This window comes from Argopecten irradians, chromosome 1 (genome assembly GCF_041381155.1).
Source record: "Argopecten irradians isolate NY chromosome 1, Ai_NY, whole genome shotgun sequence".
In the NCBI taxonomy this organism is placed as follows: domain Eukaryota; kingdom Metazoa; phylum Mollusca; class Bivalvia; order Pectinida; family Pectinidae; genus Argopecten; species Argopecten irradians.
The window spans coordinates 8,225,012-8,369,190 of record NC_091134.1 but is presented as its reverse complement, the minus strand read 5'-3'; the positions used below and the strand labels follow the sequence as shown (position 1 = coordinate 8,369,190).

General features: G+C 37.4%; 2 protein-coding genes across 3 annotated transcripts; both read left to right on the top strand.

Annotated features, from left to right (window-relative positions):
* Positions 1 to 39,137: 39,137 nt before the first annotated feature.
* Positions 39,138 to 39,914, top strand: LOC138314841 (uncharacterized). Its single transcript, XM_069255830.1, has one exon. It carries the CDS (start codon positions 39,138 to 39,140, stop codon positions 39,912 to 39,914), a length of 777 nt encoding a protein of 258 aa, XP_069111931.1.
* An 8,755-nt stretch (positions 39,915 to 48,669) lies between these two features.
* On the top strand, positions 48,670 to 132,480 carry LOC138316577 (signal recognition particle receptor subunit beta-like). Of its 2 annotated transcripts, XM_069258260.1 has the most exons (7): positions 48,670 to 48,808; positions 68,911 to 69,005; positions 78,546 to 78,626; positions 79,067 to 79,149; positions 89,542 to 89,601; positions 91,789 to 91,920; positions 130,007 to 132,480. In XM_069258260.1, the coding sequence occupies exons 1-7, from the start codon at positions 48,688 to 48,690 to the stop codon at positions 130,206 to 130,208; spliced, it is 774 nt and encodes a 257-aa protein (XP_069114361.1). In that variant the 5' UTR covers positions 48,670 to 48,687; the 3' UTR covers positions 130,209 to 132,480. The 2 variants fall into 2 exon arrangements, with proteins under 2 accessions (XP_069114361.1, XP_069114368.1); XM_069258267.1 differs by lacking the exon at positions 89,542 to 89,601.
* The last annotated feature ends 11,699 nt before the right edge of the window (positions 132,481 to 144,179 follow it).

Genomic DNA, 144,179 nt, shown 5'->3' with positions numbered 1-144,179 from the left:
AGATTTGATGATGATCAGAGCAATGGAGATGATGGCCCAGTGACTTATAGGAAAGGTGATACACGTCAACAACGAAGGAGCATCAACTCAGACAGATCTCCTAAATATGTATCGGTTAAAGCCTCGACCTATGATGGTACTACAGCATTGATTGATTATAAATCCCACTTTGAAGCATGTGCTAGAATCAACCAAATTGGTCGGACTATGAGAAGGGTTTGTACCTGGCTGTTGCTTTACGAGGACAAGCTCAAGGTATACTTGGGGATCTCGATGTCTCTCAGCAGCAGGATTACGACTCTTTGATGACTGCATTGGAGGAGCGCTTCTCTCCGCCTGACCAGACAGAGCTATACCGCGTACAGCTAATGAAAAGAAAGCAAAAGGCTTCAGAAACACTGCCTGAGCTAGGACAAGCAATTAGGAGGCTGGTAAAGCTGGCATACCCCACAGTGCCCAGTGATGTACGGGAGACTCTTGCTAAGCAGCAGTTTAAAGTGGCATTGAGCGATTCTGACATGAGAATTCGCATCAAACAAGCTCGTCCCCGCAATTTGACCGATGCAACCCGGTTAGCAGTGGAACTCGAGGCATACAACCGTTGTGAGAAACAACATAGAGATGGACGTAATTTCCTACGTGCCACCACCACTGAGACAGGTGCTAGCGTGTGTGAGGTCAAAGGGGCTGGTGCCGGCGATGGTAGTGCTATTACCAAACAATCTGAGTCCAGTGAGATGGTCAAACTGTTGGAAAATATTCAGAAGAAACTCGCTACACTGGAGACAGATTTTCAGAAAATGAAAGAGAGGAGGCGCAGACCGAGGGGAAATAACTGCTACAATTGTAAGAAAGAAGGACATTTCCAGCGGGATTGCCCACAGCTTAAGAAAAAGGATAGCCGACCAACAGCCCAGCGAGTTGGAGTGAGGCGTAGGAAGAAGCTATCAAAAGCTTCAATTGGTGCCTCTGCAGCAGCTCATGAAGCTGGTATGTACATAGAAGCAGATGTACATGGATCCAAGGTAAAACTCTTGGTAGACACCGGGGCAACTGTTAGTATAATCTCAGAACGAGTGTTTGATAGCATCACACCATCAGCCAGACCGAGACTTACCAAGGTACACCAAGATATTTCCACGACAGGGGGTGACAAGCTACACGTTGTCGGGCGTGGTAGTTTCATGGTGCGACTCGAAGCCTGCAAGAATATGAATATAGAGGCAGTCGTAGCCAGAATCAGTACAGATGGCATATTAGGGCTTGATGTCATGAAGGAGAGGCATGGGTCTCTAGACTTTGAGAAAGGTCGTTTAGTATTGGATGGTATTGAAATCGCCACCCAGTACGAGGGTGCAATGGGTTGCTTTCTAGTTTACTCTACAGAGCAAGTTTTGTTGCCGGCAAATAGTGAGGTTATTGTGCCTGGGAAAGTGTGCACCCCACCAGGTGATCATATCCGAGGAGAAATGCTTTTAGTAGAAGGTGCTGAAACCTTTTTACGACGAGACACAGCATTAGTCGGAAGGTCACTAGTTCAGAACATGCCTACTGTACCTGTGCGTATGATGAATCTCGGAGCAAACAGCGAACAAAAGCCATATCTACAGGGACAGCAAGAAGCAGATGAGGACATTAAAGCTGTCATCAAGTGGGTACAGGACGGGAAGAAACCTCCATTCAAGTGTATTGAGAGCCCCGACATGACTGTGAAATCGCTTTGGTCTCAATTTGAGGCATTATCCCTAGAAGATAACCTGCTGTATAGGAAAAGTCCTAATGGGACCTTGCAAGTTGTCCTTCCCAAATCGGAAAGACGAACTGCATTAGAGCATACCCATGACAATAAGGCTGCAGGACACCTGGGGTTGAGAAAAACACTTGCAAAGATCAGGCAGTCCTATTACTGGCCGGGGATTCAGGCTGATGTGAAGCGCTATGTTGTCGGGTGCCTTCAGTGTTGTAGAGGCAAAACTCCTAAACAGGCAAAGAGAGCTCCGATGCAGGTAGTTGAAACTGGACTTCCTATGGAGCACATAGCAATAGACATCTTGTGTGAGCTGCCTAAAACTAATCATGGCAACAAACTGTCCTGGGATAAGTTTAAACCAGGTGATTAAGTCTTTGTGTTCTTTCCCAATATGAAATCAGGACGGAGTCCGAAATTGGCATGCAGATGGCGTTGACCATTTAGAGTACTATCAAAGCTGACTGATGTAACATACAGGGTACGTTGTGGTCGGAAAGGGAAGTCCCAAGTGTTACACGCGGATCGGCTGAAGCGACGACAGCCGCAAATTCTCCAAGGGGAGAGTGCCAGTGATCCTAGAGGACTGAAGGATGCAAAGGTCCAGGTCGACGAGAGTTGTTTCATAGAAGATGCTACAACATCACAGGAGACAATGCAGAACTCTTCAGGGGAGTTGGCAGACAGCACCTCATCAGATAGTGAGAAGGATGAGGACACGCTAGTAACCTCAAGGCGGACTGGGCGAGCGAGACGCCCACCAGCGTGGCACTCTGACTTTGCAAAAACATATTAGCTTATGAGCAAGGGGTTCTTTACTTCCGTTTCCTCGAACACAGTCCAGGAAATACATATCGGAGGTACATGTTGTGGTGAAGGCGGTTGTAAATAGTTGTACAAAGTTTGTCGGTTTCATGCTTAATGAATGTTGGTTTGCAAGCGAGGTCGCTTGTTTTTCGGAGGCGTGGGTAATGTGGCGAAAGTAGGCCTCACCTTTGCGTCGCATGTGTAATGTATGTGTTTCCCCGTACGAGTGTTTTGGTGATCGATGTCGATCAGGTGCTTCATTAAGAACGGTATCAGTAAAGCGTTTTAGTGACTCGTTTTTCTGATAAACAATAGATGGCGTTGTTTCCCTCGCAGAGTATAAATACAGCCGGCACACGAGAGTTTTTTCTTTCTGGGAACTGGTCGTCCGTTTGGTAAGATCTCTTGCATATACTCTATTGGTTAACGGCACTGAAAGACAGAAGTTGCTGAATAAGCATTGCCTTGATCGGTGTCGTGGCCAGGGACTTCCATTAATATAAGTAGCTATCGTGTTCTGAGCATTGTGGTTCATAGCTATTATATTGTAACCTCATTAAGTGCGTTGAGGCACATAGGTCGTGAGTTACTCGCAACATCGTCTCACGACTACTGTAGATAGTCGTGAACACTCACGACTCACGACATAGGTAGGTCGTGAGTAGGACTGTCAACACTGGTGTTAGCGACACGCTTGCAGTCAGCAGACTCCGAGTTGTAGTGACCACATTTTGGGTCGGTGTGTAGTGTTAGTACTGTCCGGTACTCTTAGGGTCGTAGCATCAGTCTCGTTTGTCCAGTATGTGTGTTATAGAGGGCCGTGATCAGCACTAGGTGTGTTGCGCCCTGTGTACCTATAGTGGTTGTATAAGCATACAGGGATTGTCTCCCTTCACATAGTGTACTTTAGTTCAGAGAGGTACTCTGTCGTATTGTGCTTATTGATAACGTGTATTGTACATAGAACATTGACTAGTGTTGCTGGTTGTAACCTAACTTATCTGTATATATTGGCTGCTGTAGTATAGTTGGTAATTCATAATAGGGACCCAAGCATATCTTGGTAACAACCCCCGCCGGTACGTTACAGTTTCAACAGATCAAAGACATTTTGACGAAAGCTCCAGTACTGCAATATTTTGATGTAGCTAGTCCAGTAACCATTAGCTGCGATGCTTCAAAGTCAGGCTTAGGAGCAGTGATATCACAAGGAGACAAACCAGTAGCCTATGCCTCTCCTGCACTCACAGAAACGGAAAAAGGTATGCACAAATTGAGAAGGAGCTACTTGCTGTGGTATTTGCCTTAGAACGGTTCAATCAGTACACATATGGACAGACGGTTACAGTGGAATCGGACCACAAACCCTTAGAAGCCATTATATTGAAGCCATTGAACCAAACACTTCCAAGATTACAGAGAATGTTACTGCGCATTCAGAAGTATGACATAAAGATAAGATACAAGCCTGGAAAAGAACTTGTCGTAGCGGACACACTATCTCGTGCATATCTACAAGGCTGTGGTAATGATCATTTTGATGAAGAAGTATCTCTGCATGTGAACTCAGTTGTGGAGAAGTTACCTGTCACCAAAGACAAATTAGAGACAATACAGAGTCACACAGCAAATGATCCAGTACTTCAAGAGTTAGTCACTATGATCAACACAGGATGACCAGAGCATAGAGCCAATACCCCAACAGAGATTCATGATTTTTGGCCTCATAAGGAGGAGTTGACCATCATAAATGGCATAATATTCAAAGGAACGAGGATTGTAATACCCAAGTCGCTGCAAGCGGAAATGTTTCAGAAAATACACACGGGCCATATGGAGATGGAAAAGAGTAAAAAAACGTGCCCGAAAATTGTTATTTTGGCCAGGAATGTCCAAACAAATAGAGGACATGGTGTCATCATGTAGGACATGTCTTGATTATCAAAACGCCAATAGGAGAGAACCACTCATACCTACAGCCATACCAAACAGACCCTGGGAAGTTGTAGCTACAGATCTATTCACGTGGAACCACAATGACTATGTGGTAGTTACAGATTACTATTCGAGATTCTTTGAAGTTGGGAAACTCGACAACACGCGAAGTATCACAGTGATAAATCAGCTAAAATCCTAATTTGCAAGACATAGGATTCCCACAGAGGTCAGGAGTGATAATGGACCACAATACTCATCTACAGACTTTAAAAACTTTGCTAGAGAATGAGGTTTTGAACACAAGACCTCTAGTCCACATTTCCCTCAAGGGAATGGTCTCGCCGAGAGAACAGTTCAAACTGTAAAACGTATCCTCGAGAAGTCACAACAAGATGGTAAGGATCCATATCTGAGCTTATTAGAGTACAGAAATACTCCTACAGACACTGAGTCACCAGCTAAATTACTCATGAGTAGAGAACTCCGATCAATACTTCCGGTCACCAAGGAGAAACTGGAACCACAAGTGGTGGACTCAAGAAAAACCAGAGAGAAAAGGGAGACAACTCAGGAAAGACAGAAGTGTTTCCACGACAGAATGTGTAAATCACTACCCAAACTATCTCCAGGAGAACAAGTTAGATTCAGACATCGTGATCAATGGAAACCTGGAAATGGAAACCTGGAAATATAGCGAACTATCATTCTACCAGATCTTACAATGTCAGAAGTTTAGATGGTTCCCAGTACAGGAGAAACCGAAAACACATCATTAAAGCTAAGGATGAGAAACAAGTCCACAGCGATATGAACATGGATGACGTCATGGATGAGATATTGGACAATGTCGCGAGTGATGAAAATTCCAAAGTTATCCGTCCACTGTTGCCAGAAAGTACAGGCAAAGATAACAGTCCAGTTCTACCAACCATGACGAGGAGAGGTAGAGTTATCCAAAAACCTGCAAAATATCGCGATTACGTGTGAAGGGGCAGAATAATCCCCTATATATTTGTGTGTTATAGGTGGGGCAGTCTACCCTTTCCTAGTCATTATTTTGGTTTGATTCACAATGTATTGTAAATTATGTTTGGCATTTAATGGGAAATATTTTTCCAATTTCAAAATTTAATACAGTGTAAATGCAATCAATATGATAACAGAAAATAAAAAAGGAAAATTCGAGGATGAAGAATTTGAATTTTTATTAATAGTTTTGTTCATGAACAGTTAAAGTAAAAGTCAAATAGACTGTGAATTTATAAAATCATCATTTTAATTCTAAAGTTAAAAGTGAGTTGAGCAGATCAATCAGATATTTTCTCTTATTTCAACATTGAGAATATATATTTCTTTAAGTATATAAAGTAATATGAGCATTTAAAGTAAAATGTTAAATGTAAAGGAAAAAAAAAATGTACATCAATTTTAAATCTGGTTCTATGTACTACATGTGTACATATTATCGACTAGTTCAGCCTGCCCAACTACACGTACAAAAAGCGTAAAATACATATGTGTACCAGGGCCTCGCTCTGAGTTTAGTGTAGAGCACATGGCGAATAAAGGATGCCGCTCACAGACAGCTCTTCTGTTGTTTTTCTTTAAAACACGACACACCACAGTGGTGTTACTTTACATCAAAGCCTAATTTGAAAGTGTAACCTTACACCTCACCGATGTTACTTTACACCATATCTTCGTTTGAAGTGTTACCTTACATCACAATGGTGTTGCTTTACACCAAACCATCGCATGAAGTGTTACACTACATCATAGGCCTATGGGACTTTATTTAGGGCATGTTCTGTACAAAATGACGGCCAGCGCAAAGATCATTTGATAGAGAGGGGAATAACAACATCTAACGGGGGGCACTTAAGGGGCACTTTTGAGATTAGCCGAAGTTACCGACCTGTTAAATATATCGTCTCTCGAGACAGACGATAGCGAAGAAACATCTCGAAATAGGAGGATGATGGTTGTTGATGCCGGATGTTTTTACGATATCAAGTTGCCAGTCGCAGCTATTCGATATCGGGTTTGGATTGTGGATGGAGTCAAGATCGGATCAGGCATTATAAAGATTAGTCCGCTAAACCTGCCTATATTATTAGGCGTTTTTTAAAAAAAATTGCCTAATATATAGTCAGCTCGCGGTACCTCTTAAAAATGTGAAATCGTAGGCCAGATTTGGCCTACGCTACGTCAACGGCATATTTCTAATTTTGTTTATCTTTCAACTACACGTGGTTTTTAAAAATATAACCGGAAGCGAAGTTGATTGGCTGCCGTTTGCTCTACTGAATGTGTATACGGCGGCCATTACAAATGTGTGAAATAGAAGGGTCTCGGAAGTATTTCATTGTACACAGTTGTTTAATTTCATAAATGGGATGTACATGTAACATGATGGCAGTGGAGTACATAAGATCCCAAAATATAGGTATGTGTACGTTTTCCCGGCATTGCATGGACGATATATTAGAAATATGCCGCTGACGTAGCGTAGGCCAAATCTGGCCTACGATTTCACATTTTTAAGAGGTACCGCGAGCTGACTATATATTAGGCAAAAAAAATAAATTAAAAAAGCCTAATAATATAGGCAGGTTTAGCGGACTATATAAAGATTAGTCCGCTCAACCTGCCTATATTATTAGGCTTTTTTTTTTTAAAAAAATGCCTAATATATAGTCAGCTCGCGGTACCTCTTAAAAATGTGAAATCGTAGGCCAGATTTGGCCTACGCTACGTCAACGGCATATTTCTAATTTTGTTTATCTTTCAACTACACGTGGTTTTTAAAAATATAACCGGAAGCGAAGTTGATTGGCTGCCGTTTGCTCTACTGAATGTGTATACGGCGGCCATTACAAATGTGCGAAATAGAAGGGTCTCGGAAGTATTTCATTGTACACAGTTGTTTAATTTCATAAATGGGATGTACATGTAACATGATGGCAGTGGAGTACATAAGATCCCAATATATAGGTATGTGTACGTTTTCCCGGCATTGCATGGACGATATATTAGAAATATGCCGCTGACGTAGCGTAGGCCAAATCTGGCCTACGATTTCACATTTTTAAGAGGTACCGCGAGCTGACTATATATTAGGCAAAAAAATAAATTAAAAAAGCCTAATAAAGATGACAACGCATATAAACTTTTCAAACAGAACCACATCAGTAATGTCGTGTATCACCAACAGCACGGTCATATTAAGCTAAGTGTATACCTGAGACACGACAGAATGGGGAGCCATTGCTGGATACTTATGGGAACTAAAGGCTTTATCAAGTGTGGTGGTTGTACATGTGTTGCGTAAGTAATTAGAACCCTTTTTAAAGGTATCTACATGTACAATTTATCTCCCCACATACAATATTAATGTACATGTTACGTACAACGTAGTCAGTGGCCATAATAATTTAATAAAGTACGCAAGTTAATTTTTACTATATATTATAAGTAATTTTACATTTTTTTAATTGTTATTCCTAAAGTAATTTTCCATTCAATCGTAACAAGATTTTATGTACTGACTAAGGACATTTTTTGCATCCTATGTATATTATCTAAAATATATTCCGTGCCATATCTATCGATAAATCGATCTAAAGTGCAGACAATTTTTATATAAATTGCACATATTGCAACGAAAGAACATGTACATTATTTCAAAATAAGCGTTAAATAAGTAGTTTTATGGTTGCAATAGATTTCTGGAGAGGAGTTTTAAAAAATGTAAAATTACTAATAAAATATAGTATTTAGAATCGCTTGCGTACTGTACTATGGTCACTGAAAAAGACAGTGATTTAGGGTTTGGTGTTTAATACATATGCAGCAATTAAATGTACAAACATGAAAACCGTTAACTGTATACTATACAAACCCATTCTAATCTGTACATGTGTTAGAATGTATAAAAGTATAAATGTACAGTACACATAATGAACAAATCAATTAAATGCAGGTACATTGTACTATGACTCTCTAATGAATTTACATTTTTTAATCTACTCAATCAATTAATAACAACAATTTCGGAACCATATATAAACTTGACAAACAAGAATATACAATGTATTTCATACCTAGAAATTTGCAACGACATACTGATATAAATAAATTTAACTCTTTTGTTGTTTCATAGTTATACGTATACCCTGAATAGAGATTTATAGACTCTTTAAAGATGCTCCACCGCTGACAAATGGTATTTTTTCACTATCAAAAACAGGAGCAGACGATTTTGTATTTTTCTTCAGTTGCAAAAGTTACTTAATTTACACCATTACCACCATTGAAAAGTTTGAGCTTCTAATTTTACTTTAAGTTAAAAATATGAAAAATAATTAATTGCATCCCGAAAAAATTCCGTGTCACTATATCCTATATGGAATGAAGTACTAATGGCGCATGCACCAATGGCGAAATAAATTATTATATATTTAATTTTTGTGTTAATTAGACATATATATACAAGCTAAAACACCAATTATTGTTCAAATGATGAATATCATTTATGCTTTGTCGGCGGTGGAGCATCTTTAATTTTAACACATACAATTATATGAAGTTAGTCCCTTAAATTTGTTACATTAAATTACTTAGTGGTAAATTTTAAGAAGAACAAGATACTTTGTGGTTTGTTTTGTATTTTTTTCAGGATGTAGATGGTGCTATAAACAAACGTGTACATGAACCACCAATTTGGGAAGACGGTTACACTGATCTTGGATGAAGGTTACACCAATGTGGGAAGAAGCTTACACCGATCATGGATGAAGATAACATCAATTTGGGAAGAAAGTTACACCGATCTTGGATGAAGATTACACTGATTTGGGATGAAGGTTACACCTATTTTGGATGAAGGTTACACCAACTTCGGATGAAGGTTACACCTATTTTGGGTGAAGGTTACACCAATTTAGGAAAAAGGTCACACCTATTTTGGGTGAAGGTTATACCTTTCTTGGATTAAGTTTACACCAAAAAAGGTGGCACCACAGCTGCCTCCTTTTTTGGTGTAACGTTACACCAAATGTTTAGGATTAAGGTTACACCAAAAAAGGTGGCTGTGTTGCCACCTTTTTTGGTGTAACTTAACACTCAAAAGTTTACAGTATAGTTCATGGAATATAATACATTACTCCATTGTTGCCCTTATATATGTTATTACAAAAATTACCAAAACAAAAGGTTTTAAAAATTGCTTAGTATTTTGATTCATTTAATTACGTCGTATGGGTGATTGGTTCGGTTCGGTTTATTAGATATAACGTACTATTGTCAATTCAGGACGGCCTCCCCGGTATGCAGTATTTTTTGAGGTTGCGGTATATTGCATTGAAATATATTTGTATGAAATAAATATTTACAAAGTAACAATATTTTCATACAGCTTTTTAATATGTAATTTCTGTAAAATAGTTTGATAATTTTCATTAGAGATAACTCTGTATAGCTTCTTATCTTCTGCGAATCCCAGAGGTTCAAACAGTGTCGGACATATTACAGAGCCTTGAGGACCTCCAGACGTGAGAGGTCCTCGCTCCATTCTGATTTATAACTGTATTTCCACTTCAACAATTCACGGCTTCAGGTCGCCTATTTATATAATGAAAACTTTTATCACATCTGTTTTATCTTATTTACTCTCTTATAACTAATCTGTCGTGTGGTACAGATACATGATATCAAACGACTTATGAAAATCGGTAATACTTTTTTTGATTGATTGATTAATTAACGTCCTATTAACAGCCAGGGTCATGTAAGGACGGCTTTCCATGTATGCGGTGTGTAGTATGTGTGTAGTGCGAGGTGCGTGTTTTGGGAGACTGTGGTATTTTCGTGTTGTGTCTTCTTGTATAGTGGAACTATTGCCCTTTTTATAGTGCTATATCACTGAAGCTTGTTGCCAAAGACACCAAGCAACACATCCCACCCGGTCACATTATAATGAAAACAGGCGAACCAGTCGTCCCACTCTCTGTATGCTGAGCGCTAAGCAGGAGCAGAAACTACTACTTTTACAGACTTTGGTGTGTCTCGGCCAGGGGACAGAACCAAAAGCCTACCTCACAGGGGCGCACACTCAACAACAATTAACGGGATAGATTTCTATTAGAACGGTGAGGAGTTGGAGAGTTGTGGATCTACACAATATAAATAAACTGTTTACTTAATAGTGAGTTGATTTTTACGTTTTAATTAAATTGTCCGAAACAATTAGGAGTGTTTCAATTGTTTCGCCTACAGCTAGCTTAAGACTGACAGGTTTGTAATTTCCAGCAATTATTTGTTTCTTTTTTTTTGTATTTAGCTCCTCTCAGTCTGTTTGCACATGTGCATTATGTACCTTTCCCATCATAGTAAATGAAAAGAAAGAGTTATAACGAGTTATCGTTCTTGAACGAAATGTTAACACGGCTAATTAAACCTACCAACACGTTTATAACTGCGATTTGGGTAATAAGGAAACGGTATGAACAAAATTGCTGAAATTTTGCATGCTGATTAATCTTGGCGTGATCTATCGATTGACATAATTTTGATCATTACGAACAATCTTTAAAAGGTCGAAATTTCGGGTCCAACAGGCAAAAAGTTAAAACCGACATTTCCATCGATAGTTTCTGCGTAATTCATCCTAGCGAACAAACGCTCAAAGTTTGCAAACTGAGATTCTACACATTGAAAGTTGAAGTAATTCTGAACAAAACGGGTGTTGTTTTTTTGTGTGTTTTTTTTTTGAGATATCATAAAAAACGACCACAAGACGGTTTTTTTATAATTCTTTTATTTTTAAATCATATTGATATTACAATTAATCATCTTTATTATTATTTAATATAATTTCATTCAATTTTTTTATGCGTTCACCTTTTCACACATATATCTACGCATACACGATCATACATTCCCTCCGTAAAAAACATAATTCACGTCCATCCTATCTATTTCTCCTTGGTGACCGGAAAACTAATATCTTGCACTGCAGACTAAGAAATAAATCAAGTATCCTAAAATATGACCCGTTCAGAGTAAATCTTTCTGACGACCAAAGCTGTGCATGTGGATTTGAACGTGAAGACGCATATCATCATTTTTTTAATTGCAACTTATATGCTCGGCAACGTATAGAGCTTTACAGAAATTTAAACGATTATATACCACTCAGCCTACAAACCTTGTTGTTCGGTGCTTCTAACTTAACATATAACGAAAATGAATTTATTATTAATGAAACTCAAAAATACATTATTGATACAAAAAGATTTTAATCTCCCCCTCTCTCTCTCCTTCTCTCTCTCTCTCTCTCTCTCTCTCTCCCTTCTCTCTCTCTCTATCCGTCATGGAGTCTGTAAGAAAAAATGGAAATGTACTTTGTATGTTTAAAACTACTACGTTAATTCTATGTTTATATTGATTTTGAGTATGCATGAGATTTCGTTTCTGAAAAATGTTTTAAGTCTGCCATCTTCAAATATTGATTATGGATATATGTAATATTGTTGGAGAGGGCTTGATATAAGTTGAAATAACTTGTGCCCAATCCTTTTGTTTCAATAAAATATGTTTCAACTAAACATACATACATACATACACACACACGCACACACACATACACACACCCACACACACACAACTACCCTCACACCCCACCCTCACGTACTCATTTAAATGAGGACATGCACGTCAAAATACCAATGATTAGCACCACAATGTGTAAACGATTTGATTTACCATAACCGAAAAAACTTTCGATAATGATTTATCAATTCATATTTATATTTGCATTTATCAAGTACAATATTTACTACTTGTCGAATCATTGTTATATCACAATGACTGTTGTAGTTCGATTTTTTATGATATTGAGGGATACAGACGAAATTAATATTTCATTTAAATTACGCAGTCAAATATTATCAAACATAATTATCCCCCACGAAACGCGTTCGTGGAGGATATTAATTTGGGCTCCGTCCGTCCGTTCTTCCGTTCGTCCGAGATTCTTTTCCGGGCTGTAACTCAAAAACCGTTCAACGCAGCTCATTGAAACTTTCTGTAAATCATACATGTGCCCTAGTGATGCCTTTTGCTATTGTCGACCTTCCATGTTCGGTGTTTTTCTTTTACCATAGAAACTTAGTAAAAGATATCAAATTACTGTTTCCTTTTGTTTCTCGACTATATTTCAAAAAGTTTTCAACGTACATGTAGCTCTTTGAAACTTGCAGACAAGTGACCTAGTGGTGCCTTTCGCTATTGTGGACCTTCCATGTTCGGTATTTCTTTCTGTTACCATGGAAACTTAGTCAAAAATACCAAATTACTGTTTGTTTTTGTCACCTGCTGTTGTTTTTCTTCTTCAGTTTTACAATACATTTTTAGTCATACTTTAATACTTTGAGCTTGAGATATACCTGTATTTGTGTTTTCATACCAACAGCGTGGCGCGGGGGATAATGCCACGCTTTGCGGCTCCTTGTTGATGTTTTGAATACAGAATTACTAAATGACGGTCATTTTTATCATTTTGTAAATGATACGTACTATCTTTAGAAGGTCAATTAATTATAAAGCTGAACGTATTTTTCTTAAAGTGATCAATAGTGACATATGCAGAAATATTACACGGAGAAACCACTGAATATCAGCCGAATTACTATTTTATGTGATAAATATTGATGTTATTTCAACATATATACATACATACTGTACATATTCTACGCACATATAAATGAATCACTTAAAATAACTACCTGTACAAGAGCCATAATGCAGAACTGCAACAGATTTTTATCCAAGAAGTTACTTCCCTTCTTCTTCAAGGGACTTGAAGATCTCAATCCAGTACTGGATACATTCTTTCCTCAAAAATCCCCACCAACTTTCAATTCTTTGATTTGCAGAGCTTGTCCCAGCAATGTATGGTGTCCTTCCTTGTCTGATTGTTAGGATGGAAAAAATACTGGAAATCGCGCAACTTTCCATTTTCAGTACCATGATAAGTTCTGATTATACAAGGAGTACCAGAATATTCTTTTACTGCCTCCAAAAAGTATCCTCCAATTTTTGGATCGTTGTTAGAATGATACACGTTCATCCAGATAATCTGCCTCGAATACCTATCTATGCACCCAAGAAGCACATACCGAAAGGTAAAGGTTTTATCATAGCCGTCTATATGCCAAATATAATTAGGCCCCTTTCCAAAATAGGCCCTACGAGTTAGACGGCGAGAGAGTCTTGTTTCGGCACCAACAGGGTCGATTTCTCTCAGAACTAGACGTATGTCTTCTTTTCGAACTCTTAGTCCCATTTGTTTGCATTTTTCATACATTATTCTATAACCATGAAGTTGTCCTGAATTCCGAAGCTCGGTACTCACCTTCGAAACAATTTCAGCCAAATTAGTAGACATTTCTAACATTGACAGAGACACAGACTTCGGAGTACGACTTCGACGGTTTGAGGGGTCATCTCACAATGCATAACAATGTATTATTAACATATCTTTATACCTTTCTCTTACACTATAGTTACATATTCGCTAATTGCGGCGAATTTATAGTATCTACATTTAAAACTTGTAATTTTACAGAGTCATGGAAACTACGATAAAACTCAAAGATCCCCCGGAGTACATAATCGTGTACACTTATTCCGGTTGAGATGCGTATTCTTTAGCTGGATATATATGTACTATTATATGAAACATCATACCTATGCTGTTAGGGAGGAATGACTATACATATACAAAAAGATTATGTTAGCTCTGGACGATATTTCATTTTACCTTTATGATTGGCCAATCCGAGAGGTCGCGGGAACTTGAGATCTTATGGCAACTTAGTGCTACGTGAAACAAAATGTCTATTCCTTAATGTTCAATTCGCACTTCAATTCGATCCAGACATCGTGCGTATATCGTGCGAGAAGCTCAGATGTCGCCTACCCGATCAATTGGGTTTTCTCCGTGCACTCTGGTTTCTTTCCACTCTAAGACCCCTCACGCTCTTTAATCGAAAGTGATTTGCATAAGTTGTATAATTTTTTTTCGCAATCGATGTAAAATAAAGTTCATATATCGTACAGTCATGGTTTTAAGATTGTACAACCCCAAAACGTGGCATTAAAAGTTAGCATATGATGGAAGAAGTAAAACCGAAAGAAACAGGGAAAACAATAAACCAAATCAAATAGCGCTTTTTAAAAAGAATGAAACTTTGAAAACTCATTCCCAATCAAAATATTTATGGTAAATGTGTCCAATGGCATTGATTCCATTAACCATTTATACAAATGTAATAAATATATGAGTGCATAATGATAGTACAGCGAGAAAATTGATACTGTTGGTGGAATTAATGCAAACGTCACTCTCTGCAATCGGAACACTTCATGAAAAGAAAATGGAATCCGATTGAATAGGCTGTTATAGAAGCTGACAATGACTTGATGCAGGGATGACAAAAATTATGAGGAATATGAATAGAATATTTGTTTGACAAATGGGTGCATTTTTAATTACAGCTACAATATAATAACCATAAGGAATACGTTTTTTTTTAATTTTGTAGAGATTATTGATAGTGAGAAGGTGTTTTTGTACGGTACGGTAATCTCAGATAAATATATCAGAAATATACTATGTTAATTAAGAGTGAAATCTCTGCTGATATTACTGTGAATAACATGCCATATTTGGTAAACATTTCCAGAGATAAGCATACATACCAACTTTTCGGGTTGATGAATGGATGGGGTAGTAGTATTCTATAATTGTAAACATTGATTGTAATGGTTTTTTAGGTTTTGTGATTTCAATATTGTGATTTGTGACTTTGTAATATATTATGGAATTGTATGATTTTGAGGAACGCGTATATAAAGCTACGGTGAGGCTGATAAGGATAGATATAAAGCTGGCAGGTTAATAATATTGTGTATTGTTGATATATTGTAAGTTTTATTATGGTCATTTACTCTATAACTTTAAAATCACATGGTCATATGACGCAACATGTTGATACTGTTATGATAAACAGTTAGTTGAGTATTGTCAGAACAAACAAAATGGATGCCAGTTAATAATAAATATGTACTACCTTTGCTATTGATGTCTTAAAAATTTTGAGCTTGATAAAACGTCCCTCTGGTTTAACTAGATATCTTGGAATTGGTTGACTATATATTCTGTGTATCTTAAATATCTTCCATCCTTGCTATTTTATCTGTATGGTGTATGTATGATCCATCTTGAGCTCAATGGAAAGTGTAAGTGTGAGTGTTTGATATATAGAATTGCATTGTATGAAAATGGTTTTTTCTACAACAAAAAGTAAACATAAATTCTCTTGTAATTAAGTTCAATATTTCTTCATATCACTTCATTTTCTATTGTAAATTGTATTCTACTACACCCATGGTAAAATTGTGTAAGCCCAATTTTATTTTGTGGGCGGGGATGTTGTGTATATGGTTATATTGATGTAGCTAGTTTACACGTTGTACGGTCTAAGAGAGATAATCATAACCCTTACTGTACATGGGTTATTCCCCTTTGCTGAATCGACTTGAAACAACAAAGACGTGTTATCGTTTATCTGACGAAGATGTAGCGAGTTTCCCCAATACAGTATTTACCAGCCTCTCAGCCACACAACAACGTGATGATTTGACGTCTCTAATTTTGTCAGTAAAGAATGTAAATGTTGCCTCATTCAAAGTCGCATATCTCTTAAACGCTTTATCCTACGGTTTTAATGTTTTGTGAACGTGATCTACACACCATAAAGTAAATAAAAATGTGAAAAAACGAAAATGTGATTTTTCCTTATCTGGGTCCATTTTGTCAGTCGCCGTCACATATATGCAATACTTTGACACAGTATTACTGTATATTGTATATATATAAAGAGAGAGGGAGAGAGAGAGAAATATCGCTGCACCCTTCGCTCGTTCCGCTCATCATTTATTTACCGAAAGGATATATCTCGGTGGTTGACCGTCTGTTTTGCCAATACTTTCTTAGTTTCTGATACATTTTAGAGTCATACAAATGAGCGAATACGGTATGTTCAAGGAATTTCCGTAAAGTGCATGTAAGACACATGTATACATGTACAGATGACGTCAAGAAGAATTTTCTGTTTGGAATAAAATGTCATTTGAGACGATACATTTTTTTTTTATTTCAACGATTCATATCATTCTATTTAAAAACCTTCTGTTAAAATATCTGAAACTAGACATAAAGCACATGACCTTAAACGCTACATCAACAGTTTCGGGTCAAAAAATTTTTGCATTGTTAAATTTTTCTATATCTTTGTTTTATTTTCATTTTATCTATGAATTTTTCTGATTTCTTTATTAGTGGATTTTTAACAAATTCATAGTTATGTTCAGCTCATAATATTTGCATAGTTTTCCCATATTTAATTTTTTAGATATTATTTTTAATGCACAGCTCAAAGCTGACACCTCCCTTTCCTTGTTATCAACATGGCGATGAAGATGTTTTCTTGTTTATAAAACATGTTTTCCTCAAAAGAATAAGTTACGAGAAACTATTAAAGTTGAAAGAGCTGAAAGAGTAGAAAATTTCCCATTAGTATGCCAAATTTGGTAAAAATCCATTTGACTAAGAACTGTAAACAAACATGTAGTTTTATTAGTTGTGCACAATAATATCCATTTTGTGACGAGAGGAATTCCAGGCTTGTCGTGATAATGACGTGACGTCATCGCTGGGACTATTGTTCTATTGTTCTACGTCATATTTTTTCAAATCACATTTTGACCGAAACACGGCTTGGCACTCTCTAAGAGGATTCCTGTGGCACTCAAAGGGTTAAATTAAATTTTCATGGAAATACGGTCCATATGTGAGTTTGTTTTGCTATTTTTAGGCATTTGATAGGTCTGTATAAAATATGAAATAATTGAATTATTAATAAAAAAAAGCTGTTTTAGGACTTAGGGAAATTATTTGTATTAAAACACCAAAGTAGCATTATCTCCCTTTACATCATTAAAACAAATGACGAAAACATTCTATCCCCAATAATTTTGTCAATTTTTTTATGCAGAATTAAGAGAGTTGTAACAGAACTAATTCTGGAAGGCAGTGTAGTATATAGGGGGGATTTTTTTTTATATATTTACACTTGCTAGGCTTGGTCACTATACGCTAATACTAGCCGATTTTGTTTACCATAACTGCATGGTAACATTGAACTTTGAACTTGCGTATGAAAATGTTCTGTGCAACGTAAAAGGACTACTTTTTTTAAAAGAAACACATGGCTATATTTACATATGCCTCTATATAGTCAACGGAAGGGGAGTTGCGTTGAAATTAGCGTAAACGCAACGACGTATGAATACAAACCCAAAGTAGGATCGGACTATTTCTAGTTCACGCTTCGGTAAGATTTTGCGTCATATGATAATCTAAATAAACTATAATTACTTAATTTACATTTTACCTTTTCACAGATGACAGATTTGCTTTGAATTAATGATAAACTAAAAACGATTTCGGTCTTCTATTTGTCTCAAGACTGATCCTTAGGCGGCACAGACAATAACTTGCTCGTCATTAGCCTACTCGGTTGGCCTACTGTATGAAATGTAAACAAAGTTTCATCGTTATCGGATTCAAAATAATAATAAAGAGTTGTTATTAGATCCAATTAAAATATATTTGACATCAAAACAGAATAGGTGTTCAAGCATTGTAACGGTAATAAACAACAAAAAGAATCGCTGGTCGGGTCTACAACCGAGGGCTTTCCTCAGGAAAGTTCAAGGAATTCCATAGTTAAGTCAGTCACACACCATGCAAACACTTGTCTATCATCCGTACAATAAAATAAAAGTCGTGACTATGAAGAATTTAGTCTATATCGCGTACGTAGACCGATACATACATTAGAAACATTCAGCAGCTCAACAGTCATACCATTTGATCAACAGACTATTTCACAGTTACTTTCCTCGGTTGAAAATCAAATATGGCGGCTCGCTCCACTTCGGACCGCATCACTACCCTGGCAAAGATACCGGTAGACGCTCCGCCTCGGTTATCTCAGTTTTTATTTGAAATGGACATAATTGATACATTATCAAATTGGAAAAAAATATAATCTAAAAATAATTAAAGGTGGCATTGTTATATTTCAAATCAAACTGTAGCTATAACATTCAACAATCGGAACTATATCTTCGGTCATCCTGATTACCGTAGTTACCGAACTTAGCAACCATCACCGTTTTAAATTTGACGTAAAAGTAGACTTTTTTATGTAAATATAAAGATTGAACAGTGTTTTGATTGCGTTAAAGGTGGTATGAACGCAATGGGATACAGACATATTCTACATGTTGCGCTAACGCGCTACATTGAATATGTCTGTATCCCATTGCGTTCATACCACCTTTAACGCAATCAAAACACTGTTCAATTTCTATGTGTTTATGCTATAATAAAGGCCATTATTGACAGAACGAGTAATATGATTTATAAATAATCTGGGCAGTTTTGTTAGTTCTTTCTACCTTTCCACCTCTTTTGACATTCTTGCAGTTTATAAATCCTTAACTTGACTTAAAGATGCTCCATCGCTGACGGAGCATACATGATATTAATTATTTGAACAATAATTGGTGTTTAATCGTGTGACGTCGCGCACAATGTTCGGTCACTTTCATGTAACGTCATTGAATGTAAAAGACGTCATTATGTTATAACATGACGAGCGCAATTGACGTCATTTCCGACATTCGGCAAACCTGCAAGACAAAGAAAAAACGCAATTTTTCGAATACTTTTTTGAATTTTCAGTAAAGATTTCGCACATGTATATTTGAGCAAAAACGTATTTTTTATTATGAATAGAAAACATAATTTCTAATATAAAGTCATTTTTAAATGACGTGAACTTGCGTGACAGAACATTCAATCTAAAAATTTCATTTTGTGTCATTTCTGCAAGACAAAGGTTTTGTTCGATAAAAAGTAGAACGACGTCGCAGTCTATATTTTCTGACATGTTATTAAAATAGAAGAAAAATGTATTTTTATATTAACAATTCATGTCTCTATGTCATGAATTAGTACCGTTTTGTACTGTGTGTATTTGTGGTTTTTCACTTTTTTATCTTTTCTCTTCGGATCTGTCGATCGGCAAGTCTACAAACAAAGTCCACCATTTTGAAGTATGACGTCACAATTCATTATAACGAAATGACGTCATGATAGTGCGTTTTCGGGGAATCACTGTGTCAAATTTTACAGCCATTTGGTGTTCAGTATGACCACAGTGACACTTTAACTGAAACCGCATACAAATGCGTGTTACATTTGTCGCGCCAAAAAACGTCATTTTCTCAACAAAAGCGCATCAATAGAAAAAAAAATATTGCAGACATTTTGATAAAAGTCCTCCCGTAATTGAATAAATATGTCCTTTCTGTTTTCAAATTAAAAAAAATAGTATTGGGCTTATATTATTTTACTGTTCAACGCTTTTTCCAAAGAAATTCCTGCTTGACGTAAAAGTGACCGAACATTGTGCGTTATATATGTATATATATGCCTAATTAACACAAAAAATAATATGAAATAATTTATTTCGCCTTTGGTGCATTTCATTCCATATAGGATATAGTGTCACGGAAGTTTTTCGGGATGCAATTAATTATTTTTCATATTTTTAACTTGAAGTAAAATTAGAATTTACAATTTGTCAGCGGTGGAGCATCTTTAATTAAATGATCACATAGATGTTTTCAGTTAACAAGACCACGAATAACTCATACTATTAAAAGTTATTCATATGTATGTTAAAATTGAATTAAATGTGTAAATTGTAAGACATGACACCCAAATGATTTATTACTATTGTTGCGCAGGACTGAATGTGCAAAGTACACATGTACATATGTGTAGCTAGGCCAAACTCAGTGACGTTTATCGTGTTTATAAAAATATCTATCACTCACCTGTATGATTTTATGCTGTTCTGTAATTAATCTAGAGAATATCAAATGAAAATAATGTTTACCGCACACTAATGGACAAAATCAACGACGAAATTGAGCACATTTACATCGTTTTACTACTGTGTCAATGGTACACGTGGGTTTGTTTGTATCGAGCGCGTGCACCCAAAGTGACACCATTACGAGACTTATTATGCAAAAGATGAGTTAGCTCCCCTGACATTTTCATGATTATCTTTATTATTGTTTATATTTTATTATATTCAAATAATAAATGTGTTAAATGTTAACACATAATTAAAAACTAAAAATTTGTATCGCTTTTAATGATAAAAATGTAAACAAAGAATATAAATTTTATTATGTTTGTGATGTAATTTACATAGAATCTTTTTCAGCATCCGCGTATAGTTAAAGTCATCAGATAACCAATTCTTGATAGCGAATATTTATAGCGGTAACAATATCATCTAGAAATTGTCATAGACGATTTGGCGGGCTTTTCACTATATTTAGTTTACAATACCGTTATTGCCAGGTAAGTTAAGAATTGTAACCAATAAATGACCTTGACTTTCAGCCCTGAATAAAAGTGTTTTAGTGAAGATCTGCATGAAGTTTGATCAGCCGAAGAGAACACTCATCTTAATCCAGTCCAGATTTACAAATTCGTTCGAGCAAATGATAACGAGATCGAATGCGCCTTAACGTCATCTGACTTGCGGTGTTGTTAAGTATATATACCCCGGTATGTATATTTAAACTCTGGACCCTGTAGATTATCTTCAAATAACATAATTGCATTAAAGCTGTACAACCAACGATCAGTTAGTTATGACTTTTTAAACAATTTATTTATGATTTGTGTATTTGACCCCTGTGAACTTGAATATGGGTCAAGGTCATTCCTAGTATCTGACTTTATAGACATGTACTGGACATCCTATACATGAAATATGAAGATCCTAGACCATACAGAACTTTAGGAGAAAAGTTTTCAAGTTTATTGTTAAAAACAGGACCTTTAACATTTGACCCTTACCGAAAACCGGAAGTTGCCAAAGATCAAAGAATTGCTTGTCAAAATGACATACAGCATTAACCGGAAGTGCTACCGAAAAATAAAAGACACCAAATTCATCAGAATGACATTCTGCATCGATATGTAAAAAGAAATTTCGCAAAATCAAGAAAATAAAAATTCGTGAACTTTGACACCATATCGAACTTTTTTGTTTGACCTTTGACCTAATTGCTGTAATTGAATATCTTAAACGGTTTTTGAGTTATGGCTGTTTTAAACTTTTTAGGTATGACGTCATGGCGGCCATCTTGGATTTTTGACCTACTTAAAATGTTGCGGTCACCCCTTCAACTCATGCCATACAATATAACAATAAGGCCATTGGCATACCTCTTACCATTTTGAAGATCTTTTGGACACAAAAAAGTGTAGAATAATAATAATTATAAAAAACAGAACAAAAACAATAGGTCTTTTCACCACATGGTGAAAAGCCCTAAAAACAGAACAAAAATAATAGGTCTTTTCACCACATGATGGTGAAAAGCCCTAATAAACAGTTTTTGCGAAGGTAGCTCGTTAAATATTACCCTAAAATTGTATATAATAAGAGAAAAGATACAATAAAACAGTAACACACTATAAATCACCGACAGTCCGTTCTGATTAAAACTACACACGTCACACGACCACTAGGCCTAACGTTAGACTATAAATGACGCTGCGGAGATCTATAATGTAGTTACTTCGCTAGTCAAGACCAGTAGGCCTACTGTAACAGTACATCCTGGTGTAATGAAATCAGAAGACTTGAAACATTTAATTTAGGCCTATTAGATATGTTTCTGATAGCGATGTTTGTACTAGTTCTATACTTAATCACATAGCAAAATTATTTTAAATGTTTTCGCTCTGACAGAAGATCAGAATCAACTCTCGCATTCACATTGTTATGTTCATATCAAAAAGTAAACAAATATAAGTTATTCATGAATCAAAACGCTTTCTTAATTTTACATGCGCATTCGACAAGAAATTTTGTTGTACACTGAACACTATGAGATCGATTACCTCCCCTGACAATAAAATTAGTATTTCATTATTTTTAATATTTGCTGCATTTATGCATATAATTACATAAATGTTTTTATATAAGTATTCTAAAGATGTACTTGTTTCTTGAAATTTAATAAAATATCGGAAGTTTTATCTAAATCTAGACTGTAATTATGATATGTTTATAAACAAAGTTATTTTAAACTGATTTAAGAACTATATAAATAGTATAGAATGCTCTTACGTTAATGACAACAACAACGCTTACCTAAGAAGATATTGCCGATTTTAACTTGAACAAGTTTTTGGAGAGGTGATGTTATGCCTCAATAATAACAAAATTGTAAGATGCAAATATTACTTATCATATTTTGGATTCTGTGTGATGGAACTCGTAAAGAGTGATATTTTAAAAGCCTATATCACTTCTTAGGTGTACTTGAACATAGGCCTAACCATATAGGTATTGCTTTTGAGTCGTAGATTGTCGTATTGCTTGCAATTTTTGGCAAAATATGCAAAAAAAGTACATTTCAGTTCATTAAATCCACATGGTTCGGTACATATTCTTCATATATAGCATATGTACAAGGGGAACTTGTTTGGACAGATAAGACTTTACAAAAGCATACAGCTATAACTCCAAAACCTTTCAAGTTTGTCCCACGAAACTCTCATACGCAAGTGCCATAGTTCTTTCATATTCCATATAGTAAAATAAGCAAAACAAATCAAAATCTTATTTTGTATTTGTAAAATTCAATTTGTGATAATTACCTGCAATCAAAATATAATAACAAAACAACTTCATAGAAAGATATAATAATAAAACATCGCATATATTTTCTGTCAACAATATTTGCAATCAGCTAACTGAAATCACTGCTCAATACAATTATGTCCTCTTTGGCACTGCCGATGTAATCCCCTAAAACATCGAATGCAGTGTGTACGGCTCCTACGAAAAAAATATGTCGTCGAAAAGATGTGAAGATTACTTTCTTTTTTTTTTTAAGTTGTGTCCCCCATTTTCCTCGACTGAAATGTTCGCAAAATGCGCATTAAAAATAAAAGAGGTCCTTCTGCACATTTTTCATACTTCATTTTAGGGATTTTCATATTTATTTTGGGTTACACAACAATGTGCCGGTGGTGTGAAACAGGTATGTTCAGATCTAGTCCGCTAAACCTGCTCATATCATTAGGCTTTTTTAATTATTTTTTTTTTGCCTAATATATAGGGGGGAAAAGCCTAATAATATAGGCAGGTTTAGCGGACTAGTTCAGATCGAGCAGGGTTGCATAATGATATGACGACATTCACAGTTATCATTATTTAATTGCAGGAATTTAAATTCGAAAAATTACCATGTTAAGAACGCTCTAAAGTCATCAAAATACATCGTAAAACTCATCTCAGCAATCATAAATACATTTAGTTATATTTTTCCTTCTCGAGGGGAGACCTTAGGACCCCCCAAAAACAAAATATCTCGCCTTAAGCCCTCGCAAAATCATCAAAATACATCGTGAAACTCCTATCTCAGTCATTCTAAATTGTAATATCTTTATCAGGGTCTCGCCCGAACCCCCAAAACACCACAATGCTCGCAAATTTGGCCAATTTTAGTACTCATTAATTTCCTGTTATATTCTACATAGTACACTTGCGTATATATATGTAGAATGCGAATTTTACCGATTTTTTTATTTAGACCCCTAGATCGTCTCATAATGGTCAATAGGCTATCTAGTGTGCTGTGGTCTGTGCGTATACTTTTAAAATTTACTAAGGTCGACAGGTTTCTTATTTCCAAAACTCCGCACGGTTAGAAAATATAATGAAGCGGTCTTGTAAATGATTTGTGTTTTATAAGAAATATATGTTGTTTCATGGTCCTGTGTTAGTTGAACTATTACATGTGTATCTTGTCCACGAGTACATGTCATCCATATTAGGTCATTGTATCTAGTTTCTGTGTTTTGTGTCCCGTCTTTTTTATCGGCCGTGCGTGTATTGTTACTACTGTACATGTTATTCTATTTCGTACACATCCGTAAAACTCATTATAGAACTTTAAGAAAATAAATAAGTCTAGCCCTTTCTGTGCGGTATTCTGAAAGATTAAGCTTCAAATAGGAAATATAGAGGTGTGCAGTACGTACATAAGGCGGGATAGGGGCACGTTTATCGCGGTATGATAGGGTTTTGGATAGGGTATGAGGGATGGCGGTTTTTTTTTATAAATATGTAGCATGTAGTCTCATTGTAATTTGGGTCCATTTTCTTGTAAAGTTATATTTCTTCTTGTTGGTTTAACTTTAAAGTCAATGTTTTGAGTTTTAAAGAATTTGTGCAGTCAAAAATGATAATTTCAGTTTATGTTGGAAATGGCTTTATTAGACCATGTAGAAACCTCTCCGTGCCGCGCGCGACCGGAATAACCTGTAAACCGCCGATATCGAGGTCAAATTTTCTGACCACCCGATTATGCATATTTTCTAGCTCTAAACCGTGTGACGTCACAATAGTCCGTGGCTTATAGCTGTACTATAACTGATGTGCTATCACTTACATCGACGGACACAGGAAAAGCCGATCAAAGATTTTTTATGATTACTTTTGAGTGAAGTTAATCGTACAATAACTTTGGCTCGAATATAAATAACTAAAAGAGTGAAATTCGATGTTTCAAATACACTAATTTATGCTCTAATAGCAGGTATCTTCGTGTAATTATGAAAGAAAATCCACACAGAAATAAAAGTTTCAGATTTTTTGTCGAGGAGTTCAGCAACGAATAAGCTTAAATTAGATAATATTTTCCTGTAGGCTGTATCTTTGATACATTGTGAATAGCAAAGTTTGTGACTGTAAAATGAAATTTTACGTAACAATTTAAGAAATCCTTGATTAAAGCATCAAGGATATGTTGCTTGACATACGTACACATCGATGATTGATAATTACAAACATTGTGTTGTGTGTTGCTAACCGAATAAATCGAGATACATTTATTACAATACCGTAAAACGTTTCAACATGTGGTAGAAAGAATTTACTTTTGATATTATAAAAGATCAAATAATTGAGATATTAAGCAAAACAAACTATTTTTCAGACCGTGCGGTCGCTTTCAATTTAATTTTTAATTATACGAGTTGATACACCGATATTATTCAACGATTTCAACGATTTTATTTTTACACCCAGACACATTATAATGTGTAACATGAGGGATAAAACAAATACAAGTGTATAAGCATGACAGGATGGACAAGTATATGTACATAACATTAAGACATTATTATATAGCAATTACTCTCAACATTTTTACATTTCACATGTACGAAACACAAAGTATAAATATTTCATTCATGGTGCAATAAGAAAAAAAAAAAAACCTAAATCATAAATGTAGAATATTTTGATTTCATAGTAGCATCATCATTACGATAATAGTAGAGGATTAAGTTTTTTAAGAAAAAGGGAGAGTCCATTTAGGACACTCTTATTACAAACTGATATTAAACCTTTCATCTTATTATCATTTGGGTTAATTCGGAAGTAGTTTGGAATATACTTTCTTTGCAAATTTTCGACAACCGCATTATTACAAACAAACAAATAATGAAACTCATTTCCAACATGTTCCAAGCACATATTACAAAGTCTATCTTCTTTAGGAATATTTCGCCATCTGCCTGTTTCAATGGGAAACTTTAAGTTACAGGTACGTATTTTGGTTATTTGCAATCTGTTATTTTCGGACAATATTGTCAAATACTTCTCAAATTTAAATTCAGTTTTAAAAATCAAATAGAATTGTCCTCTCGATGAGTTGTGGGCATCAGAAAACCAGTTTTGGATAAACTGGTCTTGGAGCCTTTGTTTTAAATAGTGTTTGAAAAACATCTTAGGCATGATAATTTTATTATCAAATATATATGAAAAACCAGTTTCATCAAATATACTCTTAATTTTGTTAATCCACTTGAAGGAATGAGTTCCATTTTCTTGTAGACAAAGAGCTAACTTCATTAAAATACTACTTAATTTTTCATCATTACTTAACAATTTATTCCAAAACCGAGCCATTCGAAGTTTGATATTTAATTCCAATGGAAACCGACCAAGTTCTCCATATACCATGAAATTAGGAGTGCTAGATCTCACTCTCAATATCCTTTTACAAAATTTCAAATGCACTTCTTCTAGTTTCTTTAAGTTTTCAAACCCCCAAACTTCCGAGCCGTACAAGAGAATTGGCTCAACTACCGAATAAAAAATCTTTAATTGTAAGTCAATTGGAATAGCCTGGTTACGAATTTTTTTTATATAATGCAAAAAGGGATTTTTGCGCTTGATCCATAAGTCGAACTTTTGCTTTTAAAAAGTTTCCATTGTAATTAAATATTACACCAAGATATATAAAATTATCCACAATTTCAAGTGTTGCATCTCGCAAATAAAACTCAAGATTTTGTGTTGACTTCCGCTTACAGAAAATCATAACTTTAGTTTTGTCGACATTTACCTTCAGTTTCCAAATATCACAATAATGTTGGAAAATATCTAACGCTTTTTGAAGTCCTTCGGGGGTTTCTGCAAACAGAAGTGTATCATCGGCATATAACAAGACGAAGATTTCAACAAAAAGTTGTAACTCAGATGATATATCTTCAGTTATCTTTGAGAGAGGAACGCTTTTCATAGACTTAAAAAAAGTTTCTAAATCATTTAAGAATAATGAAAATAGTATAGGGGAAAGATTTTCGCCTTGTCTTACACCAATTAAACACGGGAAAAAAATCTGATACTTTTCCATTATGTTTAACACATGACTTGATATTATTATACATATTCTTGATAACAGTAAAACATTTGCCTTTAATATGTGATTTTTGAAGTTTCATCCATAGTCCAGCTCGCCAAACCGTATCGAAAGCTTTTCTAAAATCTATGAATGTACAGTAGAGTTTTTTCCCACTATTCAGGTAAAAAGATATCAACATATGTAAAATAAAAATATTATCGACTGTTGAATGATCTTTACGGAATCTTGCTTGATTAATAGAAAGAATTTGCTTTTGCTTTACATAAAGATTTAGGCGGTTATTTATTATAGATGTAAAAAGCTTTCCTAAACAGCTTATAAGGGTGATTGCCCTGTAGTTATCGGGATCCTGTGGGTCTCCTTTATTTTTATATATGGGATTAATTACTCCAATTGTCCAATCTTCCGGTATGATACAAGAGTTAAGAACAATATTAAAAAGTTTACAATAAATAGTAGCCATTTCTGGAGGTGAATGTTTTAAATATTCATTCAATATTTTGTCATAACCAGGGGCTTTACCATTTTTTAACTGCCCGATCGCTTTTTTAACTTCATCTTCCGTTATTTCATTATTCAATATATCATCATCATCTTCATCCTCATCATCGTTCAAATCATCATCATCATCATCATCATCATCATCATCATCATCATCATCATCATCATCATCATCATCATCATCATCATCATCATCATCATCATTGTCATCATCATCATCATCATCATCATCATCATCATCATCATCATCATCATCATCATCATCATCATCATCATCATCATCATCATCATCATCATCATCATCATCATCATCATTGTCATCATCATCATCATCATATTTCAATAAAACATCATCATCGTCATCTTTCATTTCATCATCATCATCATCATCATCATCATCGGTCAATACCTCATCATCGTCGCCATCGTTCGATACATCGTCATCATTGTCATCATCATCATCATCATCATTATCATTATCATCATCGTTATCATCATCATCATCATCATCATCATCATCATCGTCATCATCATTATCATCATCATCATCATCATCATCATCATCATCATCATCATCATCATTCAGGGTCTTGAAATACTGGTACAGTGAATCTAGTGGTATATCAATTGTCTTTTTTTTCACTGACGAAAATTTATTAATAGTTTTCCAAAATTCTTTAGAATTGTTTTTAGACAAAGATCGAAGTTTCTTACAACACTTTTCTTGGAATTTCCTGTAGCTTATTCGAAGCTGTTTTCTATACTCGCTAGCTTTTTTATTCATATCAGTTTTATTAAGGACTGTTTTGTTAAACTTGTATTTAATCCTACTTTTGTTAAAAGCATTTCGTGTTAAACCACATTCTTTATCAAACCATGGTTTACTCATGTTTGTTTTTTGTTTATGTCTTACCGTCGGAGACACAGATACTTTGCTGGCCGCCCCTTTAAGAACTTGACAAATGCCTGTGACTACATCATTGATTTGGTCAATATCAACCTCATCATTACCGACCAGCTGGTCTAAAGAGTTTCGAACAGCACGCAAATTCATATTTTCAGTCAGATTTAAGGCTTCTACAAATTCGTCCTTTTTAGAAGAATTCCATTTTACATTTGCAACAGTATACATATCAGTTTCATTTACTACGGCATTGGTTAAGTTTGACATATTCAAAATACAATGGATTTGGTTATGAACATCTGAAAATAAAGGATTGAAGTCACATATTTCAAATTCAGAGACTAGTCTGAAAGCTCGACTACTTAATATGAGATAATCTACTACACTAATACCTTTACATGTCACTCGGCCAACTTGTTTATCTTTACTTATTCGACCATTAGCTATATACAGAGAAGATCTTTTACAGAGTTCAAGTAAAAGATTACCATATCTATTTGGCCTGGCCTTGTCTTCACTATATCTTTGTAAGGGAATATTCTGTTCAATCAATTCATGTGCAGAGTACAAATTTTCTACATCGTCATTACTTTCCATCACATTCAAAATATCAAATAATCTTTCATCAGGTAATATATAATCAGGAGTTGTGGAAGTTCTAGCATTGAAATCTCCAATCAACATTACATTATTTATTCCATTACCATAAATAAGTAGCTCTTCTTCTATTTCTGTAAAAGCATTTTCTGATGAATAAACAGTATTTTCCGGGGGAATGTATGTACAACCAATTAAAATGTTTGAAGCAGCGTTTGTTATCTGACATTCAACCCATTGAACAAATTCAGAATTAGATTGATGAAATTGTAAAATATTTGACAAGCTGGTTTTGTATAATATAACAATACCACCTGACTTTTTCTTACATTTCTGTCTGTGTTTAGCATGGAACGTATAACCCTCTGGTAAGTTAATATCATCTAATAGGTCAGTTTTAGATTCAACACATAATATTAAATCATATTCAGTAATTAAGTTGTAAAAGTCTGGATTAAGTAATTTTGATTTTAAACCACACACATTTAAGAAACATAAGCTTAATTGTTTTCCATTAGATGGTCTATTAAGAGCAGTGTCTGAGTGACTGTCCTATTCACGATTTACTGGGGGTCGGGGTTCGTGGTAAGGACGAGGCGCGTAGTGGGGGACATTGTTTATATATAGCGTATCGTAGACCAGTCTCGCGTTTTCACCCCTACGTTTGGCTTCCCTTAGCTGTGGAGTCAACGCGGTTCGTCTCTGGACTATCTCAGGGGGGAATTGCTGAAACACCGAGAGATGTCGTTTGTCGCGGAGTTTCTCAGGTACGGCCCTCAACACGCGCCCGCGATCAGAATACTTGGCAAACCTGGCGATGATTCCCGGAGGTTTACCGTCGTTTCTCCTCCTCAACCTGTGCACGTTTTGAAGTGGAATGGTTCCTGCATCTTCTATCCCCAGTTCCTGATCGATGAAATGTTTCAATACCTGCTCGGTGTTTTCTTGTTCATTGCACGCAATTCCATTAAAAATCAAATTATATTTCATCGAGTGCGTTTTCAATTTAAGAAAGTCTTCCTTCAACTGATCATTCTCTTCCAGTAGTTCTCTGTTTCTATGCTCAATGGTAGCAACTCTGTTTTCAATTTCATAATGATGACTTTCTTCCTTTTCCAACACACCATCATGTTTTTTTACAGTTTCTTTTATTAATTCCACTTCAGACATAATAGTTTCGATTTTTTTTTCAAAATTCACAAATTTGTCGTTTATGGACTCCAAAAGGTCAAGCTTTGGTAATTTTTCTCCTATAAATGAATCCATTTTGGAAATTTTGTCACTTAGAATATTTATATGTGTCGTCATCATCTGAAAAGCCATGTTTGGGATTTGAACTGGGATGGGAGAAGCAGTTACCGCCGCTAAAGCCGACTGTGGAGGGGGTGGAGACGGGAAAGGTGGGGGAGCGGGGAGCCCCGGTATCATGTTCCCTGGTACTGGTGGCGGGCCACACATTCCATTTGGAGTACTATGGTGTAATGCACGTGATGTCTCGCGCGCGCTTACCTGTGTGACAGGTTGACCAGGTACACCTGTGATTGATGGCGTATTGTGATAACCATACATATGGGAAAAGTTCTGGTCAAAAGTTGAACACCCAGGAGAAATAGGCATGTCTCCAAACAGTGATCCATGAGCATTTGTAATTACCTGTGAGGTTTGCATTTGCGTACCTGTGCTTGTACAAGTACTAGTAGTATTCACCTGTGTCGTACATGTATCACTAGAGGTCACACGTGTAGTGAGCTGATTTTTATTCGGTGGGGTATCACCTGAGTTTTTACTTCTCCTTCTTTTTTGACTTTTCCCCATATTGTTCGTAGATGAAAAATACACTGTTTTCACACATACCTTGTACTTGACCGTTGCGACGAAATAAATTCAGGAAAAAAAGTCAATATGACCGCATATTTGTTCATTTTTGTCGGAGCTGTTTAGAACACCAACCTGCCACCCTGTCATGCGCACTCCAGTTCTATAGATATATAATTAGCCGGTGTCTTCCCACTCAGCCAACATATCCTATTTTAACATTAGGCGGAGGAACAATAGAGAACAATAGGGGCTAATTACAGGTAAGTTATAGTCTGTTTTAGAAAATGACTTACCTGTATTTACCTGTACATTCGGTTCTTTCCGTTGTAAACAGTCAATGCCGACAGATACAATTTCTTGTTGTGTTTGGCGATATTTTAACGTTGATAAACATTGCCAATAGTTCAAATTAAATGTTGTTATTTTGAAAACTTTCTAATTTCAGGTATAAGAACGTTTGTAGGAAATCAAAAACCCTAAGAAATCTATGTAAATCTAATGATTTAGTAACTATAAAGAGGATATTAGATTTACCGAGCAATTAGAAGAAGAAATATTGCAAGTTTTATAAATGACGTTGTACACTTGAAAGAAGTTATGAATAACCTAAAAATAGACAAATTCAGTATTTCAGATTCTCAAGGGAGATCGGTTAAAACGGCCCAATTCAATAATATAACGACCCCAGTAAAAACGCCTCCAGTCAAAACGGCCCCACTTTTATATAGGGATATATATATAGGCAAAGCTTATGACGGAACACATTGCTCAGATTAATTTAAAGAAATTAATAGAAAGTGTTTATTGTTTTATATTGATTATTTTAGAGAGGGTTGGTTACAGTAGGTTAATAACTTACACCTACTAATTAACTTACATAATATATAATAATAATAATAAAAATAATGTTAGAGGTATCTTCATAATTCCAAGTGTTCCGAAATCAGAATGATTTATTAGTGTTCCAGCAAAATTAATGTTTTTTTTTTTTTTTTTTTTTTTAAATTTTTCTTACTTTTTGAGAAAATCAACTTTTTATGTCCCTGTTCCCCCCATGCAAATATTCACTTGGAAGGTCTTTATCACTACGGCGTTGATTCCGGTTGAAAACAAGCGTTCTGACGCCCTTCAAATTTGCAAATTCAAACTTAACAAAAGTAGCGGAACAATATCAATAAACTAGATATTTTCAGCACTAATATCGAGATTAATCAGGCACAGAACTCGATACCAGGTAATAAGAATTTCCTGTAACAGTTGCGATAGGAAAATATTGCTGTAACGTTAATACTGGCAGAGATTTAAATAGTAGGGAAAAGAAGGTTGCTCATAGTCTTACTTAACGACGCCCGCAGCTATCCCAGAGTGCATCGCGTGTCTAAATTACAGTCGAGTACAGTCTAACGACGCCATATTGAAACTACGCTTCGTCCGATTAAGCTATCTAGGCTATAACTCAGGAGATGAACAGAAAAAAAACCAAATAGCTTAAAGTTTGCTTTTTATTGAAAATGTAATTTATTTGAATAATCCATCACATTTTCATACTTGTAGAGCTGTTATACTAAATAAACGTAATGTTAATAGTGAATGTCCTCATCCCGGCATGATTACATCTACTTCCTCGGGGGTATACGTGTAGGACAAAAGCCCCCCTGGACAAAAGCCCCCCCGGACATAAGCCCCTAGGACAAAAGCCCCTCCGGACAAAAGCCCCTTAGGATAAAAGCCCCTCCGGACAAAAGCCCCTTCTTTATAAAATAATGTATTTTTTTCTTATTTCTATTTTTTTTAGATATTTATTGTTTTTTGATACATTTGGGTATTATCAGTGAAGAGTGTCAAACATAATAAAAAAGCATAAATATGATGTGATCATTTGAATTCTTTTAATTTTTGAGTTATTGATACCAAAGAAAGAATAAAAAAACATGTATACATAGACATTAGAATGTTATATATACAAGAAACCATTAATGTTTACTTTATCATAACACACCTACCAGGCTAACAGCTTGATGTTTGCATTGATTATATATAGATAGTTAGGAAAGTATGTTTAATTACAAAATATTTCTATCATATAGTGTCATAATTAGATTAACATCAATATAATTTTTTACATTTTTTTTCTATAAATCATGAAATCAATTTATCAAATTTTTAGTAAATCCCAATAATCCTGTAAATTATTACATTGTGTCTTATTTTGAACTACATGTAAATTAGAAGAAAAAAAAACTGATATAAGAAAATATTTTATGTTTTTTTTTTTACTATATTTTTGAATTTAATTTTTTTGAAAAATGAAGGGGCTTTTGTCCTCTTTTCCATTAGTATGGAGGGGCTTTTGTCCAAGGGGCTTTTGTCCTAGGGGCTTATGTCCTAAGGGGCTTTTGTCCGGGGGGGCTTTTTTCCGTACCCCGTATAGAGTGTCACTTCCTCGATCGGTACAATCGATCGCCCCGTGAAATATTAATGTAATAAAACCCACGTACTCTGATTTCAATAATTGACCGATTTCCATTTAGTTTTCAAATATTTGTTGCATGGTAAATTTTAAATGTTAATATATTAAATTGATCCAATTTGAACATATTGAACCTTTTGAATTTTCGGTAGTAAAACTGTACACAAATCATAGAAGCTACCCTAAATTTATAATGGCGACGATACTGTTCCGATAGGGTCGTAAAAGATAGCACAATTTAAACCACGTACTCTGATTACAATAATTGACTGATTTCCATTAAGTTTTCAAATATTCGTTGCTTGGTAAATTTTACATGATAAAATATTACATTGATTGAATTTGAACATATTGAACCTTTTGAATTTTTGGTGGTAAAACTGTACACAAATCATCGAAGTTACCCTAAATTTATAATGACGACGATACTGTTCAGATAGGGTAGCGAAAGATAGCACAATTTAAACCACGTACTCTGATTTAAATAATTGACTGACTTCCATTTAGTTTTTAAATATTAATTTTCTATCAATTGAGTTTGTTCATATGGAAACTTTTAAAGCTCAAGTACGAGTGTTTATCGAAGGTACCCAATATATCATGGCGAAGAGATACAGTGCCGATCGAGCTGTGATAGATAGCATAATTTGATATCTAATTAACGGAAAGCGATTTGCAACTGCTATAATCACAGGTGTCATACTGTCATCAGGTGAACCGTCGGCCAGGCCACCGCCCCAGGTGATCGCCTCACTTAACTAAACGGGGGTCCATTTACCTGTGTTTGAGTCCCGAAGGCTATACAGTAAGTTCGTAAATTATAAGATAATATTTTTCTAATCTTAATTTTCCAAAACAGCTTTAATTATAAAGCATAGAACCATATTGAAATAAAAGTCAATTCTAAGTAAAAAGTAAACATTCCAGAGATTTGAATATAATTTATTTAAATATCTTGCTTTACCAAGCATTTTTTTTACCAAAGCCGAATTAAATGTCCAGGGTTTAACTCATTAAATTTATATATGTGTCGTATTTTTCATTCTAACGAATCAAGAAAAGCTTTTTTAATATGTCATTAATCACCAACATTTTGATCATTACTTACAGAGTTTTCAATGCATAGGCTTTAATTTTACAATTTTTCATGAAAAAACAACACAGAAATATATATACAGTCAAAATTGCCTTAGCGACCTTCTGAATTCAGCGATCTTCTGTCTTAAACGACCTAAATTATTCCTCCCAGCGAAAATTACTATATAATCTATCTGCATTAAACGACCGTCTGTCTTATGCGACAAGAGACCATACTTTTAGGATCCAACGACACTCGATGTTCTGTATTTAACGACCCAAATCACACATGCATTTGTCTTCTATTCATATATAAAGCCAAGCCAGTTAACTATCCTGTAGGGCTTCCAACCCAGCCCGATTAAGGCAAGACAAAAGAGCTATCCATATGGCTTGGTTATATACACGAGGTGTTCACTTTGACATAAATTTGCACTTATTCATGCATGAAGTCTCTCGGCTTCGGTACCGATGGCCGAAGCCGTCTGCATGAGATGAACGTCTCTAATGCAACAGTAACAAAGCTATGAGATACTTTTCGATGTTTATTGGTTTGTATATAGTCAAATATTCCCAAGGATTTATAAACTCATATACGTCCTTGAATATTCCGTACACAGCTTCATGGGCTAACACTATGATAACTCGCCTCCAGCTGTTAGTGCGCAGACGCACGGCTTGGTCTCGCGGTAACCGTTCATTCGTTTACGATAACAATAGGTGGGTACGTGATATCGCGAGAACAGCCCTTGTTACTTATCCCAATTATATTTAAATCTCTGATACTGACTGGTTAATGTGTTAAAGATAATGATTACTCAGCTCCCCAATGCAAATAATGAGTATTCCCTGAACCGGATGTAGTAAACCGGATGTAGTTATTACACGTGGTCAATACACAGTGTAGTTAAACAAGTTGCTGTTTGTTCTATCTAATGATACCTAAGGCAAGAACGCTACATGGTGTCAGAAGTGGGATGGAAAACACACAAACATTGTAAGGTATCATTTGACTGTATGTTTATGTGACAATTTCGTAAGGAAAAAATACAAATGCAAATTCCGTCAACGTCATAAGGCGTCCGCGCTTCAGCCCCAGCTAACCCAGTTCATGTTAACATACCAGCTTTCAATTTACCATTCCCCCGAAATTAGATCTGAAATCTAATCTTACTCAGTCATGGAAGCGTTTTAAACGTGTATGGGATAATTATGAAATGGCTACGGGTTTGTCAACAAAATATAAAAGCCTAAGAACTTCTACATTTCTCACATGTATAGGCCCTGACGCCCTGGAGATATTTCAAGGGTTTGAATTTGAAACTGAAGATCAATCAAAGGACATTGAAGTTGTTGTACAGAAATTTGACATTTTTTGTGTGGGGAAAACAAATGAAACATATGAGAGATATTGTTTTAACAAGAGAGACCAAGAACAAGGTGAAAGCATTGATACATATGTCTCTGCCTTACGCAATTTAGCGAAAACCTGTAATTATGGTACCCTAGAGGACAATCTCATCAGGGATAGAATGGTCATTGGAATCCGAGATAACAACTCGAGGAAAAACTCCTTCAGGATGCCAAATTAACATTATCTTCATGTATTGATGTGTGCAGAGCTAGTGAAAAAACGTCAAAACAACTACGAGAGATCACTCAAGAGGAGGAACAGGTTGTAAGGCGACAACAATTGAAAGGGAAAAACGTGAAAAAACTTTCGGTAGCTCAAAGCAAAAACCTAGTGAATGTAAATTCTGTGGACGCATCCATGCACACAAAAAGGAAGCATGCCCAGCATGGGGCCAAAAATGTCACAAATGTGGGAAAACAAACCATTTTGAGGTCAAATGCCCATCACAGAAGTATCAACAAAAGAGAAAGCAAAAAAAGGTCCATTATGTAGATCAAGAGGAAAATCAAACTACTGACTCCGAGTCTGAAGATTACATGTATAGTATAGAAGAAGTAAATGCCTGTGGTACTAGGCACAAAAAGAGGATAAACGCATTGGTAACTATGGCAGGGAAAGATGTCGAGTTTCAACTAGACTGTGGAGCAACAGTGAATGTTCTACCTTCAGAGTTATACTCGTGCATATATAGAGATAAACCTTGAAATATCTCAAGCCGTCCAAAGGAACCTTGGTAATGTTCAACAAAACACAGGTAAAGCCTGTTGGTAAGAGGAAATGTCTTGTCAAGAATCCAAAAAACAAGAGGAAATATATCTTCGAGTTTGTAGTGGTACAAGGGGAAGTTAACCCTATACTTGGGTCACAAGCAATCTAGGAAACGAACTTTATCAAGGTTAACAACAATGTTATCAAAGAAGGACCAGGACAAATAAATCAGATAGACAGCATAATGGCCAAAAATACAGAAAATGACCTAGCTAAAGCCTTTCCAAAGGTATTCCAAGGAGAAGGAAAGTTAGATGGCAAACTACATTTGGAAATTGACGAAAATGTTCAGCCAGTCAAAAAACCTGCAAGGAAACTACCCATAGCATTGAAGGAAAAGGTCAAAAGGGAACTAGACACCCTAGTTCTCGCACGTGCAAGTACCGACTGATTGGATATCATCCTTGGTCGTCGTATCAAAACCGTCCGGAAAGATACGCCTTTGCATTGATCCACAGCCCTTAAAAGGAACAACTATCCTACACCTACTATAGAAGACATCTTGCCGGATCTACAGAATGCGAGACTTTTTACAGTTGTAGACGCCAAAAATGGTTTCTGTCATTTAGAGCTAGATGAAGAAAGTAGCTTGTTAACTACTTTTGGAACACCGTGGGGACGCTATAAGTGAAACAGAATGCCATTTGGTATAGCCCCTGCACCACAGGAATTCCAACGAAGAATGGACCATTTCCATTCATGATGACATTATTGTTTACGGATGTGGCAATAGTGACGATCAAGCTAGACTTGATCACGACAACAAACTGTTGGCGCTAATGCAAAGATGTGAAGAAAGAAGTGTTTGTCTAAACAAGGACAAAACCAAATTAAGACTCAACGAGGTCACCTATATGGGACACATCACCGCGTCAGATGGACTACGCGCTGACCCAGACAAAGTAAAGGGCATTGCCGAAATGCCAACACCTAGAGACAAGAAAGAAGTCCAGAGGTTACTAGGCATGGTAAATTACGTACAATAGTTTGCCCCGTGTCTCTCAGAGACAACAGCACCACTAAGAAAACTCCTAAAGGACGACAGCGAGTTTGTGTGGGATGCTAACGTACATGGACGAGCATTTGAGGACATTAAAGCAATACTTTCAAGTGCTCCAGTGTTGAAGTATTTTGACCCAACAAAGGAAACTGTCCTACAGTGTGATGCGTCCCAGTCAGGTATGGGAGCATGTTTACTACAAGAGGGTCATCCGATCTGTTACGCATCAAGGGCGTTAACTCCTACAGAGGAAAACTATGCTCAAATTGAAAAAGAACTCTAAGCTGTTGTTTTTGGCATGGAACGATTTGAAAATTACACATATGGAAGGAAAATCCTTGTCGAATCAGACCACAAAACTCTAGAAATCATCTGTAAGAAGAGTCTAGTAAGTGAGCCTAAACGACTTCAGCGCATGCTGCTGAGGCTGCAGCGTTTCAGCTTCATGGTTGTATACAAACCAGGCCCAGAGATGCACATGGCCGACGCATTAAGCCGAGCTTTTGCGCCATACGAAAAACGCAGGAACAGAGATCACGATCGGAACGAGACATTGAAACTGTCAACCTGGTGCAACATCTTCCGATATCACCTGAGAGATTTAAGCAACTACAGACTGCTACAGAGGAAGATGTTGAACTTACTCAGTTAAAATCTGTGATTCGGAGAGGTTGGCCAGACATAAAAGACTCACTTCCTGAATGCCTAGCATTTTATTTCCCCTTCAGGGAAGAATTGACCATTCAAAATGGTATTGTCTTCAAAGGAGATCGAGTCGTAATACCACAGAAGGTACGAAGAAAAATGATTGAACGTGTTCAATCATCACATATAGGCCTACAGGCATGTCTCAGACGTCTCAGAGAATGTTTATACTGGCCGAGGATGAACAGCGACGTTACAGTACATTGAGAGATGTGACATTTGCAACTCTTACAATGATGCACAAGGGAAAGAACCGTTAATGAGTCACGAACTACCGTCACGACCCTGGGAGAAAGTAGCAGTGATTTTTCGAGTTCAACCAGAAGAACTATCTGATAACAGTAGATTACTATTCAGACTTCTTCGAAGTAGACCGTTTACACAATAAAACGGCTAAAGAAGTAATCACAAAGCTGAAACGAAACTTTGCGCGCCATGGAATGCCAGATACGCTCATTACTGATAACGGCCCTCCGTTTCAAAGTACAAAATTTTGTAAGGACATATGAGATACAACACACCACAAGGTCACCGTATCATCCAAAATCTAGCGGGAAGGCTGAAAACGCAGTCAAGACAATGAAGCGACTGATGAGAAAGGCATTGGAGGATAAATCAGATCCCTACTTGGCATTACTTGAATGGAGAAACACTCCAACAGAAACACTAGGTGTGTCACCTAATCAACGGATCTTTGGCCGAAGGACAAAGACACTATTACCAATGTCGACCACATTGCTGAAGCCTCAAGCTTCCAATGATGTCTCTGAACGCTTACAAAAACGGAAGGAAACTCAAGCGAAGTATTACAACCGAACAGCGAAAGAGCTGTCAAACCTGAAAGATGGCGAAACTGTCCGTATCCAACCAGTTTTAGATCGCAAAGGAGAATGGACAAAAGGAATGGTTGTGAGAGAGCCGGTTAATATCCGCTCATACAAAGTTGAAACGGAAGATGGTAGAACATATCGACGTAATCGAACATTCTTACGCAGGACAAAAGAAGCTTTTCAAACATCTGAGGTTGAACTACCTAACACACTACAACAACAAACCCAACAACCACCAAGGGAGCCCAAGGAAATGTCTTCGCGAGAATCTGTGCCAGATCCAATTCCGTCTCCAGCTGCTGAACCAACCAGAGTGTCGACGCGAGTGTCCAAGAAGCCAGCATACCTGAGTGAATACGTGACAGCTGTTTACTGGGTGTGATTTCGCGTTCAAAACAGTGCCTTTATTAATAATTTTTAGCTCAGTTTAGTTATCGTTACTAGTTCAATGTGTTACAAACTAGCCATTGTGTTAAATCTAGTCATAAATAATGGACACAGTTAAATTGGTTATGACGAAGAATGGACAATTTCCACTCATATACGGCATAAAATAGTTGAAAAATAGTGTAAGTTTATCTTGAAACATTTGATTATTTAAACGTCACTTTGACAAAAAGAAAGAGAAACAGTAGGCCTAGGCTATCTTACAGCGTTTGTGGATAAAATGCTTCGTTTAGTAGATGAAATTCATGAAATATTGCACAAAAACATCATTAACATGCTTCTGAAACATATAATTAATTATTTGAATTGAATATGTTTGACATTGTGTGTAAAAAATCTAAATCTATTTTGGTTTATCGCCGTCGAAAACCGATGAAACCGCGGTACTGGGTCGTGAGCAGTTATCGTGATATTTTCGTGTTTTTTTTTCTTCTTCATTAAAAAAGAAGCGATCTTTGAAGACTTAAACATTCACATGAACTATCTTAGTCCAAAAAGTTTCGGAAATAGCATTCATTTTTTTATACTTGAGTTGAATGCATCAAATCGGACCTGTTCCCGACATCTACTGTAGGTCTATACGATGTAGTTGTCGTGATTTTTCATGCAACTTTGTAGAATTTTACGATGCATACGCAGTAGGCTCGATCGAAAGATATAATCTAAAAAGGATAGTATTGTACAATTTCTCACTGCATATAACTTTGATATTCCATGGTAACGTTATAAAATGAAATATGTTGTTTTCTCCGTGAAATGTAATATTGGTCACCTCAGCCCAAGCACAGGGGCACGCAAATTATTCATCATGTAAATGATTGCTATGTACATGTACGTCATATCCACATGACTGAAAATTGCGAAATATGAATTACATATTATGTAATTATCGGTTAACTTGTTAACTTACATAATATATACTAATAATAATAAAAATACTGTTAGAGGTATCTTCATAATTCCAGCTGTTCCGAAATCAGAATGATTTTTGTAGTGTTCCAGCAAAATTAATGTATTTTATTTTTCTTACGTTTTGAGAAAATCAACTTTTTATGTCCCTGTTCTCCCGATGCAAAAATTCACTTGGAAGGTCTTGATCACTACGGTGTTGATTCCGGTTGAAAACAAGCGTTCTGAAGCTCTTCGAATTTGCTAATTCAAACTCAACAAAAGTAGCGGAACAATATCAATACACCAGATATTTTCTGCACTAAATATCGAGATTAATCAGGCTTAAAACTCGATACCAGGTAATAAGAATTTCCTGAAACAGTTGCGATAGGAAAATATTGCAATGAGAGTAAATAAATGTTTAATTTCTTTATTCTGATTACCATTTCTAAATTTGACGATTTGATCCCGAACATTCCAATGACGTCAATTTTTAGTCCTCTATGAGCCCAGATGATTCGACCTTTCAAGCTGCCGTTTTGAAGGAATAAGCATTTATTTGTGGTATTATGGTGGAAATTTGCACTCTTATACGTGTATACAGCATAACATAGTTTGAAATATCTTGAAACATTGCATTATCTAAACGTCACTTTGACAAAAAGAAACAGTAGGCCTAGGTTACAATGTAAATCTTACAGCGTTTGTGGATACAATGCTTCGTTAAGTAGATGAAATTTATGAAATATTGCACAAAAACATCATTAACATGCTTTTTCGCCGTCGAAAACCGATGAAACCGCGGTACTGAGTCGCGAGCCGTTATCGTTATTTTTCCGTGTTTTTTTTTCTTATTCATTAAAAAAGAAGCGATCTTTGAAGACTTAAACATTCACATGGACTATCTTTAGTCCAAAAAGTTTCGGAAATAGCATTTATTGTTTTATACTTGAATTGAATGCATCAAATCGGTGCTGTTCCCGACATCGACTGTAGGCCTACAATTGTACCATGCAGTTATCGTGATTTTTCATGCAACTTAGTAGAATTTTACGATGCATACGCAGTAGGTTCGATCAAAAGGTATAATCTAAAAAAATAGTATTGTACAATTTCTCATTGCATATAACTTTGATATTCCATGGTAATGTTATAAAATGAAAACTGTCGTTTTCTCCGTATCAACGTAACACGAGCCTGTGCTTCGTCTCGGCGAAATCTAACTCATTCCTCTCAGGGGGTGTCTTCACTACGCTTCACCGACATCCGAGCATTTCAGAAAAAAAAATCAATACAATAATATAAGACTCTTTCATATGTGGATATGAAGGATAGGGATATTCTACCCGAGGGTCACAAAATATAGTAAAACCCGAGGCTTGCCGAGGGTTTTGCAACATTTTGTGATCCCGAGGGTAGAATTTCCCTATCCTTCATATCCACTTATGAAAGAGTATTTTTCTTTCATTCCTCGACGTTTTATTGCAATTTTACAACTACATGTGTATAATATGCCGCCATTTTGATATAAATTGGAAGAAATCCACGGCTGACAGTCAATTTTTCATACATGAAAAATCACTTGATATTTTCAACAGAAATTCTGTTGTTTGCATCTTTTATAGTAAAACCAGTCAAGTTTGTGGAAATATTTTTACCGAAATTTTACCGTGGAAATAGTTTTGTTGACGCCGTGACGTCACGAGAATTTATTGCATGGGTATCCATACAATACAGCCTCAGGCGGCATGAGTGTATTACCCTAGACCAGCCAGTATTACACCCGTAGGTATGAAAGAACAAAGGTTATCGTATACCAGGTATATAAGAATAACAAAAAACTTTGTGATTTGTGATCAATGTTTTATCATCATTTTTTCACTTTTCTTCATGCTGAAACAACAGCTACATGCACATTACATTTACAATTTTTTTAATTTTTTTTCCATTAGGAAATACTAAATCATACATCATCAAAAAATAACAATGTTATCTGCTTCTTATGAAAAAAAATCACCGTATATAAAAAAGCAGAAATCTGGCTTAGTGTTACCGTGCAGATCTTCTGATCCTTCACCGGCAGCATTTTTTTTAATATATCATGCAAACATGCCTATTCAAACTATTCACGATATCTAGTGAGGGCTACATGTACATGTAGCTCTATTACTACAAAATAAATAATTATATATCTGAGGATTCACATTGGATATATACACAGTCAGTATCTTACAGTAGCTAGGCCAAGGACGTATCCTTGAATAGGCCTGTTAGTTTTGTTTTGGTATTGACACAGAAAGACCAGATGACTACTGTCTCCTGGACATTAAAACAAATCATTTATTTCATCTAGGCAAATAATAATTTGAAAATTCCATATAACGCCTGCAAGGAGACATCCTAGGCCTATCGCTAACCACAATGCACTCGATCATGGTCTTATACATATGTATTATGTAAATTTTCATTGATTATTTGATCCAAATATATCTGTCTTCGACACTTATATTTAGAATTATGAATATGTGGAAGGAACGTGTGTACAAGATAAAAACAAACTATCTCAACTGCTATTTTGGGACCGTGAAATGTAATATTGGTCACCTCAGCCCAAGCACAGGGGCACGCAAATTATTCATCATGTATAATAATTGCTATGTACGTCATGTCCACATGTCTGAAAACTGCGAAAAATGAATTACATATTATGTAAGTATCGGTTAGCTTGTTAACTTACATTATATATAATTAACTTACATTATATATAATAATAATAATAATAATACTGTAAGTGGTATCTTCATAATTCCAATTGTTCTGAAATCAGAACGATTTTTTAAGTGTTCCAGCAAAATTAATGTAGTGTAACTTACTTACTTTAGGAGAAAATCTACTTTTCGTGTCCCTATTTCCCTGATGCAAATATTCACTTTTGCCTTACTTGGAAGGTCTTTATCACTACGGTGTTTATCCCCGTTGAAAACAAGCGTTCTGACGCCCTTCGCGGGTTAAGTTCATTTTACGAATTTAAAGTCAACAATAGAAGCGGAAAAATATCAAGAAACAATGCATTTTCAGCTCTAATATCGACATTAGGTCGGGCACAGAACTCGATACCGGATAATAAGAATTTCTTGTAATGGTTGCAATAGGAAAATATTACGATGTCAGTAAATAAATGTTTAATTTCTTTCGTTTGATTCAATTTCTAAATTTGATGATTTGATCCCGAACATTCCAGTGAAATCAGAACGATTTTTAAGTAAAAAGGAGTACACACTCATTTGGTTAAGTAAATGCATCTCATCTTGATCATCAAAGAAGCGTTTCGCTTTGAGGGAAATCGTGTAAATAACAGGCAATTTGCTTTCGTTTTGAATGCCACCTTCTGTATGTATAATGAAAAAGTTGCAGGATAAACAGAATACACGGTCAATATCTTACAAGTTTTATTTTGGTGTCGACAGGGAAAACCGAGATGACTCGGCAAAACCTCCTCATCTCATCGCACAAACGATAGCAGTATCGCTATTAATTATAGCAAAACAAAAAAAGTCCAACGTTGAAAATATTGCAAGTACATTCATTATTTACATAAACCAGTAATAAGAATAATCATTTATTTCATCTAGACTAAACAATTTGCAAATCCCATACAGCGCCCACAAGGAGTTGTCCTTGGCCTATCGCTACCCACGATGCTCTCGATCGTGGTCTTATATTATGTAACTTTTCATGGGATATTAAATCTAGATATATCTGTTTTCGACAGTTAAATTTCTATGAACATGTGTAAAACAAGCAGTCTCAACTGCTATTCCGAGACTGTAAAATGCAATCTTGGTCACCTCAGCTGAAACACAGGGGCACGCAAATTATGACAGAAACGTTTACTAGCAATTTGATACGTATGTCATTAAAAGTATTGGAGACCTTTTGATATGCACGTGTATATCATGACGTTTCAAGTGGCTGCCCGTATTATTTTTTGTGAAAAATGAATTATACATATATGTTATAAAATTAGATTAGCTCTTTGATTGTCATTATTGTTATGTACACTGTATGTGCAATCTCATTAAATTAGAACTTCTATGTCGCTCTCCGTACCGTCCGCTCGTAGAAGCAGACGGTACGGAGAGCGACATAGAAGTTCTAATTTTAATTAGATTGACACTATGTGATATTTAAACGAAAACACGTATTTTTCCTAAGAAGCCCATGATATATATAATGTAAGTATCGGTTAGCTTGTAATAATAATAATAATAATAATAATACTGGACGCAGGCATAATGCCTATATATCCAGATCGCTAATCATACTATACATCCCGACTATTAATAAGTTCAGTATTATCTATCTCATGATTAAAGTAGCATTCGGGCTGCCCCCAATGCTTTTCCAAGCGAGATTCAAATATTTTTATTGATGGTGACGTAACCACGGCTTCGGGAAGAGAGTTCCAGTGATTGATGATCCGCTCCTTGAATTAATACTTTCTCAAATTTAGACGACTTCGTCGTTTTAACAATGTCAAAGAGTGGCCTCTTGTTCTTTTGTTGTTATTTTGAATTCAAAATCCCTCTACGACGACTCGATCATATATTCCATGTATCAATTTATATACTTGGATCATGTCTCCTTTAAGCCTTCTGTGTTTTAGTGTAGGTAACATCAGGGTCCTCAGCCTGTTTTCAATGGTTAAATCTTTCATTCCCCGTATTTGTTTTGTTGCTCTTCTTTGTACATTTTCTATCTCGTTTATTTGTGTTTGTAAGTACGGGTTCCATATGCAGGCGCCATATTCCAAATGTGGTCTGACAAGTGCTTTATATAATAGACAGAATGTTTGATTATCTAAATAATTATAGGTTCTTTGGATAGTTCCCATTATCCTACTTGCTTAATTGACGGCATCATGAATATGTTCACTGAAGCTTAGGCTGTTGTCTGTTGTTATCCTAAGATCCTTTTCTTTCGAGACCTCCTCTTATGTTACCTGTATTCTTCCTTCCAAAGTGTCTTTATATAAATGTAGGGCCGTTTTATTTGGGTTCTTCCCTAGATATAGCACCCTACATTTATCAGGATGAAATTTCAAAAGCCATCGATCAGACCATTTTTGGAGTTGATTAAGATCATCTTGTATATTTGTGTTTTCGTTATATTTAAAAAGTTTAGTATCCTCTGCAAACAAGTAAGTGGCTGATCTAATAGTTTCGGGAAGATCGTTAATATAGATTACAAACAGAATCGGTCCTAAAACACTTCCCTGGGGGATACCACTTGTCACCTCCATCCATTCTGACAGTTCTCCGTTTACCGATACTTGCTGTTTCCGGTTAGTTAAAAAACTTTCTATCCACTTGATGATCCGTATGATTTTAATTTGGCGATGAGCCGTAGGTGTGGGACTGTGTCAAAGGCTTTTATGAAGTCTAAATATATGGTTTAGATTGATCCTCCTTGGTCGATAACTTCTGTCCACTAATCAATAACTTTAAGTAACTGTAAAATAGTTGATCTTCCCTTGATGAATTCATACTTATCTAGATGCTCCATTATTCTTTTCCTCACATTTTTTCCATAGTTTACACAAACAACTCTTGTCAAACTTACTGGCCTGTAATTCCCTGGATTTTTCTTGTCTCCTTTTTTGTGGATCGCAGTTATCTGACTTTCCTTCCAGGTATTGGGGAGTTCTCCTGTTTTCAGTGACCAGTTAAATATTTCACACAAAGGAGTCTTTAGTATGTCCGCTGTTTCTTTTACTACTTTCGGGTGAATATTATCTGCTCCTGGTGATTTGGTTGGATTTAATGCCTTCAAGATATGTAATACTTCCAGTTCTGATATGTCAGTGTCAATAAATGGATTTTCTATGCTACGTTTCTTCAATACGAGAATATCATCTTGTGGTTCCACGGTGAAAATACTTGAAAATAGTCCGCTAATGCGTTTGCTTTATCTTGATCAGAGTGGGCGATGGTCAGTTCGTTTCCACATTTAATGTGCAGCTCTGTGATTCCGGATTTCAATTTAGTTTTTGAATTTGCATATCTCCAAAACTTTTTCGGGTTCGTCTTGACATCTTTAGCGATATCCTTTTCCAAATACTTTTTAAAGGACTAGATATGGTAAGGGTCATCTATGGCCCCCAAATCCGCTATTTTTCAAAGTCTGTTATTTTAAGATGTTATTCTTGCATTTCAAATATTAACTACATACCGGACATATTTGATAGTGCTATAAGGTAATATAGCAGTTCTATTTTATGCATAAATTATGCAAAATGTGAAAATTTCATCAAAATTGGCATTTTTTATGCAGTTTTTCATCTAGTTAACATAGAGCGCATTCTAGAACAAACTTTATATTTCTCAAAATGATGTATTTTTGGAGTCTGCTAATTCTCTTAAAATATAAAGTTTGTTCTAGAATGCGCTCTATTGCTTTTAAAAGAAAAACTATCAAAATATATGCCAAAATTGACAAAATTTTCAAATTTGCATAATTTATGCAAAGTTACCATGGTTATATAGCAAAAACATACTTTCTGTCAACAAAAACATCATTAAGTTTTTATCTGGGGTGTATTCAATATTTCAAACGCGGCAACTTAATTTCTAAATACTTAATTTAAAATTTGGTAGATTTAGGGGCCAAAAAGAGCCATTATCATATCTAGTCCTTCCTTTCCTTACTATTGTTTTAAATTTGTTTCTTGCTTTCACGTATTCGTTATATTTCCGCACTTCCCTGGTTTCAAGATATCTCTGCCAGCTCCTATGTTTCCGTTTTATAGCCTGTACAGAGTAATTTGTGAAATGATTATTTTTTTTTACGTTCACGATCTCAAGCAGCGTTTAATACGTGTAGATACTATTATTCAACCAAGAAATAAATTTGAAATGTCTTCAATATCCGTTTAGTATTAATTTCTCATCGATTCATGTATGTTTGCTATGACGATATTGTGGGAAAGGGAAGTGCTAGCATTTAATTCCGGCGGAAAAATGCATGTACTTGTTTAGTATGAGATAGTGATATATTTTGACAAACGGAAAATATTGAGAATGCAGTTTGAGTAATAAAAAATAATCAAATCTATGATTATTTCAATATTTTGTGTAAATGATAATATGCGAAACATTTTTTAACTATTAGTCATGTATAATTTTTTAGTGAATTTGAGTAAATTTTGGTGAAAGAAATACAAAAATTGTATATGCAAATTTAAGACATCGATGTAGCCATTTAATTTCGACTAATTTCGTGAATGGCACAATTACGAATCCATTTTATTATATCACTTAAGAAACTTGAATGTTGAACGACAGAGCATAAATTATATTCATCATTTGAACAATAATTGGTGTTTTATCGTGTATGAATGTATCTAAATAGTACAAAACAAAATAAAAAAATAATTTATTTTGCCTTTGGTGCATGCGTAATCAGTCCTTCATTCCATATAGGATATAGCATCACGGAATTTTTCGGGATGCAATTAATTACTTTTAGGTGTAAACTGTGGGAGAAATAACTTTATTTCGTCGAAAAATAACTCTTCCGAAACTACATAAAAGTACCGAAACGACTTTTCTATGTGTCCCGAAACGACCGTACAATGTACCGAAACGACTTTAGAATAGTTATGTTACCGAAACGACCTGAAACCGTCCAAATCTACTGTTTTTCTGCTGCCCCTACTACCGTACATCCTCGATGATTCGTTTCGCTTTATATTAGAATTCGCTCGTTTCGTTTCGTTACCTTGCGCGCAGTTTGAAAAATACACAGTTGGACTCAATATGGCAGCCGTACAGCAACAATTCTCCGAGTTCGCAAATTATATTAAAATAGGCGTCGAAAGACAGGATGCAACTGTTTTGGGAGTCTTAATCGCTACAGTTGCCGTGTTTCTTACTATAGGTAAAGTATTTTGAGGGATTCAATAGAAATTAAATTCAGAAAAGCTCTCATTGTCACGAATGGTGCCACGTTCTGTAAAGTACTCAGTAGTGCACACGTGAAACATATGGTAGACTTCATGCATTATAAGTGATTTTCAGGGTATTTTGCGTTAAAATGTTTTAGTAACTAATTGGGAATTTTTAATCGCAAAAAGAACAATTTTTGCGAAAAAGTTACACATTACTAAACGTAAAAATACAAAAAGATATTATTCTTCACATATATCAACACTAACCTTAGTCCGCTAAACCTGCCTATATTATTAGGCTTTTTTTTTTTTTTTGCCTAATATATAGTCAGCTCGCGGTACCTCTTAAAAATGTGAAATCGTAGGCCAGATTTGGCCTACGCTACGTCAGCGGCATATTTCTAATATATTGTCCATGCAATGCCGGGAAAACGTACACATACCTTTATATTGGGATCTTATGTACTCCTTTGCCCCCATGTTACATCCCATTTATGAAATTAAACAACTGTGTACAATGAAATACTTCCGAGACCCTTCTATTTCACACATTTGTAATGGCCGCCGTATACACATTTAGTAGAGCAAACGGCAGCCAATCAACTTCGCTTCCGGTTTTATTTTTAAATATCCACGTGTAGTTGAAAGATAAACAAAATTCTACCGTGTATATGCTACATGTATATGCAACGTGAATATCGCGAAAGTTATGCGGTACCAGCAATAGTCGTGTTCAATTTGAATATTTGACAACATGTCGTGTATGTCGACCATGATTTTACTTTAAAAACTCTAACTGGCTAGCATTTTGTTTATCTTTCAACTACACATGGATATTTAGAAATAAAACCGGAAGCGAAGTTGATTGGCTGCCGTTTGCTCTACTAAATGTGTATACAGCGGCCATTACAAATGTGTGAAATAGAAGGGTCTCGGAAGTATTTCATTGTACACAGTAGTTTAATTTCATAAATGGGATGTAACATGGGGGCAAAGGAGTACATAAGATCCCAATATAAAGGTATGTGTACGTTTTCCCGGCATTGCATGGACGATATATTAGAAATATGCCGCTGACGTAGCGTAGGCCAAATCTGGCCTACGATTTCACATTTTTAAGAGGTACCGCGAGCTGACTATATATTAGGCAAAAAAAAAAAAAAATAATTAAAAAAAAGCCTAATAATATAGGCAGGTTTAGCGGACTACACTAACCTGTTCACAACCTCATCACAATAAGTTTAATCCCATGTGATGTCATTTTGAAAGTTTGCAGATTTCGCAGGGTATATAGGGGTATTTTTTTTAATTTATGTATACTATATATTATTGACAGAACGTCAAACTCCTGTGGTCAATTTATCAAAAGATGACCATCACAGCAGTTTCAGAGTAGTTTGTTCTTAATTAAACAACGGGGAAAGATATCCAGGGTTTATTTGGTTTTCAGCGATTTGATTTGGGAATTTTCATTGTAATTGGGAAAAAATAGGAGGGTTTGGCATTGGGAATGGGGTCCTTTTACTGACCCCGGTTATATAAGGAGAAAAATCACTGATTATGCTAGCCGTATATTAGGTTTTCTATGTATCAACAATGTTAGAGAACGGGAACACTTATTGTGAAACATTTTGTCTTGTCTAACTACAGTTAGAAAAATAAATTGGCTAACCCAGCTAAATAATTTGATAAAATAAGCACTGCCGCCTCCACAAATTTATGAACCTCCTGAGGCTTCTCCAACCATAACAGTTATACATAGAGATTGGAAACTCCTTCTTTGTCTATGTTGACATGCAGAGGGACTTCCAGTTGTACAAATGTATGTATTATAAAACTATAAATTAAAGGGACAATTCAATGAGGCTGAATTCTGTTACATAACCACGAAGCAAAATATGACATAAATGTATTGTTCAACATTCCTTATGAAACATATATATAACAAGAAGTAATGACGAATTTCACAACATTGTTAAGTATTTTGTTACAGTTAGAATTCCAAATGGTTGCATGAGGCCAAAAAAAAAAAAAAAATCTTGCTTCTGGTAACAACCTTTGAAATATGAAGGGTTGGTATAGGTTAGATTTTTATGGAGGTGTGTATACAGTGCACCTTCCATTATAAAATCACTCAGGTTCTCATGATAACCGGAACACTATACCTTGGTAATCATATCGGCAATCTCCGTAACTACGGGAGATAACTTTTACACTGTGTATTTTAATGTTGAGTATTGCACTGAGGTCAAGATCTCTGTCAGTGATTGCCGGTTCTCACATGCTTCACATTTTCTACACATACTTTAATTGATTTGGTTTATTTAGTTTTTGGTCCTATCAACAGCAAGGGTCATCATGATCGACTGACTTTTAACCAGACATCGCCAAAGTTGAAAAAATGGTCGGATTTTCGGACCGGCCAGGACTGTGAGGTGGACCGAACAAGATTTTGCTGGACCAGACAATTTTTGAAGTTAATATAAGTTCCTGTTATAAGTATCCAGACAGCTGTTTTCATGATTATCTAATTTATCTGATGCAGTTTTCATACATATATGTATTTGCCAGGTTTGGCACCTGCGTAATACTTCAGAGACACCATTTCTACTGACTTCCAGTACTCAATAATTGTCGGATGGTTGGTCCGGACAGGATTTTAAAATAGGCGGTCCGAGTCAAATTTTGCCTGACATGTCCGTTAGTGCTAGATCTAGTATTGTATTTGCTTTTAAACTTCGAGTCTGATTGAAAATAATAAAGTTGATTGTTAGCAAAATCAATCAGATCATCTTCATCAGTACCCTAAATGTTTTTATATTGCCAGTATTCCTTCTACTTGACGCATGCACGGCGGCAGTTTTTCAGTTTTACAAAAGCTAGAGGCTATGCTAGGCCTTTCTTCAGCTGAAGTACGAGATGAAGTAAACAAAATCCTAAATTCCGCAGTCTGTATCCTTGCCATAAGAAAACCAAAACATATATCTGACTTAATATGATACACGATAGTCACCTAGCTTATTGTAAATAGATATCATAGCTTCCATAGTTTCCATATGCCTACTAGAACAAATTTTGAGGGGAAATGGCCACGATCTTTTTACAGTGTACCAAGGATTTGTTACTACGTCCTTGGTCAAGCACACATGTTTTATACATCAAACTTTCCATTACAATGATTATAATACATAAATGGTCAACTTACGATTAATCAGTGATTTAGATCTTTTATATATATCTAAATCTTATCAAGAGTACATTGGGACAGAAAATTGAGTGTTCTGTCTCTAACGCATGCAGTATTGTAAGGGAGATAAATCTAAGTACAGATGGTCAATACAAAAAGGTTAAATACAGTACTATTGATCAATGTAAAACAGAAAAGATATCTGTATTAATAATTTGGGCATTAAAAATTAAAAATCAAATAAAATATGGAATAAAGTGAAACATAAAATACAATGTAGGCTAGCTTATATGAAATAATATCTTTTTTCCATGAATTCTTTTAAAGTGAATAGTCGGGCAAAGAAAACCAGTCTAAATGCGTTCATTGGCCTTCCAAAAGTTCTCACATATTAATACGACGGCCAAGTTCTACTTAGTTTCCCAGATCTGACCATTAAAGTAAAGAAAAGTTGAAAGCATTGAAAGCGAGGCTGCGTGGAAATGTAACCACGGACATAGTGAGCCGGGAGGACGTTTTAGAATTTCCATACTTTAAATTAATTTCTTTGTATGCAGACAGATTTTGACAAGAGTTTTTATTTTTTCATTTCATAAGAAATTATACTGGATACATTCACACCATTTTTACCGACTTTAGCCATCCTTGCCCGACTGTTCACTTTAAATGTTAATGACATTGCTTTTACTAGATTAAAGATATCCATGATTTGTATTTTAATGAGAGTCAGTCAGTAAAAGGTAAATTATTAGCCCACCATCATCAGATGGTGGGCTATTCAAATCGCCTTTCGTCCGTGGTCTGTCGTCTGTCCATCCTTCCGTCCGTCCGTTAACAATTCTTGTCACGCTATTTCTCAGAAAGTGCTGAAGGGATCTTTTTTAATTTCACATGTAAGTTCCCCTAGGGCCCTAGTTGTGCATATTGCATTTTGGAACCAATCGGTCAACAAGATGGCCGATTGATGGCCATCTTGGATTTTGATAGTTAAAAATTGTTACCGCTATTTCTCAGAAAGTATCGAAGGGATCTTTCTCAAATTTCATCTGTATGTACCCCTTGGACCCTAGTTGTGCATATTGCATTTTGGGACCAATCAGTCAACAAGATGGCCGACCGGCTAGCTTTTATCTTGTCATTATTGCTATATACACTGTATGTGATATTTAAACGGAAAAAACATATTTTACCAACATGTAAGAAGCCAATTATATATATATAATGTAAGTATCGGTTAGCTTGTTAACTTACATTATATATGATAATAATAATAATAAAAATACTGTAAGAGGTTTCTTTATAATTCCAATTGTTCTGAAATCAGAACCATTTTTTAAGTGTTCCAGCAAAATTAATGTAGTGTAACTTACTTACTTTTGGAGAAAATCGACTTTTTGTGTCCCTATTTCCCTGATGCAGATATTCACTTTTGCCGTACTTGGAAGGTCTTTATCACTACGGTGTTTATTCCCGTTGAAAACTAGCGTTCTGACGCACTTCGCGGGTTAAGTTCATTTTACGAATTTAAAGTCAACAATAGAAGCGGAACAATATCAAGAAACAATGCATTTTCAGCTCTAATATCGACATTAGGTTGGGCACAGAACTCGATGCCGGATAATAAGAATTTCCTGTAATGGTTGCAATAGGAAAATATTACGATGTCAGTAAATAAATGTTTAATTTCTTTCGTTTGATTCAATTTCTAAATTTGATGATTTGATCCCGAACATTCCAGTGACGTCACTTTTAGTAGGAGTGAATGAAATGGCAGTCAGTCCCGCCAAACAGTGACGTCACAATCACCGGAATGACGTCGCTTACATATTTCCCATGGTAGTAAAAAGGAGTACACACTCATTTGGTTTAGTGAATGCATCTTTTCTTGATCATCAAAAAAGCGTTTCGCTTTGAGCGAAATCATGTAAATAACAGGCAATTTGCTTTCGTTTTGAATGCCATCTTCTGTATGTATATTGAAAAAGTTGCAGGATAAACAGAATACACGGTCAATATCTTAATATACAAGTTTTATTTTGGTGTCGACAGAGAAAACCGAGATGACTCGGCAAAACCTTCTTAACTCACCTCATCGCACAAACGATAGCAGTATCGCTAGTATTAATTATAGCAAAACAAAATGTCCAACGTTGAAAATATTTCAAGTACATTTATTAGCTCACCTGGTCCAAAGGACCGAGGTGAGCTTATGGGATACCGCAGCGTCCGGCGTCCGTCGTCCGGCGTCCGTCGTCCAAAAGGGGTCAATTTGGCTATTTCCATTTAAACGACTTCTTCTCTGAAACTAAGCATGAGATAGCACTCATAATGCAATTGTAGTATCGTTATAGGGTGGGGATTCAAAATTGTACAAATGATGGGGCTGACCCCTGGGGGGCCTGAGGGGCGGGGTCAAAAGGGGTCAATTTGGCTATTTCCATATAAATGACTTCTTCTCTGAAACCAAGCATGGGATAGCACCCATAATGCAATGGTAGCATCCTTATAGGTTGGGGATTCAAAATTGTACAAATAATGGGGCTGACCCCCCGGGGGCCTGAGGGGCGGGGTCAAAAGGGGCCAATTTGGCTATTTCCGTATAAACAACTTCTTCTCTGAAACTAAGCATGGTATAGCACCCATAATGCAATGGTAGCATCTTTATAGGGTGGGGATTCAAAATTGTACAAATGATGGGGCTGACCCCCGGGGGCCTGAGGGGCGGGGTCAAAAGGGGTTAATTTGGCTATTTTCATATAAATGACTTCTTCTCTGCAACTAAGCATGGTATAGCACCCATTGTGCAATGGTAGCATCCTTATAGGGTGGGGATTCAAAATTGTACAAATAATGGGGCTGACCCCCCAGGGGCCCTGAGGGGCGGGGTCAAAAGGGGTCAATTTGGCTATTTCCATATAAACGACTTCTTCTCTGAAACTAAGCATGGTATAGCACCCATAATGCACTGGTAGCATCCATGTAGGCTGGGGATTCAAAATTTTGCAAATGATAGGGCTGACCCCCCGGGGGCCTGAGGGGCGGGGTCAAAAGGGATCATTTTGGCTATTTCCATATAAATGACTTCTTCTCTGCAACTAAGCATGGTATAGCACCCATAATGCAATGGTAGCATCCTTGTAGGCTGGGGATTCCAAATTGAGCAAATGATAGGGCTGACCCCCGGGGGCCTGAGGGGCGGGGTCAAAAGTGGTCAATTTCCATATAAATGACTTTTTCTCTGCAACTTAACATGGGATTGCGCTCATAATGCAATGGTTACATCCTTATAGGGTTTGGATTCAAAATTTTGCAAATGATGGGGCTGACCCCCCGGGGGCCTGAAGGATGGGGTCAAAAGGGGTCAATTTGGCTATTTCCATATAAACGACTTCTTCTCTGCAACTAAGAATGGAAGAGCACTTATAATGCAATGGTAGCATCCTAATAGGGTTGGGATTTGAAATTGTACAAATGATAGGGCTGACCCCGGGGACCTTAAACGGCAATAGATGCGAAGTCAAAAAGGTCAACTAGACTACTATTTTCATATAAATTACTTTGTCTCTGATATTGGATAGCATATTTGTATGGTATCAATAGCATCATTGTATGGTTGTGATTCAAAATTAAACTTTGGGAGTCAATTTTGCTTATTTTTCTAATTGTCAGAGTATTGTGATAATTACTAACAAAAAACCAGGTGAGCGATACAGGCCCTCTGGGCCTCTTGTTATTTACATAAACCAGCAATTAGAATAATCATTTATTTCATCTAGACTAAATAATTTGCAAATCCCATACACCGTCTGCAAGGAGACGTCCTTGGCCTATTGCTACCCACGATGCTCTCTTGATCGTAGTCTTATATTATGTAACATTTCATGGGATATTCAATCTAGATATATCTGTTTTCGACAGTTAAATTTTTATGAACATGTGTAAAACAAGCAGTCTCAACTGCTATTCCGAGACCGTAATATGCAATTTTTTATATGCAAGCGTATATCATGACGTTTCAAGTGGCTGCCTGTATTATTTTTTGTGAAAATGAATTATGCATATATGTTATAAAATTAGGTTAGCTTTTTGATTGTCATTATTGTTATATACACTGTATGTGATATTTAAATGAAAACAAATATTTTACCTTAGAAGCCAATGATATATATATAATGTAAGTATCGGTTAGCTTGTAATAATAATAATAATAATACTTTATTTATTGAGGGTGGCATATTTAGCATGGAGCTAATCTTCCATATGGCCCTCATTATATAAACACAAACAAAATTGACATAAATCATCAAAATATACATCACATGCATATGATAACAATCTATATACAATACAATGGAAAAACACAAGTGAAATGAAACACATACATTACTGTTTCATTTATACTGTATAGTACATTCCTTAAACCAAATAATAGGAACTGTTTTGATATAGGTAACATATATTTTTTTAATTAAGTTAATGTAAGTTAATAATGCATTTATATTATCAAGTTTGATAGAAAATAATTTCTTAACTTTAGCTTAAAAGTTACAAGGGATGTGGAGTCTGTTATATATCAAGTGGAAGATTATTCCAAGATACAACTCCAGAGTAGCTGAAGGACTTTCTCATTGTCTCTAATTGTAACTTAGGTAAAAGGAGTTTATTTTCTGTAGCTGATCTGAGTTTGTACAAGCAAGAATTTTGACAAGTTTCAATTAGTACAAACAAAAATTACAGTATGATATTTTATTCTGAGTTCGAACGTACTGAAGGGATCTGTCTCAAATTTCATATGTAGGTTCCCCTAGGGCCCTAGTTGTGCATATTGCATTTTGGGACCAATCGGTTCACAAGATGGCTGCCAGGCAGCTATCTTGGATTTTGATACTGAAAGTTTGTTATCGCTATTTCTCAGAAAGTACTCTTTCTCAAATTTCATATGTAGGTTCTCCTAGGGCTGTAGTTGTGCATATTGCGTTTTGGATCGATCGGTCAACAAAATGGCTGCCAGGCTGCCATCTTGGAATTTGATAGTTGAAGTTTATTATCGCTATTTCTCAGAAAGTATTGAATGAATCTGTCTCAAATTTCATATATAAGTTCCCCTAGGGCCCTAGCTAGTTGTGAAAAGCAGAGAAAAGATCCCTCTTTCCATTGTCAGACATAGATCATTCTTTGGTGGGCGCCAAGATCCCACTGGGATTTCTTGTTTACCAATTAAATCTTTGTGTTGATTTAATAAGTTCAGATGACCTTTTACATTATTAGAACCATGGTATAAATTTAATACAAAGTATAGGGCTTCAAAGTATGTCCAAATAATTTAATCAATTGCATTGAACTCTATTCAAAGTCACAGGGTTCAAATAAGCTATTTGTAACAACTTTCTGTAAATATTACAGCTAAGAGTACTGATATTTAACCAGTGTTATGTTTGTATTTTAAGTGAATCCAAGTTTGTCCTGGTAGCAATTCAAGTGACCAATGTGTTCTATTGGACCCTTGTTTTTTCTTTCAATCACAATAAAGTTTTGTTATGTATATTTAAAATAACAAAGGTATAAAATATCCAAGGAGTTTAACAAAAGACTTAAAAGGGCGTGGTTATGAGGTTTTTTCGAGGAGGACAGATGGCAGAAAAGGTCAGTCTATATGTCTGGTGACAGTTAACTTAAGAAACCTGATGTGCTGTTTGCCATAATTTGCATGCGTTAACACTTCCTTTCGGAAGATCATTGGAGAAAAGCGGTATGTGAATGAACTTTGAGGAAGCTGTTCTATGGTTTATCTTAATTAACAAAATACCATATAGCTTTGAAATTGGGAACATTACATGTCTTTTTCATGATTTCGAATAACACCTCTTTAGTGTTTCCCACAGGAAAAAAAAGGGCATGGTCCTGGGTTTTGAAAAGGGCACTTTGACCGCGATAATTAACCTTTAGAGCGGGGCACAAAGTTTATATCGACGACTTCCAATACAAGGGAAAATCTTTAAAACTGACTTGTTTATGTAATTCTGGTTCAACTTAATATCATTTAAATGCTTTAAACTCTCTGAGTTGCTAAGTAATATCAGGACATCTATTTAATTATTCTGAGTGAACAAAATGATTTTGGAAATTGTTATCTGCCGATCATATGATCATGACTAAAAATGATTCACAAGAAAGATCTAAATTTCATTTATATTAATTAAAAGAATGGGAAAAATGCAAAATGTATTCCTTCAGATATAGATGGCCTATTTAACATTAAAAACGTGTGTAAATAATTTACAGTTGTAAGCAGTATTTGTTTTTGAAGTAATGCTCACTATCTGTAGTCATAAAACTTATTGAAAGGCCAGCTGATTGTTTTCTAGGCTGCCGATGGGCTGCTCTGATTCAGCTTACGTAATACACAGACCTGAAAGTGACACCACAAGCCAAGGTGGAAATAGCCCAAGGGCTGCTAATTAGGGCCACTGGGGTGTTGGTCAGGGGGTCAGGGAGTGGTCACACCTCTTTTGTTTACTTAATTATCAAGCCACTGCCTGGTGTTTTGGTAGTTTAGTAAAAGTGTACTGGGGACAAACGGGGCACAGGGCGTTAGGTTATAGGGGCATGGCATCGGGTAAAAAGGGCACGGCGCCGCGTCATGCTAATCGGGTCTGTGGGAAACACTACTCTTTCAGTACTTTCAGTACTTTGATTTTAATGTTTTTTTCCCCTCATCATCCCAGTTTCTTGCAATGAAAAACTCAAATAAACTTTATTCAACCTTATCTTTAAACTATGGATTTGCGTTCTAGGGTATTATTGATATTTTAAAGGAGGTGTTGCATATAGGGTGAAAATCCGCCAACGATAAAATTTTGATTTTTAGCTCACCTGGCCCGAAGGGCCGGTGAGCTTATGTCATGGCGCGGCGTCCGTCGTCCGTCGTCCGTCCGTCCGTCGTCCGTCGTCCGTCCGTCAACATTTCCTTTAAATCGCTACTAGTCATAGAGTTCTGCATAGATTGTAACCAAATTGGCCACAAACATCCTTGGTGGAAAGGGGAACAGAACTTGTATAAATTTTGGCTCTGACTCCCCGGGGGCAGGAGGGGCGGGGCCCAATAGGGAAAATAAAGGTAAATCCTATAAAACGCTACTTGTCCTAGAGTTCTGCATGAATTGTAACCACATTTGGGCCACAAACATCCTTGGGGGAAGGGGAACAGAACTTGTATAAATTTATGCTCTGACCCCCTGGGGCAGGAGGGGCGGGGCCCAATAGGGGAAATAGAGGTAAATCCTATAAATCGCTACTTGTCCTTGAGTTCTGCATGGATTGTAAACCATATTTGGCCACAAACATCCTTGGCGGAAGGGGAACAGAACTTGTGTAAATTTAGGCTCTGACCCCCTGGGGGCAAGAGGGGCGGGGCCCAATAGGGGAAATAGTCCCTGGGCAAGAGGGATGGGGCCCAATAGGGGAAATAGAGTAAATCCTATAAATCGCTACTTGTCCTAGAGTTCTGCATGGATTGTAACCAAATTTGGCTAGAAATGCATCCTTGGGCTAAGGAGAACAGAAAATTGTATAAATTTTGGCTCTGACCCCTGGGGGCAGGAGGGTGGGGCCCAATAGGGGAAATAGAGGTAAATCCGATATCGCTAATAGCTATAGTTCTGCTTGGATTTTAACAAATTTGGCCCAGAAATATCCTTGGGGTTACAGAATTTGTATAAATTTTGGCTTTGACACCCTTGAGCAGAAAGAGTGGGGCCCAATAGGGGAATTAGAGGTAAATATTCAAATTCCTTCGAAAAGAAACAATGAACTTGTATTCAGAACATTCCTAGGCATTACAAACAGTGTGAGCGATACAGGCCCTCTGGGCCTCTTGTTGAATTTAATAGTTAATTGCATTAATACACATGTTTAAATACTTAGAACCCGATTGGACCATTATTATGACTACAGGGCCCCCTACATTAACATTGGTAAATTTAATGTCCATTGGGCCTTTTACCGGGCATAAGTCATAGTAAAAACAATTAAATCACGTTTTTCTTGTGATTAAAAATACCACACAAAATTGCCTTTTTAACGACATACCACACTTGGCTGTATCCAATATCATTTGATCACAAATCGAAGGTAAATATCAAATTTGACAGAAAATACGACTTTTTGAAGTTTTTCAATTTTTCGTTCGAGCACCAGAATAAGTAAGGCACTACTCGAGTACCCTAAAATTTTGATGTTTAAAATTATATTTAAGTTATCATCATTTCACCATAAACAGCTCAAGTTGATGAATCATTGGATATGCCACGTTTTTTTTAGGTTTATTTCGTCTACCCCCTGGTTTTTTAGCGGGCCGGTGAGCTTATGTCATGGCGCGGCGTCCGTCGTCCGTCCGTCCGTCCGTCGTCCGTCCGTCGTCCGTCCGTCCGTCCGTCCGTCCGTCAACATTTCCTTTAAATCGCTACTAGTCATAGAGTTCTGCATGGATTGTAACCAAATTTGGCCACAAACATCCTTGGGGGAAGGGAAACAGAACTTGTATAAATTTTGGCTCTGACACCCTGGGGGCAGGAGGGGCGGGGCCCAATAAGGGAAATAGAGGTAAATCCTATAAATCGCTACTTGTCCTAGAGTTCTGCATGGATTGTAACCAAATTTGGCCACAAACATCCATGGGGGAAGGGGAACAGAACTTGTATAAATTTTGCCTCTGGTCCCCCGGGGGCAGGAAGGGTGGGGCCCAATAGGGGAAATAGAGGTAAATCCTTTAAATCGCTACTAGTCATAGAGTTCTACATGGATTGTAACCAAATTTGGCCACAAACATCCTTGGGGGAAGGGGAACAGAACTTGTATAAATTTTGGCTCTGGCCCCCACGGGGGCAGGAGGGGTGGGGCCCAATAGGGGAAATAGAGGTAAATCCTTTAAATCGCTACTAGTCATAGAGTTCTACATGGATTGTAACCAAATTTGGCCACAAACATCCTTGGGGGAAGGGGAACAGAACTTGTATAAATTTTGGCTCTGGCCCCCCCGGGGGCAGGAGGGGTGGGGCCCAATAGGGGAAATAGAGGTAAATCCTTTAAATCGCTACTAGTCATAGAGTTCTACATGGATTGTAACCAAATTTGGCCACACGCATTCTTGGTGGAAGGGGAACAAAACTTGTATAAATTTTGGCTCTGGTCCCCCGCGGGCAGGAGGGGCGGGGCCCAATAGGGGAAATAGAGGTAAATCCTTTAAATGGCTACTAGTCATAGAGTTCTGAATGGAATGTAACCAAATTTGGCCACAGACATCCTTGGGGGAAGGGGAACAGAACTTGTATAAATTTTGGCTCTGGTCCCCCGGGGGCAGGAGGGGCGGGGCCCAATAGGGGAAATAGAGGTAAATCCTATAAATCACTACTTGTCCTAGAGTTCTGCATGGATTGTAACCAAATTTGGCCACAAACATCCTTGGGGGAAGGGGAACAGAACTTGTATAAATTTTGGCTCTGACCCCCTGGGGGCAGGAGGGGCGGGGCCCAATAGGGGAAATAGAGGTAAATCCTATAAATGGCTACTTGTCCTAGAGTTCTGCATGGATTGTAACCAAATTTGGCCACAAACATCCTTGGATGAAGGGGAACAGAACTTGTATAAATTTTGGCTCTGGCCACTCGGGGGCAGGAGGGGTGGGGCCCAATAGGGGAAATAGAGGTAAATCCTTTAAATCGCTACTAGTCATAGAGTTCTACATGGATTATAACCAAATTTGGCCACAAACATCCTTGGGGAAAGGGGAACAGAACTTGTATAAATTTTGGCTCTGGCCACCCGGGGGCAGGAGGGGTGGGGCCCAATAGGGGAAATAGAGGTAAATCCTTTAAATCGCTACTAGTCATAGAGTTCTGAATGGAATGTAACCAAATTTGGCCACAAACATCCTTGGGGGATGGGGAATAGAACTTGTATAAATTTTGGCTCTGGTCCCCCGGGGGCAGAAGGGGTGGGGCCCAATAGGGGAAATAGAGGTAAATCCTTTAAATCGCTACTAGTCATAGAGTTCTGCATGGATTGTAACCAAATTTGGCCACAAACATCCTTTGGGGAAGGGGGACAGAACTTGTATAATGCTCTGACCCTCAGGGGGCAGGAGGGGTGGGGCCCAATAGGGGGTTTAGAGGTTAATATTAGAATTCCTTCAGAAAAGAAACAATGAACCTGTATTCAGAACATTACTTGGCATTACAAACCAGGTGAGCGATACAGGCCCTCTGGGCCTCTTGTTCCATGATATCAAAGTACTGAGAGTACACTGATATTACCGACTTTACTGTTAGATTAGAATGTGATGATGAGGTGCGTATTTCGACCAAACCCTGAAATTATCATCATAAACTCATGTTTAGATTATATTTTTCAGAAATTCTACTTATCTGTTTCGAAACAGTGGGACACATAAAACTGACAGTTATGATTTAACATATACACAATGCCATGTTGCATTCCAGAAACTGTATAAGCATTTAGGTTATAATATGACCGTATGTGTCCTTTGCCCATTGTTATTTAAAGGGAACCATCAATGTTGCCATCGTCTCGGGTAGGGCGTTAGAATTGCACCTGCTATACCCATTGCATGATGGTAAAAGGCGACTAAATTTGGTACCTTTTTTGCTGGCGTCAATCAGATGTCTCATTTTACCTTTAGTAACCTATAGGTATCACAAATAAAATCACCAAAAGTTTACCAGGTACTGATTACAAGTTATAAGTTTTTTTCTCATCCAACACTCTTCATGAAAGTGCATGCTTTGTAGCAGCTTCATTTTGCTAGAAATTTTAAATTTTCGTCTAACTTCTTAGAACAAAAGGAGACCGAAGTACCTATATCAATTAGTTTATATTATAATTGGTCGGTCAATGTTTATATCAGATTCACTATTTAAAAAAAAATACTATTGTTACTAAATTAATTTTAGGAAAAAATCTTTGATGAAATATCTTGGTTCGGTCCTTTGGTGGGGCAACACCATAGAATATATGAAAGGACATACACAGGATGCCGTCCTCAAATGACTATAGCTGTAGTAGTACGTCAGTGAAAATCAGCGAATCAACCAGTTTAATTTTGCGGTAGACCGATTCCTGCATTTTTGATTCTATAAAATTGTTTTCATTGTTTGTTTGATTAAATCAACGTCCTATTAACAGCCAGGATCATGTAAGGACAGCATCCTATGTATGCAGTGTCCTGAGTGTATGAAGTGCGTAGTGTGCGATATGGAAGACTGCGTGTATATTTATAATGTTGTGTCTACTATAGTGGAACTCTTGCCCTTTTCATAGTACTATATCACTGAAACATGCCGCCGAAGATACCAAGCAACACATGTACATTCCCACCAAGTCACATTATATTGACAACAGGCGAACCAGTCGTCCTACTCTCTTAATGCTGAGCGCTAAGCAGGGTGTGTCTCGGCCAGGTGACAGAACCCAGAGCTTACCTCACAGGGGCGAGCTCTCAACCGAAAGCCAAATGTAAGGCGGTGTCAAGGAAGACGTTAGGAAGTATATTTAAGTTAGGAAGAAGAGATGCTATGATACGATCCTAAATTTAGTCGCCTTTTATGATCATGCAATAGGGGCAGTAGGTACAATTCTAATGCCCTACCTGCAGGACCGCGTTTCATTTTAATGTCATAAGGTCATCTAACCCAAAGGGTCAGGATGACCTATAGTCACCATGCTTTGTCCATTGTCGTGCGCTGTTCGCATTTCATCGTTCATATAAATTTTTCATTCAAATGACTTCTTCTCAATATCCGAAAGGCCCAAGAAACTGATATTCGGCATGTAGAATGCTGGAATGATGAGCCACCATGTTTGTGGAAATAAATTACCTTGACCTTCATTCAAGGTCACAGAATTCAAAAAGGCGAAATCTTTAAAAGATTTCTTGTGAATAACTAAGATGCCTAGATACCTGATATGAGGCCTGTGGTATGCTGGCATGAAAGACTACCAAGTTCATTTAGATTACAAGGGTCAAATAGGCTAAAAACTTTAAACAACTTATTGTGAATAACTAATAGGCATTGGAATCTGATATTGGGACTGTAGAATGATAGCTTAAACAACTACCAAGTTTGTTTAAATGAATGACCCTGACCTACCTTCATGGTCACATGAGTCAAATAGACTAAAATCTTTAAACGACTTCTTGTGAATAACTAAGGGGACAAGAGACCTGGTATTGTACATGTAGCATGTTTGGATGAAGGGCAAATTTCCTAAATCATCTTGCCCGATAGGTCAGGGTGACCTTTAGTGATCGTACTTCGTGCGCCTTCGTTCATAAACTTTCATTCAAACGAACTCTTCTCAATAATTGAAAGGCATCGAAACATGATTTTAGACCTAACATATTCTTAAATAAAGGGCTACAAAGTTGTTTGTCAAATTAATGACATTGACGTTAACTAAAGGTCACAGGGTTCTAATTGGCAAACATAAACAACTTCTTGACAATAACTAAGATGCCTTGCAGTATGCTGGAATAAAGGGCTTCAGACAGGTCAAATATATGAAAATCTTCAAACAGCTTTTCAATATGTGAAAGGCCTAAAGAACTCAGATAGTGGGCCTGTAATATTCCGCATGATTTTTTACTTTACCTACTTTCATGGTAACATTTTTAGCCCACCATCATCAGATGGTGGGCTATTCAAATCGCTTTTTGTCCGTGGTCCGTCCGTCCTTCCGTCCGTCCTTCCGTCCGTCCGTCCGTTAACAATTCTTGTTATCGCTATTTCTCAGAAAGCACTGAAGGGATCTTTCTCAAATTTCATATGTAGGTTCCCCTAGGGCCCTAGTTGTGCATATTGCATTTTGGGACCAATCGGTTAACAAGATGGCCGCCAGGCAGCCATCTTGGATTTTGATACTTAAAGTTTATTATCGCTATTTATCACAAAGTACTGAAGGGATCTTTCTCAAATTTCATATGTAGGTTCCCCTAGGGCCCTAGTTGTGCATATTGCATTTTGGGACCAATCGGTCAACAAGATGGCCGCCAGGCAGCCATCTTGGATTTTGATACTTAAAGTTTGTTATCGCTATTTCTCAGAAAGTACTGAAGGGATCTTTCTCAAATTTCATATGTAGGTTGCCCTAGGGCCCTAGTTGTGCATATTGCATTTTGGGACCAATCGGTTAACAAGATGGCCGCCAGGCAGCCATCTTGGATTTTAATACTTAAAGTTTGTTATCGCTATTTCTCAGAAAGTACTAAAGGGATCTTTCTCAAATTTCATATGTAGGTTGCCCTAGGGCCCTAGTTGTGCATATTGCATTTTTGGGACCAATCGGTTAACAAGATGGCCGCCAGGCAGCCATCTTGGATTTTAATACTTAAAGTTTGTTATCGCTATTTCTCAGAAAGTACTGAAGGGATCTTTCTCAAATTTCATATGTAGGTTCCCCTAGGGCCCTAGTTGTGCATAATGCGTTTTTGGATCGATCGGTCAACAAAAATGGCCACCAGGCAGCCATCTTGGATTTTGATAGTTAAAGATTAATATCGCTATTTCTCACAAAGTACTGAAGGGATCTTTCTCATATTTCATATGTAGGTTTCCCTAGGGCTCTTGTTGTGCATAATGCGTTTTTGGATCGATCGGTCAACAAAATGGCCGCCAGGCTGCCATCTTGGAATTTGATAGTTAAAGTTTGTTATCGCTATTTCTCACAAAGTACTGAAGGGATCTTTCTCATATTTCATATGTAGGTTTCCCTAGGGCTCTTGTTGTGCATAATGCGTTTTTGGATCGATCGGTCAACAAAATGGCCGCCAGGCTGCCATCTTGGAATTTGATAGTTAAAGTTTGTTATCACTATTTCTCAGAAAGTATTGAATGAATCTGTCTCAAATTTCATATATAGGTTCCTCTATGGCCCTAGTTGTGCATATTTCGATTTGGGACCGATCAATTTACAAGATGGCCGCCAAGGAGCCATCTTGGATTTTGATAGTTGAAGTTTGTTACTGCTATTTCTCAGAAAGTACTGAAGCGATCTGTCTCAAATTTTATATGTAGTATGTTTGCAAAAGTTTGAAAAGCAGAGAAAAGATCCCTCTTTCCATTGTCAGACATAGATCATTCTTTGGTGGGCGCCAAGATCCCTCATGGTAACATTTTTTAAATATACCAGACACCAAGACGTCAATTGAAAAGTTCCTAGAGAGCAATATCTTATTTGGTGCCCCAAAAATTTAAGCAATTTCAGTCCACTGGATTCTTTTTTCCATTACTGTATAGTTTGACCATGTTTTATTGTGTGAATAATAGTCTGACATGGGCTGTTTGGCTGAAGAATAAAATCCTAGTTATCCATGACATGTCAACATATAAGTTACACCTGTTGTATATTCATGCCAAGGTTAGCTTAACTAGTTAGCTTCCTTTTAGCTATAGTGTAATATGTCACGTGATACACAGTACTGTATGACGTATTGAATAAATGACGTCACCGGCATTCTTCTAAGATCCAACATGGAGTCCTGGTCGTAAATGTAACAACACCGATATACCATAATACGTTTCTCTAAACGGAACATTTGCTTATTAATAAGCAAAATAAACCCATGAAGACAGAAATACTTCTGACGATTGGTGTAGGAAATATAGATCATGTTGACCTTATTTAACATATTGTCTAGTTCAATATATGACCCTAAAATTAACATTTTGTGATATATATGCAAAACAAGTTTTTTTATTAGATGTAGGTCAAATGTCAATACTGTATACATGTCAGTTTGACCGAACTTTGGTACACCAACTTACATGGGATACGTTTTACTCAAGTATGACGTCGCTAAAGCGGCTTTTGATACATAATAGAGCCGACATAAGGACAGCTTTCATTTTAACATTTTTAACTATCAGTACTATCAGTACTTTGATATTGGGTAAGAAATAAAGGGGGTAGACGTACAAAAGTGCAAAAAAGTCGGCATACCCAGTAATTCATCGACACAATATTTTCACGAGTCAATAAAAGATATACGAAGATATTTTTGATTGCTAAAATTTTAGGGTACTCAGGGTTTGTCATTGTTATATGAGGAATTTATCAAAAACTAATGAAATGAAATTCCTCTATTTTCATGAAAAATTAAGAGCAAAACTGGAAATTGCAAGAAAACCCCAACAGATCTAATGAAGTATTGTATATCGTTAAAAAGACAATACGAAATGCTATATGTTATTACACCAAAATAATTTATCTTTTGGTTTTGTATGCCTTAATATCATACATTAAAGGCGCATAAGTAGGAATCGGACGTAAAACTTACAAAAGGTGGCGCAGTAGTCGCATGAATAATCTATTCATGGAATTAGTACTGTTCCGATACGTATTATGTGCCGATTGATGTATTTGCACCAAAAAATTAAAAATCGATCGTGGCGGCCATGCAACACCTCCTTTACAGAATTGTCAGATTGTATATAAAAAAAATGATTTTGTGCCAAACTGCCGAAAATGAGGTTGTTATTTGTTTGCTGGAAGGCAAAACTGATAAAAAGTTTTTGAGCAGGCACTGATTTTATAGGGTCTGTGGGGTTATCGGAAACACAAATATTTTTTTGTGTGGCCTGATCAATATGATTAAGCAGGTACAACATGTACATTGTACACATACCCGAGTTAAAGTCATGCATGTTAAACAAATGCATTTACATAACCACTGAGGAATTGATGAAATATATTTTTAGACAAGAACATGCATCATGTAAACACACTACTGTAAGAGCGATTTGAGTAGTTCTAGACAAAAAAATGCTTTACTACACTCAGTACACTGGCAATGATCACGGTTCAGCATACAAATCATCCGACCACTAATTATATGTCTCTGCTATTAAATGTGTAATGGCAGACAGTAAGCGACTTTGAAAATTTCACAAACATTTCACTACAGTGGGCTTTTCTGGCATATCAGTCACAGTAAAACCAACTAATCTAATTTATATTACAGTAGGAGTGGTTTGTTTCCGAAAAATGTGCAAATTCTAATGTACTCTTAGAATAAATTGTCCCTTTAAGATACTTTCTATGACAATCTTTGAAACTGTTCTATCATTTCTTTCTATTAATTGTAGATTAATGATATATGAATTCTTAACATACTAGACAGGTTACTTCCTTGTGCATGGAGTGCACTACGTTTATATAATATAATTAGACTACAGGTAGCTATATACATAGATTGCACAAGATTAAGACTACAGGTAGAAAAGGAATGCAAATGTGTGCCCATGCATGTCCACTATAGGTAACTCAAACTGTGCATCCTGAGTAAAAATGTACACCTGTACATATCCTTGTTTGTCTACATCTGAATGTACCTGGACACCATGTCCACCTATAATAATAGGAATATATATGTGTCCTGGTATATTCAGACGTATACTGACAAGGATGTCATGTACTGGTGTACACATTTACTCAGGACTGGACACACAGTTACCTGAATAATATTGAATGCCGATATCAACATTCCTTTGAAAATGTTATTGTGAAAAGAATCTAAGATCATTTCCTTTTAAATGCATATACAATGTATTTATAATGTTGTACGTATTAAGCATCAATGCTGTAGTCTATGAATTAATTAACTGAACATCAATTGTTCACATTAATTAAGACACAAATATTTGACGTTATATATGTTTTGATATTTTAATATAAGTTTGATAAAGCTGTTCTCTGTGTTTATAACTTGAAATTTTGCTGTCAGTTAATATAAGCGGCATGTACGGTTGGAGAGTATTTTAAAATACCTGGTATGCACTTACCTTAGATAGGCATTTGTGAATAAGATTTTATAATAAGATTTTTTAATTTCAGGGATTTTACTCTCTGTGTCAAGGAAAGGTAACATTCGCCGCACTATCCTGTTGTTAGGAACTTGTGATGCTGGGAAAACTCTACTTTTTTCTAGGGTAATACACTTCGAGTACTACAAATATAGAATGCAAAATAAAAAAAAAGTAAAATATGGTGTAAACATTTTACAAGTTTTGACAAATTATTGCACAAAATTTAGACTGCATTTAGATTTAGTTATTCAAATAAAAAATGATGAAAAAAGTAAAATCGAGTTATATTTCATATTATGTATATGTATTATTAGCTCACCTGGTCTGAAGGACCAAGGTGAGCTTATGCCATGCCGTGGCGTCCGTCGTCCGTCCATCAACAATCGACTTCTTCTCCATAACCACTGGTCAGATTTCAACAAAATTTTACCGGTAGCATCCTTATAGGTTACTGACTGAAAATTGTAAAAATGATGGGGCTGACCCCCCTGGGGGCCTGAGGGGCGGGGTCAAAATGGGTCAATTTGACTTTTTCCATATAAGCGACTTGTATAATTCTTCTCTGGAACTAAGCATGGGATAGCATCCATAATGCAATAGTAGCATCCTAATAGGGTGGGGATTCAAAATTGTAAAAATGATAGGACTGACTCTCTGGGGTCTTGCTCTCTGAAACTATGATTGGATAACATATTTGTATGGAATATTAAATCTAAGCATCATTATATGGTTGGGATTCAAAATTAAACAAAAAGTTGGGTCAATTTGTCTTTGTGATTTTACTAAATTGCAGAATTAAAAAAAAAAAAAACAACAGGTGAGCGATACAGGCCCTCTGGGCCTCTTGTTTTAATTAGTTTAGATTGATATTGAAACCTCGAGCACGTTTTATTTGTTTAAATGGTTTAGTTAAGTTAGGTTAACAAAATATTGTATTATTTTATCCCAATTATATCATTTCTTAATTACTAGTATATACCCGGTAATCAAAATGTAAAAAAAAATGTGTTAATTTATAATGTACTACATGTGCAAAAATAACATTATACGGAAATAATTCATGTTTGAGTAGTATTTTCTTTTAAAGATTGTGAGCTGATAGACATATATATATATACTGTATATATATATATATATACTATATATATATATATATATATAAATTGAATGAAATACATTTCTCTATTTTCTCTTTTTAAAAGAGAAAATAAAGAAATGTATTTCATTCAACTTATGAAACCTGTGTTAAATTCAGAACGGGACAAAGGAACTTCATATTAGTTTTTATTTTGTCCTCATGGTTTTAGCTCACCTGGCCCGAAGGGCCGGTGAACTTATGTCATGGCGCGGCGTCCGTCGTCCGTCCGTCCGTCCGTCCTTCCTTCCATCCTTCCGTCCGTTAACAATTCTTGTTACCGCTATTTCTCAGAAAGTACAGAAGGGATGTTTCTCAAATTTCATATGTAGGTTCCCCTAGGGCCCTAGTTGTGCATATTATATTTTGGGACCAATCCGTCAACAAAATGGCCGCAAGGCAGCCATCTTGGATTTTGATAATTAAATTTGTTACCGCTATTTCTCAGAATGTACAGAAGGGATCTTTCTCAAATTTCACATGTAAGTTCCCCTAGGGTCCTAGTTGTGCATATTGCATTTTGGGACCAATTGGTTAACAAGATGGCCGACAGGCTGCCATCTTGGATTTTGATAGTTTAAAGTTTGTTATCGCTATTTCTCAAAAAGTACCAAAAGAATTCTTCTCAAATTTCATGTACAGGTCCCCTTAAAGCCCTGGTTGTGCATATTACATTTTGGGACCGTTCGATGAACAAGATGGCCGACAGGTAGCCGTCTTGGATTTTGATAGTTAAAGTTTGTTACCACTATTTCTCAGAAAGTACTCCAGGGATCTGTATCAAATTGCATGTGCAGGTTCCCCTAGGGGTCTAGTTGTGCATATTGCATTTTGGTACTGATCGGTGAACAAGATTGCCAATAGGACGCCATCTTGGATTTTGACAATTGAAGTTTTTTCCGCTATGTCTAAGAATTTACTGAAGGGATCTGTCTCCAATTGTATGTGCAGGTTCTTCTAGAGTCTAGTTGTGCATATTGCATATTAGGACCGACCGGTGAACAAGATGGCCAACAGATAGCCTACAGGACGCCATCTTGGATTTTGACAATTGAAGTTTTTTTCCGCTATTTCTCAGAATGTACTGAAGGGATCTTTCTCAAATTTCACATGTAAGTTCCCCTAGGGGCCTAGTTGTGCATATTGGATTTTGGGACCAATCGGTTAACAAGATGGCCGACAGGCTGCCATCTTGGATTTTGATAGTTTAAAGTTTGTTACCGCTATTTCTCAAAAAATACCAAAAGAATTCTTCTCAAATATCATGTACAGGTTCCCTAAGGGCCCTAGTTGTGCATATTGCATTTTAGTACCGATCGATGAACAAGATGGCCGACAGGTAGCCATCTTGGATTTTGATAATTGAAGTTTGTTACTACAGTTTTATATCTCAGAAAGTAGTCAAGGGATTTTTCTCAAATTTCATGTGTAGTAATATGTAGTAAAAGCTTGAAAAGCAGAGAAAAGATCCCTCTTTCCTTGTGCAGACAAAGATCATTCTTAGGTGGGCGCCAAGATCCCTCTGGGATCTCTTGTTTGTAGGTTTCAAATTATTTTATGCGTACCGTACCGCTCACAAGACGTCAAATTCACAATTTGTGGACTTGCCGTATAAATTCCCTTCAGAAAGACCTTCATATGTATTATGTAAAAAAAATAATGCCTTGATGAGAATTTGATATTTTATGTGGTTCAGTTTTATTGCCTAGTAGGTCAGCAATATCAAACTAGTACGATAAAAATGCAAACAAACGTTTTATAATTGTTTGCATAATCATAACTTTGCTCCATTAGCAGTAATAGACACCAATTGTAGCTCTAAAGACGACACCATTTTCTGTCAAAGTCTTTTGAGCTACAATATTGCAGCTAGCGGGATGCAAGATTCTAAAGTCTTTGAGACTTTCCAAGTCTCGTTTTGGCGAGACTTTTGCTATGCAGGGCTTGATATTTAGCATGATGGCGTAAATGCATAATTATATCTTATTGAAGTTTGCGATATGAAATTCATAATTACACAAATGATGGGGCTGACTCCCGGGGGCCTGAGGGGCAGGGTCAAAAGGGGTCAAATTGAATAGAGTTAGGCCTAAAATTTCCCCTCGTTTAATTTTCTTTAAAATTTGCTCACTGAAAGATTATTTGGTAAACTTTTTATTAATTTAAGGCTTTTATTTGAAATTGAACGAGCGGGTTTGGATATACTGTACTCTCAATAATCCTACTTTACAGTCTGTGTTTCTCAAAATACAATTTTACACACATATTTTCAAAGCTTGGTAATTGCCAAAATTATTACAATTGCAAACAACAACAAATTTTTATCTTTAATATGTAAGTTTATATAGCTATCAATGACCTCAATGTCGTTTCCACTTTTAAAAATACATAAATTGTGATTTTTTTATGCGAATGCGTATAGATGGGGCCTAAAAAAGACCAATTTTTCCATTTTAATTTCAATTTGAATACCTAATTTAAAAAAATTGTGTCGTTTATTTTTCTTTAATTTTTGTCGACATAGTTGATTGTTTGGGTTACGTTGAAAGAATATTAAAAAAATTGACCGCAGAATTTTTGACCAATTAGCCTTTCTATACCCCTACCCCCCCTAAAATTTTTTTTTCATAATTATATAAATAGACCAAATTTGTGCGGTAATAAGTAAATCTTAATATATATTCAACCTTATAAAGTGTAATGGTCTTATAATATAAATTGTTATAACTGTTAACATTATGTCACGATGCCACCGATTCGATGCTATAGAAAGCTAAGAAATGGCACAAATAAGCCATTTTTTTGTCAGGATCTGAAAAATGATTATGAAAAATTCCGTGTAAAGATTCCACTTCATTGACCCTTTTGACAATCCATGATTTATATTGTTTTAGGGGAAAAATATTTTATCAAAATCTATCTTTCCATCGTCAAGATATCTTAGCTTCAATAGTCGTTTGAGACAGATATTCAAGCTTGTGGCCAAAAAATGGGAAATCGTGCATTTTTATGATACAAGCCCAAAACTTGGCATGCAAGTACATGTAGTTAAACATGTGTAGGCATAGACTAATCATTTCCCTATGTAATTAGGCCTAGCTGAATGTAGATAAATTAAAGGATTCGGAGATTTTTTTCTTAGACGTACAATTACAGTACAGTACATCTTGAGGATCCAAATATCTTTTGTTTACTTTTGATAATAAATATATATCTACATGTATTAGATATGCAGATATCTCCTCATAAAAGCATACAAAGACATACAGCTGTTAGTGTATATGATTTCAGTGATTTTATCGACATTTTTGTGATAGAGTTGAAGTTATCAACTTCCATTGTTGTCAGGTAGACACTTTTCAAGGCTACAAATGCTAATTTTTCTAATAGTAAGAGTCTTTGTGATAATAACTGAAAACAAATATTAGCTTCCCAAAAAGCTAAGAAGGCTACCATACCGCATTATTTATTAGGAAGCAATCATAGGAAAGCTTGACGAATTGTTCTGTTCAGAGTTAGCTGCCATAGTTCTTATGACAATTCATTTTTGAAGAATGATAATTTAAATGCTTTCGCATTCAATGTAAAAGATAATCAACTTCATGATATTCATGAAAGGGCCACTAGGCTACCTTTCCGAAAAAAAAAAAAAAAGTTTCTATAAAACAAATATAACATAATATGGCCAAAGATGAGGTTACAGCACCAAACATGTTGAAGTCTTGCTGTCTGGCGCAGAAATAGTCAACTAACGCTTTGTAATTTTGCCAACGTTGGGAAACATAATACGACCTGCGTTATGAAAATGAACATTTTGTTTATTTCAATAAATTGTTCAGAAGGTGCAGTGGGTCTTTTCCTAATGCTAACAAGTTTTCCGTCTAATACACACTGTACTGATATACATGTACTTGGACAAGTTAGTATATTACATATACGCATAGAAACAAGCATAACATTTTGGTTAAAACTGTACTTTACTTATGCACATACAGTTGCACAAATATCCCCTAAGTAAAGCCTAACTTTGTTTCAGCATCTCCCATGCATGTATGCGTAGTTGTTACAAGTAGGTCATGATCATCTAGACAACAGTACTAGTTAGGCTATATATAGAGATGCTCCACTCGCTCCCGTCAATGTAAACAAAACTTGGCAAACTCGTACAATCGCGACATTTCGGAGTAATTTCCATCAATTTCTCCAAGGGGATCCGATTGAGAACTTTTATTCTATTCAGTACGTGTAGCGCCGCCTTGTGTGATTTCTGAGAATAATGTCTGACAACAAGAAAAAACATTCAGACTTCTCTGGGTTTATCAAATGATAATTTGTTTGCAATAATTTCCCTTAAGCTTACACACATGAAATCTTCAACAACAAGGAACCAATCAACACGTAAATCGTTTTGGCCAGCTAATCAAAGTGAACAGACTATTTATAACCATGTGAAATCCCAACAACATGGCAGGCAAAGTGACCGATTATAATAGCTACCATCCTGGGATGGTAGCAAAAAACCACAGGTGAGCGATACTGGCTCTCAGGGCTTCTTATTGCATTTAAAACTTCTCAACTTCTTCTGGCCTGAAACTCACCTGAAATGATTCTTACATGCATGGTTCCAGTCGATTCAAAGTCCAAGGTGGCCGCTGTGGCGGCCATCATGTAAACACATTTTGAACTTTTTCTGATGTTCTACTAGTTCACTAGTGTGATTTGGCTGAAACTTGCCTGGGTGCCAAAATCTTGTATTTACTTCTTTTCCTTTTATATTGGTGTCCAGATTAATTGTCAGATTATCGAGGACCTTAGGCCTTTTAATTTTTGTTGTTGTAACTATTGCTTTACTATTGTTATCAAGGATAAAACTAATGTAATAGTTTAATTATTGCAGACTACAATATTATATTGTGATAGTACATTTTGATATTGTAACTTTCCGTTGCCCTGCAGGAAGGGTGCTAGATTTGTACCTGGTGCCCCTATTGAATGATCATAAAAGAAGACTATATTTAGGATTTTTCTTTTCTTTCTTCCTAGCTTACTTTCCTCTTCCTAACATCTCCCTTGACACCACCTCACTTTTGGCCTTCAGATGAGTGCTCGCCCATGTGAGGTATAGACTCTGGGTTCTGTCCCCTGGCTGAGACACACCAAAGTTTATAAAAGTGGTAGTTTCTGCTCCTGCTTAGGGCTCAGCATACTTGGAATGGGACAACTGGTTTGCCCGTTGTCAGTTTAATATGAATGGGTGGGGTGTGTTGCGTGTCTTCAGTGGCATGCTCCAGTTACAAAGCACTATAAAAAGGGCAAGAGTTCCACTATACAAGAAAACACAACACGAACATATCACAGTCTCCCATAACACACATATACACCACACAATTCATACACACTACTGTCAAATCGGGTTTATATTCCTGTCATATTTGTTGTTATATATGTGTTTGTTATCGTGTCGTTGTTACCTTATATGTTACCAAGCTGGTAAGGCGCGACAGAGCCACCGTAGGATTACACAGGTAAGCGAGCGCGTACGAGCTGGGCGCCATGTCGATGTGACTTGATAGAGAAACACATTTGAGCGATTTACAGCTAATACGGGCATAGAACCATAAGTTTATGGTAAGTATTACGTTTAATCTCTATTTGATAGTATTTATAATGTTAATATTGGATTATTTTGGCTTAAAGTGAATAGTTGGGCAAAGAAAACCAGTCTAAATGCGTTCATTAGCCTTCCAAAAGTTCTCGCATATTAATACGACGGCCAAGTTCTGCTTAGTTTCCCAGTTCTGACCATTAAAGTAAAGGAAAGTTGAAAGCATTGAAAGCGAGGCTGCGTGGAAATGTAACCACGGACATAGTGAGCCGGGAGGACGTTTTAGAATTTCCATACTTTAAATTAATTTCTTTGTACGCAGACAGATTTTGACGAGCGATTTTATTTTTCCATTTCATAAGAAATTATACTGGATACATTCACACCATTTTTACCGACTTAAGCCATCCTTGCCCGATTGTTCACTTTAAATAGTGTTATTGACCTTGGAATGTTGTTCATGCATTATTCTATTGTGCGGTCCAAACATGCATAACTTTGACTATTTTGTAAGCATTTATACCAATTTATATATGTAATATCTATCGTACTTCCATATAGAAACATTTATATTAGGTATTTGGAAGGTATTAAGGTTTTATGTACATCGGTGTAACTTCATAATATAACTTTAACGCGAATCAGAATTTATTGTATGGAAGCCCATGGGTAGCGTACATTTAAGTTTTATGTTAACTCATGGACCAGCACTTTTATAAACAAACTTGTGTCATAATTAGTATTGATTAGTATTGATTTAGCTATGTTTGTAGAAGTAAAGATTTATTTTAGGAAAAATAATGTGTATATTAACTGTGAATATAATAATAAGGTGTGAATGAGTAAATGAGGGTATCGACTTTGTGTTTATGTTTTCACAGCAAATTTATGCTGGACAGGAGCTACAGTATGGACAAGACTCTCATGCCTGTGCAACATATACTATGCCAGTTGGTTGCTGTAACTGGCCACCTGTTATACTGCAGCAAAGCCATTGAGAGGGCCGCCATATCGTTGTGTCAGAGACATCAACTTAACTTGTGACATCACCTATGTAACCTTCAGCCACCACACGGCTGGGCAGACAGGCTACTGAGCATTGAGGGCCTGTGGTTATTGTGGACACTGCATGTGTCATAGGTTGCTTTCACAACTCAGCCATTCAGACAGACTATAACTACAGAGTCTGCGCCTATGTACAGCGTCTTAACCTACATTTTGTTTTGTGGAGTCACCGGAGGGACGTGTGCAGAGACATTGTTCATTGTGTGAAAGTAGTGTGAATGTGGTGTGAATAGGTTGTACTTATCAAATAATTTCTGTAATACTTGTAAATATCTTGTTCTGTGTATATAAAATCTCTATTTGGTTTCTTTATACAATATTGTTTTCTTTTTCCTATTCAAAGACTGTCCTCGCTCATCTCACGTTACAACTACACACCTCATACATAGGAGGTCGTCCTTGCGTAACCCTGGCTGTTAAAAATATAATAGGATGTTAATTAATCAAACAAACAAATAATCAAACAGTTACCTGCTACTATCAGTAATAATTCAAACACACAGATGAACTAAACCGAGAACAAAGTCAGTGTTTTTTGTTTATTGAATAACATTGTGACCAGGGTTGGGGTAATTAAAAATGTAATTGTAATTAATTGCAATTAATTACATTTTTTCAAGTAATTGAATGTAATTTGTAATTAAGAAATATTTCAATTACATGTAATTGTAATTGTAATTAATTACATTCGAAAAAGGTGTAATTAACAATTACATTTCAATTACTTTTCAATTACATATACATGCATGTATATATTTACTAATGTCTAATACTAAGATTAATGAATGTATGACATGTATTTGACTATATAGAAATTTAAACAGGTAACATATGTGAGGCAGTGACCATAGTATACACTACACTTGTACCTGTTTTTACCTGTAGTTTACCCCTCAGGCAATATACAGGTGTGAGGTGTGAACACATAGCCTGTGATTACAACTCACAAAGGTCTTGCTTATATAACACCTGTTGATTACCTAATTAGCGTATCTAATGAAGGCAAAAATATAGATGATAGCTCAGATTAGTCTTCAACGGCCCCCTGCCAAGAAAATCAAAACAGACCACTTTTTTCAGTTTTCTTCACACTACACTGTCACGAGAAAGAGACACAACTCAGGTCTTAAATTCAATGAAGTAGACATCTACGGGTATATTGGTGAAGATTGCACAGAGAGATGTTGTGTCCTATTAAAGTTCTGGAAAGATATATATAATTCTTGCAGATTTCCAAATTTGTGTATTTCAGCTAGCAAGTACTTAATAGCTATATACCAGCCACTTCAGCTCCAGTAGAGAGATTGTTTAGTGTTGCTGCCAAAGTATTCCAACCAGACAGAAACAGACTGTCTGATGATGATTTTCAGACTCTGATGATAAAAAAATGCAATTAAAAAATATGATACCTGGTACGGTACAAGTTATTCATATTTTTGAATTGCATTTTATCATCATCAGAGTCTGAAAAGTTTTAAATGTAAGTCCAATAAAAATGTACATGTAAAACTAATACATGTACACCCTACCAGTACTCTATTGTAACTTGCGGTTTATGTGAAGCATGTGTTCTATCAGACTTTACTGATAGTGACTTATATATTATGTATAAATGCTTCATTGTATGACTATACAAATGTGTATATGTTATCAAAAATAAACATATTAAGAAAATGTAATGTGTAATTGTAATTAATTACTTTTTGATTGTAATTGTAATTGTAATTAATTACATTTACAAAACTGAGTAATTGTAATTGAGTTTTGACCAAGTAATATTGTAATTGTAATTAATTACATTGCAATGTAATTGACCCCAACCCTGATTGTGACATTTTCTTATACAATCTTTTACCAGCTTGTGAAGAAGATATCTGATGATGTGATGACAGTAACCTCAATGAAAGCAAACAGTGGGAATTATAAGGTTCAAAACAAGGTGAGAGACTTTATGGTATCACATGTTGCGAAACATCTTCAAATCCATATAATGGGGGAGTTTATATAACTTCAACTCATTCTCCAGAAAAGGGGAGGGGCCGCTTATAAATGGGAAGGGCGCTAATTACGGCGAATACAGTCAAAACAAGGTAAGAGTCTTTGTCATGATCAGACAGTAGGAATTTTAATTATAAACTGTCAAAAACAAATGTAGTGACAAGGTTGTAAGCAAACAGTGGGAATTATCATATCAAAAACAAGATGAGGGATATGGTTATCAAATATAATCACTCATCTCTTAAAAGATCAGAGACATGGTTATAAACAAACAGTCCATGTGGGAATCATCAATTCCAAAACAAATTGAAGGACTTGGTTATAATATAATCAAACCTGCTAAAACTAGTGACATATATAAATGCATTGACTTTTTGACAGAATAAAAGTCTGCGTATTGTTGACATCCCTGGCCATGAGAGAATAAGAATGCAAGGGCTTGAACAACACAAGAACACAGCAAGGTATATATGTCTTATTTATTTCTATATATTTACACTTGCTAGGCTTGGTCACTATACGCTAATACTAGCCGATTTTGTTTACCATAACTGCATGGTAACATTGAACTTTGAACTTGCGTAAGGAAATGTTCTGTGCAACGTAAAAGGACTACTTTTTTTTAAAGAAACACATGGCTTTGTTTACATTTTGACGAAACATTACGTGTATATTGTTGTTTTTCATAGAATTTTGAAAAAATGTAAACAATATATACATGTTTTATATTTATATATGATTCAAACAATTTTTAAATTAACAATTGTATAAAGAAACGGAAAAATATCCCGACCGGGGCGACGTGCTTTCATTTTTGTTAAAAATGATGGGTGTCAAATATAAACATTACCTCTGTGCCTATGTTCGTCCTACGATCGAGCCTTTGGGGTGGACGGGTGTGAGACCCTCTGATAGAGGTCAGTTATAAACATATCCTCTTGTCTTTGTTCTTTGAGTATTTAATCATGTGTATTATAAAACATGCACCGCTAATAATCCACGTGTTGACAGTTCCGCGTCACCACAAATACATTGTATCCATCGAACACAAGTGAATTTGTTTCATCTATCGATGGCGATATGGATCTAAGCGTAGATTATATAATCACATGGCTCCCAATGATGTAATACCGTCAAGTCAGACGACATCTCAAACACATTGAGCTACTTGAAAATCGGTGTTTTGACAACTTGGGCAAACTAAAGTGTGTAAGCGTGCGTCAGGTTCGCCTCGCTGCACAATAACGGTCACCGAGTTCACACATGTATGTGTCCGTGTACAAATTCTTTATGTAATTACGCTATATATTAACTTTCAGCAAAATTGAATATATTAAAGTTCTGATCTGATTAAATAAAATTATCTCTGAAATTTACTTTGTTTGTCATGTTTATTTTACACTAAAATATTGAACTTTTTTGTCGTCGCGGATGAATAATTCTACCTTACGTGAAGCGTCATCATTTGCTGTTCAATTGAGTAAGCTCCTCCCACTTTTGACCGACTTTTATTGAATAATTACGTCACTTTCAAATGACGATTTTATTGCATAAAATATAAATAAAAAGTCGTGTGAGTGTAAATATAGGGATTGGATATCGTTTTTATGTTAACCATGCTTGTATGGAGCAATTCCTCTAAGAATATATTCAATATGGGGCGCTAACGCGCCCCATAGAATATATTCTTAGAGAAATTGCTCCATACAAGCATGGTTAACATAAAAACGATATCCAATCCCTATATAAAAACTTTCTTGTAGCTCTTCATCATGTTCTTAAGATCATTTCCTTACCTATGATATTCCACATGCAATATCAGATTATATGTATAGTCAACTTTGCCTATAACACATTTTTGGGGACAATGAAAAACACTTCGCTATATCAAAAATTTGTTGTTCCTGAATGCATGATTATATAAATTAAAGAAATTAAAGAAATGATAAGGCAAGCTTTTTCCATCCTCGATACTCCAGGGGTTCCGTTCACTTATGATCTCTACACCCCTGGACTATCTCATAGTGAAATTGAAGGCAGCTCAGCGGAAAACATTTGACCAATCACAGGCTAGCAAAGATTTCCTTTGAAGACTACAGAGAGAGCGACGCCTAACATCAAAGCCACACAGTCAACCACAGTGTACCGTTATATAACGGCTCTTTTGATGTACATCGTATGACTAAATTACCTGTTTTATTCTGTTGGCTCCAGTTTTACTATGAGATAGTCCAGGGGTGTAGAGATCGTAAGTGATCGGAACCCCTGGAGTATCGAGGATGGCTATTTTCTATCTCAATAGGTTGTGTTATTCAACTCTCAGGACATTGAATAAACACTGCAGCTGTTGATTAACAATTTCCTCTGTATGCATTCTAATTGGCTGACACGGTGAACTTTGACCGAACTACATATTTGTCATTAAATAGTATAAATATCCCTTCCACAAATTTTCGGCCTCTTGGCCATCTGCAGGTACATAGAAACACAAGAAAAGCTAGGTGAAATCCATCTTGTACGTTTTGATATGATGCCGTAGCAACAATAACGTTATAGATATAATGACGTCATAGACATCGAAAACGCTTCATCCAAGTCATTCCACATACATGCAGAGGAGAATGTATAAAAGAATATTTAGTTAGAGAAAGTCTGTGAAGAGAAATTCTATAATTGCTATTAGTTCTTAAAGCATAGTTATTAGTATCCGTGGCTTTTGGAGGAAGAAGTGAATGGAGACAGTTTGGTGCTAAATTATTCTCGATTTTGTAGACTACTGTAAGTTTTATCGTTTGCGTCTCTTAGAATGTAGGCAGTTGCAAGTTACAGACCGTTTATCAGTGGTTTTTCTCCGGATACTCCAGTTTTCCTCCAGCAATATACCATGCATGTCCTTTAAAGTGAACAGTCGGGCAAGGATGGCTAAAGTCGGTAACAATGGTGTGAATGTATCCAGTATAATTTCTTATGAAATAGAAAAATAAAATCTCTCGCCACAATCTGTCTGCGTACGAAGAAATTAATTAAAAGTATAGGAATCCTAAAACGTCCTCCCGGCTGACTATGTCCGTGGTTACATTTACACGCAGCCTCGCTTTCAATGCTTTCAACTTTCCTTTACTTTAATGGTCAGAACTGGGAAACGTAAGTAGAACTTGGCCGTCGTATTAATATGTGAGAACTTTTGGAAGACCAATGAACGCATTTAGACTGGTTTTCTTTGCCCGACTATTCACTTTAATGACCTTGGCTGTTAATAGGATGTTAAACTAATAAAACCAAAACCAAACATTTTCGAATATAAAGCTTAAACATTTACTTATGAAAGTAAACCAGTAATAATTCTTGCGACTTAAATTTTATAATTTATTATTATTTCTTTTTCCTGGGCAATATACTACACATAGCTAAATAATTCATTTTTATCCACATTCAGTATCGCTATCACACTCATTCTCAAACATCTTACTCATATCATACTCATATCATACTCATAAGTCTTTTTTTTTTTTATAGCACTCAGGACTATAAGATCATTCTCTATGCATATATGGTCCCAATGCGACAATGGTATATAGCATATGTATATATATATATTTTTTTTTCTTATCTTTCACAATAACAAGTCTCATTGTTTCTAACAGTAATTATTTCTGACGGAGATAGAGAGAAAGAGAGGAGAATCGAGATAGAGAGGAGGGTAGTGAGAGTAAGGAGCAACGTGGAGAGCAAATACAGAAAGATAGAGAGAAATACAGAGAGAAGGTGAGAGAGAGAAAATACATAAAGCGATAGGGGGAAGGGGAGGAAAAAAACAGAACGAGAGAGGGTAAGAGAAAAAAGACAGCGAGAGTGAGCAGAAAAAAAAGCAGGGGGAAAAGACAGGAAGGGGGAGTTTGAGAATAGAGAGGATGTGGAGGCAGGCGAGACAGTCGTGGGCGCGTGGCAAGTAGAACTAATGTAGATGAGCGAGAAAGCTTAGAGAAAAATAGAATATCCGGTAAAGGGAGTGAGTATATCCGGTAAAGGGAGTGAGTAGAGAAATGAGAGACAGGCTAGATCAAGTGCGAAAGCTAAAGTAAGCTATGTGAGAGTCATGAAGTCATCATCTTTCTTACAAGGACTCACATTACGCTAATATTCAAGTATAATACAATCATGCGGAGAGAAGAAATGTGAATATTTATATATTGTTTGAGTAATTTTTTTTAATTGTTGTAAATATCCATTGTCTCACTTTTTCCATATTTGCTAAAGATATTCTTCTTTCAGTGTCATCATAGTGCATTTTTTTTATTATTATTATCTTTTTTTCGCCATTGTTTCAAATACACTGTATTTAATTTCTGAGCGAGTCATGAACCAAAAACATTACATACAATTATACTTAACAAAATTGATTTCATGCGCACACAATCTTCATTTGTACAGGTATACATCAAGTGTCATTGCCCTATATTCCACCAAAACAGTCCATATAAAAGGAAAAAGGCTACGACACTCAAATCTTATACATAGAAAGTAAAAAAAAAAAACCTTTTTCAAGTATGAATACTAATTGCCATATTTTGCATGATATTATTACAAACATGTACATGCAAATTAGATAATTCAAAGAAATTAATTTACCAGGTATCATTACACGCATGTAAAAAGTTATTTATGCATGTGTTGCTTGGCAAATGCCTAATTTTCATTACATCGCTATACATTTTCAATTCGTTTTTTAATACCCTAAAAATGTCAATTTCCTTCGTTCTTTTTTAGGTCATCTGACCGAGGTCAGGATGACCTATTGTCATCGTGTTTCGTCCGTCGTCGTGCGCCGTGCGCCGTGCGCCGTCCGCCGTCCGCCGTGCGCGTGCGTCGTGCGTAAGACTATTTATACAAAAGCCTACTCCTCCTTCATCCTTTGATGGATTTCATCCATTTTGGTTTGAAGCATCATTAGGGAAGGACAATCATATTTTATATAAATGAGCCTGTCCGACCCCTAGGGGCTGAGGGGTGGGGCACCAAAAGGGCAAATTTTCTTATTTTAAGCTTTAAAATGCTACTGCTCCTTCAATGGATTTCATCCATATTTGGTGTGAAACATTATTGATGAAGGACAATCATATTTTATATAATGAGCTTGGTCCGACCCCTAGGGTCAGAGGGGCAGGGCCTCAAAAGGGCAAATTTTCTCAATTTTAGCTTTAAAATCCTACTCCTCCTTCATCCTTGGATGGATTTCATCCATATTTGGTGTGAAACTTCATTAGGGAAGGACAATCATATTTTATATAAATGAGCCTGGTCTGACCCCTAGGGTCAGAGGGGCGGGGCCACAAAAGGGCAAATTTTCTTAATTTTAGCCTTAAAATCCTACTCCTCCTTCATCCTTGGATGGATTTCATCCATATTTGGTTTGAAACATCATTTGGGAAGGACAATCATATTTTATATAAATGAGCCTGGTCCGACCCCTAGGGGCTGAGGGGTGGGGCCCCAAAAGGGCAAATTTTCTTATTTTAGCTTTAAAATCCTACTCCTCCTTCATCCTTGGATGGATTTCATCCATATTTAGTGTGAAACATCATTAGGTAAGGACATTCATATTTTATATATTTGAGATAGGTGTGACCCCTAGGGGCTGAGGGGTGGGGCCCCAAAAGGGCGAATTTTCTCTTATTTTAAGCTTTAAAAATCCTACTCCTCCTTCATCCTTGGATGGATTTCATCCATATTTGGTGTGAAACATTATTGATGAAGGACAATCATATTTTATATAAATGAGCTTGGTCCGACCCCTAGGGGCTTAATGGTGGGGCCTCAAAAGGGCAAATTTTCTTAATTTTAGCTTTAAAAAACCTACTCCTCCTTCATCCTTGGATGGATTTCATCCATATTTGGTGTGAAACATCATTTGGGATGGACAATCATATTTTATATAAATGAGCCTGGTCCGACCCCTAGGGGCTGAGAGGTGGGGCCCCAAATGGGGAAATTTTCTTAATTTTAGCTTTAAAATCCTTCTCCTCCTTCATCCTTGGATGGATTTCATCCATATTTGTTGTGAATCATCATTGGGGAAGGACAATCATATATAGCAAATGAGCCTGGTCCGACCCCTAGGGGCTGAGGGGTGGGGCCCCAAATGGGGAAATTTTCTTAATTTTAGCTTTAAAGTCCTACTCCTCCTCCATCCTTGGATGAATTTTATCCATATTTGGTGTGAAGCATCATTGGGGAAACACAATTATATTTTATATAAATGAGTCTGGTCTGAACCCTAGGAACTGAGGGGTGGGGCCCCAAAAGGTCAAATTTTCTTAATTTAAGCTGGCTCACTTCCTGTTTTAAGGTTTCAGTCTCCGATCTCAAGAAAAATTGGTCTATAGGGGTTTTAATTGATGCCGAACAACATGCAAACATTTTCGTAAAGATTTTTGTATTCCAAGATGGCCACTGGCCCACTTCCTGTTTTAAGGTTTCAGTCTCCGATCTCAATGAAAATTGGTCTATAGGGGTTTTAATTGATGCCGAACAACATGCAAACATTTTCGTAAAGATTTTGGTATTCCAAGATGGCCGCTGGCCCACTTCCTGTTTTAAGGTTTCAGTCTCCGATCTCAATGAAAATTGGTCTATAGGGGTTTTAATTGATGCTGAACAACATGCAAACATTTTCGTAAAGATTTTGGTATTCCAAGATGGTCGCTGGACCACTTCCTGTTTTAAGGTTTCAGTCTCCGATCTCAATGAAAATTGGTCTGTAGGGGTTTTAATTGATGCCGAACAACATGCAAACATTTTCGTAAAGATTTTGGTATTCCAAGATGGCTGCTGGCCCACTTCCTGTTTTAAGGTTTCAGTCTCCGATCTCAATGAAAATTGGTCTATAGGGTTTTAATTGATTCAGAAGGGGAACTTTAGGTAAGGACAATCATATTTTATAAAGGCCGAGGTAAGACCCATGGGGATAGTATGACCGAGGTCCAAAATGGGAGCTTTGCTGGAATGGCTTAAAAATCTGACTCCTCCTTATATTAATCCTTGAATGGGTTTCGACCATATTTGGATGAAGGGCTACCAAGTTTGTTCAACAAATGACATTTACCTTTTTCAGAAACTTACATATTCAACTAGGGAGTTCCTTGTATTGTTTATATTAATCGTTAACCAATACTTTATACTGTGACTTTGTTGTTTTGTGCCATGAGTCAGATGACCGTTAAGGCCCATGGGCCTCTTGTTCACTACGTAGTATGTTTTATAAACAGAAAAATATATAATCGATACTAGGACATTTAAATCTTCATATACTGGCGATTCCGTTTTCATACTCATAAGTCATCATCATCATCATTATCATTCCATGATTTTCATGATCGTCACAATCTTTATTTCTAAACTTGACAATGGATCAGTTACCAAAATATGTGTATCATAGTAGAACACATTATCATCTTGACAATTTCATGGATATTGAATATAATTAGATCTACAAATTATAACCTAATTAGTGACTGGGAATGAAATTAGTGGGTTTTGTACGTGTTTTAGCTCACCTGGCCCGTCGTCCGTCCGTCGTCCGTCCGTCAACATTTCCTTTAAATCGCTTCTAGTCCTAGAGTTCTGCATGGATTGAAACCAAATTTGGTCAGAAACATCCTTTGGGGAAGGGGAACAGAGCTTGTATACATTTTTGCTGTGACCCCCCGGTGGCATGAGGGGCGGGGCCCAATAGGGGAAATAGAGGTCAGTCTATAAATCGCTACTTGTCATAGAGTTCTGCATGAATTGAAACCAACTTTGGCCTAAAACCTCACTTGGGAAAGGGGAACAAAGTTTGTATAAATTTTGGCTCTGACTCCCCAGGGGCAGGAGTGGCGTGGCCCAATAGGAGAAATAGAGGTCAATCTATAAATCGCTACTTGTCCTTGAGTTCTGCGTGGATTGAAACCAGATTTGGCCAGAAACATCTTTTGGAGAAGGGGAACAGAACTTGTATAAATTTTGGGTCTGACCTCCCGGGGGCATGAGGGGCGAGGCCCATTTGGGGAAATAGAGGTAAATCCTATAAATCGCTTCTTGTCCTAGCTAGAGCTCTGCATGGATTGAAACCAATTTTGGCCAGAAACATCCTTGGGGATAGAGAAACAGAGTTTGTATAAATTTTGGCTCTGACCCCCCCAGAGCAGGAGGGGCGTGGCCCAATAGGGGAAATGGAGGTAAATCCAATAATTCACTACTCGTCCTAGTGTTCTGCATGGATTGAAACCAAATTTGGCCAGAAACATCCTTGGGGAAATGGGAACATAGCTTGTATAAATTTTGGCTCTGACCCCCCTGGGGACAGGAGGAACGGGGCCCAATAGGGGAAAAAGAGGTAAATACTATAAATCGCTACTAGTCATAGAGTTCTGCATGGATTGAGACCATATTTGGCCTAAAACATCCTTAGGGAAAGGGGAACAGACTTTGTATAAATATTGGCTCTGACCCCCCAGGGCAGGAGGGGTGGTGCCCTATAGAGGAAGTAGAGGTAAATATTCAATTTTCTGTCAGGAAAGAACAATGAATCTGTATTCAGAACATTACTTGACCTTACAAACCAGGTGAGCGATACAGGCCCTCTGGGCCTCTTGTTATGTTTTAGTTCACTGGTTTTTGAGAAACAAATAAACCCCAATTTTATGCATGATTGTAAACTGTTAATAACACTAATAATGAAATAATGATGCATGCGTATGAGGCATTTTAAGTCTTAAATAGTTATCCTTTTTGTTTTCACCATCCCATAGCTGAAAAGATATGTAATAGTAACTATAAGCTGTACAACTCCCTTCATATAAAGTGACTATGTGCCGTACACCATCTGAGATAAGCATTTGCTATGAGCCGTAACCTCCTTCGCTATGTGCTGTACACCATTGTGATTTGGATGAGCCTTTTAACATAAAGGAGACAAACTGAGAAGTACATTGTATTCCTCTTGTGAATCTACTCTTATACATTGTAATAGAGTAATGTAGTATTAAAATATGTATTTATGGTCGATGGAAAGTTCTTTTCCAGCATATGTTCTAAAGACAGGTGATTTACATCGGAACCTCCCTTGGTGTGGTGGCATGTTTACATTTGGCAAGTTTTTTTGCGACACTTCTTGAAGACCATTTATACATAGGATGATATATTCAGAATCGCGTGTTAAAACCAAATGTCAGTATCCCAAAACATCTATAAATGCAGATAATAGCGCCAATCTTAGCTCTATTCAAATCCTTATTTTCTCACTCTCGCTTCAGAGGGTAACTAGTTCCGGGTCATTACCATACGGTGGTAGTGGTATTTGACTTTGTCTTTGCCGTCATAGATTCTAACATAATTTGGCCAGAAACATTCTTTGAGGAAGTTGAACAGATATTGTATAAATTTTGGCTCTGGCCCCAAGGAACAGGAGGGGCGGTGCCAAATAGGGGAAATAGAGGTAAATCTTTTGAATCACTACTAGTCATAGAGTTCTACATTGATTCTAAAAAAAGTTGGCCAGAAACATTCTTGGGGGAAGGAGAAAAGAGTTTGTATAAATTTTGGCTCTGTCATACAAACAGTTGGGCGTGGGGGATAATGACACACTTTGCAGTCCCCTGTTTTAGCTCACCTGGCCGGAGGAACGGTGCGCTTATGTCATGGCAAGGCTTCCGTCATCCGTCGTGTGTCCGTCCATACTCCTTCCGACCGTCGTCTGTCCGTGAACATTTCCTTTAAATCGCTACTAGTCATAGAGTTCTGTATGGAATGTAACCAAATTTGGCCAAAAACATCCTTGGGGAAAGGGGAACAGACATTGTATAAATTTTGGCTGTGACCCCCTGGGGGCAGGAGGGGCAAGGTCCAATAGGGAAAATTGAGGTTAATCCTCTAAATTGCTACTTGCCAAAGAGTTCTGCATGGATTCTAACCAAATTTGGCCAGAAACATTCCCTGGGGAAGTGAATAAGAGTTTGTTAGCTCACCTGATCGAAGTTGCAGAGTCTGTTGTCCGTCTGTTGTCCGGCCGGCCGTCTTCTCCAAAATTTGGAATCCTTGAGTCCTGAAATTTGTCTTATAGCATGCTGGCATGAAGGGCTACCAACTTTGTTCAAATGAATGACCTTGACCTTCAAGGTCACAGGGGTCAAATAGGCGAAAATCTAAAACAGAATTTTGCTTCATAACCAAGAGGCCTAGAGACCTGATATTTGCATGTGACATGCTGGAATGAAGAACTACCAAGTTTGTTCAAATTAATGACCTTGACTTTGATTCAAGGTCACAGGGATCAAATAGGCTAAAATCAAGAGGCCTAGGGACCTGATATTTGCCTGTGGCATGCTGGGATAAAGGGCTATCAAGTACATGTATGTTCAAATTAACGACCTTGATCTTCATTCAAAGGTCACAGGGATCAAATAGGTGAAAATCTTTAACAGACTTTTGCTTCATAACCAAGAGGCCTAGAGACCTGATATTTGGCATGTGACATGCTGGAATGAAGAACCAAAAAGTTTTTTTTTTTCAAATTAATGACCTTGACCTTGATTCAAGGTCACAGGGGTCAAATAGGTCTGCCTCTTAAGAACCAAAAGGCCCACAAGGACCTTCATTCAAGGTCACAGGGGTCAAATAGGCTAATATCTTCAAACAAATTCTTGTGAATAACTAAGAGGCCTTGAGTACTGATATTGGGCTGTAGCATACTAGGATAGAGAGCTACCTAGTTTGTTGAAGTGAATAACCTTAGGTACTTTTTTATGCCATATAATATTAGTCAGATGACCGTTAAGGCCCATGGGCCTCTTGTTTAATTAATTATTTTTATTTTACAGAGGAGTGGTGTTTGTTGTAGACAGTGGAACATTAATGAAAGAAGTAAAAGAAGTTGCAGAGTAAGTGTGATCAAATAACATCTTATGTTGTGGCAAAAATTTTCAATAATGAATGTGAATTTCTACTACCTAGGGGTTTACTAGACCTAGAGTTTTGTATGGAATGTAACCAAATTTGGTTAAAAATATCCTTGGGGGAAGGGGAACAGAGTTTGTCTAAATTTTGGCTCTGACCCCCGGAGGCAGGAGGGACGGGGCCCAATAGGGGAAATGAAGTTTATTTACAAATAGCTACTAGTCATAGAGTTCTGCACGGAATGTAACCAAGCTTTGCCAGAAACATCCTTAGGGAAAGGGAAACATACTTCGTATAAATTTTGGCTCTGAACCCCCGAAGGCAGGAGGGGTGGGGCCAAATAGTGGACATAGAGGTAAATCTTATAAATCACTATTAGTTCTTGAGTTCTGCATGGATTGTAATCAAATTTGGCCAGAAACATCCTTTGGGAAGGAGAACAGAGTTTGTTTAAATTTTGGCTCATACCCCTTGGAGCGAAAATAGTGGGTCCCAATAGGGAAATTAGAGGTAAATCTTTAAATCCTTCAGAAAAGAAACAATATCCTGTATTCAGAACATTACTTGGCATTGCAATTACCAGTTTAGTGATACAGGCCCTTTTGGCCTCTTGTTTGATATCAGAAATCAAATATTTACAAGAAAGAAATATATTTTCTTCAGCAACTCATCCTCAAAAAATACAAAGGAGAAGGTACGTTAGGACTCGAATATGGCCCCAAAATTAATTGTCCAGTAAAGAACAACATATTTTGCCATATAACAGTTGAATACATTTGCTAACACATTACATCCCGAAAATATCCTGCATGTGCCAATTATGTTCACTATGACGTCACCAACATGCAGTTTCCCGCCATTTTTCACAAAAATCCTTGAAAAATCATACTTTTTGAGTGGTTTTCTCTAAAAATTAATGTGGCCGCCTTCGTGGAGCAGAAAGAGATTTTCACACGTTGTGTGTGGTGTATTTACGCATATTGATGCAAAATATAAAGTTGCTCCAAGGTGGCGGCCAAATCCATTTCAAGCCTTTTTAGGTCATCTGACCGAAGGTCAGGATGACCTATTGTCATCGTGTTTCGTCCGTCGTCGTGCGCCGTGCGCCGTCCGCCGTGCGTCGTGCGTAAAACTATTTATACAAAAGCCTACTCCTCCTAAACCCTTGAGTGAATTACATCCATATTTGGTGTGAAACATCCTTGGGGAAGGACAATCATATTTTATATAAATGAGATAAGTCCGACCCCTAGGGGCAGAGGGGCGGGGCCCCAAAAGGGCAAATTTTCTTAATTTAAGCTTTTAAATCCTACTCCTCCTTCATCCTTGGATGGATTTCATCCATATTTAGTGTGAAACATCATTGGGGACCGACAATCATATTTTATATAAATGAGCCTGGTCCGACCCCTAGGGGCTGAGGGGTGGGGCCCCAAAAGGGCAAATTTTCTTAATTTTAGCTTTAAAATCCTACTCCTCCTTCATCCTTGGATGGATTTCATCTATATTTGGTGTGAAACATCATTGGGGAAGGACAATCATATTTTATATAAATGAGCTTGGTCCGACTCCTAGGGGCAGAGGGGCAGGGCCCCAAAAGGGCAAATTTTCTTAATTTAAGCTTTTAAATCCTACTCCTCCTTCATCCTTGGATGGATTTCATCCATATTTAGTGTGAAACATAATTGGGGACCGACAATCATATTTTATATTAATGAGCCTGGTCCGACCCCTAGGGGCTGAGGGGCGGGGCCCCAAAAGGGCAAATTTTCTTAATTTTAGCTTTAAAATCCTACTCTTTCCTCATCCTTGGATGGATTTCATCTATATTTGGTGTGAAACATCATTGGGGAAGGACAATCATATTTTATATAAATGAGCTTGGTCCGACTCCTAGGGGCTGAGGGGTTGGGCCCCAAAAGGGCAAATTTTCTTAATTTTAGCTGGCTCGCAAGTTCATGTAATATGGAATACAATGTGATGTCATCAGCAACATATTTATAAAAACAGTACAAACCCTTCTCCAAAAGAGAAGAAGGGTGCTTACAGGTGGAGGGGTGCTAAATATGGCAAATACTATAATCTGATATCGTACATGTAACTTGAGTTCTTTCCCCTGGGTGATTATCATAATCTATATGTCCTTAACTAGAGTTTTTTTTCCCTTACAGATACCTGTACACTACACTAAGTGATAGTGTAATATCAAAAAATGCTCCACCTATCTTGATAGCATGTACAAAGTCGGATCTTACACTTAAGAAAGGCAAAGATGTCATCAAGAAAAATCTAGCAACAGAAATGTAAGTAATTATGTCACTCATCTGTTCCAGGCCAGGATCACAAGCTACCAACTTAAAGGCTTTAGATTTTAACTTAGATATATTCATTTCTATAGGATTATAAAGAATTTGCTACATTTGCATATTTGTCCCCACCCCTAAAGCCCCTTGGTTAGTTCTTCTTCACCCATGGAAGCTTCAGACCAAATTAAAACTAAATCCCTTCCTCCAACAGAAGGAAAAGGATTTTAAAGAATTGCTACATTTCTCGAATTGGACCCCACCCCTCAGACCACTAGGGGTACAGGCCCACCATTTATGCAAAATTTGTTTCCCTTCACCCAAGAAAGCTTAAGACTTAATTCCTTCATTCCTACAGAAGAAGAAGGATTTTAAAGAATTTGCTACATCTCCACTTCAGTTTCAGTTTCAAAACATTCCATTTACACCATTTCAAACATTCAAACAAGCACATATCTAACTTTAGATTAGATAATCAGTCCAATTTGATAGCGATATCAAAATGATGTTCGGATCAGTCTGGACTGAGATTTAGATAGCATATTATGTAAATATCTGTGTAATAAAAAACAGTATAATGTAACACTATCTTTTCACGAGTAAAATCCCAAAATTTAGCATGAATATATCTAGAATCCGTGTTTTTATTTCAAACTTCTGCCATAACGATGCAAACACGCACAGTTTTTGAGTAAAAATAAAATGTGGACGGTTATCAGTTAAGTGATATTGGAGTAATTGTATGTACCGAACTTATACGGAAAATGATATGTATATCTATATTGTTGCCTTTGAAACTTTATCCATAACGTTTACTAAAAAGCAGAAATACATCAATGATATTTCTGATATATGTTTCTAAAGTTTTTAAAGTATTAAGTGTAGATTTAAATTCATTATTTCAAAATTATACTAAATCCTTAAGATAGTATATTCATGGTTGATCCTTTTGTATATCATACAGAGATTTAATAGTATGATATATCACTACTGCAGGACATGCCCTTAAATCACCATTAAATTGAGCACTTAATTTTCTCTTAAATTTTTCTTAAATTTGTCATTAATTTTGTCTTAATTTCTGCTCTTAATATTGATACATCAAGGGTCCTTAAATTCGGATCAACCAGACTTATTCTTTAAAAGTTAAGGACACTTAAATTGGAGGTTTTTAATTTAAGAAATTTAAGAATCACAATATGTACTTAAAAAGAAAAAAATAAGGACACTTAATTTTACAATTTTTAGATAAATTTTAAGTGCTCTTAAATAGTTCCACACTTAAAAATAAGGGTGTAAAAACAAGTAAGGACACTTAGAATACACTTAAACTATACAATATTAATGGTACTTAAAATCTTATTTGAAAATTACATGTATATTGAGAGCAATTTAAGGACAAGAACTCCAACTAAGTGCACTTAAAATATCCAAAAGACGTTTCTTTCAATGGTCATATAATTTTAAGTAAGGGTTCTTAAACATTTTGCACCCTTTTTAAGAGCACTCAAAATAACCCAATGCATTTCTTTTTGTAGTCACTTAATTTATTTAAGTAAGGGTACTTTAAATTTCATTTGATGTACATGTGCATATTGTAATTCCTAAAAATAAATCTGATATATATATATATATATATATATGCTGCCAGTGGCAAAAAAAAAAGCTTCACTTAATTCCGATGGAATTTTCCTTGGAATTTCAGAGGTATATTCAGTAAAATTCCCGTGGAACAGTGAAACAGTAAAATGGAATCACCAACATTTTACTGTGTTCATTATGTTTTAATACTACTACAGATAAGTGCTAAGGAAATCTTTTATCAGAGATATGCAGCAATTGATTTCATAATACATTCCAAGTAAATTAGTATTTGTCTGAAATAAACCTATAGTTATAAAGCATGATAGCTTATATGGGCAATATAACTCAACAATTGACAAATACACAAACCTATAAAATTTTTTATATGCATAGGAACACAATATCAGTGTGCAACAATTTCATGTTGATAAAGAATTGCAGACAAATCAAAACTTACTGAAAGTGTTCATCTGTACTTACAGACATTCAGGAATAAGATAATCCTTTCACTAATTGGCCAAAACTTCCATTTTAAGAAGAGAGATGTTTCTCCTTCCACACTCCAACAGACACAGCAGCCATTTTTGATGGTGACTGTTTTGGCGGGAAACATATAGAAGTCATGTGACTCGATCATGTTGTCATGTGACAAGTCATATGACTTCAAACTTATAAGCAGGAAGATAGGAAATGATATTAGGACTTTTAGAAGTTTTAATCAGAAGATACAACTTGTAAAATAACCTTGGATATATAAATCTTCAACTTTCAAAACAAATTAATGAAACATGGTCAGTAATTAAGCAATGTGATCAAATCTAGATCGTGTTCATTGCCAACCATGGTCACTATAACCATGGTCATTTTCATTTTTCACCATCGTTAAAATTACAACCATGGTTTCACTTCCCGACCATGGTTGTAATTCTAATGATGTTCATGAGTATCCTTTCAATTGGTTCCATAGAATTAAATTCAGAAAGGATTCTGTAAATATATAAAGCCTCTGAAGAACTTTGAACAAGGATATCACGATGATCGATCCACATTCATTAATTGATGGATTTAAGTACTCTTAAAAATGAAATTATATATATACCAATACATCATGTACCGTATTTTAAGCGTCATTTAAAAAAAGTGAGGACTATTAAAACTTGCATGTCAAGTTACTGTAAGACTTAAATAATTTAAGGGCTATTAATTAGTGTTAACATAAAAAATAAGTGTCCTTAAACACACCTTAAACGAAAAGCAAACGAGATTTCAGTATTTAATTAGTACTCTTAAAAATTAAGTAGATAAACATACACTTCAATGCTTCTTACTTTTACAATTGAATATCCTTAAATGGTGATATTAAGGGAAAATTCAAAGCATGTGCTCTTTATCCTTAAAAATAAACTTAAGAAACAAATTTTAAGAGTCATTTTTAAGATTTTTAAGAAATTGAGTGCTGTTTAAGTGTATTTCAAGACAAAATTAAGGATTTTGTCCTGCAGTAGTATATGGTGTTCAAATGAAAAATGAAATTACTTGTATACAGGCATTATGAATAGATATAATATCTTGTGTCACCAAGTGGTTTGCTGGGGTTTTGGGTATTTTCCCCAATTCTGTGATTTGGAGGTCCATCAGGATGTGGCTATTTAGTTTGGGGAATTAGCGTGGTATCGCATAAGCCCCACCCTTCTGAAACCTCCCTTTTGGTCTACGCACTTGGTGAACTGTTCACATGCCTGGTTCATTCATTAAATATTTTCATTACTTCACTAGGTTCCTTCAACGTTAGGTAAATTCATCACTTGTACTTTATAGGTAAATTCATCTTCATCACTGTCTATTTCATAGGTAAACTCATCACTGTCTACACTTCATAGGTAAACTCATTGCTGTCTATACTTAATAGGTAAACTCATCACTGTCTATACTTCATAGGTAAACTCATCACTGTCTACACTTCATAGGTAAACTCATTGCTGTCTATACCTAATAGGTAAACTCATCACTGTCTATACTTCATAGGTAAACTCATCACTGTCTACTTCATATGTAAACTCATCACTGTCTATACTTCATAGGTAAACTCATTGCTGTCTATACCTAATAGGTAAACTCATCACTGTCTACTTCATATGTAAACTCTTCACTGTCTGTACTTCATAGGTAAACTCATCACTGTCTTTACTTCATAGGTAAACTCATCACTGTCTATACTTCATAGGTAAACTCATTGCCGTCTATAGTTAATAGGTAAACTCATCACTGTCTATACTTCATCTGTAAACTCTTCACTGTCTGTACTTCATAGGTAAACTCATCACTGTCTTTACTTCATAGGTAAACTCATCACTGTCTATACTTCATAGGTAAACTCATTGCCGTCTATAGTTAATAGGTAAACTCATCACTGTCTATACTTCATAGGTAAACTGATCACTGCATGTCTATACATTTAATTTGCTGTTAATCCTGGACATCTTCCTCTAGGTTGGTTGACATCTGTTGAAAACCACCGTATAGTACTTACATTCCATTTGTAGGACCTTTGTGACACCTGACAGTTATTTATCTCTAACTATAATATTGATAATTTATCATAAACATGTATCTATTGGAAATAAATCAAATTCTGTATTACCTAAAAATTTTACTGAAAGATATAGAGATGTTCTCCACAATACTGTGTTGTCTACTAGCAGTTTAAGAGACTGATTATCTCATCAGCTCAGCCAGCTTTCTCGCAAACACTCTAGTATTAGGGTTCCTAAATTAACTAAAACAATTATTCAAAACTTATAGTCACCTTTACTGTAATAACACTTGTTGAATTTTCCTAAATGATTGGCCGTTTCATCTAGAGTAGCACTAATATAATGCGTTATCACAATAAAGGCAATTATTTATTTGATTATTTAATTATTTGAATTTACAATTAAATTAGTTTTAAACTATCTATACTAAATTTACTTTAGTGTTACTTATTCTGAATAAAATACAATTTTTCCTACATAAGATTATTTACAAGGAATCAGTCTTTTTGGGGTTATACCAAAGTTCCGGTATATCTATAACTGCTTTCTTTACAATATCCAACATTATATTGAGGGCATAACCAAATGCAATTCTAGCCATAACTGTGTCCTTAGTCCATACAGGTCGTTGTCCTGGAAACTGTAGCAAATAGGAATTGTCCTCTCCATCAAATGAAGTTTCTAGAATCTTTGCGTTGTTCCGTCTGTATACCTGACTGTCCTCTTTGTGAAAGGCACATGATTTGGCATTTGTCAACTTTGTTTGTTCTTGTATGATGTACTCAAGCATCAGTGTAGGTCCTATTCTTAAATAAGAATTATTATTGTGTACCATTGGAATCCATGCAGATTCTTCCTCTGTTTTTGTATTATATACCTCACTTTGTAGTGGTATGTATGGTGCTGCCTGAAGTAAATGATTGTGGTGATGCTGACTGCTTCTCTACTTTCTGACTTTTGAAGAATATTTCCGTTATAAAATAGATCTATCTGTTGCCTTGAATCTTTCAAAATCTTGCTTCAGTACCTGATCCAGGAGTGCCAGCCCTTATTAAATTGGGTCCTATAAGTCCCTTTTGGTCCTGTAGAAAGACCAGCACTTCTTGACTCTTCCTGGTCTTCTCCTATTTCTGTGCTTGATTATCCCGAAAGGTTGATCTTTTTAGAATTCTGCACTATCTTTCACCTCTACAGTCGATATTGCCGGGGTGCTGGCCCATACTATAAATTGGTCTATAATGTCCATTGGTCCTCTGCAGACCAGCACCCCCACTTGCTCTCGGGTCCACACTCTTTTTCTAACTAACCAACACACTTCATATCATTATCCCTTATGCTACAATTAATTAATAAAGATACAAAGTTATACTTTGATTGGCTATACAATTAATTAGTGGGCGGAGTTACCCTAAAAATCTTACATTACAGTGATAATCTAATATGTCCTTACAGTAAATGCCTATGGTCAACATTGTACAATTATTTTACGAGTTACAATTAGACTGGCTGAGCCAGCTTAGGGGCTTGTCACCTGTTGACTCCCTTTACATGCCAAGACTGGTCACTGGTCAACCTGGACTAATTAACACTATTCAAATCCAATTATCTAATCTTAGCTCTATTCAAATCTAATTATCTAATCCTAGCTCCAAAATCTTGAATGTAAACCAACTATAATAATCTCCTATATTTGAAATACAATTGATACTGAAATATCTGAACAAATGTTTGAAATATAAAAATTACTATTTTTGTACCGTGACATCTTGTACCTTTTCAAAAATACACTTAATGATATTTAAATAAGTATATTTAGTGTAGTTATGCTGTAACCCTTTTTGTATGACTATACATGTAGATTCGAAACGGTAAAAATACATGCTTAGAATTTTTACTAATACCTTAGAAAAATATGGGAGATTGCTATATGCCACAAATACGTAATTACAGTACTAGACTGGAATAATTTTTAAGGTTAAAACTTTAGTTGAAATAGTTCTTAGAACCATTTTTGTTTCTGAATCCTGTGTACTACATATATATATATATAATAAATATTCCTAGGCATGATCAGGGATATTTTATTTCCATTTGCTTTTACATCTTCATTTTAAAAATGGAGGTGACAATAAAAAATTTAGACCACAGATATATGGGGTTTCCATAATTCAAATCACAATCCAATTCACGGATGTCCTAACCTGATTGACAGTAAGACAATAGCAAATACCCGATATAGTCCACCGAATAGCAAATTGCCCGCGGCCAGGTAATTACAGGTAAACAACATCCTGGTCCAAGGATTACATAACCATCAAACCCAAGGCATGGCTAATTATATATCTATATCGGTGTATCTACTCGTATATCAATTAAAAATTGAAAGCGACCGTAGGGTCTGAAAAAATAGTTTGTTTTGCCTAATATCTCGATATTTAGATCTTTTATAATATCAAAAATAAATTCTTTCTACCATATGTTGAAACGTTTCACAGTATTGTAATAAATGTATCACAATTTATTCGGTTAGCAACACACAACACAATGTTTGTAGAGATCAATCATCGGAGTGTACGTACGTCAATACTTTATTCAAGGATTTCTTAAATTGTTACATAAAATTTCATTTTATAGTCACAAACTTTTTAATTCACAATGTACCAAAGATACAGACTACAGGTAAATATTATCTAATTAAAGCTTATTTGTTGCTGAACTCCTCGACAAAAAATCCGAAATTTTTATTTCTGTGTGGATTTCCTTTTATAATTACACGAAGATACCTGGTATTAGAACATAAATTAGAGTATTTGAAACATCGTATTTCACTCTTTTAGTTATTTACATTCGAGCCAAAGTTATTGTACGATTAACTTCACTCAAAAGTAATCATAAAAAATCGTTGATCGGCTTTTCCTATGACCGTCGATGTAAGTGATAGCATATCAGTTATAGTACAGCTATAAGCCACGGACTATTATGACGTCACACGGTTTAGAGCTAGAAAATATGCATAATCGGGAGGTCAGAATTTTGGACCTCGATATCGACGTGCTAATAAAGCCATTTCCAGCATAAACTGAAATTATAATTTTTGACTGCACAAATCCTTTAAGGTGATAGTCTCACATTCCCCAAAATAATGCTGTTGTTCAATATTTGTCATACTTGGTCTATGAAGTAAATACATTGTTTTGCATCCTTTGTCAAAGTTTCGAAGAAATTGAACCTGTCATTTTTAGCTCACTTGGTCCGAAGGGCCATGAGCTTATGTCATGGCGCGGCATCCATCGCCCGGCGTCCATCTTCCGTCATCTGTCCGTCAACTTTTTCTTTAAATCGCTAATTATATATATAAGTACTAGTCATAGACTTCTGCTTGGATTGTAACCAAATTTGGCCAAGAACATCATTGACGAAAGGGGAATAGAGTTTGTATAAATTTTGGCATTGACCCCCCGGGGGCATCAGGGACGGACCCAATAGGGGAAATAAATGTAAATCCTATAAATTGCTACTTGTCCTTGAGTTCTACATGGATTGAAACCAAATTTGGCCAAAAACATTCTTGGGGAAAGGGGAAAAGTGTTTGTATAAATTTGGGCTCTGACTCATCGGGGGCAGGGCCCAATAGGGGAAATAGAAGTCAATCTATATATCGCTACTTGTCCTAGAGTTCTGCTTGGATTGAAACCAAATTTGGTCGAAAACATCATTGGGGGAAGGGGAACAGAGTTTGTAAGAATTTCGGTTCTGACCCCTTGGGGACAGGAGGGCCGGGGCCCAAAAGGTTAATAGAGATCAATCTCTAAATCGCTACTTGTACTAGAGTTGTGCATGGATTGAAACAAAATTTGGCCAAAAACATCCTTGGGGAAGGGGAACAGAGTTTGTATAAATTTTGGCTCTGACCCCCGGGGGCAGGAGGGGGCAGGGCCTAATAGGGGAAATAGACTGAGGTAAATCTATATATCGCTACCTGTCCTAGAGTTCTGCATGGATTGAAACCAAATTTGGCCAAAAACATCCTTGGGGAAGGGGAACAGAGTTTGTATGAATTTCGGTTCTGACCCCTTGGGGACAGGAGGGGCGGGGCCTAAAAGGTAAATAGAGATCAATCTCTAAATCGCTACTTGTCCTAGAGTTGTGCATGGATTGAAACAAAATTTGGCCAAAAACATCCGTGGGGAAGGGGAACAGAGTTTGTATCAATTTTGGCTCTGACTCCCGGGGGGCAGGATGGTGCAGGGCCCAATAGGGAAAATTGAGGTAAATCTATATATCGCTATTTATCCTAGAGTTCTGCTTGGATTGAAACTGAATTTGGCCAAAAACATCCTTGGGGGAAGGGGAACAGAGTTTGTATGAAATTTGGTTCTGAACCCTCGGGGGCAGGAGTGGTGGGGCCCAATAAGGGAAATAGTGGTCAATCTATAAATTTCTACTTGTCCAAGAGTTTTGCGTGGATTGAAACCAAATTTGGCCAAAAGCCTCCTTGGGAAAAGGGGAACAGAGTTTGTATGAATTTTGGTTCTGCCCCAATGGGGCAAGAGGAGCGTGGCCCAATAGGGGAAATAGAGGTCAATTTATAAATCGCTACTTGTCCTAGCGTTCTGCGTGGATTGAAACCAAATTTGGCCAAAACTATCCTTTTAGGGAAGGGGAACAGAGTTTGTATAAATTTTGGCTCTGACCCCCGGGGAGCAGGAGGGGGCAGGGCCCAATAGGGGAAATTGACTGAAGTAAATCTATATATCGCTACTTGTCCTAGAGTTCTGCGTGGATTGAAACCAAATTTGGCCAAAAACATCCTTGGGGGAAGGAGAACACAGTTTGTATGAAATTTGGTTCTGAACCCTCGGGGGCAGGGCCCAATAGGGGAAATTGACTGAGGTAAATCTATATATCGCTACTTGTCCTAGAGAAACCAAATTTGGCCAAAAACATCCTTTTGGGAAAGGAGAACAGAGTTTGTATACATTTTGGCTGTGATTACCTGGCGGCAGGAGTGGCGGGGCCCAATAGGGGTAATAGAGGTAATAGAGGTCAATCTATAAATTGCTACATGTCCTAGACTTCTGCGTGGATTGAAAGCAAATTTGGCCAAAAACATCCTTTTTTGGAAGAGCAAGAGAGTTTGTATGAATTTTGGTTGTGATCCCCCGGTGGCAGTAGGGGCGGGGTACAATATGGTAAATAGAGGTAATTCCTATTAATCGCTACTTGTCCTAGAGTTCTGCATGGATTGAATCCAAATTTGGCCAAAAACATCATTAGGGGAAAAGGAACAGAGTTTGTATCAATTTTGGGTCTGACCCCCGGGTGGCAGGGCCCAATAGGGGAAATAGAGGTCAATCTATATATTGCTACTTGTCCTAGAGTTCTGCGTGGATTGAAACCAAATTTGGCCAAAAACATCCTTTGGGGAAGGGGAACAGAGTTTGTATGAATTTTGGCTATAACCCCCGGGAGACAGGAGGGCCTGGCTCCCAGAAGGAAAATAAAGGTTAATCTATAAATCACTACTTGTCCTAGAGTTCTGCATGGATTGAAACCAAATTTGGCCTAAAACATAGGGAAAGGGGAACAGAGTTTGTATAAATTTTGGCTCTGATTCCCTAAGGGCAGGAGGGACGTGGCCCAATAGGGGAAATAGAGGTCAATTTATAAATAGCTACTTGTCCTAGAGTTCTGCGTGGATTGAAACCAAATTTGGCCAAAAACATTATTTTTGGGAAGGCATAAATGTTTGTATGAATTTTGGTTCTGACCCCTTGGGGCAGGAGGAGCAGGGTCCAATATGGTAAATAGAGGTAAATCCTATAAAACACTACTTGCCCTAGAGTTCTGCATGGATTGAAACTAAATCTGGCCAAAAACATCCTTTGGGGAAGGGGAAGAGACTTTGTATGACTTTTGGCTCTGACTCCCCAGGGGCAGGAGGGCTGGGCCCAATAGGGGGAATAGAGGTAAATCCTTTTATTTGCTAATAGTCCTAGAGTTCTGCATTGATTGAAACCCAATTTGGCCAAAAACATCCTTGGGAGAAGAGGAACAGAGTTTGTATAGATTTTGGTTCTGACCCTCTCTGGACATGAGGGGCGGGCCCAATGGAGTAAATAGATGTAAATCCAATAAATCTCTACTTGTCCTAGAGTTCTGCGTGGATTGAAACCAAATTTGGCCAAAACATTCTTGGGGGATGGAGAACAGAGTTTGTATAAATTTCGGCTCCGACTCCCCAGAGGCAGGAGGGGCGGGGCCCAATAGGGGAAATAAAGGTAAATCCTATAAATCGCTACTTGTCCTAAAGTTCTACATGGGTTGAAACCAAATTTGGCCACAAACATCATTTGGGGGAGGGGAACAGAATTTGTATAAATTTTGGCTCTGACACCGGGGTGCAGGAGGGGCAGGGCCCAATATGGGAAATAGCGGTATATCTTATGAATCGCTATTAGTCATATAGTTCTGCTTGGATTTTAACCAAATTTGGCCCAGAAACATCTTTGGGGTTAACAGAATTCTTATAAATTTTGGCTTTGACCCCCTGGAGCAGAAAGAGTGGGGCCCAATAGGGGAATTAGAGGTAAATATTCAAATTCCGTCAGAAAAGAAACAATGAACCTGTCTTCAGAACATTACTTGGCATTACAAACCAGGTGAGCGATACAGGCCCTCTACGCTAGGCGAGCTTGAGCACATCAAAACAATAATAAGAATAACGCAATGATAACTAAATGATGTTTTGTTACTTTCACACCCTAATTGTGGAAGGTATAAAATAATAAAACACACATGTAAAATAATTGTCACAACGATAATATTATAGATGTGTATATTTACACAATCAGTGATGATTTGCGATGTTTGCTTAGAACTCTTTCGTTTTATTCTTGGTTCAAAGATTGTGTATTCCCGAAAATCACTCGCAACGTCTTCTTAATTTATACCTCGGCAGTAGATTTTCTTAGTTTATCTGTCTAGTTGAATGGTACAAAATTGATGCTATAAATGATGATTAATTAGGGATTTCCATTCAGGATGGAAATCCCTATTGTTTTTGTTCTGTTTTTTCTTATTATTATTATTATTACAAGCTAACCGATATTTACATAATGTATAATTTTCAGTCATGTGGACATGACGTACATAGGAATTAATTTACATAATGAATAATTTGCGTGCCCCAGTGCTTGGGCTGAGGTGACCAATATTACATTTCACGGTCCCGGAATAGCAGTTGAGATGGGTTGTTTTTATCTTGTACATACGTTCCTTCCACATATTCATAATTCTAAATATAACTGTCGAAGACAGATATATCTGGATCAAATTATCGATGAGAAGTTACATAAAACATATGTATCAGACCACGATCAAGTGTATTGTGGGTAGCGATAGGCCTAGGACGTCTCCATGCAGGCGGTATATGGAATTTTCAAATTATTATTTGCCTAGATGAAATAAATTATTTGTTTTAATGTCCAGGAGACAGGAGTCATCTCGTCTTTCCGTGTCAACACCAAAATAAAACTAACAGGCCTATTCAAGGACACGTCCTTGGCCTAGCTACTGTAAGATACTGACCATGTATATATCCGATGTAAATCCTGAGATATATAATTATTTATTCTGTATAGTAATAGAGCTACATGTACATGTAGCCCTCGCCAGATATTGTGAATAGTTTAATTTGAATAGGCATGATATATTAAAAAAAAAAAAAGAAAAATTGCCGCCGGTGGAGAGAATCGAAAAATCAGAAGATCTGCACGTTAACACTAAACTAGATTTCTGCTTTTTTATGTACAGTGATTTTTTTATAAGAAGCAGATAACATTGTTGTATGATAGAGTATTTCCTTATAGCAAAAATAAAAATTTGTAAATGTAATGTGCATGTAGCTGTTGTTTCAGCATGAAGAAAAGTGAAAAAAGGATAATAACACATTGATCACAAATCACAAAGTTTTTTGTTGTTCTTTAATATACCTGGTATACAATAATCTTTGTTTGTTATTTTATTGATTTTTTTTCTGATATGCTCGAACGTCGTTGAAGACACCCCCTGAGTGGAATGAGTTAGATTTCGCCGGGACGAAGCACACGCTCGTGTTACGTTGATACGGAGAAAACGACAGTTTTTATTTTATACCATGGAATATCAAAGTTATATTATGCATTGAGAAATTGTACAATACAATCTTTTTTAGATTATATCTTTCTACTGCGTATGCATCGTAAAATTCTACTAAGTTGCATGAAAAATCACGATAACTGCAGGTACAGGTAGGCCTAATGTTATACAATGCAGTCGATGTCGGGAACAGATCCAATTTGATGCATTCAACTCAAATATAAAAAAATGAATGCTATAGCCGAAACCTTTTGGACTCAGAGATAGTCTTAAGTCTTCAAAGATCGCTTTTTTAAAGAATAAGAAAAAATAAACACGAAAAAATCACGATAGCTGCTCGCAACCCAGTGGTACCGCAGTTTCATCGGTTTTCGACGGCGAAAGACCATAACAGATTTTTTACACACAATGTCAAATATATTCAATTCAACTCATTAATTATATGTGTCAGAAGTATGTTAATGATGTTTTTTGTGCAATATTGCATGAAATTCATCTACTAAACGAAGCCTTGTATCCACAAACGAATACGGGAATTTTCGTACCGGAGAATTTTCGTACCGGGAATTTTCGTACCGGAGAATTTTCGTACCGGGGAAATTTCGTACCGCAAAACTATTGATATACTTACATGATATAATGTTGTGTTATTAATGCTGTGGATGTATTGAGTTACTCTATGAATTACAATGGACGATTTCTTTTGCGTACAGTATTTAGCTTTTCAGACATCGCGGCAGTCAGTGCTTGGTAGTAACATATATTACATGACGTATCTAACAGTACTTAGTTTGACACAAATTCAAGTCGTAGATTATCTGCTGAACCAAGTAGAACCAAGTCTGGTGAACCATGATTTAAAAATCATACAAAATGCCATTTATTTTAGAAACATGTCTTAAAGAAAAGGTAGCTGAGTCACCGGTCGGTTGAGGAAACCGCCTTGTCAATCACCTGTAATATTATATTGACTGACACGTGTGGTGAGAGCTCGCCAGCCAATGGGGGAGGAGTCATACACTTCACGTGCCTGTCAATTATACCTGACTGACTGATTGATCAAAGGAACAGCCACGTGCACGGGAGCACGTCAGTATCAAACTGTGTTCTACAATCGTTACACATATATGTATGTTGAATTTATATATTGCTAGGGTCATCCTGTTTTTTCACAGTACCTCGCAAGTTGAAATATGCGCCAGTAAATTATATTTTTTCTAATGTGTAAATTGACGCAATCCGTTTATTCTCAATCTTCATTGTCTCTCTATTGAACTTCTGTTCGAAAGTTACTTTCTAGGGGTTACAGACCTGTTTTACAAAAAGTAGAAAGGCTTTGGCACAAGCAACCGGTTACTACTAAGAAAGTAATTTTGTGATACATACATCTTCATTATGTATAGGGTTTTCGGTTATTCAAGGATTTACAAGTCCTTGGTTTATTTAACATCCTCCTTTAATTAAAAATGACGATCTATTCTTTTTACAAGACAGTCCAAAAAAAGGGAAAATCAGCTTTTAAAATGATTACACGTGTACACTATATTTATCATACATTTGTATTTGATTACATTGTATATGATTTACTTTTGATAAAACAAAAATTACAGTAAAAATTGGTGCAAGCAATCAGTTACTAATGAAGATCATTTTGTGTGATACCTATGTTTATACATCCCATGTCTGTAAAAACGAAATACTTTTCAAATACATTAAAAGTGTAAGTGCCCTGTAAGATCATAAACAGACTCGAACATGTTTCATAATAAATTTTACACAAAATTATTAAGCTGTTAAACCCTGTAAAATATATCAAAGGTCAATTTTATTTAGGCATTAGCTAGGCCTGTAAATATACCCTAATACTTGATTAAGAGTTGTGTGAGGTTTTTCAGTAAAACTACTAGATTAGTGAAAAATAAAGAATATGCGTATACATTGTTTCAAGAAGCGTTTGACAGATAATTTTATTCATGCAGGTAAGAATACATATTTTACGCAGTGTCACCAGCCCAGTTCTTCCGAATTTATAGACATGTATAATGTATATTGATATAATGAAAATGGCAAAGTGCTGAACAATAAAAAAATAACAGTTAAAATTTAAATAGTAAGCAATGATTGAGGTTTATGTTGCCATAACTAAGGACAGGCAAACATTTTCAACAATTTCTAGTGCTGTACTGTAACGATAATGACATGCATAGAAAGAATAGTATTCATTGTAAAGATAAGATAGACTTCTTTATTGTAAAGATTAAGATAGACTTCTTTAAACATTTTTCTGATTAATGTGTGCTATATTGGTTCAAGTATTTGAAGAAATAACTCAATAACCATTATATTATTCAATGTGAGAAATTGATACATACGTGTACGTTTTGGAAGGACATTTGACAGTGACATGTTTTCTTCAAAATCGTTTAATAGATCTAACTTTTATTATTATTTTGCTTAATTTAAACCTAGAAGCTATTCTTTATGCTGTCCTAAATAGACTTATTACTTGCCGAAATTTATGTCTCTGTTTCGTGCATTATATTTGATTAAGAGATAAACATCAAGGACGAAAATTGTCTGCTATTGAGATATTGACCCATGTCCATCTTTAGCTAATCATGATAACATTTTCATCAGTTTCATTTTGTTCTATATATGTACTTGTAATTCATTAAACAAGCACCCAATTAAACCCCAAGGGCTCTAGATGACAACGTAATTACTACAACGACGCTGACACGTGCCATTAACAACACATGTACGTAGAGACTACGTAGTTTCGTAAACTGAATAATGTGTACAGGTCTGTAATCGCCTGAAATAATCAAAATAATGTTGTTAAGACTAATCATCAATAAAATTAAATGGAACACTAAAAACGAAATAAGAATTTTCGGTACGAAAATACCCGGACGAAAATTCCCCGGTACGAAAATGTCTCCGGTACGAAAATGTTTCGGTACGAAAATTCAGATTTACATTGTAGCCTACGTAGGCCTACTGTTTCTTTTTGTCAAAGTGACGTTTAAATAATGAAATGTTCCAAGATAAAGTAACACTATTATTTTAAACTATGTTAAGCTGTATATGAGTGCAAATTGCCACCATAATACCGCAAATGAGTGCTTATCCAATCCTTCAAAACGTCAGCTTGCAAGGTCGAATCACCCGGGCTCATAGAGGACTAAAAATTGACGTCATTGGAATGTTCGGGATCAAATCGTCAAATTTAGAAATGGTAATCAGAATAAAGAAATTAATCATTTAATTACTCACATCGCAATATTTTCATATCGCAGCTGTTGCAGGAAATTCTTTTTACCTGATATCGAGTTCTATGCCTGATTCATCTCGATATTTAGTGCTGAAAATATCTGGTTTATTGATATTATTCCGCTACTTTTGTTCAGTTTGAATTCGCAAATTCGAAGGGCGTCAGAACGCTTGTTTTCAACCGGAATCAACACCATTGTGATAAAGACCTTCCAAGTGAATTTTTGCATCGACATAAAAAATTGATTTTCTCAAAAAGTAAGAAAAATAAAATACATTAATTTTGCTGGAACATTAAAAAAATTCTGATTTCGGAACAGTTGGAATCATGAAGATACCTCTAACAGTATTTTTATTATTATTAGTATATATTATGTAAGTAATTATTATTACAAGCTAACCGATACTTACATTATATATATGATTGACTTCTTAGGTTAAATATGTGTTTTTGTTTAAATATCACATACAGTGTATATAACAATATTGACAATCAAAAAGCTAACCTAAGTTTATAACATATATGCATAATTCATTTTTCACAAAAAAAAAAAAATAATACGGGCAGCCACTTGAAACGTCATGATATACATGTGTATTTCAAAAGGTTTCCAATACCTTTAATGACATACGTATCAATTTACTAGTAAACATTTCTTTCATAATTTGCGTGCCCCTGTGCTTTGGCTGAGGTGACCAAGATTGCATTTAACGGTCTCGGAACAGCAGGTGAGACTGCTTGTTTTACACATGTTCATAGAAATTTAAGTGTTGAAAACAGATATGTCTAGATTTAATATCCCATGAAAAGTTACATAATACATGTATAAGACCACGATCGAAAGCATCGTGGTAGCGATAGGCCAATGACGTCTCCTTGCAGACGGTGTATGGAATTTGCAAATGATTTAGTCTAGATGAAATAAATGATTATTCTAATTACTGATTTATGTAAAAATGATTGTACTTGCAATATTTCCAACGTTGGACATTTTTGTTTTGCTATAATTAATATCGATGCTGCTATCGTTTGTGCGATGAGATGAGATGAGGAGGTTTTGCAGAGTCATCTCGGTTTTCCCTGTTGACATCAAAATAAAACTTGTATTGTAAGATAGTGAACGTGTATTCCACAGGGGCATGGCACGATATTTTTAACCAACAGTATACAGTATATACTATACTATATATATGTATACTGTTGGTTAAAACATTTCGTGCCAGGTCCCTGTGGTGTATTCTGTTTATCCTGCAACTTTTTCATTATACATACAGAAGATGGTATTCAAAACGAAAGCAAATTGACTGTTATTTACACGATTTCGCTCAAAGCGAAACGCTTCTTTGATGATCAAGAAAAGATGCATTCACTAAACCGAATTCGTGTGTACTCCTTTTTACTAGCGTGGGAAATATGTAAGCGACGTCATTCCGGTGATTGTGACGTCACTGTTTGGCGGGACTGACTGCCGTTTCATTCACTCCTACTAAAAGTGACGTCATTGGAATGTTCGGGATCAAGTCATCAAATTTAGAAATTAAATCAAACGAAAGAAATTAAACATTTATTTAATGACATCGTAATATTTTCCTATTGCAACTATTACAGGAAATTCTTATTATCCAGTATCGAGTTCTGTGCCCGACTGATGTTGATATTAGAGCTGACATTATACATTGTTTCTTGATATTGTTCCGCTTCTTTTGTTGACTTTAAATTCGTAAAATGAACTTAACCCGAGAAGGGTGTCAGAACGCTTGTTTTCAACGGGAATAAACATTGCAGTGATAAAGACCTTCCAAGTATGGCAACAGTGAATATTTGCGTCAGGGAAATAGGGACACAAAAAGTCGATTTTCTCCAAAAGTAAGTAAGTTACACTACATTAATTTTGCTGGAACACTTGAAAAATCGTTCTGATTTCAGAACAATTGGAATTATTAAGATATATCTTACAGTATTTTTTATTATTATTATTATATATAATGTAAGTTAATTAGGGATTTCCATTCAGGATGGAAATCCCTATTGTTTTTGTTCTGTTTTTTCTTATTATTATTAGGGATTTCCATTTAGGATGGAAATCCCTATTGTTATTGTTCTGTTTTTTCTTCTTCTTATTATTATTTTTCTTTTTTTTTCTTATTTCCACAAATCTTGTTCGCAGGATATCTCAGGAACGGAATAAGGTACGACGCTCAACTTTGGACACGTTATGAATGTACATAAGATCTTGAAATGTACGTTCGATTTTTTACAAAAATGTTCAAGGTCAAGGTCACAGACGTAAAAAACATTTTTTTGGAACGAAGTTTAAGCGCTCATAACTTCATTACCGTACGGTGTACATCGTTCACGTTTTGTTATTCAGATAGATCTTGACATTGCGCGTGCTTTTCCCATGCCATGTTATCAGAGATTATGTCAAGGTCAAGAGTTCGCTACGGGGTCAAACAAAGGTCAAAAACGAAATTCAACACAGAAAAGTTTTGAAAGTTGGATATGAAAGGGCATGCCCTCAGAAATATATAATGACAAGTTTTAAGGTCATGAAATCCAAAATGGCGGAGATATAGGCCTTTGAAAAAAAGCTATTTTGGCGTTTTCCCGCCAAAATTTTTTAAGGTTTCAGCGCCTTTAATACTTAACATACATGCTTGAATTTTTGTATAGACATAGCATGGAGGAATGTCTACAGAACTTATGCTGTTTTATTGACCTTGACATTCATTCAAGGTCACAGGATTCAAAAAGCTTTAAATCTTCAAACGTCATCTTCGTAATAAATAAGAGGTGTAGAGCGCTGAAATTTGGAGACGTTATGTACGTACATGAGTTCTTAAAATGTACTCTCGATTTTGGAGGATAACGTTCAAGGTCAAGGTCACAGACGTAAAAAACTGCTTTTTTCGAACGAACTTTAAACGCTCATAATTTCATAACCGTACGCTACACAACATGTACGTTTCATTCTCCATGTAGATCACGATAAGTCACGTTTTTTTCTCATTACATGTTATCAGAAATTATGTCAGGGTCACGAGTTCACTAGGGGGTCAAATGAGGTCAAAACAAAGGTCAAAAATGAACTTTACCATAGAAATGTTTCGAAGGGCGCATATGAAAGGGCATGTTCTCAGGCACATAAAATGACCAAATTCAAGGTCATATGATCCAAAATGGCGGAGATATAGGACATCAAAAATCGAAATTTTAGTTTATATTTGCCCCTGCCCGAGACGTTTCAGCGCCTTAGTACCTGTATGTACGGTGTTGATTTTTCATACCGCTGTTGTATGAACTTTTGTCTTCAACAGTTATGGGTTTTAAAGGGATTATATAGAAAAATGGCGGAAATATAGCTCTCCAAATATGGCAATTTGTTTCATTTTCTTATTTTTTTCCGTTATTTGTGAGCTCGTAGGGCCTTTATCATCTCATGTAGAGTGTTGAATTTTTGTAAATGTAAGCTTTAGCCTATTGTCTGTACAGGTTTTTAATTTCAAAGACATGAATTTGAAAATGGCGGAAATATAGACCTCCGAATATGGCGTTTCGTTCATTTTTTAACGTAAATTTTAGCGTAATTCATGAAAATTCAAAGGTGAAATGTTTTGAATTGGATGTGAAAGATCATACTTTCAGACACATAAAATGACCAAGTTCAAGGTCATAAGATTCAAAATGGCGGAGATATAGGACATCGAAAATCGAAATTTTAGTTTATATTTGTCCTTGCCCGAGACGTTTCAGCGCCTTTAAACCTGTATATACATTGTTGATTTTTCATACCTATGTTGTATGAACTTTTGTCTTCAAAAGTTATTTATTTTTAAGGGGTTATATAGAAAAATGGCGGAAAGATAGCTCTCCAAATATGGCGATTTGTTTCATTTTCTTATTTTTTTCCGTTATTTGTGAGCTCGTAGGGCCTTTATCATCTCATGTAGAGTGTTGAATTTTTGTAAATGTTAGCTTTAGCCTATTGTCTGTACAGGTTTTTAATTTCAAAGTCATGAATTTGAATATGGCGGAAATATAGACCTCCGAATATGGCGTTTCGTCCATTTTTTAACGTAAATTTTAGCGTAATTCTTGAAAATTCAAAGGTGAAATGTTTTGAATTGGATGTGAAAGATCATGCTTTCAGACACATAAAATGACCAATTTCAATGTCATATGATTCAAAATGGCGGAGGTATAGAACTTTCAGCGATTTTGAGGTGTGATTACATGATGTGGCATGTGGCCAAAGGGAGATAATCGGTATCTAATACTAAAACTCTAATCGTACTTGTTATTCCGCATTGGTCCAAGATCTTCATAAGATAAGGAGAATTTTTGCACTTTTAAAAAACCTGAAATTCTAATGTGTTTACCTATTCATTATCAAAATTGATATTTTGAACCTAAATCTCAATCGGAATTTCCAAATTCATATCACGGTTATCAAGGAATAATTACCTGTCGGAAAACATTTTTAATTTTGAAATTCATAATAAGCCAGCCAATCAGCGGCTGGGTTAAAATTCTGTCCTGGGCTCAATCTTCGTTACACACGGGCCGTTTCGAAGGTCTTTTTTTCATTTGGCTGGTTGTTACCTGTACCCAACTTGAATACTTTAATTTCAAGATGTTGAACAATGTACACAATCGCCATGTTTGCGTTAATACACGTACATGTACATTTGTATCTACACCGCATGTATGGGAGACCGTCCTTAGGTGAACCTAGCTATTAATAGGACGTACATTTAATCAAAGAAAGGTAATGCACAAACCCAATAACTGACAGATTTAAAACCTTTTATGTGTGTGGCAGAGCTGTCACCTGTGACACCGGATGTTTAAGCAAAACCGGTGCTATGTTGGGGAAAATACCCGGCAGTTTTGAAACCACAGAACCAAACAAATTCACATCAAAATTCTTCGCAAAGCTTACATCTACATGTATTGCCCGACCCACACATTAACCATTAATTGATGTACCCTGCATATATCCAATCAGCAGGCTCCGATATATTCACCTCTCTATGAAATCTTCTGCCCAAAAGGGGATTCCCCTAAATCTGTTTTTCGGTTGAACCAGACTACTTTCGTAAGAAACGCTTTCTGATTAATATTGAGTGAGATCTTTCGTTCGTTCAAGCAATCGTCTGTTCGCTAACATTATTTATATCATTACATAGGAGGAAATCCCGTGTTTTGATCGCGATCAAATCTAGTTATATTTGTTTTAATAATTTATACAAAAAATAAAATTTAAAGGTGTGTGCAAAAGTCTTTTATTTGGTTGACGTTGCAAACTATATCTGTTGAAATTACTATGTTCTCTTCCATCTAGAGATGTGAAATCTCGAATTGCCTTCCTTTGAACGTCATGGCTATTATGCCTTTCATTACAGGAATTTATTAGGTCATTTGACCTGAAGGGTCAGGATGACATATAGTCGTCATGTTTTGTCCGTCGTCGTCCGCCGTGTGCTGTGCGCCGGGCGCCGTCCGCCGTGGGTTAACTTTTCTTATTTGAACTTCTTCTTGAAGTTCTTGAAGTTCTACTGGTGCGATTTGGCTGAAACTTGCATGAAATGATCCTGACATGGTCCCAACAAAGTGTTATTATTTTTTGGGTCGATCCGAAATCCAAGATGGCCGCCATAGCCGCCATCTTGAAAACACATTTTGAATTTTTTTCAAGTTCTACTGGTGCGGTTCGATTTGGCTTGATCTGAAATCCAAGATGATCGCCACAGGCGCCATCTTGAAAACACATTTTGAACTTCTTCTAAAGTTCTACCGGTGATTTGGCTGAAACTTGCATGAAATGATCCTGACATGGTCCCGACAAAGTGTTGCTATAGGAGATTTCAGAAAAGATGGCGTGACGTCACATAAAGTTTACATCCGGGTCCTCAAAGGTGCAAACACAGTATGGCGACTAATAAAAACAATAACAGATACGTACATCCCTGCTACACAATCGATACTTTGACAAAAGTGTACACATTCATACTTGCAAATTCCGATTTATTGTTTCAGAGGTTACAGACATTTATATTTTTAGGTCATCTGACCCGAAGGGTCAGGATGACCTATAGTCATCATGTTTCGTCCGTCGTCGTGCGCCGTCCGCCGTGCGCCGTGCGCCGTCCGCCGTGCGTTAACTTTTCACATTTTGAACTTCTTCTCAAGTTTGACCAGTGGGATTGAGCTGAAACTTACCTGAAATGATCCTGAGATGGTTCCGACAAAGTGTTGTTATTTTTTGGGTCGATCCGAAATCCAAGATGGCCGCCACAGCCGCCATCTTGAAAACACATTTTAAACTTCTTCTCAAGTTCTACCGGTGCGATTTGGCTGAAACTTGCATGAAATGATCCTGACATGGTCCCGACAAAGTGTTGTTATTTTTCGGGTCGATCCGAAATCCAAGATGGCCGCCACAGCCGCCATCTTGAAAACACATTTTGAACTTCTTCTCAAGTTCTACCGGTGCAATATGGCTGAAACTTGCATGAAATGATCCTGACATGGTCCCGACAAAGTGTTGTTATTTTTCGGGTCGAACCGAAATCCAAGATGGCCGCCACAGCCGCCATCTTGAAAACACATTTTAAACTTCTTCTCAAGTTCTACCAGTGCGATTTGGCTGAAACTTGCATGAAATGATCCTGACATGGTCCCGACAAAGTGTTGTTATTTTTCGGGTCGAACAGAAATCCAAGATGGCCGCCACAGGCGCCATCTTGAAAACACATTTTGAACTTCTTCTCAAGTTCTACCAGTGCGATTTGGCTGAAACTTGCATGAAATGATCCTGACATGGTCCCGACAAAGTGTTGTTATTTTTCGGGTCGAACAGAAATCCAAGATGGCCACCACAGCCGCCATCTTGAAAACACATTTTGAACTTCTTCTCAAGTTCTACCAGTGGGATTTGGCTGAAACTTGCATGAAATGATCCTGACATGGTCCCGACAAAGTGTTGTTATTTTTCGGGTCGATCCGAAATCCAAGATGGCCGCCACAGCCGCCATCTTGAAAACACATTTTGAACTTCTTCTCAAGTTCTTCCAGTGGGATTTGGCTGAAACTTGCATGAAATGATCCCGACATGGTCCCGACAAAGTGTTGTTATTTTTCGAGTCGATCTGAAATCCAAGATGGCCGCCACAGTCTCCATCTTGAAAACACATTTTGAACTTCTTCTCAAGTTCTACTGGTGCAATTTCGCTGAAACTTGCATGAAATGATCCTGACATGGTCCAGACAAAGTGTTGTTATTTTTCGGGTCAATCCGAAATCCAAGATGGCCGTCACAGCCGCCATCTTGAAAACACATTTTGAACTTATTCTCAAGTTCTACCGAAGGGATTTGGCTGAAACTTGCATGAAATGATCCTGACATGGTCCAGACAAAGTATTGTTACATCTCTGGTTGATCCCAAATTGAAGATGACTACCATGACACTATGTCTAATTAATTTCCTATATTTAAAGGCCCTTGGGCCTCTTGTTTGAAATAAAATTTGTTGAAAGAAATTGAAAATGATCCTGACAAAGTGACACCATATATAATTAATTTTACTATTGTCAAGGTAGTCAGATGACCGTTAAGGCCCTTTGGGCCTCTTGTTGCATTTACAATTGTTTATTGCTAAATATATTTGTGTAGATTTAGTGTTGAAGCCAGCTTGCCAAGCGGTATCGGGCCGTCACAGTACCCGTTTTGTTTCTTCACAGGTAGAAATCCATGTTGTGAAAAAGTTATGAATAGATAATTGATTTTATTGAGTAACTTTCTGTTACACATGAAAAAGCTGTTCACAACACTATTAAATATAACGAAATGTATAAACCATCTTGCCAGACCACGGCCGCTCATGCATGGCTTCGCTGGTAGATCACCTCATGCCACATCTTATAATTGGGAATTTAATAATATAAATACATAATTACCAACACATATCTCAATCAGTACTTGTAAAAGATAAATATTTCGTTCTTTTCAATTTATATCTTGCTTTAAAGGAATGCTATAAACCACTGTGTTACACTTATACAATGTATGCAGATCTACGCAATGTACATATTTCATAAACCTTATTTTAGCTTATTGTTTTCTACCTACATTGTATGACTTCAATATCTATTTTTAGGTCATCTGACCCGAAGGGTCAGGATGACCTATAGTCGTCATGTTTCGTCCGTCGTCGTCCGCCGTCCGCCGTGCGCCGTGCGCCGTGCGTTAACTTTTCACATTTTGAACTTCTTCTCAAGTTCTACCAGTGCGATTTGGCTGAAACTTGCATGAAATGATCCTGACATGGTCCCGACAAAGTGTTGTTATTTTTCGGGTCGATCCGAAATCCAAGATGGCCGCCAAAGCCACCATCTTGAAAACACATTTTGAACTTCTTCTCAAGTTCTACCGGTGCGATAAGGCTGAAACTTGCATGAAATGATCTTGACATGGTCCCGACAAAGTGTTGTTATTTTTCGGGTCGATCCGAAATCCAAGATGGCCGCCACAGCCGCCATCTTGAAAATACATTTTGAACTTCTTCTCAAGTTCTACAGGTGCAATTAGGCTGAAACTGGCATGAAATGATCCTGACATGGTCCCGACAAAGTGTTGTTACTTTTCGGGTCGATCCGAAATCCAAGATGGCAGCCACAGCCGCCATCTTGAAAACACATTTTGAACTTCTTCTCAAGTTCTACAAGTGCGATTTGGCTGAAACTTGCATGAAATGATCCTGACATGGTCCCGACAAAGTGTTGTTATTTTTCGGGTCGATCCGAAATCCAAGATGGCCGCCAAAGCCGCCATCTTGAAAACACATTTTGAACTTCTTCTCAAGTTCTACCAGTGCGATTAGGCTGAAACTTGCATGAAATGATCCTTACATGGTCCCGACAAAGTGTTGTTATTTTTCGGGTCGAACAGAAATCCAAGATGGCCACCACAGCCGCCATCTTGAAAACACATTTTGAACTTCTTCTCAAGTTCTACCAGTGGGATTTGGCTGAAACTTGCATGAAATGATCCCGACATGGTCCCGACAAAGTGTTGTTATTTTTCGGGTCGATCCGAAATCCAAGATGGCCACCACAGCCGCCATCTTGAAAACACATTTTGAACTTCTTCTCAAGTTCTTCCAGTGGGATTTGGCTGAAACTTGCATGAAATGATCCCGACATGGTCCCGACAAAGTGTTGTTATTTTTCGAGTCGATCTGAAATCCAAGATGGCCGCCACAGTCTCCATCTTGAAAACACATTTTGAACTTCTTCTCAAGTTCTACTGGTGCAATTTCGCTGAAACTTGCATGAAATGATCCTGACATGGTCCAGACAAAGTGTTGTTATTTTTCGGGTCAATCCGAAATCCAAGATGGCCGTCACAGCCGCCATCTTGAAAACACATTTTGAACTTATTCTCAAGTTCTACCGAAGGGATTTGGCTGAAACTTGCATGAAATGATCCTGACATGGTCCAGACAAAGTATTGTTACATCTCTGGTTGATCCCAAATTGAAGATGACTACCATGACACTATGTCTAATTAATTTCCTATATTTAAAGGCCCTTGGGCCTCTTGTTTGAAATAAAATTTGTTGAAAGAAATTGAAAATGATCCTGACAAAGTGACACCATATATAGTTAATTTTACTATTGTCAAGGTAGTCAGATTACCGTTAAGGCCCTTTGGGCCTCTTGTTGCATTTACAATTGTTTATTGCTAAATATATTTGTGTAGATTTAGTGTTGAAGCCAGCTTGCCAAGCGGTATCGGGCCGTCACAGTACCCGTTTTGTTTCTTCACAGGTAGAAATCCATGTTGTGAAAAAGTTATGAATAGATAATTGATTTTATTGAGTAACTTTCTGTTACACATGAAAAAGCTGTTCACAACACTATTAAATATAACGAAATGTATAAACCATCTTGCCAGACCACGGCCGCTCATGCATGGCTTCGCTGGTAGATCACCTCATGCCACATCTTATAATTGGGAATTTAATAATATAAATACATAATTACCAACACATATCTCAATCAGTACTTGTAAAAGATAAATATTTCGTTCTTTTCAATTTATATCTTGCTTTAAAGGAATGCTATAAACCACTGTGTTACACTTATACAATGTATGCAGATCTACGCAATGTACATATTTCATAAACCTTATTTTAGCTTATTGTTTTCTACCTACATTGTATGACTTCAATATCTATTTTTAGGTCATCTGACCCGAAGGGTCAGGATGACCTATAGTCGTCATGTTTCATCCGTCGTCGTCCGCCGTCCGCCGTGCGCCGTCCGCCGTGCGCCGTGCGCCGTGCGTTAACTTTTCACATTTTGAACTTCTTCTCAAGTTCTACCAGTGCGATTTGGCTGAAACTTGCATGAAATGATCCTGACATGGTCCCGACAAAGTGTTGTTATTTTTCGGGTCGATCCGAAATCCAAGATGGCCGCCAAAGCCACCATCTTGAAAACACATTTTGAACTTCTTCTCAAGTTCTACCGGTGCGATAAGGCTGAAACTTGCATGAAATGATCTTGACATGGTCCCGACAAAGTGTTGTTATTTTTCGGGTCGATCTGAAATCCAAGATGGCCGCCACAGCCGCCATCTTGAAAATACATTTTGAACTTCTTCTCAAGTTCTACAGGTGCAATTAGGCTGAAACTGGCATGAAATGATCCTGACATGGTCCCGACAAAGTGTTCTTACTTTTCGGGTCGATCCGAAATCCAAGATGGCAGCCACAGCCGCCATCTTGAAAACACATTTTGAACTTCTTCTCAAGTTCTACAAGTGCGATTTGGCTGAAACTTGCATGAAATGATCCTGACATGGTCCCGACAAAGTGTTGTTATTTTTCGGGTCGATCCGAAATCCAAGATGGCCGCCAAAGCCGCAATCTTGAAAACACATTTTGAACTTCTTCTCAAGTTCTACCAGTGCGATTAGGCTGAAACTTGCATGAAATGATCCTTACATGGTCCCGACAAAGTGTTGTTATTTTTCGGGTCGATCCGAAATCCAAGAAAGCCGCCACAGCCGCCATCTTGAAAATACATTTTGAACTTCTTCTCAAGTTCTACAGGTGCAATAAGGCTGAAACTGGCATGAAATGATCCTGACATGGTCCTGACAAAGTGTTGTTACTTTTCGGGTCGATCCGAATTCCAAGATGGCCGCCACAGCCGCCATCTTGAAAACACATTTTGAACTTCTTCTCAAGTTCTACCAGTGCGATTTGGCTGAAACTTGCCTGAAATTATGCTGACATGGTCCCGACAAAGTGTTGTTATTTTTCGGGTCGATCCGAAATCCAAGATGGCCGCCACAGCCGCCATCTTTAAAACACATTTTGAACTTCTTCTCAAGTTCTACCAGTGCGATTAGGCTGAAACTTGCATGAAATGATCCTGACATGGTCCCGACAAAGTGTTGTTATTTTTCGGGTCGATCCGAAATCCAAGATGGCCGCCAAAGCCGCCATCTTGAAAATACATTTTGAACTTCTCAAGTTCTACCAGTGCGATTAGGCTGAAACTGGCATGAAATGATCCTGACATGGTCCCGACAAAGTGTTGTTATTTTTTCGGGTCGATCCGAAATTCAAGATGGCCGCCACAGCCGCCATCTTGAAAACACATTTTGAACTTCTTCTCAAGTTCTACCGGTGCGGTTTGGCTGAAACTGGCATGAAATGATCCTGATATGGTCCCGACAAAGTGTTGTTATTTTTCGGGTCGATCCGAAATCCAAGATGGCCGCCAAAGCCGCCATCTTGAAAACACATTTTGAACTTCTTCTCAAGTTCTACCGGTGCGATTAGACTGAAACTTGCATGAAATGATCCTGACATGGTCCCGAAAAAGTGTTGTTATTTTTCAGGTCGATCCGAAATCCAAGATGGCCGCCAAAGTCGCCATCTTGAAAACACATTTTGAACTTCTTCTCAAGTTCTACCGGTGCGGTTTGGCTGAAACTGGCATGAAATGATCCTGATATGGTCCCGACAAAGTGTTGTTATTTTTCGGGTCGATCCGAAATCCAAGATGGCCGCCAAAGCCGCCATCTTGAAAACACATTTTGAACTTCTTCTCAAGTTCTACCGGTGCGATTAGGCTGAAACTTGCATGAAATGATCCTGACATGGTCCCGACAAAGTGTTGTTATTTTTCGGGTCGATCCGAAATCCAAGATGGCCGCCAAAGCCGCCATCTTGAAAACACATTTTGAACTTCTTCTCAAGTTCTACCGGTGCGATTTGGCTGAAACTTGCATGAAATGATCCTGACATGGTCCCGACAAAGTGTTGTTATTTTTCGGGTCGATCCGAAATCCAAGATGGCCGCCAAAGCCGCCATCTTGAAAACACATTTTGAACTTCTTCTCAAGTTCTACCAGTGCGATTAGGCTGAAACTTGCATGAAATGATCCTGACATGGTCCCGACAAAGTGTTGTTATTTTTCGGGTCGATCCGAAATCCAAGATGGCCGCCACAGCCACCATCTTGAAAATACATTTTGAACTTCTTCTCAAGTTCTACAGGTGCAATTAGGCTGAAACTGGCATGAATTGATCCTGACATGGTCCTGACAAAGTGTTGTTACTTTTCGGGTCGATCCGAAATCCAAGATGGCCGCCACAGCCGCCATCTTGAAAACACATTTTGAACTTCTTCTCAAGTTCTACCAGTGCGATTTGGCTGAAACTTGCATGAAATGATACTGACATGGTTCCGACAAAGTGTTGTTATTTTTCGGGTCGATCCGAAATCCAAGATGGCCGCCAAAGCCGCCATCTTGAAAACACATTTTGAACTTCTTCTCAAGTTCTACCAGTGCGATTAGGCTGAAACTTGCATGAAATGATCCTGACATGGTCCCGACAAAGTGTTGTTATTTTTCGGGTCGATCCGAAATCCAAGATGGCCGCCACAGCCGCCATCTTGAAAATACATTTTGAACTTCTTCTCAAGTTCTACAGGTGCAATAAGGCTGAAACTGGCATGAAATGATCCTGACATGGTCCCGACAAAGTGTTGTTATTTTTTCGGGTCGATCCGAAATTCAAGATGGCCGCCACAGCCGCCATCTTGAAAACACATTTTGAACTTCTTCTCAAGTTCTACCGGTGCGGTTTGGCTGAAACTGGCATGAAATGATCCTGATATGGTCCCGACAAAGTGTTGTTATTTTTCGGGTCGATCCGTAATCCAAGATGGCCGCCAAAGCCGTCATCTTGAAAACACATTTTGAACTTCTCAAGTTCTACCAGTGCGATTAGGCTGAAACTTGCATGAAATGATCCTGACATGGTCCCGACAAAGTGTTGTTATTTTTCGGGTCGATCCGAAATCCAAGATGGCCGCCACAGCCGCCATCTTGAAAACACATTTTGAACTTCTTCTCAAGTTCTACCGGTGCGGTTTGGCTGAAACTGGCATGAAATGATCCTGATATGGTCCCGACAAAGTGTTGTTATTTTTCGGGTCGATCCGAAATCCAAGATGGCCGCCAAAGCCGCCATCTTGAAAACACATTTTGAACTTCTTCTGAAGTTCTACCAGTGCGATTTGGCTGAAACTTGCATGAAATGATCCTGACATGGTCCCGACAAAGTGTTGTTACATCTCTGGTTGATCCCAAATCGAAGATGGCTACCATGACACTATATCTAATTAATTTCCTACATGTTAAGGCCCTTTGGCCTCTTGTTTGAAATAAAATTTGTTGAAAGAAATTGAAAATGATCCTGACATGGTCCTGACAAATGACACCATATGAAATTAGATTTACTATTGCCAAGGTAGTCAGATGACCGTTAAGGCCCTTTGGGCCTCTTGTTAATTCACACTATGCATGGTAGTGTATATCCTGTAAATTTTTACACTTTGCTATATTAGCGTTTATATATATTACACTTCAGTGTCTTAACCTATTTTGTGTTACATTTGTGTGACATACAAGTGTAATTATTAAGTTATTACCTTTAGATTAAATTTTCTTCTTTCTGCTAAATTGTGATAGCTGTTTCCAACTAAATATTATGTATCTATTTCATGCTTGCTATAGCTGAATTGTTGCCTGTCTATATATATATTACCTGTTTGTATGTACTGTGATATTTTTACATATGTTTGTCGCAAGAATAGCACTACAGTGCTAATGTTGTTATGTTCCTCATGTATGCGACTCTAAATAGAACTTCTTGACTCTTGACTCTTGACTACATGTTTACGTAAACGTAAGGCTGACGATATCTCGAAATATAAAATGGTGAAATCGTTCAGTTTTAATGCTGTAGAGTTCAGTTTTTAATTTCATGCGCTTTTATTCCATGAGCTTCCAAGTGAAGTCTCAAATTGAAGTGATATTACTTTAAGATAATTTGAATACATGTTAGATAGACTACATTTAGATTTATGAATACAGATCGTAATACTGTAGATGCCGACCAGGACACATTGCGCACGGCTTCGAAAATCCTTAAATACTAAAAGATTTGTTAAAAAATATGATAAAAAGTAACTATAAACTGACTCATTTGTATGCCATAAACTAAAATCCTAAATTTCTGACGAAAAAAATTATCCAGAATACGTAATTTTGTGACTCTGAAAAAGGACGAAATTTGAGATCTCGGCAGTACTGTACGTAATGGCTGCCGTGCGCATGGGGTGATCTACGAAAGCAAACTTTAATTTGGTGATAATCACACATCTTAAGGTGTTTTACAAAGTAAGACTAAGAAAACAGTAATCGCTCATTAAAATTTCAGTATGATATTTGCGTAACTTGGAATTTAATTTGTAATTTCAAGCTGATATTTGCAATATTCTGTCAATGTTTATACATAACAGCGACCGTGTTTTTTCTCGTGGCGGTCGAAAATGGAGTATAAATATCGTAAAATATATGAATACCATATGTTTATATCTATATATTATTGTTACATATTTTTATTTACACCTTTTGAAATTAAGATATTAACAATTGTCGGATTGCCGTACTATCTATTACAATAAAATGTAAACAAACATCGAAGCAGCTGTGTTCCCACCATGTTAATGTGTACAGATATACGGAGTTGTACCTTTGAGCGCCCGGATGAACCTTGTGTGACGTCATCGCAATCTTTTCTGAAATCTCCTATTTTTCGGGTCGATCCAAAATCCAAGATGGCCGCCACAGCCGCCATCTTGAAAACACAATTGGAACTTCTTCTCAAGTTCTACCGGTGCAATTTGGCTGAAACTTGCATGAAATGATCCTGACATGGTCCCGACAAAGTGTTGTTATTTTTCGGGTCGATCCAAAATCCAAGGTGGCCGCCACAGCCGCCATCTTGAAAACACATTTTGAACTTCTCAAATTCTGCCGATGCGATTTGGCTGAAACTTGCATGAAATTATCCTGACATGGTCCCGACAAAGTGTTGTTACATCTCTGGTTGATCCCAAATCGAAGATTGCTACCATGACACTATATCTAATTAATTTCCTTCATGTTAAGGCCCTTTGGCCTCTTGTTTGAAATAAAATTTGTTGAAAGAAATTGAAAATGATCCTAACATGGTCCTGACAAAGTGACACCATATGAAATTAATTTTACTATTGCCAAGGTAGTCAGATGAACGTTAAGGCCCTTTTGGCCTCTTGTTGAGTCTGTTAATTTGTCATATTTCCACGTCAAAGTTTTTGAGCAAGTTTCTATTTTGTCTATTGTTTAAGCTTAAGTCATCATAAATGTTTATGATTTTATTTTCCTAATGTGTATGGATGCTGAACGTGATAATACAACCAATTTGGGGCCCTTTAGGGGGTTTTGTTGAGTCTGTTAATTTGTCATATTTCCATGTTTAAATAGTAAATACTTGAACATCAACTTCTTCTGAATAGGCGAGCTTTGCTGTTCTCCAACAGCTCTTGGTTTCTTTATTCTGATTACCGTTTCCAAATTTGACGATTTGACCCCGAACATTCCAATGACGTCACTTTTTAGTCCTCTATGATGATTCGACCTTGCAAGCTGGCGTTTTGATGGAATAAGCATTCATTTGTGGTATTATGGTGGCAATTTGCACTCATATACAGTATAAGATAGTTTAAAATAATGGTGTAAGTTTATCTTGAAGCATTTCATTATTTAAACATCATTTTGACAAAAACAAAATCTAACAGCGTTTGTGGATACAATGCTTCGTTTAGTAGATGAAATTCATGAAATATTGCTCAAAAACATCATTAACATGCTTCTGCAACATATAATGAATGATTTAAATTGAATATGTTTGAGATTGTGTGTAAAAATCTATTTTGGTCTTTCGCCGTCGAAAACCGTGATTTTTTCGTGTGTTTTTTTTCTTATTCATTAAAAAAGAAGCGAATTCTGAAGACTTAAACAGTCATATGAACTATCTTTAGTCCAAAACGTTTCGGCAATAACATTCATTTTTAGCTCACCTGGCCCAAAGGGCCGGTGAGCTTATGTCATGGCGCGGCGTCCGTCGTCCGTCGTCCGTCGTCCGTCCGTCCGTCCGTCGTCCGTCTGTCCGTCAACAATTCCTTTAAATTGCTACTAGTCATAGAGTTCTGCATGGATTGTAACCAAATTTGGCCACAAACATCCTTGGGGGAGGGGGAACAGAACTTGTATAAATTTTGGCTCTGACCCCCCTGGGGCAGGAGGGGCGGGGCCCAATAGGGGAAATAGAGGTAAATCCTTTAAATCGCTACTAGTCATAGAGTTCTGCATGGATTGTAACCAAATTTGGCCACAAACATCCTTGGGGAAGGGGGAACAGAACTTGTATAAATTTTGGCTCTGACCCCCCCGGGGGCAGGAGGGGCGGGGCCCAATAGGGGAAATAGAGGTAAATCCTTTAAATCGCTACTAGTCATAGAGTTCTGCATGGATTGTAACCAAATTTGGCCACAAACATCCTTGGGGAGGGGGAACAGAACTTGTATAAATTTTGGCTCTGACCCCCCCGGGGGCAGGAGGGGCGGGGCCCAATAGGGGAAATAGAGGTAAATCCTATAAATCGCTACTTGTCCTAGAGTTCTGCATGGATTGTAACCAAATTTGGCCACAAACATCCTTGGGGGAAGGGGAACAGAGCTTGTATAAATTTTGGCTCTGACCCCCCGGGGGCAGGAGGGGCGGGGCCCAATAGGGGAAATAGAGGTAAATCCTATAAATCGCTACTTGTCCTAGAGTTCTGCATGGATTGTAACCAAATTTGGCCACAAACATCCTTGGGGAAAGGGGAACAGAACTTGTATAAATTTTGGCTCTGACCCCCTGGGGGCAGGAGGGGCAGGGCCCAATAGGGGAAATAGAGGTTAAATCCTATAAATCGCTACTTGTCCTAGAGTTCTGCATGGATTGTAACCAAATTTGGCCACAAACATCCTTTTTGGAAGGGAAACAGAACTTGTATAAATTTTGGCTCTTACCCCCCAGGGGCAGGAGAGGTGTGGCCCAATATGGGAAATCGGAGGTAAATATTCAAATTCCTTCAGAAAAGAAACAATGAACCTGTATTCAGAACATGACTTGACATTACAAACCAGGTGAGCGTTACAGGCCCTTTGGGCCTCTTGTTTTTATATTTGAGTTGAATGCATCAAATCGGATCTGTTCCCGACATCAACTGTATAGGCCTACAAATGTACCAGTTATCATGATTTTTCATGCAACTTAGTAGAATTTTTCGATGGATACGCAGTAGTCTCGATCGAAAAATAAAATCTAAAAACAGATAATATTGTACAATTTCTCACTGCATATAACTGCATATTCCATAGTAACGTTATAAAATAAAAACTGTCGTTTTCTCTGTATCAACGTAACACGAGTCTGTGCTTGGTCTCGGCGAAATCTAGCTCATTCCTCTCAGGTGTGTCCTCACCGACGTTCGAGCATTTCGGCAAAAAAAATCAATAAAATAACAAACAAACAAAGATTATCGTATACCAGATTTATTAAAGAACAATAAAAAAACTTTGTGATTTGTGATCAATGTGTTATTGTAAATGTAATGTGCATGTTGCTGTTGTTTCAACATGAAGAAAAGTGAAAAAATGATAATAACACATTGATCACAAATCACAATGTGTTATTATCTTTTTTTTTCACTTTTCTTCATGTTGAAACAACAGCAACATGCACATTACATTTACAAAAATATTTTTCCTATTAGGAAATACTAAATCAAACATCATCAAATATTTGCTATTAAAGATAGGAGATTAAAATAGCAATGTTTTATGCTTCTTATAAAAAAATCACTTTACAGCGCCATGACAAAAGTATTCGCGATTTTCCAAGATGGCGGACGTCATTTCATTAAGCATCGCTGACGGAAAACGTTATATAAACAACATTAAAATAATTGCACTTACCTAGTATTTTGTGAGGTGACCTTTGGACTTGATAACTGCCAACAAACGGCGAGGTATTATATAAAGATCTGACGTATTGCAGAGTGAATGAAACCCATATATCGGAAATCGCTAGAAACAGCTGGTCTGCAGATCCGATGTTCCGGGCGTTGTTTTGCAAAGTACTATTGATTCTAAGCCACAAATTTTCAATAATATTAATGTCTGGTGATTGTGCAGGCCATATAATGGTTGGTATATTATTTTGCAGCTTATAAATTCGTTTGTAACATGTGTCCAATGTACGGGGGCATTGTCGTCTTGGAATCTATATATTTTGTCGGCGAAATGCTGAGCGATAACAGGCCAAAGATTATCATCTAGTATATTTATGTATTTCTGGGCATTTATATTTCCGTCAACTTTACAAAGAGTTCCTACACCATAATATGTGATGCATCCCCACACCATAACATATATCCGGCGCTGACGGGGAGGGCACATGCACTCTGGTAGAAAAGATTCACGGGCTGTTCTCCACACATATACACGGTGATTATCACCTATTACAACCTGACTTTCATCAGAAAATATTATAGTTTTCCAATATTGTTCCACACTAAGTCGTCTTTTTTCTAAACACCAGCTTAAACGTTTTTTACGATTTATTTCCGAAACAGCCATCTTTTTTCTGACAACTCTGCGCTTCAAATCCTTTTTATGAAGAAATCTTTGAACAGTTCGATTATTTATTGTATTTTGTACATCCAATCTTTAATCATTTAATTCATTAGTTATTTCCGTCAATACTTTGCCTCTGTTTGTTTTTGTGTAACGAAAAAGCCATGTTTTGTCTCTCGTTGACAACTTGGACAGCCTACCTGTTCTTGCTTTGTTTTCCAGAGTTCCACTTTCCAAATACCTTTTCCATATGGATCTAACCGTAGATTCTGGTATTCCAGTTGCCTTCACCAACTCTGAAGTTTTATGTCCGTATGACTTCATTTCTATTATAACTTTTTCATATCAGACGAAACTTCCGCCGATTTCCTCCCCATCTTTACGTGGCTTTGTTTACGTTGGTATTTTAGTAAGCTGACGTCTGTCTTTCACAAATGACGTCAGTTACGTTATCTGCGACGTCATATACAAAAATTAGCCAAAAATATACATTTCTGTACGAGGTATACCCCTTAAATCGCCCGAAGCGCACAGCGGCAGAGCCGCCATTTTAAAAAATCGCGAATACTTTTGTCATGGTGCTGTATGTAAAAAAGCAGAAATCTGGCTTAGTGTCAACGTAACAATCTTCTGATCTTTCGATTCTCACTACCGGCGGCATTTTTTTTAATATATCATGCAAACATGACTATTCAAACTATTCAAAAAATCTGGTGAGGGCTACATGTACATGTAGCTATTACTACAAAATAAATAATTATATATCTGAGGGATACACGGTCAGTATCTTATCTGTAAACGACGAAAGTGCTATACTACTGTAGCGAGTGTGCATTGTATCAGAAGGCCAAGGACGTATCCTTGAATAGGCCTGTTAGTTTTATTTTGGTGTCGACACGGAAAGACGAGATGACTCCTGTCTCCTGGACAATAAAACAAATCATTTATTTCATCTCAGTAAAAATAATTTGAAAATTTCATATACCGCCTGCAAGGAGGGGGTGTTCTCTGAACGCCAACATATTTATCAACAATAGGTAGGTGTTGTTTTAGGAAACAATATGAAGGCAATTATATACTGTTTCATATAGGCTGTCTTTATTTTCACCTGTAAAGTCATCTGAGATTTACCAGTATTTCAGTATCATAAGTAACATTGGTGAAAATAATTCCTTCAATATATTCCTTAAAATATACATTTGTACATGTAATGTAGAAAATTATTACCATAACTTAACATACCGGTAATCAGTGCTTTAATATGCATAGTAAATGCTAAGAATTAATAAGGAGCTGCATGCGGATTATAAAAGACAATGCATTTTGGGTTCCAGGTGATATATTTTTTTAAAATCATATCTCAATTTCATCAGAAATTTTAATGTAACAGTATTCTGTATTGACATAGGAGTTCTCTAGGGCTACATATTTAGCCAACTTTCATTTCTTGTGATCGTGCATATATAGTTTTTTATCGCATAGACATATATCTTTAAGTACATGTACATTGTATATGGTTAGAAAATGAGCTGAGAAGAAAGAGATCATAAAAGTTTAAATTAATTTACTCGAAAATTTAGACCTGTTGATTAAAGTTTAAATTATCTATTGAAGCCGACACAAACACATTTTTAACATTCAATTGTAATAAATATACATTGCAAGTATCATTGGTTTTTAATGCTCTATATATATTTCAGATACAAAGTATTTTTAGAAGTCACTTAATTCTGTAAAAAATACTAAATGAAATGAGATTGAAGACTGTTACTTAGAGTCTTAACCATATTCATTCTAATGCACATTATAGATGTAAAAATAATGTTGCAATACTGGCAAAATTATTTTACTGTGCTGTAAAGGGAAACAGTTTGCTCATAATCATTGGGTGCTCTTTTGCTATAATGAAATACATTTGCATTATAATGCAATATAACGCCGATCTAGAAATACCATCTTAGGATAATTAAGTAGGAAAATTATATAATTGTGATAAAGGATGCATTCGAATACAACTTTTAAAATATATTGTATGTTCTGTTAACTTAAAGATGCTCCACCGCTGACAAATGGTGTTTTTTCACTATCAAAAACAGGATCAGACGATTTGATATTTTTCTTCAGTTACAAAAGTTACTTACTTAACACCAATACCACCATTGAAAAGTTTGAAGTTCTTATTATACTTCAAGTTAAAAATATAAAAAATAATTATTTGCATCCCGAAAAAAATTCCGTGGCACTATATCCTATATGGAATGAAGTATTGATTGCACATGCACCAAAGGCAAAAGAAAATATTTTATATTATTTTTTGTGTTAATTAGACATATATATACATGATTAAACACCAATTATTGTTCAAATGAAGAATACCATTTATGCTCTGTCGGCGATGGAGCATTTTTAAAAAAGGTCAGTCGTAGAATTAATACATTTTAAATTTTGGAAACCATATATGACATATATACACTTACTCTTTTGTAGGTAATTAATACATATGCTACATGTACTATATATATGTTTATAAAGGTCACTTAAATACATCTATGAAATAAACGTGTTGAGAAGTTGAGAGAAAAAAATAAACTTGTTGAAAAATATCACGTTTCAATAGGCAAAGGGCTAATATTGTTTCAAACTTTTAATCGAATTGGTGTTACACTAAGTTGAAATAAGATAATTCTATTTTGGTCTTGGATATTACTGAATGGGAAAGTTACTTCCATGTGAATTAATCTTAAAAGGATTTTGTTAGATTTTAGTATAAACTATAGAAAATCTAATGAGAATGATACCAGAGATTTTAGACATATTATGGAAATCTTGAAAATTCTTGAAATTGAATCATCATTAATTTATTTTCATTCATAAATTCTATGTATCTATTTTCATTGAACACTTATTGAAATCAAAATAAATAAAAATGATAATGAATATTTACATGAAGATAAGTATCAACAGGTAACTTTTACAGGTAAATCTATCTGTTGTCATTGGACTCCTTTTAGGAAAAAGACTATAACCACTGTCACAACAAACTACCCTACAGGTAAATCCAAAATGTTGGCGTTCAGAGATACACCCGCAAGGAGACGTCCTAGGCCTATCGCTACCAACAATGCACTCGATAGTGGTCTTATACATTTGTATTTTGTAACTTTTCGTCGATAATTTGATCCGGATATATCTGTCTTTGTCAGTTATATTTAGAATTTAGTAGTACTGCCAAAAATCATTTTCAGCTCTTATTTGTACATGTTAATTAAAACATGTGGATTGAAAGTATTGTAATTCTCAAAATATGGGTAACTGTTGGTGTTGAATAACATATTAAAAGCTCGTCTTGATTCGTGAGTACGAAAAATACGGCACATATAACTTTAAATAACAACGATCACTACAAACTGTATATACTAATGGTTAAAAAAGTTCATAAGTAAATTTTGTGTTTCAGAAACATCATGCGAGTAACTCGCTCTGCTGCTCTGCAACAACTGGAAGGGGCTGCTAACAACAATACATTTCTTGGAAAACAAAACAAAGATTTTGCATTTGAAGACCTCAAACCTTTTAAAGTGGATTTTGTTGAATGTAGTTCATTGACTGGCAAAGTGGATCTTTCTGAAGTCGAGAGTTGGCTTGAGAAATTGGCATAAACCAAAAAGAAACTATTGGCAACTGAAATGTATCTGTACTAATGTTTTGTAGTACAACCTATAGAACAACCTATGTCGTTGTGTAGCAATATTAGATATGTCCTGGTGTAACAAAATAATCATCAATGTTCAGCAAAATGAGTTGTGTACAAGGTATCTGGGTAATAGTATATGAGACATTCTACAGAAATGTCTCACTTTGCTTCACAGGATGTTGAAGATCGCGTTAACTATTGAATTATTATAAGGACGAAGGGCACGAAGTGCGAAGCACTTCTAAGGTAACACATACATGAAAATATTAGGAAAAAACACAATCTTTCAAATTAAATCCTACACACTGACAGCTTCAGTTTGCGGCCGCCATTTTCCCCCACTGTAAAAAATCCCTTCAGCGTGAATGCGGTGCTTTGAAGTCCACTCATTATATAATCAAGCAGTTCAAACGCTTTTATGATCAGAATAAAACATAATCTTCATCAGGCAGAAGCTCAGTGCATTTGCTCTTTATTTGCAAGCGTTCAAGTGATAAACCACATTCCAATATAATCAGCTGGCCAAAAACGAAATATCTGTTACGGAAATAAAATTTCTTACTTCTCTGATAGGGGTTCCTTCTCAAATGGGGGTTCGAAGACAAGGATAGAGTGTGAACATATGAATGAAAAAATAAACAGAAAATTCGGCCCCGTTATTTTCATAAATTTCACTTTTTAACATTGCATGATTACTGAAACATCTTGCTGCGCCCTTTAAGGCCTTGCCTTCAACCATATTAAAAATAATCATATGCAGGTTCCTCTATATGTTTCTATCTAGTTTTGCATGTTACATTTTGGGACCGATTGTTCAAACAAATGGCTAACAGGCTGCCTTCTAGGATTTTGATATTTTCAAAATGCTGAAGGGATCTGTCTCAAATTTCATATGTAGGTGTCCACGTGAGCCGTAGTTGTGTATCTTTGATTTTGATAATTAATATTGTAGCTTGTATTTCTCAGAAAGAATGGAAATTTAAAGGATCTGTCAAAATTTAATGATTATGTTTAGTGTTGTTGAAGTTTCAAAAAGCAGAGAAAATATCCCTCTTTCCATTAATTTTCAGACAATGTAATCATTATTTAGTTAGCGCCAAGATCCCTCTGGGATTTTGAAGATTTAATATAAAATTAGCTCACCTGCCATTCGGTGAGCTTATGTCATTGCGTGTCGTGGAATGTAACATACATGGCATACTTCCCGGCGTGAGACAAATCCTCCCATATTTTAAAAGCCTTTTATTGTCTCCAGGGAGGAGAGTCTAAATTCTCGTATTCCGTAAACCCCTCCATTTTATTTTCGCCGCCATATTTGTGTAAATGCTAGGTTAATTTTAGCACGAGAGTAACCACTCCCTGACCCCCTGACCAACACCCCAGTGGCCCTATACTAATTAGCAGCCTTCGGCTATTTCCACCTTGGGCTGTGGTGTCACTTTTACTCACGTCTGTGTATTACGTAAACTGAAGTCAAGCAGCCGATCGGCCGCCTAGAAAACAATCAGCTGGCCTTTTAATAAAATTTTATGACTACAGCTAGTGAGCATTACTACAAAACAAATACTGCTTACAACTGTAAATGATTTACTCACGTTTTTAATGTTAAATAGGCCTATCTATATCTGATGGATGTCACAAGCTTTGCCATCGTAATGGCCGCCGTTTTGGGTAATTCTAATAGATGATCTGGATTTTATAGAATTTACAGATTTCCTAATAATCGCGTTTTTAAAAAATGGAAAAGGTATTATTTTTTTTAGAATTTCGATGTGAATTTAATTTTAGAAAAAAATACATTAATGATAAAAAAATTGCATTAGTAACTGAATTTAAATAAACCAAATTAAAAAGAAATTTACTTAATTTTTTTTCTCTGAGATTAAAACACATTTTGAATACTACTGTAACAATTCTCTGTATTTTTTCATAATTTAGTGCTTGTAAATTTAGGGAGCTTTAGTTAAGTTAATTATCCGTTATTGTGAAAGATATATTAAAAAGCCCAGTCTAATATTTTGAACAATAAAATCGCTCCAGAACTTGGTGTACAGTGTATAAATAGGGATTTGACTACTTTTGCAAAACCACACATTCCTTTATTTCAGTAAAATTCAATATGAATGCAGACTGTTTCAGCTACAGTCTGACTAATACTGTATTCCAAAAAGCAAAGAAAGCAAATGCAATGTGAAAATTGATACCAAAATGAAGCAAAATTGTTACAGAACATGAAATTATGTGTTTGTCTTTATTTTGAAAAGAATTTCATCATAAAAAAGCAGATATTGAATTTATTCTTATACGTCGTGCGCATACCTCCCTTATTTGAGACCAAAATCCCTTAAAATGGTTATCAATCTCCTTTACAACCCCTAGAAAAATATGGCATGTATGATGTAACCAAACGAGTAGAGGCATTCAGGGGCAATTATGGCCCCAGAATGTATAGAAATTCAAACATTGTCAAATCTTACAAATCCAGCTTTGCAAAGGAGTTGAGTATCGATATTTTCGAAATTAAAGATGATTTTCCACTAAGAGTATTTGAAGTTGAATTAAAAGACGAAACATTTTAAGTCATTTTATGCACGTAGTTTTCGCATTGGCCACAGCTTTGTCCAAACACCATTTTTAGCTAAGCTTATATCATGGCGCGGCGTCCGTCGTCCATCCGTCCGTCAACATTTCCTTTAAATCGCTACTAGTCATAGAGTTCTGCATGGATTGTAACCAAATTTGGCCACAAACATCCTTGGGGAAGGGGAACAGAACTTGTATAAATTTTGGCTCTGACCCCCCGGGGGCAGGAGGGGCGGGGCCCAATAGGGGTAATAGAGGTAAATCCTATAAAACGCTACTTGTCCTAGAGTTCTGCATGGATTGTAACCAAATTTGGCCACAAACATCCTTGGGGGAAGGGGAACAGAACTTGTATAAATTTTGGTTCTGACCCCCTGGGGGCAGGAGGGGCGGGGCCCAATAGGGGAAATAGAGGTAAATCCTATAAAACGCTACTTGTCCTAGAGTTCTGCATGGATTGTAACCAAATTTGGCCACAAACATCCTTGGGGGAAGGGGAACAGAACTTGTATAAATTTTGGTTCTGACCCCCTGGGGGCAGGATGGGCGGGGGGGAATAGAGGTAAATCCTATAAATCGCTACTTATCCTAGAGTTCTACATGGATTGTAACCAAATTTGACCACAAACATCCTTGGCGAAAGAGGAACAGAACTTGCATAAATTTTGGCTCTGACGCTCCGGGGGCAGGAGGGGCGGGGCCCAATAGGGGAAATAGAGGTAATCTTATAAATCGCTACTTATCCTAGAGTTTTACATGGATTGTAACCAAATTTGACCAGAAACATCCTTGGGGGAAGGGGAACAAAACTTGTATAAATTTTGGCTTTGATCTCCTGGGGGCAAAGAGGTGGGGCCCAATAGGGGAAATATAGGTAAATCCTATAAAACGCTACTTGTCCTAAAGTTCTGCATGGATTGTAACCAAATTTGGTCAGAAATGCATCCTTGGGGGAAGGGGAACAGAAAATTGTATAAATTTTGGCTCTGACCCCCCGGGGGCAGGAGGGGCGGGCCCAATAGGGGAAATAGAGGTAAATCCTATAAATCGCTAATAGTCATATAGTTCTGCTTTGATTTTAACCGAATTTGGCCCAGAAACATCGTTGGGGTTAACAGAATTTGTATAAAGTTTGGCTTTAACCCCCTGGAGTAGAAAAAGTGGGGCCCAATAGGGGAATTAGAGGTAAATATTCAAATTCCTTCAGAAAAGAAATAATGAACATGTATTCAGAACATTCCTAGGCATTACAAACCAGGTGAGCGATACAGGCCCTCTGGGCCTCTTGTTTTGTGAACACAACCAAAATAAAAATATAAATCTTTATACAAAATATCGAATTTGGACACAAATGCGGCCAATCCGAAAAAAGGAAATTCTATGAAATTAAACGACACCGGGATCGCAGCGGCGATGATAATAGTATAAAACGGTATCGTGCACGGCTATTATTTATAAGGAAAAATAAAATCGGAAACATATTCAGTGTGCATATATGTACTATGGAATTACATCAATTCTAATAATTGTTTTGATTGATTTTATGAAGATGTATAGAATTAATAATCCGTGCAGTAAGCGCTATTTCCAACTTACTGTAGGGAATACATTGTGTACGTATCTTAACTTTTTGCCCGGATTACGGTCCCTCCACTATAATGTACTCGGTGTTTTGATACAGCGTAACTGGCGATGTTTACGCTGATTTTTAGCTCACCTGGCCCGAAGGGCCGGTGAGCTTATGTCATGGCGCGGCGTCCGTCGTCCGTCCGTCCGTCAATATTTCCTTTAAATCGCTACTAGTCATAAAGTTCTGCATGGGTTGTAACCAAATTTGGCCACAAACATCCTTGGGGGAAGGGGAACAGAACTTGTATAAATCTTGGCTCTGACCCCCCCCCACCCCCAGGGGCAGGAGGGGCGGGGCCCAATAGGGAAAATAGAGGTAAATCCTATAAATCGCTACATGTCCTAGAGTTCTGCATTAATTGTGACCAAATTTGGCCACAAACATCCTTAGGGGAATGGGAACAGAACTTGTATAAATTTTGGCTCAGACATCCCGGGGGCAGGAAGGGCGGAGCCCAATAAGGGAAATAGAGGTAAATCCTATAAATCGCTACTTGTCCTAGAGTTCTGCATGGATTGTGACCAAATTTGGCCACAAACATCCTTGGGGGAAGGGGAACAGAACTTGTATAAATTTTGGCTCTGACCCTCCAGGGGCAGGAGGGGCAGGGCCCATTAGGGGAAATAGAGGCAAATCCTATAAATCGCTACTTGTCCTAGAGTTCTGCATTTATTGTGACCAAATTTGGCCACAAACATCCTTGGGGGAAGGGGAACAGAACTTGTATAAATTTTGGCTCTGACCCCCGGGGGAAGGAGGGGCAGGGCCCAATATGGAAAATAGAGGTAAATCCTATAAATCGCTACTTGTCCTAGAGTTCTGCATTTATTGTGACCAAATTTGGCCACAAACATCCTTGGGGGAAGGGGAACAGAACTTGTATAAATTTTGGCTCTGACCCCCCGGGGGAAGGAGAGGCAGGGCCCAATAGGGGAAATAGAGCTAAATCCTATTAACCGCTACTTGTCCTAGAGTTCTGCATTTATTGTAACCAAATTTGGCCACAAACATCCTTGGGGGAAGGGGAACAGAACTTGTATAAATTTTGGCTTGGACTCCCTCGGGGAAAGGACGGGCGGGGCCCATTAGGGGAAATAGAGGTAAATCCTATAAATCGCTACTTGTCCTAGAGTTCTGCATGGATTTTAACCAAATTTGGTCACAAACCTTCTTGGGAGAAGGGGAACAGAACTTGTATAAATTTTGGCTCTGACCCCCCGGGGGAAGGAGGGGCGGGGCCCAATATGGAAAATAGAGGCAAATCCTATAAATCGCTACTTGTCCTAGAGTTCTGCATGGATTGTGACCAAATTTGGCCACAAACATCCTTGGGGGAAGGGGAACAGAACTTGTATAAATTTTGGCTCTGACCACCGGGGGAAGGAGGGGCAGGGCCCAATATGGAAAATAGAGGTAAATCCTATAAATCGCTACTTGTCCTAGAGTTCTGCATTTATTGTGACCAAATTTGGCCACAAACATCCTTGGGGGAAGGGGAACAGAACTTGTATAAATTTTGGCTCTGACCCCCCGGGGGAAGGAGAGGCAGGGCCCAATAGGGGAAATAGAGCTAAATCCTATTAACCGCTACTTGTCCTAGAGTTCTGCATTTATTGTAACCAAATTTGGTCACAAACATCCTTGGGGGAAGGGGAACAGAACTTGTATAAAGTTTGGCTCTGACCCTCCAGGGGCAGGAGGGACAGGGCCCATTAGGGGAAATAGAGGCAAATCCTATAAATCGCTACTTGTCCTAGAGTTCTGCATGGATTTTAACCAAATTTGGCCACAAACATCCTTGGGGGAAGGGGAACAGAACTTGTATAAATTTTGGCTCTGACCCTCCAGGGGCAGGAGGACCAGGGCCCATTAGGGGAAATAGAGGCAAATCCTATAAATTGCTACTTGTCCTAGAGTTCTGCATGGATTGTGACCCAATTTGGCCACAAACATCCTTGGGGGAAGGGGAACAGAACTTGTATAAATTTTGGCTTTGGCTCCCCGGGGAAAGGAGGGGCGGGGCCCATATATGGAAAATAGAGGTAAATCCTATAAATCGCTACTTGTCCTAGAGTTCTGCATGGATTGTGACCAAATTTGGCCACAAACATCCTTGGGGGAAGGGGAACAGAACTTGTATAAATTTTGGCTCTGACCCCCCGGGGGAAGGAGGGGCGGGGCCCAATAGGGGAAATAGAGGTAAATCCTATAAATCGCTACTTGTCCTAGAGTTCTGCATGGATTGTGACCAAATTTGGCCACAAACATCCTTGGGAGAAGGGGAACAGAACTTGTATAAATTTTGGCTCTGACCCCCCCGGGGGAAGGAGGGGGGGGGCAATAGGGGAAATAGAGGCAAATCCTATAAATCGCTACTTGTCCTAGAGTTCTGCATGGATTTTAACCAAATTTGGCCACAAACATCCTTGGGGGAAGGGGAACAAAACTTGTATAAATTTTGGCTCTGACACCCCGGGGGAAGGAGAGGCGGGGCTCAATATGGAAAATAGAGGTAAATCCTATAAATCGCTACTTGTCCTAGAGTTCTGCATGGATTGTGACCAAATTTGGCCACAAACATCCTTTGGGGAAGGGGAACAGAACTTGTATAAATTTTGGCTCTGACCCCCCGGGGGAAGGAGAGGCAGGGCCCAATAGGGGAAATGGAGCTAAATCCTATAAATCGCTACTTGTCCTAGAGTTCTGCATGGATTGTGACCAAATTTGGCCACAAACATCCTTGGGAGAAGGGGAACAGAACTTGTATAAATTTTGGCTCTGACCCCCCCGGGGGCAGGAGGGGGGCAATAGGGGAATTAGAGAAAAATCCTATAAATCGCTACTCGTCCTAGAGTTCTGCATGGATTTTAACCAAATTTGGTCTTAAACATCCTTGGGGGAAGGGGAACAGAACTTGTATAAATTTTGGCTCTGACCCCCAGGGGCAGGAGGGACAGGGCCCAATAGGGGAAATAGAGGCAAATCCTATAAATCGCTACTTGTCCTAGAGTTCTGCATGGATTTTAACCAAATTTGGTCACAAACATCCTTGGGGGAAGGGGAACAGAACTTGTATAAATTTTGGCTCTGACCCCCCGGGGGCAGGAGGGGCAGGGCCCAATAGGGGAAATAGAGGTAAATCCTATAAATCGCTACTTGTCCTAGAGTTCTGCATGGATTGTAACCAAATTTGGCCACAAACATCCTTGGGGGAAGGGGAACAGAACTTGTATAAATTTTGGCTCTGACCCCCCGGGGGAAGGAGGGGCGGGGCCCAATAGGGGAAATAGAGGTAAATCCTATAAATCGCTACTTGTCCTAGAGTTCTGCATGGATTGTAACCAAATTTGGCCACAAACATCCTTGGGGGAAGGGGAACAGAACTTGTATAAATTTTGGCTCTGACCCCCCGGGGGAAGGAGAGGCGGGGCCCAATATGGAAAATAGAGGTAAATCCTATAAATCGCTACTTGTCCTAGAGTTCTGCATGGATTGTAACCAAATTTGGCCACAAACATCCTTGGGGGAAGGGGAACAGAACTTGTATAAATTTTGGCTCTGACCCCCCGGGGGCAGGAGGGGCGGGGCCCAATAGGGGAAATAGAGGTAAATCCTATAAATCGCTACTTGTCCTAGAGTTCTGCATGGATTGTAACCAAATTTGGCCACAAACATCCTTGGGGGAAGGGGAACAGAACTTGTATAAATTTTGGCTCTGACCCCCCGGGGGAAGGAGAGGCAGGGCCCAATAGGGGAAATAGAGCTAAATCCTATAAATCGCTACTTGTCCTAGAGTTCTGCATGGATTGTAACCAAATTTGGCCACAAACATCCTTGGGGGAAGGGGAACAGAACTTGTATAAATTTTGGCTCTGACCCCCCGGGGGAAGGAGGGGCAGGGCCCAATAGGGGAAATAGAGGAAAATCCTATAAATCGCTACTTGTCCTAGAGTTCTGCATGGATTGTAACCAAATTTGGCCACAAACATCCTTGGGGGAAGGGAAACAGAACTTGTATAAATTTTGGCTCTGACCCCCCAGGGGCAGGAGGGGCAGGGCCCATTAGGGGAAATAGAGGCAAATCCTATAAATCGCTACTTGTCCTAGAGTTCTGCATGGATTTTAACCAAATTTGGCCACAAACATCCTTGGGGGAAGGGGAACAGAACTTGTATAAATTTTGGCTCTGACCCCCCGGGGGAAGGAGGGGCGGGGCCCATTAGGGGAAATAGAGGTAAATCCTATAAATCGCTACTTGTCCTAGAGTTCTGCATGGATTGTGACCAAATTTGGCCACAAACATCCTTGGGGGAAGGGGAACAGAACTTGTATAAATTTTGGCTTGAACTCCCCCGGGGAAAGGACGGGCGGGGCCCATTAGGGGAAATAGAGGTAAATCCTATAAATCGCTACTTGTCCTAGAGTTCTGCATGGATTTTAACCAAATTTGGTCACAAACATCCTTGGGGGAAGGGGAACAGAACTTGTATAAATTTTGGCTCTGACCCCCCGGGGGAAGGAGGGGCGGGGCCCAATATGGAAAATAGAGGCAAATCCTATAAATCGCTACTCGTCCTAGAGTTCTGCATGGATTGTGACCAAATTTGGCCACAAACATCCTTGGGGGAAGGGGAACAGAACTTGTATAAATTTTGGCTCTGACCCCCCGGGGGAAGGAGAGGCAGGGCCCAATAGGGGAAATGGAGCTAAATCCTATAAATCGCTACTTGTCCTAGAGTTCTGCATGGATTGTAACCAAATTTGGCCACAAACATCCTTGGGGGAAGGGGAACAGAACTTGTATAAATTTTGGCTCTGACCCCCGGGGGAAGGAGGGGCAGGGCCCAATAGGGAAAATAGAGGTAAATCCTATAAATCGCTACTTGTCCTAGAGTTCTGCATGGATTGTAACCAAATTTGGCCACAAACATCCTTGGGGGAAGGGGAACAGAACTTGTATAAATTTTGGCTCTGACCCCCCGGGGGAAGGAGGGGCAGGGCCCAATATGGAAAATAGAGGTAAATCCTATAAATCGCTACTTGTCCTAGAGTTCTGCATGGATTTTAACCAAATTTGGCCACAAACATCCTTGGGGGAAGGGGAACAGAACTTGTATAAATTTTGGCTCTGACCCCCCGGGGGAAGGAGGGGCGGGGCCCAATATGGAAAATAGAGGCAAATCCTATAAATCGCTACTCGTCCTAGAGTTCTGCATGGATTGTGACCAAATTTGGCCACAAACATCCTTGGGGGAAGGGGAACAGAACTTGTATAAATTTTGGCTCTGACCCCCCGGGGGAAGGAGGGGCAGGGCCCAATATGGAAAATAGAGGTAAATCCTATAAATCGCTACTTGTCCTAGAGTTCTGCATGGATTGTGACCAAATTTGGCCACAAACATCCTTGGGGGAAGGGGAACAGAACTTGTATAAATTTTGGCTCTGACTCCCCCGGGGAAAGGAGGGGCGGGGCCCATTAGGGGAAATAGAGGTAAATCCTATAAATCGCTACTTGTCCTAGAGTTCTGCATGGATTTTAACCAAATTTGGTCACAAACATCCTTGGGGGAAGGGGAACAGAACTTGTATAAATTTTGGCTCTGACCCCCCGGGGGAAGGAGAGGCAGGGCCCAATAGGGGAAATAGAGCTAAATCCTATAAATCGCTACTTGTCCTAGAGTTCTGCATGGATTGTAACCAAATTTGGCCACAAACATCCTTGGGGGAAGGGGAACAGAACTTGTATAAATTTTGGCTCTGACCCCCCGGGGGAAGGAGAGGCGGGGCCCAATATGGAAAATAGAGGTAAATCCTATAAATCGCTACTTGTCCTAGAGTTCTGCATGGATTGTAACCAAATTTGGCCACAAACATCCTTGGGGGAAGGGGAACAGAACTTGTATAAATTTTGGCTCTGACCCCCCGGGGAAAGGAGAGGCGGGGCCCAATAGGGGAAATAGAGGTAAATCCTATAAATCGCTACTTGTCCTAGAGTTCTGCATGGATTGTGACCAAATTTGGCCACAAACATCCTTGGGGGAAGGGGAACAGAACTTGTATAAATTTTGGCTCTGACCCCCCGGGGGAAGGAGGGGCGGGGCCCATTAGGGGAAATAGAGGTAAATCCTATAAATCGCTACTTGTCCTAGAGTTCTGCATGGATTTTGACTAAATTTGGCCACAAACATCCTTTGGGGAAGGGAAACAGAACTTGTATAAATTTTGGCTCTGACCCCCCGGGGGAAGGAGAGGCAGGGCCCAATAGGGGAAATAGAGCTAAATCCTATAAATCGCTACTTGTCCTAGAGTTCTGCATGGATTGTAACCAAATTTGGCCACAAACATCCTTGGGGAAGGGGAACAGAACTTGTATAAATTTTGGCTCTGACCCCCGGGGGAAGGAGGGGCAGGGCCCAATATGGAAAATAGAGGTAAATCCTATAAATCGCTACTTGTCCTAGAGTTCTGCATGGATTGTAACCAAATTTGGCCACAAACATCCTTGGGGGAAGGGGAACAGAACTTGTATAAATTTTGGCTCTGACCCCCCGGGGGAAGGAGGGGCGGGGCCCAATATGGAAAATAGAGGCAAATCCTATAAATCGCTACTTGTCCTAGAGTTCTGCATGGATTGTACCCAAATTTGGCCACAAACATCCTTGGGGGAAGGGGAACAGAACTTGTATAAATTTTGGCTCTGACCCCCCGGGGAAGGAGGGGCGGGCCCAATAGGGGAAATAGAGGTAAATCCTATAAATCGCTACTTGTCCTAGAGTTCTGCATTTATTGTAACCAAATTTGGCCACAAACATCCTTGGGGGAAGGGGAACAGAACTTGTATAAAGTTTGGCTCTGACCCTCCAGGGGCAGGAGGGACAGGGCCCATTAGGGGAAATAGAGGCAAATCCTATAAATCGCTACTTGTCCTAGAGTTCTGCATGGATTTTAACCAAATTTGGCCACAAACATCCTTGGGGGAAGGGGAACAAAACTTGTATAAATTTTGGCTCTGACACCCCGGGGGAAGGAGAGGCGGGGCTCAATATGGAAAATAGAGGTAAATCCTATAAATCGCTACTTGTCCTAGAGTTCTGCATGGATTGTTACCCAATTTGGCCACAAACATCCTTGGGGGAAGGGGAACAGAACTTGTATAAATTTTGGCTTGGACTCCCTCGGGGAAAGGACGGGCGGGGCCCATTAGGGGAAATAGAGGTAAATCCTATAAATCGCTACTTGTCCTAGAGTTCTGCATGGATTGTGACTAAATTTGGCCACGAACATCTTTGGGGGAAGGGGAACAGAACTTGTATAAATTTTGGCTCTGACCCCCCGGGGGAAGGAGGGGCGGGGCCCAATAGGGGAAATAGAGGTAAATCCTATAAATCGCTACTTGTCCTAGAGTTCTGCATGGATTGTAACCAAATTTGGCCACAAACATCCTTGGGGGAAGGGGAACAGAACTTGTATAAATTTTGGCTCTGACCCCCCGGGGGAAGGAGGGGCGGGGCCCAATAGGGGAAATAGAGGTAAATCCTATAAATCGCTACTTGTCCTAGAGTTCTGCATGGATTGTAACCAAATTTGGCCACAAACATCCTTGGGGGAAGGGGAACAGAACTTGTATAAATTTTGGCTCTGACTCCCCGGGGGCAGGAGGGGCGGGGCCCATTAGGGGAAATAGAGGTAAATCCTATAAATCGCTACTTGTCCTAGAGTTCTGCATGGATTGTAACCAAATTTGGCCACAAACATCCTTGGGGGAAGGGAACAGAACTTGTATAAATTTTGGCTCTGACCCCCCGGGGAAGGAGGGGCGGGGCCCAATATAGGGGAAATAGAGGTAAATCCTATAAATCGCTACTTGTCCTAGAGTTCTGCATGGATTGTGACCAAATTTGGCCACAAACATCCTTGGGGGAAGGGGAACAGAACTTGTATAAATTTTGGCTCTGACCCCCCGGGGGAAGGAGAGGCAGGGCCCAATAGGGGAAATGGAGCTAAATCCTATAAATCGCTACTTGTCCTAGAGTTCTGCATGGATTGTAACCAAATTTGGTCACAAACATCCTTGGGGGAAGGGGAACAGAACTTGTATAAATTTTGGCTCTGACCCCCCGGGGGCAGGAGGGGCAGGGCCCAATAGGGGAAATAGAGGTAAATCCTATAAATCGCTACTTGTCCTAGAGTTCTGCATGGATTTTAACCAAATTTGGCCACAAACCTCCTTGGGGGAAGGGGAACAGAACTTGTATAAATTTTGGCTCTGACCCCCCGGGGGAAGGAGGGGCGGGGCCCAATAGGGGAAATAGAGGTAAATCCTATAAATCGCTACTTGTCCTAGAGTTCTGCATGGATTGTGACCAAATTTGGCCACAAACATCCTTGGGGGAAGGGGAACAGAACTTGTATAAATTTTGGCTCTGACCCCCCGGGGGAAGGAGAGGCAGGGCCCAATAGGGGAAATGGAGCTAAATCCTATAAATCGCTACTTGTCCTAGTGTTTTGCATGGATTGTAACCAAATTTGGTCACAAACATCCTTGGGGAAGGGGAACAGAACTTGTATAAATTTTGGCTCTGACCCCCGGGGGAAGGAGGGGCAGGGCCCAATATGGAAAATAGAGGTAAATCCTATAAATCGCTACTTGTCCTAGAGTTCTGCATGGATTGTAACCAAATTTGGCCACAAACATCCTTGGGGGAAGGGGAACAGAACTTGTATAAATTTTGGCTCTGACCCCCCGGGGGAGGAGGGGCGGGGCCCAATAGGGGAAATAGAGGTAAATCCTATAAATCGCTACTTGTCCTAGAGTTCTGCATGGATTGTAACCAAATTTGGCCACAAACATCCTTGGGGAAGGGGAACAGAACTTGTATAAATTTTGGCTCTGACCCCCCGGGGGCAGGAGGGGGGGGCCCAATAGGGGAAATAGAGGTAAATCCTATAAATCGCTACTTGTCCTAGAGTTCTGCATGGATTGTAACCAAATTTGGCCACAAACATCCTTGGGGGAAGGGAACAGAACTTGTATAAATTTTGGCTCTGACCCCCCGGGGGCAGGAGGGGCGGGGCCCAATAGGGGAAATAGAGGTAAATCCTATAAATCGCTACTTGTCCTAGAGTTCTGCATGGATTGTAACCAAATTTGGTCACAAACATCCTTGGGGGAAGGGGAACAGAACTTGTATAAATTTTGGCTCTGACCCCCCAGGGGCAGGAGGGGCAGGGCCCAATAGGGGAAATAGAGGCAAATCCTATAAATCGCTACTTGTCCTAGAGTTCTGCATGGATTGTAACCAAATTTGGCCACAAACATCCTTGGGGGAAGGGGAACAGAACTTGTATAAATTTTGGCTCTGACCCCCCAGGGGAAGGAGAGGCAGGGCCCAATAGGGGAAATAGAGGCAAATCCTATAAATCGCTACTTGTCCTAGAGTTCTGCATGGATTTTAACCAAATTTGGCCACAAACATCCTTGGGGGAAGGGGCACAAAACTTGTATAAATTTTGGCTCTGACACCCCGGGGGAAGGAGAGGCGGGGCTCATAATGGAAAATAGAGGTAAATCCGATAAATCGCTACTTGTCCTAGAGTTCTGCATGGATTGTAACCAAATTTGGCCACAAACATCCTTGGGGGAAGGGGAACAGAACTTGTATAAATTTTGGCTCTGACCCCCCGGGGGCAGGAGGGGCGGGGCCCAATAGGGGAAATAGAGGT

Bases quoted from the DNA above. Each gene is read 5' to 3' on its own strand.
- LOC138316577 (XM_069258260.1), top strand. From the start codon at position 48,688: ATGGCAGCCGTACAGCAACAATTCTCCGAGTTCGCAAATTATATTAAA. The intron at 79,150-89,541 runs GTATATATGTCT...TTTATTTTACAG, and splicing joins CAACACAAGAACACAGCAAG to AGGAGTGGTGTTTGTTGTAG. The intron at 89,602-91,788 runs GTAAGTGTGATC...TTTCCCTTACAG, and splicing joins GAAGTAAAAGAAGTTGCAGA to ATACCTGTACACTACACTAA.
- LOC138314841 (XM_069255830.1), top strand. From the start codon at position 39,138: ATGGAATGCCAGATACGCTCATTACTGATAACGGCCCTCCGTTTCAAA.